This window comes from Ixodes scapularis, unplaced genomic scaffold (genome assembly GCF_016920785.2).
Source record: "Ixodes scapularis isolate PalLabHiFi unplaced genomic scaffold, ASM1692078v2 ptg000919l_1__unscaffolded, whole genome shotgun sequence".
Lineage (NCBI taxonomy): Eukaryota > Metazoa > Arthropoda > Arachnida > Ixodida > Ixodidae > Ixodes > Ixodes scapularis.
Genome location: NW_024610068.1, coordinates 1 through 140,782, shown reverse-complemented (window position 1 = coordinate 140,782; position 140,782 = coordinate 1). Strand labels below are relative to the sequence as shown.

The following is a 140,782-nucleotide window of genomic DNA, read 5'->3' as shown; positions in this document are numbered from 1 at the left end:
CTCCTTTCTATTTGTTTCTTTGTTTCTCCGTTCATTACACAGTGTAGCAAACCAGCACAAGGCGCTGGATGACATCACTGTTTTAATAAACGCCTACTTCTCTCTCTAAAACTGAAGAATCCAAAACCACTTTAGCAGCGTCATTCACAAAGATGCACAACACACACAACAACAACAATAATGATGATAATAATAATAATCAGCCTTTATCATACAATGCTTAGGAACAACCCTGAGGTATTGGTCTTAGTAAACAAATATACATAAAAACAAAAAAATATATAGAAAGGTAATGCACTTGACACTGTACATCGTTCAGACATTGAGACATTATATGTTCTATGAGAATAAAGCAAAATGAGACTAATTTTAAAGCATAATAAGAACGCAGCCCGGGGGGGGGGGGGGGGGGGGGGGGGTGCTTATGAGGCCTCAGCCTCCCCGAAATCCACCCCCTCTCCCCTTCTTCGCACCCCAAGTCATGGACACCTCAGCCGCCTCAACACCCCCCCCCCCCCCCCTCCCCTTCCCCTCCGAAAAAAATTCCTGGCTACGCCACTGCTAGGCACCATTTGTGTAAAAAGTAAAATAAAAAAAAAAAAAAGGAGGCAGTAACAGCCGACAAGGAGCACAGGACAGTAGGACAAACCGAGGCCCCATCAAAATGCACGTTTGAAGTTGATGAAATTCAGACATACCAGAGCCGTTCAATGCTCAACATGCACGGGCAAGTATTTAATAGAAAAAACAAACGTCCTGTAGCGTGTGTGGGAAATATACGTTTGTTAGAGTAGTGGTTGAAATACGCAGTCATTCTCACGATTGAGTTAACCGCGCCAAAAGTTCCGAAAACAATACAAGGATGATTGAAGCCGAGAAGGCACACATGGAACTCGAAAGGTGCAGTTCAGATAATAGGCTCGGAGAATTGATCAGGCCAATTAACGTTTAAAAAAAAAATATAAAGAAATCCGCGTTCTCCCGACGCCGGTCAGGCTAACAGACCAACACGTTCTAACACAGCCTCATCTAAACAGTCTTCCCCAAGGCAGCGATGTTTAAAGACAGAAGCAAGCTTTCTTTGCACACGTTCGAATTCCAAGGAGTGAGTTTTAGAGAGTGCGGCCTGGATAACGAACTGTAAAACATGATAAAAGCAGTCGGGTTTTTGAACTCCCTGATAAGCGAGAGGCAACTCCCAAAGCAATGACGAGTTCACCAGCTTACCTACTAAACGGGGAAACGCAAGCTAAAAAAAAAAAAAAAATAGACTAAGATCTTTTATTACACCCACTCGAGACAAAGTCAACCCCCATGAATATTAATAATATTAAATACAAAACAGGTATTATGCGATCCTTGAGAGAGTGTCATGATCTTGGTTTTAGACGGGTCCAAAAGAAGGTCGTTGGCAGGGCAGTGGCATCACTAGGGTCAGTGGCACCCGGGGCGGTAGCCCTCCGCGACCCCCGCGACCCCCCCCCCCCCCCCCCCCCCCCCCCCCCCCCCCCCCCCGCTCCCGTGGCCCGCCGCGACACCCCCCTGAGAGCTGCAATCGGAACGGTCCCCGCCCTCTCCACCCCTTGTGCAGCATGAGGAATTTAAAATAACATGAGACGGCATTTACGAAAATTATATACAGAACAGGCCCTAAAAGAGATCCCTGAGGAACGCCAGAACTTGCCCTGTACAACAAAGACTTCATACTGTTGATGCGGACTTACGCTTCTTTATTTGACGTAGTTTACATGCATGGTAGAAACGGGGGAAATTTCGATGAATAGATGATCTACAATAATTCTCTGAGATAGTCAATAAGACATTCGATAGATTTCGACGCTCGCTACGTCAGCAACGTTACGCGCTTGGCCTGTCCACTTGATGAATTTAGAGGACCGTTCCACATCGTAAACATCTCCTTTATACGAAGCAACGAGTGCGTGGACGCGACGTCGTTACGTCGAGTCACCGGCTAATTGCCACTCTCCTATCCTCGTTTCACTGACTGCGGCGGGCGCTATCCGAGCCATCCCAGTCAATTCAGCGCCGAGATCGTATACCAGTGCACGGAGCGTCCCTGCTTCCGACCGGAGGATCACGTGACACGCCCTCAGCGCCGGATTGGCTGGTATAATTCGGTGGCGTCCGACGAGGTCCGCCTCGACAATAGCCATCGTTCTCTCCAATCGTGGCACTCACGCATCGAGGGCCCAAATCGATGGTGAGAGGCAATGCAGGCCAAAGAGGCTACTGCATTGTGGTCCGCTTGAATTAATGATGGCCGGGAAGCTTGGTTGGGGACACGCAGTGTGCCCATCAGCATATTGTGTCACGTTTTCGCCGGTCTTCGTTCCGCCTGTGGAACATTCAATGTGCGCAAGGCTTGACGGATGGAAGCACATGCGTGAAAGAGTCACGACACCATTGTGTGAATGTATGTGCGTGTGCGCCCTTTGGATGGTTTTCGTGTTACTTGGGCCTAAAATTACCGGGCTGGAATGTAGTCGGCTGATTGAAGGCGACAACTTGAACGCTAATAAATGAGGAAATGCTACCAATGAAAACGAACAAAAAACGCTATAGCATATGAGTAAAACGAAAAGCAAGCAAAAAACAGTGTTCACATTTCATTAATCTAATATACGCAGAGTTTTAGGCTGCCGTCAAGAAAAAAATAAATTGGAAAAATAAATTAAAGATGGTAGTGCGACGTCCGGACGAAGCACACTTTGCGGTAAGAAAATGTTGTTTTCCAGTCCGATCTGCTGTGTTCTTCGTAAACGGTAAGTCCATACCGTCACGGCAGTCGGCAGTGCTTAATTTTTACGCTTACTTCGCTGTCTGTGAATGACGTCACATAATGAACCTCGATAAGGCACAAAATCTCATTTTCATGAGCGATTTCCGGACGTCTCCTTTAATACCATCAAGCGCCCTAGGCAAACTCCGGTCGCGGCGCCCCCCTTCCCCCCCCCCCCCCCCCCTTTTTTTTTATACGCCCCTATCCACTAGGTACAACGTCACGTGGTTAGTAAACATGTGAATAGTTTCCCAACAGGAGCGTTTTGTCAGCCGAGAGTCGCATTCCAAAAAAGAACGGCCACCGAGCGTCGTTTCGAGCGCTGTGCTCAAATACATCAAGACCCTAAGAAAATGTATGGCAAATTGCTAGGCAATTCTGTTGCATGCATACGCGAAGCGTTCTAGCATTAGAAACGCTTAGCAATACACTCTGAGTTTCCAGACGCCAGACGCCGTTCCCGTCGATCTTCATCAGATAGTTTAACGCGAACCAGGTGTACACTTCATGGTTGTTCCTAGAATGAGGCGATACTACCGCTAATCGAGCTGATAAATATGGCGCTCTTCCAGAGCCTTCCATACTCTCAAGCTCCTCTTCCTCAGTGCGCACAGGTGTTTCAGCTCTTCTTCGCCTACCTCACTCCTCCTCGCCGACCCCTCCGGTCACATGACCCCCCCGTTACCCAATCACCGTCGAGCATCTCACTCCTCTCCCACCCGTCAACCGATCAGTGCCGAGCCTCGCGGCCACGCTTTTATGCGGGCTTCACGAAATGCCGAACACCTAGCTAAAGAATGTTTCACGTTAATACTTAATAGCCCCTCAACTCACGGCGATGTGTCGCTTTTTTTCTGTTTTAGTTGTACGGATCAACGCTTCCAGTAGAATAGTGGCTCCAAGAGGGTGTCCTTTTTAGAGAGCAGCTCTTAGGCGCCCGTTTCCGGCTTGAGCGGCGTCGCAGTCGGCGTCGCAGTCGGCGTAGCCGCGCGTTGCATTTGGGGACGTTCCCAATGACGTCAGACGTGACGTCACGAGGGTCACGAGGGAAGTCACGGGTGACGTCACCCTTGTGACGTCACACGGCGCCTAAATTTAGCGGGAATATTTCCCTGCTAAATTTATCAACAAAAATTTCCCCACTATATTTAGCGAAAAAATTTCCCCGCTAAATTTTGCAGAAAAATTTCCCCACTAAATTTAGCGAAAAATTTCACCACTAAACTTAGCGGAAAATTTTCCCCACTAAATTTAGCGGAAAAATTGCCCCACTAAATTTCGCGGAAAAATTTCCTCAGAAAAACCCTTCAGTGATACCCCACAGAAAAACCCTTCAGCCCCCACAGCCCTTCAACCCGTCAAACCCTTCAGCCCAAGCTCCTTAGCCCATCAACCCTTTAGACACCCAAATGACTGTGAGCCATAGACAAAAATGCAGTTCAAAACGTTATTGGAAATTTATTTCAGGCATTTCGTTTTACACATGGGAACTCAAAACGACTATCAAAACCAACGTTTGTTCAAGCCCGGGCGCAAGCAGCTGTAGACGAAAGCGACCATGGTGAGCGGCTGCTTTCAGTTGCACAAATCAGCTCGACCTAGCCCTGCGTGTCTGACGGCGTAATCGCTGGAACCCAGTATTGCCGGCCAGTCGTTCAATCGTAGCGCAGTTACTCACCATCCTGATCAGTTACCTGCCCAAGTGGCTCGCGTCGATACTTAGAGGAGTGCCTCGACCTCCCGACTACGTTTCACACACTTCAGCGAATTCCCTTATGCATATGGATTCCCCAACGATCCACATGATAGAGTGCACGGCATGTAACAAGTCTATAATCAACGATGGCAGGCACATGTCGTGTTCGGATTGCAAGTCCAATTACCATCTGGGACAATCTTGCTCCGGGATTGCTGATAAGACCTTCATCACCATGGGACAAACGAAACGAGAAAAATGGAAGTGCCGTGCGTGTCGTGGGAAGGATGGTCAGGTGGGAGCATCTGAGCCGAAGTTGTCAAGCTCGTCTGAAGGAATAGGACTGCTCTCTTCACAACTAACAGCTGTGAATGAGAAACTGGAAGGATTACTGTCATTGAAGGGCAGCATCGATTCCCTTATGACACTGTCTGCCAAACTAAACGAACTTTTAGCCCTCAAGCCCATTGTCGAGAGTCTAAAGGAGACTGTGAACGGCCTACAACACTCAATGGATTTCTTTTCGGCCGACTATGACCGCCTCCTCAAGTTGGCGACCACCAACGAACAGAATGGCAAAGCCCTGCAAACGGAGCTTTCTCATTTAAAGTCAACCGTGGAGGCGCAGGCATCCGAGATCCAAGAGATGCGGGTCGCCCTAAACGACAACGAGCAGCACAGCCGTCTGCCAAACCTGGAAGTGCACGGACTTCCTGTCTCACCTCACGAAGATCTTATGTCATTTGCTGAGGCTCTATCGAAAAAACTGAAGATCTCAAACTTACAGAAATCCGACATTCTTGCTCTTCACCGCTTGCCAGCCAAATATGCAAAAAACCCACCGATTCTGATCAAATTCGCGTCTGTCCACATGAAGGAATCCTGGATGGCAGCGCGGGGTACGTTTCGTTCGCTGGGTCAGGATAGTTCTCTTCCCAGACTGTACTTAAATGACAACCTGACCCACGCGAACAAAGAGCTGTTTTGGCGGGCAAGACAGAAAGGCAAGGAACAGGGTTATAAGTTCGTCTGGGTAACCAGAGCTAAAATCTACGCAAAGAAGGCGGTGGGTTCTCCACCTGTGAGAATTAACAGTTCGCTAGACCTTGAAAAGATTCTTTAGATGTATGGCAGATTTCGCTCAGGTTTCAAACTTTTCATCTCTTCGAAATTTTTTTGGAAATTGTGAGGAAACGTTTTTTTCTGTAGTACACGTTAATATTCGGAGCATACGTAAACATTGGGCAGAATTCGAAGTTACCTCAAGAGCAATTGCTTCTTCAGTAGATGTATTTGTCTTAACAGAAATTAACATCCCCTCTTTTGCAACAGATCAGTTCTTTTTACCGGGTTATCGTGGTACTTTTTCCACTCGAGATATGGGTCATGGTGGTGGTATCGCAGTTTTCGTGAGTGATAAATGGTCATTTTCAAATATTTCGTTGACGTTCGCTCAGGCCGAGTTCATTGCCCTTTCTGTGGAGAATTCGATCAATTCCATATGTTTGCTCGCAATGTATAGACCACCGTCCACAAATATAGGGTCTTTTCTCGTAGAATTCGAAGAAAACATTAGTGATCTGAGTTCGTATGGTCAATTATGCATTATAGGAGACTTTAATATTGATATCTTGAATGGGTCTAAATCTAATGTATGCAATTACCTCAACACTTTGGCAACTCACGGTATTGAGTCCGTTATTAATTGTCCAACACGTGAAGAGTTCCTTTTAGGGAGACTTGTCTCCTCATGCATTGACCACATTAACTATAAGAACATCTTCGACTATCGTGAGATCAGCAGTTATTAAGGAAAAACTTGCCGACCACTACTTTGTGGCCTGCCGCTGGTCGATCGGCGTTCTTAAATCGCGCGAAACATCAGGCCGCATTAATGTTACAGGTATCGACACAACGGCCTTTGATAAATTGGTCTCAGCTTTTGATTGGAACCACTTTTTGAGGACCGTTAACTACACCGACGTTTATCCAAAGTTTGTGCTGGTTTTCAAACAGTTCTATGAAAGATGCCGGAGAGAAATATTCGTAAAGAAACGCAACCCTGATCTTGTATGGCTGAATGCGAATATTTTAGATGCGACAAGGGAAAAAAATGCACTATGGGCTCGCTGCCGTCGTTCACCCAATGATGCACACCTACGAATACTCTTTAAATCCTGCCGTAACAAAGTAAACGCGATGATTCGATCAGCTAAGCGCATTTCTTATCACAAAATTCTCCCAATCTCATTCGGATGCCCGTAAAACTTGGTCTTTGATAAATGAACTCCGTGGACACCAAAGACACTCCATTGATGATACGCTGGAACGACATTTTGGAGATAATTTGCAATCGATTGTAGAGGTTTTTAACGTTTTTTTTACTACTTTTTCTGGTCAGGCGAGAGATAGCCTAAATGCATTTGATAACCTAGTCTCTTCTTCAGCGTTCCTTCCGCCTTTTCAGGAAGCTGATCTATATTCCATTTTGTCTAGTTTCAAGAACAACAAGTCCCCTGGGATAGACGGAATTCGCTTATCTGACCTCCGCAGAAATATTGACGTTCTGAAAGACGTACTTTTATTTATGCTAAATGGTTTTATTGAAACCAAGATACTTCCTGATGAACTTAAAACATCTATATAGTACGTCCTTTGTATAAAGGTGGTACCAGAAGCAATATTGCAAACTATCGTCCGATTTCTCTCTTGCCCATCATCGCTCAGATCCTCGAAAAGCATGTGTTTAATATAATGACATCTTTTTTAGAAAAATTTAATATATTATTTCAAACTCAATTTGGTTTTGTGCAAGGAAAAGGCACTCAGCCTCTTCTAGAAGATTTCGCAGATACCCTATACTCAGCATTCGATCACAATCTTGTTACCTCCGCACTATTCTTAGATGTGTCCAAAGCTTTCGACACAGTGAGCCATACGATACTGTTGAAAAACTGTACAGCATAGGTTTTCGTGGTTCATTTTTTTCCCTTCTTAAAAACTATCTTTCTCATCGCTCTCAACTGGTGTGTGCATCTGTATTTCAGAGTTCTCGAACTGAACTAAAAGCCGGAGTACCACAGGGGTCTATTCTATCACCTCTTTTGTTTAACATCTTTGTCAATGACATCGCCACCATGGTACCGGGATGTAAGCTATATCAATACGCGGACGACACTGTAATTATGAACCAACACATCAACTATGCCAATTCCATCAGCCAGTTACAATCTCAAGCAATAGCAATTATGGACTGGTTCAAAAAAAAAAAAAAACCTTCTTGATATTAATGTTAAAAAGACAAAATTAGTATGCTTCTATAATCCACTCAAAACAGTCACTCTCAACATTCCATTAGTTCTGCACTCTTCTTTCTGCCATCAATGCAACTGCATTCCGGTTGAGTATACAGATAGCGTGAAGTATCTAGGCATATATTTTGATAGTGGTCTGAAATGGAATGTTCATTTTACATACATCTGTAAAAAACTGAGAAGCATTAGTTGCCTATTATATAATACAAAACATTTTTTTCCTGTATCTGTTCGAAGAATGATTGCCCATTCGCTTGCATATAGCGTCCTTCGCTACTCGATCACCGTTTTCGGCCATTCTTCTGACTATTGGAAAACCAAGGTGGACTGCATCCTGAAAGCTATCCTGAAAAGTATCTTTTATAAACTTAAAATACCTGACAACGCTAATCTTTTTGAATATTTGCAACTACCCAACTTCCAAACCCTTTATGTTCATTCAGTGGTATTGCGGCACTTTTGGAATTCTGATTTCAAAATCTTAAGCCCACCCACACGTGATCTTCGACATACTCACCCTTTTCACATACCTTTTTCCCGCACTCGTTATGGCAAAAGTACGCGTGCGTTTTATGTGCCATATATTTTTTCTCACTTACCACCTGAACTTCTAAACCAAACACCCCTGGGCAAAGTTAAAAAGATGCTTAGAGGTATTTCGTTTTAATAGCGAACTATTGGTTTCGTTTTAGTTGCGAACTATCACAGACTCATTTTGCTAAGTAATGTGTGCCAATATTAAGCGCCTGCCTTTCTGGAACATTAATGAATATTCTGCTGTTTGTAGGACATTTTAACAGAAGACCTTCCGTGATTTTTTTTTTTTTTTTTTTGTGCATATTTTCCAGTTTTGTGGTATTTCATTTTCCTTTGACATTGCTATTGATTTCCGTTTTAGTCTGTACATAATATCTCTTCGCGTAAAATCTTCAAGTTATAACTAGAGTGACTAACTTCATGGAATTGTGTTTACATCTTTTTTTTTTGTCTGTTTTATATTATTGTATTTTCAGTAACTACCCATGCTACATATCGTTTTTTTTTTATTGGAGGATGGCGTCGCACAAGCCACGTGTTGGCTTTGATGCATCCGCAATACCAAACTTTTCTATGATGGTAGCAATAAACAATTATTATTATTATTATTATAAATAGGGACAACTGAGTTCTTTATCACAAAAAAAAAAAATCCTTCAATGCACTTACAATGCCGATGCGTAAATTCCTGATATACGGTAGTTCAGTTATTAAAACCGAGCAGGTACACCTCACGGACACATGCACACTTTCAGTAAGCACGTTTAGCGAAAACCACGAACTCGCAAGCAGCACCTGCGCATGCCATCGTTGAAAAATCCTGAGCACAGTCACGGTGTCGTCCCTGATGCCGTCGCGGCGGCGTCTTCGACGTCTTTTTCGCTCGCTGGATGCTTCTGAAGCTGGAAAGGTTGATGGATTGATTTACTGATGATTAGCTCCATCTCTATTGTCACTCTCAGTAGCAGTGCATTTATGATTATCAAATGTATAACGTCTGTGTACGTATCTTTGTGCATTTAATTGTACCCCCTCCTACAATAACCCGAAATGGTTGGCAGTATTTGAAATAAAAAGGAAAAAAAAAGGTGTATGGTGAGATTATAATCTCAGTACTCTTTCTCTCCCCCCTCTCTGTCCAATGGCCAGGAGCGTCGGCGAGCGACCTTGGAAGCGCACGGGGCCCTCTGGTCGACGTCCAGGATGCACCGGCCGGTGTCTGCGCAGACCCGAAACGAGAACGTGATGAAGCTGGCTGCGGGTCGGCAGCTCCACACCACCGAGGATCCCGTGGAGAAGCTGAGGCTGCTCTGCCTGCAGCGGGGCTCCGCAGGCATCCTGGGCCTCGGCAGGTGAGGGACACGGCAAGACGACAAAGGGGAGCCAGAGTTACTCCTTTGCAGCACCCCCTAGACTCGCTCTGTTTTACGGAGTCCCCTTAATCTGGGAAAGGAGTAACATCACACTCAGAATTTGTTTACACCCATACTGGTGTCTTTTGTTTGGTTTGTCCCAGGCGTAGCACCCGCACGTGTATGTTTCACGCCTGCAGACAGTTTGTGTGACCAATGTCACACATTGGTCGCACATTGAGGGTGATCTAGCAGCAGCTTGGTTTCCGCCTATGCCACAAAAGAAAAGTGTTCGTTTGGTGCAACAGCGCTGCATGGGTGTAGCGATGGATTAGTCGACGTAGCGCCCTTTTCACACCCAAAAGGGTGTAGACATTTTTAGAGTGTTGACTCTTTTTTCTTGAAAGGTCATGACAGGTCAGAGTGAACACGAGTTAATTTCGAAGTGAAGCGGCTTTTTACAGAGTGTAATAGACAACCGACGCAGCAAAGAGAGTAAATGCGAATATTTTCCACGCTTTCTTGTTTCCTGTCTTTGCTCTGAACGGCTCAGGGTCTTCCGGCGCATGGACGACAACGGGAGCGGCGACTTGTCGCGCGAGGAGTTCGTCAAGGGCCTCGACGACTCTGGAATGTCGCCCTTCCTGGAAGGAGAGGACTACGACAAGCTCTTCGACCGCTTCGACGCTGACGGCTCGGGGACCATCAAGTTCGACGAATTCATGCGTGCCATCAGGGTAACGAATACCGTTTCCGAAAAACAATGGTCCCGAATCATTTGACTATGTTCGCGGTGGTATGTCTTGTGTTCCAAGTAAGTTGACCATGTTAAACAAGTCGCGAAGTCTGTTCCCTTCCGGCTTTGAATGTTCTTGAGGTAAAATTAAAAGTAATAAAAGCCCTGTTTGAACATAAAAAAATTACGTTATGTAAACTTACAACTTTTGCAACAAAAATCTAGCGCCTATCTTATTGTCTAAATATCAACCACGTGCGGGTCACACCACAGGGACAGCAAGCTTTTGCTCGAAATTACACCAAAATATTATTTAAGAGAAATAAACCAAATGTCGCTACGTCACTCTAAACTTATAATCGGCGCCGCTCGGCGGAAGTACGGCGGCAAGGTGCGTGCGCGCGATCCCAGTCGAACCGGAGTTTCGGAGAGCGGGGAAGGGCAACTAAAAAAGGTCAGGTTGAAACGCGTGGACGATCCCAAGTGGCGGAGCTCATAACCACGCCAGCCTCCAAGCAGCTTTGCCTGTGCTGGGCCAGTTGACGTCACGTCTCCCATGGTGCATCGCGCTCTCCGATGGCTGATCTTCGAGCACTCGCATAAAATCGCAGGCCTCATTTAAGTGGTATTGATTGGGCCCCATTGAGTCGATGTAATCTAGCCTTTCTGAGACTGAAGACATAAAGATATAATTTCCTACTAGCTTAGGCCACCAAACGGCGCCCCCACCCCTCTTGTAAGTAATTTTCTGGGGGCGACTCCACTCCGCGGTGTACAATCCGATTGGCTCAGCTGCTGAAGCTGAACCTATCGGACACGGCAACCCTGTGGATCGTTTGGTGTACTCTGCATAATCCGGCCCTGCGCATATAATTAATCTACTTCGTAACGCACTATTCCTTTGTTACTGTGGACACCTGAATTTGACGAAGCACGGTAAGGAAGTGGACGAGGACACCACATGTTTAAGCTGTGTCTTCGTTCACTCCTCTACTTTCGTGTTTCAATCGAACTATCAATCAGTTATTTGTTTTAAGGCGAAAATAAGGAACTCTCCTTGGAAGGCCCAAAGGCACCCGGCGAAACAAATCAAATCAAATTTAGCTGTCTGCACAAACAAGTATGAACCATCCAGGGGCCCCAAATTCGTCAAACATAAAGTTGGGGCCGTAGTATCCGGAGCGCGTCGATTGAACTCCAAGGACGACAACGACGAGTTTTTGTCGCCGAGGTCCAATCAGCGCGCTCCGAAAGGTATCGACTTGTCCCATGGCTGAACAATAGCCCGAAATAACCTTCCCGCAGCCTCGGATGACGCCGTCGAGGCTGGCCCTGGTGGAGAAGGCCTTCGCCAAGCTGGACCGGTCGGGCGACGGCCAGGTGACCTACGAGGACATGCAGGGCGTGTACAGCGTGCGCAACCATCCGGACTACCTGAACGGGGAGAAGACCGAGAAGGAGCTCCTCACCAAGTTCCTGGCCAGCTTCGAGCAGGGCGGGGTCGTCGACGGAGCCGTGAGTATAGACGCGCTAACACGATGGATTACAAACGCACAAGCGTCGAGAGAAGCGTCTACTCGTATTCCCAGTGTCAACAACAGCGCCACCGCAGTGGAATGACGCTGAAGAGTTGAGTTGGTGTATACACGGCTTGCAGATGATGTCATCGCTCAATGCTAATGACCACCTCTCTTGCAAAAAAAAAACAAAAAAAACTCTGCGTTTTGCAAAATTAGCTTAGCGAATGATGAGGCGGAACATCCGTTTATACCTAAAAATGAAGCCTGCGCTGTGGCATTACGGAATGCAACGCGTCATGCTTGCATTGCGTAATGCCACAGTGCGGACTTCATTTTGAGGTCTAGACAGATGTTCCGCCTCTTCATTCGCTGAGCTGATCTCGCAGATCGCAGAGATTGGCTCTTTGATTGTCTTGCGGGTAAGTAGACGCGCAGGCATTTCTGCGCGTCTTTTTGTGTTTACGCAATACATTGACTCCCACCTGAAACGGAGCGCAAATCACTTCCTCTGCGGCCACCAGCCGCCTAGAGAGGGCGCCATAAGTTGCATTGTTATTTCAGGTGAAAGTATACGTGGAAGCCAGTTTATTCTTGCGATTTCCATACCCTTTTTCCCTCTTCAGCCTCTCTCTTTCTCTATCTTCTGCATGCCGTCATTATTTAGCAACGATACCAACCAATCACGGCGTCACGTGCGTCCATGGGACGAAATGATTGGCCGGTGCCCCTTTTTCTCTCTCTGTTTTGGCTCTGCCTTCCTCAACTGCACGACGCCATATCTGAGCAAGAGGCGCAGGCGAGCACGAAAAGTTTGAACATTAAGTCGCGTTATTTTTTTCTGCATAGGCGAGACTAGTAAAAAAAAAAAAAAATTAGTAGTTTTCTTTGGTTTATTAGTGCTCGCAGTGAGCAGAAATTTATGGTGCCTACATCACTTCACCTCGGCTCTGTTTCTCCCTCGATCGTGTGGCGACAAATAATCCGTTTGGTCTCGCTTGCCGAACGTTAAACAAAGGAAAAATGAAAGACGTTTACAATTCTCTGTAGTGCCGAATTAGAGCGCAGCTCTTGAGGAGGAGGAGGAGAGGGTATGCCCCTCCCCCTCCGTACCCTCCCCTCCTCCTGGCCTGCTACCCTCCCATTAAGCGGGGAATTTTTGTCAAATTTCTCGCTAAATATAGCGGAATAAATTCCCCGCTAAATTTATTTGGGAAATTTTTTTTTTCTTTCGCTAAATGTAGGCGCCGTGTGACGTCACGAGGGTGACGTCATTACGGGGAACGTCCCATAATGCAACGCGCGGTTACGCCGACGGCGACGCCGCTCAAGTCGCGAAGACGGGCGCATAAGGGCTGCTCTCTAAAAATTCCGGAAACCTCAAAAATAGCAAAACAAGTAGAATAAAAACTGCAGCCAATGGTCATCTTGTAACCTACAACGTCACGCGCGGGACGCGATATGCTGTAATGAGCGTGGAATCGTACGCGGAAAAGAGCCATACATGTGTTCATCGCTATCAGCTTCCGTTTCACATTGAGATGAAAGTTACGCCTAGAGTATTTACACTCCATTCGCTCGTGGATTCCGCCGCCATTTTGGTGCACATATGTATCTATTAGTAATTTTCATTAGGTCAGAGAGCCCTTCATTTCTAAATCAATTTCTTCGTTATTTTTAATAATTTGCAAGGAATCGCAAACCTATACGGGTTTGTGATGTTAGGGTAGGTAATGTTAGTTATGTAGGGTGTTTTAAAAAATAGGTCCCCAAAGAAGGCCCCAGGCCTTCTGTGGTAAACTCTACATAGTTAAATAAGAAAAAAAATACAAGTGCAAATACAATTTGGAAATGCGCCTTCCCGAGCTTCAGATACGGTGTCCGGAAGCCCGGGAGGTAATGTTCTTTTTCTGCGTTTTAGACGGTTTAAAAATTTGAAAAAAAAAATGGATGAGATTTTAAATAACTGGCAACAATGATTTTAAGCTCCAAGATGGCTGACGTGTCGTTACTCCGAAGCTTAGCTTACTTAGTTGCTCTAATAATAACAGCAGCGGTGACCTCTTTGTTCGTTGCAGGTGACCAAGGACGAGTTCATCGACTACTACGCGGGGGTGAGCGCCTCCATCGACGAGGACGCCTACTTCGACCTCATGATGAGGACCTGCTGGAAGCTCTAGCCGTCCCTGCTGCACCACCATCGATGTCTGCAACCGATCGAACTACGCGAACTTCCCAACGGCCGCCCCCCTCACTCCCTCTCCCTAAGGGGGGGACGTCCTGTACCCTATCAACGAATCAACAACGACGCGCGATTTAACCGAGCCAATAAATGTTCCTGGTCTACAGTCGGCACTGCTCAGCAAACCGATGCGCCACAGCGCTCGCCGAACATGTCAGAACGCGGAACGCCTACGCACGGCGTTGACGAATGCGGTGGAGACAAAAAAATTATAGAGGCGTTTTTTTAGCAAAAAAGTGAAAGCCGTTTACAACTCCTTGTAACACCGAATTAGAGCGCAGCTCTTGAGGAGGAGGAGGGAAGGGTACTGGGGGGTTAAGTGACCTTGGGGGGTCACGTGACGATGCCGATGATGTCATCAGTGACGTCACTGATGACGTCATCCATGATGATGCGGATGCCGGTGACGTCATCAGTGACGTCACTGATGACGTCATCAGTGACGATGCCGATGCGGATGCCGGTGAGATCATCAGTGACGTCACTGATGACGTCATCAGTGACGATGACGATGCGGACTCTGATGACATGATCAGCAATGATGACGATGTCGGTGACGTCATCAGTGACGTCACTGATGACGTAATCCGTGATGATGACGATGCGGATGCCGGTGACGTCATCAGTGACGTAACTGATGACGTCATCAGTGATGATGACGATGCGGATGCCGGTGAGGTCATCAGTGACGTCACTGATGACGTCATCAGTGATGATGATGACGACGATGTGGATGCCGGTGACGTCATCAGTGACGATGACGTCATCGGGGAGGTCACATGACCTCGGCGGGGGTCACGTGACCCTGGGGGTGGTCACGGGACCTCGGGGGGTCACGTGACCTTGGGGGCCACGTGACCTTGGGATGACCTTGGGGCTACGTGGCCTTGGGATGACCTTGGGGGTCGCGTGACCTTGGGGTGACCTTGGTTACGCTGGTGCCGACGCCAACGGCGACCCCGACGCCGCTCAAGCCGGGAACGGGCCTCTAAAAGCTGCGCTCTAAAAAGACAGCTAGCTTTAGGTCCACCCAAAGCCGTATATGTTGAGAGCTTGGCCATTCACTGGGAAGTGTAGGAGACAAATGAGGAGGCACCAATGGCCGAAAGCGGACTGGGCGTGTTCCAGGGCGTCTTCACAAATTCGAATGAGGCCAACGAGAAGCCGGAAATAATACCCTGGGCCCGTTTGCTCGAAGCTGGTTAACTAACCGCGGTAAACCGGATTTCCCTACGAGGGGGAATTTCGCGTCACGTGACCGGCAGAGTGAGTACGGCGGGGAAACATGGCGGTGCCCCGGTGAGTGAGCGCCGCTCGCTTTGGAACTAATACGTCGTAGTAGCTGCAGTAGCGGGCGTGTGAGTCAGCAATGAATGGTGCAGGAGGTTTTCGCGTTGCTTTACCTCACTTAAAACGCAAAACGTGAGCAATGACCTCGCCGCATTTTTTAGATAGACTTTCGACTCTGGCCATTCCTAAGCCTAAATGAACGCGATAGTTGTCGGCATGGCAACGTCTTTGGAAAGTGGATTGCCTTGACCCCATCGGTCGGGTATTGATAGCACACAAAAGCAGACAGCGTTCCCATAGACCTTTTTCTAAATTTAAGAAGCACCGAGGTGCATGCTACGAGTGTAGTTACACGCGCTGCACCTGCTAGCGTCTGCAGTAATAACTGTTTTGAAGCAAAACGCCTAAAACAAATTTTGCCATGCGCGCGCGTTCGTCAAAGATTTATTATGATTGTTTACTTCAAATCTTTTATAAGTGGAAGGCCAGCGCGCGCGGATCGTAGAATTGCACTTCCAGCGCTCTTCTCGATGTTCGGGTAATTTACTACTAGGTCAATTTTCAGTGGAGCCGAGTTACAGGTTTTTCAATTTATGACGGTGTTATTACGGTTCCTACATGCTGGCCAACCTAGGGCGCCTACATGTTTCCGCGAGCGGCGGAGACATGTAGGCACCCTAGGCCAACCATGCTGCCGGTGTACCGCACGCCTTTCACTGCTCACTTCTTTCTCATTGTTTCTAGGACTCAACTTCGTCGTCCTCTTTCGAACTTGCAAGGAAATTTTAACGAGGCTTTTCTTCACTTCATGCAGCCAAATATTTAGAAAATTTCCAAACAAGGGTTAATTTAGTTTTACCTTGCCAATTATTTGTACCACGAGCAATAAAAATTGTTTCTGAAGCTCAAATGTATGCCGGGCTGCGTCGCGAAAACCAGGCAGCGCGCATTTTTTGGGTCCCCCTATTTCGGGAACCTTTCCACGGAAGCCACGTATATTCGCTACAGCCAGTACACCAGCTACCACCCCATAATAAAACACGGAGCTATCGCTCATCCAGCCCTCGTCAAACTTTCTAGGTACTTGTAGGTACCTAGTAGGGAAGGGCTTAACCGCGGTTAAAGTTAACCGGCTTCGAGCAAACGGGCCCTGGTGGTGGTCGCGAGAAAGGAAATTAATAAGCGCGTCGGAGTAACTCTCGGTGACTGAAAATACGGTGCGCGTGATGTTCCAATCAGGGTCATATCCTAAATAATGGTGGAAGAGTGCGACTAGCGGAACGATCGACATAATTCGTACGGCAGACGCCGAGGGCCAGGAATCTGCCGTCTGAGCGGTCACACCCTGTCCGAGCAAAACAGAGTTCGCGCGGCACATTCGTTTCTTACATCTTTCTGCACGATCGTAATATAGTAACCATTAACTCTTACGCGCTTGATAAAACCGTATACCTATGATTAAAACAGTTTCTCGCTACCACCACCAGAGGATTCTTTTCGGTTTCTGGTTGGCAGGGAGAGCATGTGAAGCCCTCCTCCTGCGTCTGGTGCACTCCCTGGATGTACCCGCGCCTACCATTGACTAAACTCTCTGTATACACTCCGTGCGGGAACTATAGGGGGCGCTTTGAAAAACGCGCGCAGCGCCGCTAGCGGAGGAGCTGGCGTTCGACAGTGAGGCGCGCTCAGCAGCCTGCGGCACCTTTTCGCATGCCAAGCTGCGGCGGCGGAAGCGCGCACGGACGAAACTTTTGCTTTTTGAGCCGATACGTTGATGATGGCGTTGCATGAGTGCTGGGGCAGACCTAAAAAGGGCATCTAGCTGTTCTTCACTTCTTATATATTGAGTTTGGGTCGTTCTTAGGGGTAATTTCTCTAGTTGCGGCCGAAAAAGGAGTTGGAGCAATTTTCCGAAAAGCAAGACGGCCGCCACCATAATTGCTCTGGGTGGAAAATTTATTTCGCTCGTCGCTGTAAGCGTAGAACTGCTGAAACGATGATATTGGAGGCGGGTGAGATGTTCACCAAGTTCGTGTACGAAGTGTGCCAAGTTTCATTAAGACAGCTGGTGTGAAAGTTAGGTTTCTAACGAATAAAGAAATAAAGCTGTACGGGATATTCAATATTGGACCCAAATTGTTGTGTAATAGCGGGCTGTGCAAAGTGCAGATTTGGGCACGCAGGTGCTTGAACTTGACAGTAACATGACACAGTACTTATTGCACAAAAAAAGGGGGCATAGGGAAACCAGGTGAACATTCGGTTTGGTCGGCGTAACTCAATGGGAACCGGTTTTGACCATGAAAAGGCTGTCAAGAGAATACCACTGGTCGTGGGAGGTGGAGACTTTAGAGGTAGGAAGGGACTAGTAGACTGTATTTCCAATTGAAACCACTTTACGAAAGGTGGTTGCAAAGCCAAGAAAACAATGTTGTCGGCCAACACACGGTTTGGCCGTCAAGGGATTTTACGGTCTGCTGTTGTGTAATAACCTGCTGTGCGAGGTGCTGATTTTCGGCGCACAGGTACTTTGACATGACCGTAACTTGACACAACACTTATTATACCAAAAAGAGTTGGCATAGCGAAACCAGGTGGAAATTTAGTTTGGGTGGCGTAACTAAATGGGAACTGGCTTTGATCGTCAAAGGCTGTCAAGATAATACCACTCATCGTGGGAGGTGCACACTTTACAGGTGGGAAGGGACCAGCGGACGGTACTTCCAGTTCGAACCACTTTGCAATAGGTGGCTCTAAAGCCGAGAAAAAAAAAAATGTTGTCGACAGAACTTGGGGTGTCAGCGTTTCCACATCCAAAAGGAGGCTGATCAAGAAAGAAAGCTCACCACATAAACTTCCATACTCAAACATCGATTCTTTAGTGATTTCGAGTTTCATTGTTGTGTTCTTTAGATTTATATTTGTCACTTTTTTTACCGATCGAATCTTTCTTCATGAAGTAGAGATTGCGTGCCATACTTGTCTGAAAATATCGACACGTACAATGGGGACGAAACTTCTTTGGAGGGCATTCCTCCAACGAAATCGGCACTGCATAACCGCGAGTGTGTGATGGCATTTCAGTTCGTCCCATCGGCGCTGACAGATGTAGGCGTTACTGGTACGAAAACAAACGCAGAGCGCAAAGCGGCAGTGTAGAATATGTCAGCCGTGCCGACACAGTGGCAGACATGATCGGGAGACCAAATTTCTCGCGTCGGCTCCATCGTTGTCGCTGTCCCACAAAACATCAGCGAGGTGAAAAACTGTGAAACTTTGTCCGCACGAGATACGAGGCATAACTATTGAAGCACTTAATGGCGCAGCACGCACAGGCAGCACTTTATGCTGTGAACCCAGCGCAACCGCACCGCTCCGACTTCAATGCGTACCACTGATCTCAATGACAATTGGTTTCGGTCTCGTTTTCTCTGGGGTTCTCACAGCCTACTTTCAGTACCGGCCACGCGGCGGCGCGCCAGTCGCGTCGCACGCAGAGGTAGCACGTAAAGCCCCTTGATAAAAGTGTTTTCACAAGTACCGCCAACCATTGTTGTGGAAATGCGCAAGGCACGTGCCACGAGCGGGTGCTCCGCCGCCATTCGCTTCCAAGGGCCGCTCGAGACCTGGGCCACGTGCGCTCGGGCATTTGGCGCTACTTGCAAAGGCAAACGAAAACTTATCGAGGGGCTTTAGTCGCACGGAGTGTATAGCGAGACTAACATGAGTAAACATTTCGATAGAAGCAGCAAGCAACCACTGATCTCAATGGAAACAGCCATTGAGTAAATGGCGAATAGTAGGAATTGAATGCATAGACAATCAAAGGGTTGGTAATATAATATACAAAATTGTAAAATATTTTAGATAATTATTTTAAATTGAGTCTTGCATAAATATTATGCCAGTATTTTGAAAAAAGTTTTTACTCATATTCACTGCCCAACATACTCATTCACTGCCGAATCACTGCCATTGTGCGAGCTGACCTTTGGCGTCCGTTGGCTCGCGTGCTTCGTTCGTCATATGTTTTCTTTTTGTGGTAACCTCCAAACACTCCAAGGACTGAAAACGAGCCCCAGCACGAATGGATTGCTTTCGTCTCGATGCAAGGAAGCGGTAAGTGCCACTCTTGATATTATAGCTGTGTTAAGCGAGTCGATTTGGCGGTTGTGGACAGATGAAAAAGAGTAAAGCTATACGCACTCCGGAGTGCGCTTCGCGCGGAAATGGCTATACGGACTCCTCCGAGAGATCATGCCGCTCGGGCCACCCTTTTCGAACGGCGCGTGAATCACTGGGGCGCTCGTTAACACAGTTCCCCGCCTGCGTTCACGCCGCTTCGCGGCGACAGTATCGGCTGCTAATGGACCTTTTCCGAGAAGCGTTCTGCGCACGCGCGAGCGCCCGATGCCAAGCGGCGGAAGTCGGAACGAAAAATCGAGGAAATTCGGAAGTAGGCTGCTGTATATCAGCGTGTAGAACCAATACCACCTAGAACACAAGGCCTGCGCGTTTCCTCCTCTAAACGTCACCACTAGTAGATCCCCTCAGCGCCCCCTAGCTATCCCGGATGAGCAACATCGTCTGCTACAACGTCTGCAACATCGTCTGCTCCATTGAGTGCTTCAGTGGTTTGTGTAGCAGATAATGAAACAGACGCTCATGTCGAGTTCCTTTTGCTATAGCATACGATGAAGTTAGACGTTCACGTGGAGCGTTAAATGCATGAGTGAAAGTGCCTTACTGCTGTGCGACGGGCCGCAAAGCCCTCCGCTGGGCGCTGGACGCTGGCACTGGACGCCATTTTTGAGGGCGCTGTTCATACTCCGTTCATTCCTAAGCAGAGAACGCAGCCAATGCCAGAAGCACGAGAGCTCGAGGTGGCTGCTTTGAAGCGTTCTTCGGCTGAACGAGCGCACGCACGAGAAATGCTCGTCCCAAAGCCAGGAGCGCGTGCTAGCCGGCGCTTCTGGCCGAGGGAGTGTTCGCATGCACGTTACAAATGACCTGCAAGCTCGCTATCAGCTCGCACTCAGCAGACGCGCACGCAGCGGTGGCCGCAAGTGAATGCGACGTAGTTGGGCGTGTTCCAAAATTTACTCGATCTTACTCCAGGATAAGATGTTTATTGAGGAGTTTCAGCGACGGTGTCACCGCCCTAGCGGCCGGTCGCCGAAGGAGAACGAGGGGGATAGGTTCGCTGGGCGTCGGCTTGGTGTAAATGCGTTGGCCGCGAACGTAGGCTTATAAACTTCGGCAGCAAGAATATTACGCGGCTCTGGTGTTCCGGTACGAGCAACAGAGGTGACACGATCTGCTACGACTAGCTACGACCACCCGCCGCAGCGATGCAGGCGTCGAAGGAGCGCAACCTGTGTATACACCAACTCATGTTTACAAACAAACCGGAGCGCCCCTAGCGGACGCCACCGGCGCCGCGCATGCGCGGTGGATGGTGGGCAAGAAGCCCGCCGTCGCCCATAAACAAGCCACTGAATTGCGTTGTTGTCGGCGTCGGTGGGAGTCCCCGTGCTCTTTTTCGCGTTGGAATTGTTTCTTCTACGTTCTCCTAACAATGTCTGACTACTTCAGCGGCTTCAGGAAAACTAACGAGGCAAAACTTTGCGTGAATAATGTGACGTGCGGCGATTCATTTCACGTGGACGCCGCAGAATGGGCGCTAAAACCTGACTCCCACGATGAGATTCTGCTCGCCACTTTGAGTCACGACGTCGCTCGGACTGCAAAAGCGTGGACCGTAGCTGAGATGGTGGACGTCGATACTGAAAACCGCAAGTAGAATCGGGCATTACAAGTCGGTGATGGCCACTGGTAACACCGATCAACATCTTCTTGTGTCTATTTACACTTAGCCTACTTACCCCAACCAACCTTCAAAAGTGTTTTGAGGCCTGCACTTAGTTCTTATCGCAATTACCGGGTCAACGTTTGGTTTACGGGCCGCTGTCGTTTGAACGAGCTGACGACAAAAAGCAACTAAGTTTGAAAGAGCAGACGACAGTTCGAACCCATGCGCAATGGAGTACGGGCAAGAAGCACCGCATCCCGCGTCAACAAACCATTCGAATGTCACGTTGTCGGCGTCTGTGTGAGTCTGCGTAGTCTTTTTTTTGTTTTGGAATAGTCGATTCTACGTCCTCATCGCAATGTCTTACCACTTTAATCACCTGAGCGAAATTATCAAGGCTCGTTACGCCGCTAAACGTTCCGTAAATAATTTGACGTGCGGCGATTCACTCGCATGAACGCCGCAGAATGGACGCCAAAACCATGATGAGATTCTTCTAGCTATTTTCGGTCGCGATGTCACTCGTGCTGCAAAAGTGTAGAAGGTGCGGCGATGATCGATATCGATACTGAAAATCGGAAGCGGGAACAGAGCAAGCGTATCAAGTCGGTGATGGCCACCGGTACCAATGATCAACATCTTGTATATACTGTTTACACCGAACCTACTTAAGTCTTCTGAGGCCTGCAATTACTTCTTGGTGCAATCACCGGGTTAAAGTTTGGTCTACGGGCCGCTTTTGTTTGAATGAGCAGACGACAAAAAGCAGGCAAGTTTGAAAGAGCAGAGGAAAGTTCGAACGATCAGCCGGCCGTGTGAATTTGAAGACGCACTGAACCCGTAGGTGGTTCGGACAACTTGGAGGTTTTCTCTCGTTCATGTTGGAACAAAGCAAATACATCTGGCGACCACAAATTGTGGCCCACACACGCAATCGTAGTTCGACAGCGTCTGGTTTGCCCCTTTCACGGCTACTATCCACGTTCTCGGACGAACGGAGGGGGCAGAAACACATGAAAACTGATCTTCAAACCTTTCCAGACTCTCTTGGTACAGCCCCCGTCGCAGCATTTTGACGAGAAGGCAGGTTTTTTGTCTCGTTTCTTCCAAAAAAACACAGGAATGCATGTCTGGCACGGCGACTTCTGCCCACCGCCCCAGACCGGAAGTGCGTCCGGCGCGCCACCACCGCGGCGTGACGTAGGAGAGTTGAGTGCCGTCTCCCGCCCGACGCAGGTCGTTTGGCATTCAGGGCGTTCCGCCCCAGGTTCTTCGTATGTACTTGGAACCGAATATTATTTCCTGTGCTTGTGTATGTGCTCAGTGGCTGGATATGGACCTCATAGAGCAGTTCATCAGACTCAACAGCTACTCAAAGTTGACGGCGGAGGGGCTTGCAGCAACGCTTTCGGTTGGTGCACAGGTGCGACGACTACACGGATAAATTTTAAGATCGCTGCTCGCAAGGTGGGCCATAGTCGCTTTATGTTGACACGATTTTGAGTGTAAGTACTCCGTGCAAAGGCGAATCTATCGCGTTTCTAATCCACCTTTGTTTTTGTTGTTTTTCGCACGCACGACCGACTGCTAAGCAAATGCTTCTGTACCGATCACGGAGTGAATGTCTTCGGCCTTACATTGCGGAACGCCCAATAAAAAATCATTCGTTCAGCGAGAAAACTTCCCTTTCGAGTGACCATCTTTGATTGATAATTTCTCCCGTACTTAAGTGCTTTAATCAACACGATCGATTAAGTTTGCTTCCCTAGTTAGGACATTTTTGTGCCACATGCGGCACTAATGCTTGGCACGATGTATGCCACTGGTGGTATTGTGAGTTGGTTTACTTCCAAAGCTAACAGTGTGAGAGGTAGGACCATTCAATTTGCTAAAAATCTGATATGGGAATTTCGTTGCATAACTAGCGTTTTACGTTTAAGATTGATAAGAAACATGCTCATGTGATGATGCATGTCTACAGCATAAGCTTTGCAGATCCAGAATGGACGTGCTATAGGCTACAGCCTCAAGATGTTTAATGGACCAAATTGGTGATTACACGGCAATAAATATTGTGGTGGAAAACTGCCCATTGACTCGGTGAGTTTTGATCTTGACCATTGGTGTGCTGTTGGCAAATTAGGTAATGGCACACCTTTTCCCTGATCATCTGGCTTCAAGGGACATTGCATCTAGATGTGCTTAAATAACTTTATTTCAAGGTTCAATGGACCCCTCTGCATCATTACAGGAAGGCAGTCTCAAGCCACAAGAAACAGCAGTGAAAATACAATGCATAATAACAGGCACCAGTGTCCAGGCGTATAGTCCACAGAAGCCAATTTGAGCCTAAAAATGTTTGTTTTGTTTAGATAGTTTGCATTTGGTGTATAATCCGCAGGGCCCGATTTCCGCGCCCAGTGCACAGTCTGCCAAGCTGGTGCGTTGCGTCTTCATGCTTTTTTTCCTGGGTGGTATTTTCTTCAGAAGTTTTTCGGCAAACACTATTGAGCCTGAAGAACTGCTCTTGAGGCCCATATCCAGCCACTGAGCACACACAAGCACAGAAAATAACACTCGGTGCCAAGTACGAACGAAGCACCTGGGCGGAAGGCTGTGAATGCCAAACGAGCAGCGTCGGGTGACGGCGACTGACTGCGTTGCGCCCTTTCGATACCTGCATCGCTGCGGTGGGTGGTCGTGGCTAGTCGTAGCAAGATGATCTTCACTTCAAGCAAGAAATCTTGCCATACCATAGTCAAGATATGCGTGCAAGTGTTCGATGACGTGGGCTCTCTCACGTTGGTGCAGTTGTAATCAAGAAAGGTACATATCAACAATGTTGCGTGTTTGAGGCTGAAACTAAGACGCATACTTATCTAAACCTAAATTTATCGGTCTGCGGCTACAAACATTTTCGTTGACGTTGCTTAGATGACGTAACCGTTCAGGCCTCGCAATAAATGGTGTTGCGAACTCTTCGGTTGTGTATGAAAACCTATTCTTGCCCTAATAGAAGACATTTTTACAAGGACACGTGTCTTCTGTGCATACATATCTTCCAATTTACAATGCAGAGCAAACAGAAAATCAACTGCGTACATCTACCTATTAGCATAAGCACCTTTTGCCATTCAATCTTGAGCACACTGGGATATCAGCTTAGGTTGCTCTTGTTTTAGAAGCTTTGCCCTGTTCTGTAAAAAGAAAACAGTTAAAAAAGCATTACCTTCGTTTTCCTTCTCGCATTTAATACAGACTTGTTTGTCAGCAGATCACACACACAGCAGATATCACCGTGGCACATACAACTCGAATAACAGATGAGACTATTGCTATTACAATAAAGCTTTCCACAAGAGCCAAAACGAGGCTTGTGGGGGAGCACAAGCACATCGAAATGAGATTGGCGCTTCCGGGGCTTGTTTACATTATGCGTAAAAACAGGACGATCGGCGACCAGCTGATCGCAATATAACACCAAGATAACCGATGTTTCGATACATAGAACGCGGGATAAAGACCTCAATCGTCCCTTGTATGCTGTAGTTGTCCATCCAACCGCTTTTTGGCACAATTAACTAGAACAACCGAAGAGTTCGCAACACCTTTTAATGCGAGGCCTGAATGGTTACATCATCTAAGCAACGTCAACGAAAATGTTTGTCGCCGCAGACCGATAAGTTTAGTTTTCGATAGAGTACGCGTAATGGTTTCAACGCGCGAACATTGTTGATATGTACCTTTCTTTGGACCCGCGTACATTCGGTTCAACTTGATGACAGCTGCACCAGCGTGAGAGCTTACGTCGAACACTTGCGCACATGTCTTGACTATGGCAAGATTTCTTGCCTTCGATTGGCTTGAACACTTCATCTATAGCATCACGGTAGGTCTTGGTTGAAACGATGATCGTCTCGCACACGGCAACAAACAGAGAACGACATGCTTTGTTTTATTTATACGCTACCGGTCTACGGGCGCCGCAAATCTATCCCCCTCTCGTCCGCCATGTTGGATCGATCGGAGCGCCCCCTATATTCGCTGAAACTCCTCAATACCTTGGCGTTCTAAAACCTACCCGCGTCCAGCGTTTTTCCTGCCTTTAAAGTTCCAAGGAAAGTGGTGGAATGAGATGCGCCCTCTCTAGCTGGAAAGACCCTAGACCAGCTATGTGTCTACCGAGTCAAACAAGTAATCCTCAGAAATAAACCCTCGGGACAATTCTACGGTGACGGGTAAAACTAACTTTAGCATGGAAGGAGAGGGGGGCACCGGGTAAAACTAATTTACCATGGAAGGAGAGGGGGGCACCAGAGTGGGGCTTTGTGTCAACCTCAACAAGGAGTTTGCCCTACGCCAACTTTTTCATACGAGTTTCGTTCATAAATAGTCAAGAAAGGGCTCACCATGTAGTACATCACCAATAGTACAATACGAACGTCTCGAGCACCTAAGTTACCGACAGCCCATATCGAGCTACTTCACTTACCGGGGCGCGTACCCCCCTCTCCCTTTTTGGACCCTCCCCCCCCCCTGGCTCCGCCCCCCCCCCCCCCCTCCGTACACCGCCCGATCAGCAGCATCAATACCCTTCACTCAGGGGCGCGGTCATACACGTCGTAGTTGAACGCAGTCAAGAGGGTGACGGCGAGGCAGGCGAAACGAACGACCCAGTCGACGCAAAGCCTTCACGTGCACGCGAGCTGCAAACTCATATGCTTGAGCTCAGTCCACCCACTCTACGCCACACCAGCTGGAGATATCGAACGACCTGCGCACCGCTCGAGTTCCACCACCTCACCGACGCGTCTGACCGCAGACACCGCGCTGCACCAGCACCAGCTGCACTCGACGAATTGACGCTCGACGGACTTTGCCAACGCCACGAACGCGCCAACGCCATACCGCCACCGACCGCCAGACCAGCCAGGCGCTAGCCAGGGCAGGCGGGCAGGAGGGACAGGCCAGGCGCGCAGAACCCGCAGAGCCGCAGGCGCGGCGCTCTAAGCGACGTCATAGGATATTGATATAATGAGACAAACTAATTTACAGTATGTCTACAATGCATCACGACCAACTCTTTATAGCACCGCTTCTTTACATAAAATAATAGCTCAATAGCCTTATTTTATTTATACCACGTGACCTTTTAATTTCAAAAGTGCATAAAAATACATTGTAAATATATTTGTGGGCTATAAAAGTTTAAGATATAGCTGAATATATAAAATTAAAGTAATTTTATATTAATTTTATAAGTCACGTGGTTTATACGTCACTTCCGGTGTCGAAGGAGTCTTGTCTGTGTGGATGTGGCTCCAGCGACGGCCGTCCGAGGACGAGCCACTGCCTTTTCAATATCTGTCTTGTCACGTGACACGACCCGTCGGAGTAACTCGGATCTGTTTGGGTAAGATTTGGAACGCAGCCGTAGTTCTGAAGCGGCCCATATATACTCTCGTCGAGCTTCGGGGTGTTTGCCGCTTGGGGCGGGACGGGGATCTACTAACGAAACGTCATGCGCAGGCCTTGTCTTCTAGGTGGTATTGGTAGAACACGTAACTGTAGCATATATATAATTGTGTTACACAAAAAAAGAACGCCGACGGTAAGGAAAACACGACGTTTGGGTGAACGCCACGGATGCCCCTCTTTAAAGTCGCGTTGGGCAGGCGCCTCTGCTCAGAGTGCGAAGCAACTGGTAGCGTAGCTCCCATTATCGATCGGTAGCGCAGGTAGGTCACTTCCTCGATTTTTAGTTCGTGCAGCCACCGCCTGGTGCCGTCGGTATGTGGAATAGGTTCATTACAAAGCGTAACCAGTACACGCCGCTTCGCGGCGTCCAGCCGGCAATCCAAGCCCCGCTGTCCCCGATCGCACCTCCGGAAAGGGAGTTCGGTACCATTTAGTTCTGCGAAATTTCTCGACAACATTCGACTTTTTTTTTTTTTTTTTTTTTTTACTGTTCATCGCAAAAAAGAAATGTCGTAAATATCGCCAAATGCCTCGACAAAACAAAAAGTTTGAGAAAAAAAAAAGTAGGCCCACCGCGGATCGAACCCGCGTCCACTTGCGTATGAAGCGGACACCCTAACCCCTATGCCATAACACCTTTTTTTTTTTTCTTTTTTTTTGTAACGAGAACTTTATTTACAATAAATATGCAAAGCAATATTTTACACTCAATTTTACACTCAGCCCTTTTGCACACTGTTCACCGATGTCTGAGGAGGAACGCCAGCTGGAAAGTTCCATTCGTTTGAACGCCTGCTCAGGCTGTACCTGACGTATAAAGCCAAAAGAAAGCCATGGCACCAGAAAACCGACCACGCACGTGGTCGGTCCTCTGGTACCATGGGAACTCCTGAGTCCTCACAGCACCCCCGGCCGCTCACGCCGCTCTTCTCGTGTGCTCATACGTGCTCCCGCACACACGATGCTCGCCACGCTCAGCCAATATTACAGATGAAAAAAAAGAAGAAAAAAAATTTCAAACGGAAGGAGAAAAAAGTAAAGAAGAGAAAAGGGGCCTCGCACGCGCACCGCCCCCCTCACACGACAACCGAACCCTGCCCGCCAGAGGGCAGCCGACAGCCGCAGCCACCTAGAAGCCGGCGCCCCGGGCTATAACGTCTGGACTCGAGCTGTCTCCTCAGGCCCTGCCACTCGTCCGCCCCTCCCGTTGCCCCCCTGCCGGTCACCGAGACCACCCAGTCCAGTTTAGCCAGGAAGTAGTCCCAGGTTGGACGCGCATCCAAGTGGCACTGCACCATTGCTGTGCGCGACTGCCAGATGGCGTGTAGCCCCAGCAACACCAACACGCTCGTCACCTCCGTCCCTTCTCCGTCACCGAGAAGGAGGTACTTGAAAGTACCCCACTCAACGTCAAAGGCCGACCTAAGGCGGAAGCACGTCCTCATCTCGTCCCAGAACAAGTAGGCGTTCGAGCACTCGACAAGGACGTGCTGGATGGTCTCGGTGTTCCCGCAGAGGTCGCAGTTGAGAGACCAGGGCACGAAGACTCCCTTCCCATGCAGCCACGACTTGACGGGGAGCACCTCCATGTGCATACGGACGAAGAAGTCCTTTGTCGCCGTGGGAGTGGGGAGGCGTCGCACGAACCTGAAGAGACGCGCCGCTCCGTCGGGAACTGGTGGCGGCCTGTACAGAGGTGGCGGGAAAGTCGCTGCAACCGTGTCCCAGTATAGTTTCCTCTTAGTGATGGTTGTTAAGTAATCCCAAGAAAACAGGGCCAAGAAGAACTGTATAGCCTCTGCGATTTCGCTGTAAAAGCGCAATGCCGCCGCTTTCGCCGTACGACCACTCGTGCTCACCATCCACCTCCCCAGGTAAGGGAAACCGAGGTGGTGCAGCGCGCTCAGGAGCGTGGGCTCCTTTGCGTCCCGGAATAGAAGGAACCGCTGCACGTTAAGCTTGATAACGATGTTAACTAGGCCGAGGCCTCCGCTTTCCTGGTGTAGGAAAAGGTTGTCGCGTCGCGTCCGCTCCCATGGCGACCTCCAAACGAAAGTGGCCCAGCTTCTGTGGATCTTCTTGGCCGTCACCCCCGGGCAGCAGACGGCTTGAGCCTTGTAGAACACGGCCGGGTAAGTCACGGTGTTGCAGACCTGGACGCGGTTGAACACGGATATATATCTAGGCTGCCACGGCGATAGCTTCGCGACCATGGAGTTGGCGGCCCTTCTCCACACTGCCGCCGCCGATTGCCCCGGGTCGATCGGGGCGCCAAGGTAGTTTCCGATCGAGGTGCTCCAGCATATCCCTGCGAATCTTGGGGGAGTTGTGGCCCAACACCCAAGCCAAGCGCCCATCGACTTCTCTGGGTTAATCTCCGCGCCCGATGCGGCGGTGTAGACGTCCACGTGCTGCAGGACGGCCTCCACTTGTTTCTTTGACGAGCAGATGATGGCCTCGTCGTCTGCGAATGCCAAGACGCTGACGTCCTTCCCGTCTCCCAGTTGCAGTCCACTGATGCTCTGGTCTTCACTGATGGCGCGGCATAGTGGTTCAAGTTGCAAGGCGAAAAGGATAGGCGAAAGGGGGCACCCCTGCCGGACCGATCGCGCACCCTTGACTCCGTTAATGAGCAGCCGCGTGCCGATTTCGCGATAGCACAAGGCTATCCACTCTCGCAGCCTCTCTCCCACGCCGAAGTGATCCAGCGCCGCCAGGAGAAACTTGTGGGATACCCTGTCGAACGCCTGGCGGAGGTCGAGCTGCATCACAGCGAGAGGCTGGTGTCCCTCCGCGGTCGCCTCGCAGACGGTGCGCATGACGTGAAGGTTCCGCGCGATCGAGCGGCCGCGGATCCCGTAACTCTGATGGGGCCCTATGATCTTTCTGAGCCCGATGTCCAGTCGTCTCGCCAGGATTTTCGCCAGAATTTTGTAGTCGCAACAGAGTAAGCTAATTGGTCGGAAGTCAGTCGTCTCAGCGATGGGACCCTTCTTGGTTTTCTTGGGAATCAAGACCGTAAAGCTTTCCCTCATTGACGGAGGAAGTAGCTTTCGTGACTCTATGTCATTAAACACCTCAGCGAGGATGGGGCTAAGCTCGTCCGAAAACATTTTATAAAACTCTGCTCCAATGCCGTCCGGGCCGGGCGCCTTGTTACGGGAAAGCTTTTTAATGGCCTGCTGCACTTCGGATGGCCTAATGGGGCACTTCATAACGTCTGTGGTCTCGTCAGGCACGGTGGGCGATCCACGTAGGACCGACACGAAGGCGTCCTCGTCCAGCTCCTCCTCCCGGAAAAGCTTCCCGTAGGCCTCCTCAAACATGGCGGCGATCTCTTCTTGCGAGGTCGCGACGCCCCCCTCGCCACGCACCTCCCTCAGGGCGTTTTCCTTCACTCTCCGCCTCTCGTGCGTGCGGAAAATCTTGGATGGCTGTATCTCTCCTTCCAGTCCCTCCACCCTGCTCCTCACCTGCGCCCCTTTATAGCGTTCCTCCAGAAGTCCGAGCAGCTCATCCTTGCAGTTTTTTATGTCCTCCCGAAAGGCCCCGGGGTCTTGTTCTTCTTCTTCTAGAAGAATCTTCAGGGTCCAAGTGAGGTGGTCTCGTACCTGGCGTGCCTCGGCAGCCCTCCGACGGCCGAATGCGGAGGCGGACTCCCGGAGCTGCTCCTTAAACTGTTCCCAGGAAACCGCATCCACGCCGCACTCAGCAAACCCCTCCAGTGCGTGCCTCGTTTCCCTCACAAATTCCTCCTCCTCCAAGACGCTGGCGTTCATTTTCCACGTGGTGTCTCGTCGTGCCCGCCTGGGCCCGGGCCCTCCGGATCGGAGCACGGTGGCGACGAAGCCGTGGTCAGAGAAAGGCACAAGTTTCGCGTCGTAAGATTGAATCCGATCGCTGAGTTCGCTCGAGACGTACACTCGATCCAGTCTGGCCTGGGAGGGTCCTTGCCATCGGGTGAAGCGTGGCGAAAAACTGTCCAGCACCTCGGTGACGTCCACGATGTCGAAATCACGCACGGCATCGCGAAGCGTGTTAGCGCCCGCGTCGGCTCTGGGGGCTGTTGATCCGCGCATTCTGTCCCGCGCATTAAGCACGCAGTTGAAGTCGCCGCCGACGATGAGCGCCGCAGGGGTCTCGAGGAGGGCACGAAGCTCCGTGAAAAAAACTCTCCGCTCGGTCGCCGTGCTCGGTGCATAGACAGAGATAAGTCGAATTAGTTCGTTTCCGATGACACAGTCGGCCAACGCGAACCGGCCGTCTGCGCAAAGGGCCGGCTCAACCATTCTGATGCCCGTGGTTTTCCTTATCAGAATGGCACAACCTCCGGCGCGGTTCGCCGTTAATGTGTGTACACACCAAAAAACAAAGCTCTTGGCCTTTTCTGGCGAACAGATCTTGGTTTCTTGTAAAAAAATTATATCGGCCTTCTCTTCATTCAGAAGGTCCATTACAAAAGTTTTGCGCTTTCTTGCTGTGACGCTGACGCAATGTTGCTATTTTAAGAGACTTGGTGAAGAGGGCTTATTTGGTGAGAAGAGGACAACTAAGCGGGCCAAGCAGATTCTGAAGGGACGGGGAGGAATAATAGATCCTCTTACCGACCGGGAGGGGACCTAATCCTTCTTGTGGAGGGGAACCGCGTCAAGCGACGACACGTTCATCTCCCGGGGCGGGAGCGATCCCAGCTCGGTTTTCTTGGTTGGATTCCGGACGCTACTTCGTGTCGCCCTGGCTGTGTCCTTGGGTGCGGCTCCATCCCGTCTCGGCTGCGATTCCTCCATTGGAGCGGCTGTGCGCGCTGGCGGGCCACTTCCCTGTGATTTCTCCGGCGCCAAGCAGGGACCTTTCGTTTTCTCGTCCTGTGTCCCTTCGGTTCCGGTGCTGGCGTTCGGGCGCTCCTTTTCTTTCTCCTTTTCGCGGGCTGCCTCAGCCGACTCCTGCGGAACACCTTCTGTTTCTGCCTCTCTCTGCGCGGTGTCCGTGCTGCGCGATTCCAGAGGTTCGGCCTGTGGGGGATTCAGTGGCCCGGTGTTCGTGCCGCACTCCGTGCTTTCCCCGTCGTCCAGCATCTCGTTGTCCCGTGCCGCATCCGCGTGGCGCCGGGTCTTCGCGGCGTATGTGGGCACGCATTCCGCCTCCCCGTGGCCGTAGCTCCGGCATTGGCGGCACCACGGCGCCCGACACTGCCTCCGCATGTGCCCCAGCTGGTTACATCGGAGGCACCACGGCGGCCTGCCCGGCACCGACACCAGCACCGGATAGAGGCTGACGCTTGTCTGGTCTGGTAACTCGTCCTTCGTGGTGCCCTCCTTGAGCACGATGGTGGCGGAGCGGGTCGAAGTTTCCACTTCGTAGTTCCCACTTGGAGATTTCCACATTTCCCTGGTTATCTTCACGATAGTCCCGTAGTCTTGGAAAGCCGTGCGGATCTCCCCGTCGGTCACGTAGGTCGGAAGCCAATGGATGCGAATCCCAACCTCCGTGACGTTCGGGTCGATCACGAGGCACCTCTTGCCCTTGATGACGAGCTCCTTGGCGGCAACCAGCTTTTCCTTGCTCTCTCTTGAATCCATCGTGCATACCCACACGTGGTTGTACTGGAATGCTCCCAGCCGAACCACGTGCGCCATGCCGATGGCCTCCTCCAGCACGTCAGCAAAATCCTGAGTTTTGTAGGGCCTACCTCTCGTGTCTCCGTGGAGGAAAACCGTCGTGGCCAGCCTTGGTCCGCTCGGCAGCGCGGGCAGGATGGTGCGGTATTCAGCGCTCCCTGCAGCCTGGCCGGCATCCGCAGCGGGGGCCGCCGCTCCGTTTGGCATCGCGTCCGAGGAGGATCCGGTTGTTGCGGGAAGCTCGGGGAGAGACGTCCTTCCCCACGGAAGCTCGTTGTGTCCACTCTTTTTATAGTCTCCTTGCACTGACGTCACATCGCACACTTTTGAACACCAAGTAAGAGGAGGAGAGGGAAGCTGCTTTTGTAAGAATTTTGAGTGACAGGTTAATCTTCTATAATCTTCTGGGGGAAGAATAGCGACGCCTGTACAAATCCGGGAGGTACAAAGGAGGGTCCTGATAAGAGGGGAGCTCCCTCTTCCCCTCTTCTTTGGAGGGCAACGGAAATGACGTCCTGTGCAAGGAGCCTATACGAGAAAAGCGGAGTGCGTATAGCCATTTCCGTCCGAAGCGCACTCCGGAGTGCGTATAGCTTTACTCTATGAAAAAAGGGGGACGTGGAGCTTGTGCGTTGTACATTCAGATTTTTCTTGTTTTTAATTGTTTTTAGGGCAATGGCAAGACGGCTTCTTCGATCATGACATGGCAACACTGTTTCTCAGAGCGTAAAGGTTTAACAGCAAACATCGAGGATGCTCCGGGCCGCCAGAAGCATTGATGTGTAAAGGAAGACAGACAATAAAATGATATAGCCAATATCAATTGGCTCGTGGTTGTCCTTGACATAGTTCAGAACATCTGAGCACAAATGAGTATTGAGGTGCCCGACCGATTACCATTTGGATGTCCGACGGCTGTCCACTGGAGATTCGCGGATCTTTAGTGAATGTCCACCGGAAATCTGTGGTTGGTTGGTGTCGTGTTTTGGTATAACACTTTTAATTACATACTAAGGAGCCGCATTTCGGCATACAATGGGAGTCCGGTTACAATCGGAGCAACGTCGTGGTCATGGCGGTCTTGCTCAGGCCCATGTGCTCTCATGCACAGGGTTGCTAGAATGAATATACATATGCAGCTGAACACAACAACTCCTCCCTTCTTAAATTACAAGTCCAACTTAATGGGTGGGCGTCGAACACGCTGGGGTCGAACCTTGGGTGTCGCGCACACGGTTGGCGACGACTTGTCGGGTACGACATTAAATCTGGCCGGTGTTGACGCATCCGCTGGATGGACGACGCCTCTCGTGGTTGCCTGTGAAGTCTCTTCATGTCCTGGCACTCCCGGCCTCTCTGGAGATACTGGGTTCAGTTGTGGTTCTTCTCGAGTAGGCTGATTTCCCAAGGGTTTTGGATGTGGTGTGGATTCGATGACTCTTGAATCACGAAGCTGGTCAATATGTCGGCGCCACACCGCATCACCAACCTGCACTTCGTAGGATACTGGCCCGTTACGACATTTGATTTTTCCTCCAATCCACCCTTGATTTCCTCTGTAATCTTTTACGGAGACTAAGTCTCCCTGCCGAAATGAACGAGTTCGTCGTCGGCAGTTCAACAGTGTTCTCTCCTGGCCTTGAAGTTGCCGCTGCACTGGGTCACTTTGAAGTAGTGACAGACGAGTGCGAAGTTCCCGTCCCATGAACAGTTTTGCAGGGGTCTCCCCAGTGACTGTGTGAGGTGTCGTGCGATACTTGAGCAAAAATGTTGCCACACACTTGTATAGACTTCCCTCTTCCTTCATGGACTTCAAGCTGTTTTTCAGTGTCTGAACCAATCTTTCCGCAGACCCATTCGTTGCAGGGTGGTAAGGAGCTGAAAATGTGTGTTGCACACCATTTGCCTTGAGGAACTCTGCAAACTCCTTCGATGCAAATTGAGGTCCGTTGTCGCTGACAACTCTGGTGGGTAGCCCGTTTCTGGAGAAGATCGCACGGAGAACTTCTATGGTATTTGTGGCGGTTGTGCTGTTCATGATCACTACCTCCGGCCACCGCGAGTAAGCGTCCATGACGACTAGGAACATTTTGTTCATGAATGGGCCAGCAAAGTCGACGTGGATTCTTTTCCAAGGCCCACTTGGAAGTTCCCACGGGTGAGGTGATGCCTTCGCCGGAAGGTTCTGTTGGGCACGGCAGCTGCCACACTTCTTTCCTTGCTCTTCAATGTCCTTGTCAAGAGTGGGCCACCAGACATACGAGCGGGCAAGCATTTTCATCCGCACGATACCAATGTGGCCGCTGTGAAGTTCGGTGAGAATTTTCTCTTGCAGTTTCGTCGGTATGACGGTTCTAATGCCCCATGTGATCACCCCTTGGTGAGTCGAGAGTTCATCTCTTCGTCGGTAGTAAGGCGAGATCTCATCATCCTGACTGCATGTGTCCCATCCATTAAGGATATGGAAATGTACTCTAGACAGCACTCGGTCCCGTTGGCTATTCAGTCGTACTTGCTGAGCAGTGACAGGAAGTTGTTCAATCTGAGTCATGTGGAAAATTTCTGCTTCGTCTGGCTTGTCCACTGGAACCTCGGGCAGAGGAAGTCTGGACATGCTGTCTGCGTTGGCATTGTCTTCTGACTTCCGATACTCAATCTCGTAGTTGAATCCAGCCAAAAAAAGTGCATATCTCTGAATGCGGGCTGCCTGCATTGCAGGTATGCTGCTGCTTGGGCTGAAGATTCGTGTGAGTGGTTGATGATCAGTGATCAGTTTGAAGTGTCTTCCATACAGGTACACATGGAACTTTTGAATTCCCCAGACAATGGCTAGAGCCTCTTTGTCTATTTGTGAGTAGTTCCTTTCTGATGGCTTTAGTGTCCGTGAAGCAAATGCGATGGGTCTTTCGCTTCCATCAGGCATCACGTGAGAGAGAACTGCTCCCAGTCCATGGGGTCCAGCATCACATGCAAGACGCACTTCCAGGTTGGGGTCATAGTAGACAAGCACTGTGTCAGACGCGATGATCTCCTTGGCTTGCTTGAATGCCTTGTCACACTCCTTGGTCCATTTCCAGGTGGATGACTTCTCTAGGAGTGCATGTAGTGGGCGTAGAAGGTTCGCACAGTCGGGGATGAACTTTCCATAGTAGTTTATAAGGCCGAGGAACGACCGCAGTTCAGTTGTGGACTTGGGCGTCGGAGCTTCCACAACGGCCCTGATCTTGTCATGAGTCTTGTGCAGACCCGTTCCGTCGAGTTTGTAACCGCAGTAAGTCACAGAGTCCTTGAAAAAGGAGCACTTCTGCAGGTTGGCCTTCAGTCCATACTCGTGCAGTCGCCTCAGTACCTCAGTAAGGTTGTGCAGATGCGAGTCTTCCGACACACCGGTGACCAAAATGTCATCTTGGGTTGCATGACACATTGGAATTCCTTGAAGAATCTGGTCAATCGTTCGTTGCCAGACAGCTGGAGCAGGTGATATACCGAAAATCATTCTGTTGTAACGGTACAGTCCTTTCTCAGTGTTTATAGTTAGCAGTGGCTTAGACTCCTCGTCGACTTCCATCTGAAGATAAGCTTGTCGCAGATCAATCTTGGAGAATTTCCTTCCACCAGACAACTTTGCGAAGATGTCTTCAATGCGAGGTAGTGGATACTGGTCCACTACAAGGTGGGGATTGATTGTGCTTTTGAAGTCACCGCAAATACGGACAGTTCCATTCGACTTCACTACTGGTACGATGGGTGTGGCCCAATCACTGTGGTTGACCCTTGTCAGGATGCCCTCCGACTCCAGACGGTCCAGTTCGGTTGTTACTTTTTCTTTCAAGGCATATGGGACCTGACGTGGACGACAGAACTTCGGGTGAGCATCGCTCTTCAGGTGCAGCTTCAATTTGAAGTCCTTGAGCTTCCCGATGCTGTCATCGAAGACGACCTTGAACTCCGCAAGTCTCTTATCCAGCTGATCCTGCCACTTCAGTCCAAGTTGGCTGTCAACCTTCAGCACATTGCTAAGCTCCAGGAGGTTGAAATGGTTAATCCAGTCTCTCCCGAAGAGTGGAGGTCCTGGGGTGTCCACCACATACAGTTGCAGCTGGCCTGTTGACTTCCCAAATGTCACTTCAGCTGTGGCCACACCTTCTGGACTGAAAGTTTCTCCGGTCAGGGTTTTGAACCGCACTGGTGTTGTTTGCAGTGGCACGTGCAAAAGATGCTTCTCGTAGAGAGCTTTTGGTAGTAGGGAGTACTTGGAGCCTGTGTCCATTTCCATTTCCAGAGTCTGCCCTTCAACTCTTGGTTTCAGCCAGATAGGGTTACTCCTGTTCCCATTGTCGATGTGTGCCAGGAATTCGAACTCAGCACTATCTTCGTCTCGTACTACATGAACTTGGCTCTTTAAAGGTCGTCGACTTGCCTTCTTTGATGTCGAATTTGGCCTGTGCGAAGTCTTGGTGGCGTCACTTACCTTGCTTCTACAGGCTGGACTGATGTGACCCACTTTGTTGCACTTGTGGCAAACAGCTTCCAAAAATCTGCACTTCGCTGGAGCGTGGCCTTTCCGATTGCACCTGAAGCACTTTTGCTTGTCCTTGTCAACGTGCGCCACCTGCGCCACCGTGGCGGTCGGAGTTTCTTCTTTGTTTTTAAACTCTGCGATGTCCTTCGCAGCAAGTTCGTGAGCTACAGCCTCGTCGAGTGCGTGCTTCAAGGTAAGCTTCTTCATCGTCAGCAGGCGCTGCTGGACTTGCACGGAGCGAAGGCCGCATACAAACTTGTCTCGCAGGGCCTGATCCAAAAAGGATCCAAAGTTGCAGTTTTGAGAGAGACGCCGAAGTTCAGCCATGTACTCGTTGGCAGTTTCCCCCTCTTTCTGCACTCTTTTGTAAAATCGGTGACGCTCGGACATTTCCAACGGCGCAGGCGAAAAGTAGTCGCTCAGGTGCTTCTTGATCTCTTCATAAGTTTTCTCAGACGGTTTGCTAGGCGTCGTTAGTTTCCTTAGGATGGAGTAGGTTTTGGCTCCCATACTTGTTATGATGGCTGCGACCTTCTTTTCGTCCGGTAGGCCATTCAGCACGAAGTACTCATCTACTCGTTCGATGTAGGAGGTCCAATCCTCCGCCGATTCATCAAAGCTGTCGAGCTTACCGATGAGTGCCGCCGGTACCGGTGCTGCCATCGTGGTTTTGGCGCGGATTCCTGCCGTCAGCTAAGCCTCGTTTTCACAGGCGCTCTTCTTCGATTCCGCCGACCGCTGAGAAGGGGGCGATGTCCCCATGGACGGAGTACATACTTATCCCATCCTCGTCGCCAATTTGTCGTGTTTTGGTATAACACTTTTAATTACATACTAAGGAGCCGCATTTCGGCATACAATGGGAGTCCGGTTACAATCGGAGCAACGTCGTGGTCATGGCGGTCTTGCTCAGGCCCATGTGCTCTCATGCACAGGGTTGCTAGAATGAATATACATATGCAGCTGAACACAACAGTTGGCATTTATTTACAAATGGTTTATGACACTGGCACCACTTACAAGTGGTACCACTTGCAAGTGGATTATGGAACCGGCCCCACTTGCAAGTGGTACCCCTTACAAGTGGGTTATGGAACCGACCCCACTTGCTAGTGGTACCACTTGTAAGTGGTTCCACTTGCAGGTGGGGCCAGTTCCATAATCCACTTGCAAGTGGTCCCACTTTGAATTTTCACCTGGGTTGAGAACCCAGTTTAGAGAAGATGGCGATGAGCTTCCCTTTAGCGAATTCGGCTGCCATTTGGCAGGGATAAATTGGTTGTCTGAAAACCCAACTGGTACCAATTTTAAATTCAAATTGGAATCTAATGGGAATTCTCAACTGGCCCGGGATGTCATAGCAAATTAACCTTCAGCACCAGCATCTTCTTTGCCAAGCATATTTTGTCCCTTCATCAGGGAAAGCAACCTCTCACTGGTGCGATAGTTTCGTTTAACCGTGTCTTTCATCTATTCTGGGTTCGGGGCAGCCGAAGCGAAAACAACCGCATCGGTGAATGATGTTGATTGGGGCGAAGCTCTGGTGGTGCTTGTCTGCGTAGACGCTGAGCCGCAGCATGCCGAGCCTTTCGTTCGTTTTCATCCATGTCACGCTGCGGGTCGAAAAAGGCACTCACTTGATCGAATGACGTTTTAGCGAACGCCCACGTTTGACCGAATGACACTTTAGCGAATAGTCGGACGCCGCGAAGCAGCGTTTTCAGGTGGGCCAAATGGGTTCAAATTTGTGTAATGAGCCGCCGCAGACTGTCGCCGCGAAGCGGCGTAAAGCGCAGCGCGGCGGATGGGTTAACGCGCGCCCCCGTTATTCGCTAAAACGTCCATTCGCTCAAATGTCGCTGTTCGCTAAAGTGTCATTCGCTCATGTGATATGGACCCGTCCCACAAGCCCGCTGGCAGGACAGTGACCTTGGCCGGAAAAGCGTTATCTGTCCCCGCCTAAATGGAGACATCTGGTCATTTTATTGAAGGCTAAACATAAAACAGTGAAAACAACGAGGACTAGCTCCACAGGACTAGTGCAGCACTCGTCCTGTGGTGTTTGTTCCTTTCCTTAGTCCTCTTTGTTTTGCGCTGTTGTACCTACATGACGTTTAACCAATCATAAACCTGAATTTTTTTATCTACTGTAGTTGTCCTTGCAATTGCTTGAGCTCCTGTACCATCTGCTCAGCCTGTGAGTTGCCGGTGATGAGGTGCGCTGGTGACTCAGATGATATTCATGCAATAAATCATGGTAACTTAAAGCAGCTCCGTTGCCCAAACAAACCTTTATTAACACTTCAATTGTGTCTAATAAAGACCATAAATCCTTGATTACTACGCTTGACGACATGCTGCTATCCACTCACACCTCCAGCCATTTGGTGTATAACAACCTGAAATGCTTTTCATCACTGAACCAGCAAAGCCTATGTGAATTTCATTCCAAGATGTTGGCCATATCTCACTGTCAGTGCTTTTAGCTTGGCTTTCTGGTTGTTTGGCCTTGAGTATGGGATCCAGACGTAATGGTCCCGGACATTATGATCCCAGACAATATGGTCCCGGACAATATGGTCCCGGACAAAATGGTCCCGAGTGCCAGGCCGGACAAAATGGTCCCATGCTGTTTTCGCTGCATTTTTCTTTTTTTTTTCTTACTTTTCGCAGGTTTGTAGATTGCATGTATTTATTTTTGGTAAACATTTGTGACATGAGCCATTGATTATTCTAAAGTTACTTTTTAATTGCTTGGTCTTCACAGGTCGCAAAATACTTATATTGCGAGCCGTTCGTCAATCTAGAGTTTATATTTTTCACGCATAATTTTCGCCCTTTGTTCTACTTTTCGTGTGTTCAACTTGAGTTTCAACCAGTCTACCGAGAAATGCAACAGCAACTACAAACAATCTGCACACAGTACAAACAATTGAGCCGTATCGATGAATGACCCTCTGAAAGGCGTGGGCCAAGTGCCGTTTCAAGATCGTAGACCTTTTGGACTGGATTGGGTTTTTATGGCGCAAGGGCTGCTGAGGCGAAACAGTATCAAAGAAGGGTAGACATTTTGTGGGAATGTAATAAAACATGTCATGTGTTCAAAGCATGTTTATTATTTTCCATTCTTATTTTCTAACCAGGGTGTCGAACCGGAACCGAACCGGACCGGTATTTTTTCCGGAACTGAACCCGAACCCGAACCGTTATATTGTTATCGCGATGAACCCGAACCGGAACTGAACCGGAAAAAAAATTACGGTTACCGGCTCATGTCAAAACGGTTCGGCCACGCGCTGTTGACAATGAATGTGCTATCAATGCCATTTGTTTTTTAAGTGCCGTCAACTGACACACACCACGCTTACATATTTTTATTCTCCACTCAGTCTTACGAATATAAACGCTGCATCCATGAATCTTGACAAATGCTGCATCCATGAATCTTGGCATAGGAACCACTATTGCGCTGGTCGCGGCTTGCACGGAAAAAAAAAAAATTAAAAAGCTGTGCAAAAAAAAAAAAAAATATTGCGTCACGGGATTTCGTTTTCCTACAATCTCGTAAATCCTAAATGCTGCTGTGTGCTCATTTCATAACACGTTGCTAGAACGCGCGAGTTCTTGAAGCTTGTTTCCATCGGAATGAGAAAAGAAAAGGCTGTGGAGTTTGATAATAATGCATCCGGTTTCGTATAGGCACTTAGAAGCTAACATATTTGTGAGACAGCGAACTCTTCTATTTTAATATTTATCCTATTACGTCCTTCTGGCGCTGCGTTCGGTGAAGTGTTTTTCACATTCGGTATCTTGTTTAATGAAAACTTCTTTGGGTCTAAATTGAGTTACCGAAGGCTAGTTCAAGTAAAGAAAGCTGTATTTTCTCCCCACTGTTCCTTCAATTGCTTACACGCCGAGGTGGCGGGATAGTTAGCGCGTTCTACTTGTTTGTAAGGAGGTCGCGGATTTTACAGCTACTGCGTTGGACCCAATTAGATGAAGTCCGAATGCGTAAACGTCCGTGAGGTAACCTTTGAGTGCACATAAACAAACTATTCCTGGTAGAAATCCCTGAGCCTGACACTGCGATGTATCCCGTTTCGTATGTGCTGATTTCAGATGTTTTATTTTTAATTTATTTTGATGTTGCAATTTGCCATTTATAATTTCCGAACCGGTTCGCGAACCGGTTCAGCACCCCGAACCGGTTCGCGGATCGAATTAATCGAACCAGAACTGAACCGGAACAAAATAAATTTACCTGAACCTGAACCGTAACCAAACCCGTATGTTTTTCGGTTCGACACACTGTTTCTAACATTGCATCAAAACATGCGGTATCTGCACGGTAGATTGCCTTTATTCCCCCTATGACGAATCGACATGTGACGAATAGACCGTTAAAAGTAATCGCTGCAGATATCGGTGACATTTTAGACAGTACGTCAGATGTGTCGGAAATTTTATTTGGGACCATTTTGTCTGGGACCATATTGTCCGGGACCATTTTGCCCGGGACCATTTTGTCTGGGACCATATTGTCCGGGACCATATTGTCCTACACCCATATATGCTATTTTCCCCAATTCCTGGCCATCAGATATATAGCTTCTGGCACAGGCTTTTATGGCGATGATTCTGCGGTATACGGAGTGCACCAGAGTCAGCGACCCAGACCGTGGATCCATTGGTATCACAACACATGATCCCTGCATTAAACAACATCATGTCACCAACACACTGATCTCACCAGCTATTGTGCACATGCTTGGTGGCACCATAACTGCTCACAGGGGACAGACGGCCGTGCACAAGACAGGTAGCGTCGTTTCGTGTACTGCACGCACAGGCCCACAGCGGGGTTATCGCACGTGCAGGGGACTGCAGTTCTCAGAATGAATAGCGGCAGCAGCAGCGTAACAAAACTCTTAAATAGGTCAAAAAGATCCCCTCTGGGGCCTCCGACACTTTTACCCTAAACTGCTTCGGACATGTGCGAAAGGGTGAAATTCTATGTGGTCTTTTCTGCCAGCTTCTGGAACATAATTAGAGTCTCCTGCAGGTCAAGAATAGCAGGAGAAGTCTCTGTCCCTCTCTCTCGACATTGGCGGAGCGAACACTGGAGAGAAGCAAACCACCTATCATGACAAGTAGAGGTGGTTTCCTCTTCTCCACTCTCATGCTATTCTTGACCTGCAACAGACTATAGCGCCCTTGTCGACGCTTGCAACATGAGCAGAACTGTGGGAGGGTTGGGCTCATCCTTGCCCGCAGGAAAGGCAGTCTGCTCAAAATGTGGGCTCGGTGGGCTCGGTGGCTGTGCTGCGACACAGTCAACTAATCCACTCGCTTTCGCTATGCAGGTGTTTTCCTCCGTCATCACCCGTGTGCTACTTCCTGCTCTACTGATTGCCTTCCCCAGCGTCACCTCGGAATGTGTGCCTACGTACTGTGGACGCGATACCGGTGATTGCCATCTGTCCTCCCTCTGCGTGACGGCACGTGTGGCAACGCCTTCGATCGGAAACTACACCCTCGACCCAGCACAAGGAACACCATCACCATCATCAACGGACCCAGCCATGTCAACTATAAAGCTACGACAGCTTCCCGCGCGGCTCTGTGGGCTCGGTGGCTGTGCTGCGACACAGTCAACTAATCCACTCGCTTTCGCTATGCAGGTTAATAAACCGTATGTTATTTATTCTAAAAAATCAAGTGATTACTTTCTCGTACAGCTGCCGAGCCCGCAGTGTTGTGTGTCTCTTGCCATTGAGTGTGTTGAAGTCATGCATTCCTTGTTAGTGGTATTGTTGTCTGGCGACGTAGAGACCAACCCGGGACCTACGGAAGCTATACTTGTTGAATTAAAAAAACTGTCTGTCGGGCAGGCTCAGATAATTTCCAGGTACAAGACCTCAAAGCCCAACTGCAAACTACGGACAGAAATATAGCCAACCTGAATGAGCGAATGGCTGAACTAGAGGTTCATTACAAAAAAATTGACACCTTGCAATCGGACCTCGAGACGGCACGCGCTGATACTGCTCAAACACCCCATATGGTTTTAGAGATGAATGCCCGAATGGACGATGCTGAAAACCGCTCACGAAGAAACAATTTAATATTTTACGGCGTTCCTGATCCCGTCCCACATGAGACTTCTGTCCAGTCCGAAGGAAAAATAATTAAGTTATGCTCTGATCATCTCCACGTGACGCTTGAACCTATAGATATAGAGCGAGCTCACCGTCTCGGCCATCACACAAACGGACGCTGTCGCCCATTAATCGTAAAACTAACTTTTTTTAAAACCAAGGAGGTCATTCTTTCGAACGGCCGTAAGTTAAAGGGCACCGTCTTTAGCATTGGCGAAGATTTCTCGCGCCCCGTCCAAAACGCCCGGAAGCAGTTAGTTGCATTTGCTAAAAACAAAACAGTCCCATTCTCGCTACGCTACAAAACATTATTCATTGGCAAACAACGTTATATGTTTGACGAGTTGTCACAAACTGTCAAAGAAATTGCATAACAATCACCAATCTATCAACGACCAATAAACCGCCCTCAATCCACCCCTCGTGTAAATACTTCCTTATCTGTTATCTTTACCAACATACGGAGCTTCCTTTCAAAGCGGGATCTTGTATCTAATCTCGTGTCGTCATCCAGCAGCAATATATTACTACTAACTGAAACATGGTTAACTGCCGACGTCACTGACGAAGAAGTCCTTGCTGACTTGCCAAATTTTCAAATCTTTCGAAATGATCGGAAAGGCGCACGAGGTGGAGGTGTACTCATCGCCGTCAGCCAACAGTTGTCCTGCTCTCTCATTACCATTCCCTCTGATATTGAAGCATTGTGGCTCATATGTCGGGCTTCTCCGCAAACAGTTGTACTGGGCATCTGCTACAGACCACCAAATTATAGTACCGAATTTTCCCGTAAACTAAACGACCTACTATGTCAACTTTCTGCAGAGTACCCAAATGCACGAATTCTTCTTTTTGGTGACTTTAATTTCCCAAATATTAATTGGATTGACCCATCACCCTTAACTGTAAGCAACTCAGAAGAAAAAGAATTTATTGAGGTTTGTCTCAATTTTAATCTCACCCAGCTGGTAACAGAACCAACGCGCGTCGCTCGCGAATCTGCAAATATTTTAGATCTCATATTAACCAATCAACCTGACAGTTTATCATCCATAAACTACCTTCGAGAGATTAGTGACCACAAAGTTATTCATGCTGTCTTTGAGCTTACTCCTGCAAAACGTCATATCGAAAAGAAAACAATCCGCCTGTACGATAAAGGAAATTATGAAACTATAAATAACGAGCTGAACATCTTTTTTCCAGTTTTTGAAGCAACATTCCACAACCAGTCAATTCATGAAAATTGGTTGATTTTTAAAAATAAGTTAAACGAGCTAGCAAACCATTTCATCCCCTTGTTCAGTTTCCACGAAAATCAACATAAACCGTGGTTCACTAAAAGCCTCAAAAGATTAAAAAACAGAAAAAAAAACGTATTTTCCGCTCAGCCAAGCTGTCGGCTGACCCTAGTGCATGGGAAAAATACTACGCGGCTGAGGATGCATATTTAACCGCAATCCGAAACGCCAAGTACTCTTTTTTCCACGTGGACCTACCAAATATGTTGATTAAAAACGCCCGAAAATTCTGGCAAGTGATAAACCCTCAGCAAAAGCGTACTGTTGGCATTATCAATGAATTGGGCGAACCTGTGAATGATGCTGAATGTGCGAACGTTTTCAACACCGCGTTTTCATCGGTTTTTACTGCAGAATCTGATGTGTCATTTACAATGCTCCCTGCAAACACCGAGTATCCAATGTCTCCCGTCACTTTTTTTGCTGATGGTATTGCGTCAGTAATTGATAACATTAAACTGTCATCATCAGCCGGCGTAGACGAAATTAATTCCAAATTTCTAAAAAATACTAAACACATCTCTGCAGCATATTTGTCCTTGTTATTCTCTCAGTCACTTTCTACAGGTAACATTCCGGAAGACTGGAAGGTGGGAAAGGTCGTTCCCGTCTACAAATCAGGTAATAAAGAATCCCCATTAAACTACCGCCCTATCTCTCTAACGAGCGTGCCTTGTAAAATCATGGAACACGTCATCTTTTCTCAAGTCATGCATTTTCTGGACTCGATCGACTTCTTCCATCCTTCGCAGCACGGCTTTCGTAAAGGATTCTCCTGCGAAACTCAGTTAGCCCTCTTTCTTCATGATCTGCACATTAACCTCGACTCTAACATACAAACTGACGCCATATTTTTAGATTTTTCAAAAGCATTTGACAAAGTACCTCATCAGCGCTTGCTACTAAAACTTGCTCAGTTGAACTTAGACCATAATATCTTACGATGGATCAAAGAATTTCTTAACAACCGCTCCCAATCTGTCCTAGTTAACAACCAGTCTTCTAATCTCATCAGAGTCACATCGGGCGTCCCCCAAGGGTCTGTTCTTGGTCCGCTTTTATTTTTAATATATATTAATGACTTACCGCAACATTTATCCTGTAATATTCGCATGTTTGCAGATGACTGCGTCATCTACCATTCCATCACTAACGTATCGGACCAATCTGCTCTCCAAAACGACCTTAACCGCGTGCTGCAATGGTGCGACCGTTGGTTAATGTCACTTAACTCTACTAAATGTAAAGTTATGTCCTTTCACCGCCGCCGCAATCCCCTTTTCTTTCCCTATACCTTCACTACCACCCCCGTAGAATTAACCGAATCATATAAATACCTTGGTGTCACCCTTTGCAGCGATTTATCTTGGCGTACGCATATTACTAACATTACCTCATCTGCTAACAAAACCCTGGGATTCCTTAAACGTCAACTACGCCACGCCCCTCAGGAAGTAAGACTACTCGCCTACAAATCACTAATAAGATCAAAGCTTGAATATGCATCCGCCGTCTGGGACCCTCACCAAGTATACCTCATCAACGCAATCGAAGCAGTCCAAAATCGCGCAACTAGATTCATTCATTCTTCATACTCGTACCATACCAGCGTATCACCCCTGAAAGCTGAATCAGGTTTACTTAGTCTCGCTTGTCGTCGCCGCATCGCTACCCTCTGTTTGTTTCACAAGTTATTCAATTCCCCCCTCTGTATCTCACCTTACATCGTACCTCCCACACGCATATCTCACCGCACCAGTCATCCTCTCCAGGTTGCTCGCCCACGCGCTCGCACTGTCACTTTTTCTGCGTCATTCTTCCCCCGAGCAGCTCCAGACTGGAACGGCCTTCCCCACCACATTGCTGCCATCACCTGCCCATCAAATGTTACCAATCATCTCTCATCCTGAAGACCAGCACCTATGTTTGATTATTTTTGTAACCCCACCCCTTATGTAATACCCCCTAAAAGGGGGTCTTTAAGGTAATAAAATGAAATGAAATGAAATGAAATGTCTGCGTACAGATTCTTCAACGCACAGCTACAGGCAACACTGAATTTGCCTGCTGGCACCTGTCAGCATCATGGATCGTCTTGATCAGCTTGGGGCAAGGATGCCAAAAACCTCGTCCTCGGAGTTTTCATGCAGCGTGGACTCTAACGTACACTGCTCCAAGAGTCCGCAAAGAAAAAAAGGTCCAAGGCACCTAGGAAGAGGGTTCCTGCTCAAGCTGAGTCAGCCGCAGACACTGCAGTCGCTGAGTCAGCCGCAGACACTGCAGTCGCTGACCAACGTGACTGTCATCTCGGTTTCTCGGCTGCGCACGAACATCATCGCCTGGTTTCACCAGATAGATTTCAAGTTCCAGACATTTAAAGTTGCACCAGGTGGGGCCATTTCATTGATTGTATCCAAGTTACCATCTAAGGACACCACGTGGATTACGTACCACCTCAAGACAGCCAAGCAAACAATGTAGGAGCAAATGAAGAAAGCTTTCTGTCGTCGTTACAATCTGGACAACGAAGCTGAGGTGAAACAGAAGATGTTCAGCACAAGTCAGCACTCGGGAGAGTCCTGCACCGACTCCGTTTTCCGTTTACTGGAGCTCATCCACGAGTGCAGCTACCCAGAGACGAAGGCGGAGAAATGCAAGGTTTTCCTGGCCACACTCTTCCACAAAGCACAAAAGCATGCTTGGACAGCGCTTCGCTTCGTTGAATGAGTTGCTGGACTCTTTCCTTTGCTTTGACCAGGTTGTCTTTAGCTAACCAAAGACACCGGTTTTGGCTCTCGCTGCAGAGCGAGTGCAAGCTGCGCAGGGATAAAGAAAGCACGCTCCTTCCTGCTCTCGAAGCAGGGCCGGCCACCGCCTCATCGGAACGCTGACGACAGCAATCGTCACCAGCATCCTTCTACAACAGAGAAGCAAAAGAAGCAGCATGCGTCGCTTCAGCATGTGTCAAAAACTTTGCGGGACTTTCAATGTACTTCGTCCCAATACCCTGAAGTTCGTTTGCTCCGTCTCATTTGTAAGAAAAACGGCCACTTTGTCACGTGATGCCGGCAAGATCTGACCCAAGAATTTCTGGAATGGCAACGGCACTTTGAGTCTGTTGCATTGTTGACGGAGAAAAGTGAAAACCTGATGCCCCTACCGCCTGGAAGGTGTCATCAGTAGTTTGGTACATCACCTCTGGTGCTGCAGTGGGCATCAAGACAATTAAGCTCAGCAATGCGGACACTGACCCCATTTTCCATTGTTCAAGCCTTTTTTTGCCAGGGGACTTCTGTCTCAGAACCTTGGAAAGTTGTCAACCCTCAGCACCAACGTTGGTGTCACATTTGACAGCGGTACGCAGCTCGGAAGTTGACCTCCAGACAAATCAAGCTCGCTCAAGAAAAGCAAGAAAGCGACTTTGACAGTGGCACATGTATGTTCTTTTTGAGGACTAGCTCGTGTTGTAGGAGAGCCCACTCATCAGAATCAAGGCAACACTATGATTTACTGGCCCTCGCCAAATTGTGAGCCGGCTCTCTCCCGTGAACTACGAGCTTGAACTCGTGGACGGTACTGGCCGCAATGTAGTGCATGTGGAGAAACTGAAGCCGGTCGTCAAATTTGTGCAGTCTCTACCTGGGGACTGAACTTTGTAAACTTTATATGTTTTTTTTCTCATTTATCACGTCATATGTATATCATTATTTAATCATGTGCATATTGCTCAACGCAGTATTTGTTTAATGTTTGTTTAGTGTTTGTTGCGTGGCAGCGTGATATCAGGTCGACACTTAAAAACTTTGGCACGTGACGAGCTGCAAAAGAGACATCGCTCTAAAGCGGCTCGTGCGAGCGCTCATGATCGAAATAAAAGAAGTAGTTTTGGCATGGTAGCTGATGACGTTGACATGTCTTTCCTGAGCACGGTGCCCATTTATCTTGATGACCGATCCAGATCGTCAAAACAACATTACCCAGGTAAAATTTCATGATGGGTTTTCCCGCTAGGACTGTCTCCTTGCAGAGCTGGAAAATTTCCGCGGCAGCCGAAATTTTCAAGAGCATCCTTTTCACTCTGTGTCATCCTTTGATGATGTTTATGGTGAGCATATCTGCTGTCTCTACTGTCACACACAGCTAGTGGAATGCCTTGTGGCTGGGGCCTCTGCTGTGGTCTGCGTGGGGGTCGGTTGGGGCACAGCGATTTTTCTTATCTTCCCCTCTGGGTTATGATTATTCATTGTTTCCATACGTGTATATGTGTTATCTTGTACTTACGACTACAGTTTGTTTATGTTTACACCTACTCAGCGGCGGGCTAGCAGGCGCACATGCGTAAGGGTACTAACCTTTCTGTCTAGCCTCGCACGCCACTGAGTGGGCAAACTTTCTCGTGCAAATGAAAATTATTATTATTATTATTATTATTAGTGAGGTCCAGTGTTGAAAAAATAGTGCCTCCAAGCACGCTCGCCACAAAATCTGTTACAGCTCGCATCAGATTTACCGCCAGTTTTTCAACCGCGTTCAGTGTTGTGTTGGCTCGATTATGCCTTAGCTTTGGAGCATCCGGAGTTCTGCCTCCACTGCGGTACACATTGCAAACGGTACAGGGCTAGCCTTCAAAAAGCGCAGTGCTGCATCTTTTTTCAAATCCAGGTTCACCGAGGGTTCTTTGTGCCTGCTAATCCCTGGGTCAAGAACTTCCTCATATGTCAGCAACGCGTCATCTAGGGTCGTGCCCCGGTCAAGGTGGTAAGCTACAGTGTCTACCTCAAACTCCATTGGTCTCCCTTCGACTTTGGGTAAGACCAGATAATTCTTGACCAGTACATTATTCAGTGAAGAAAGGGAGAAAACACAGGCGAGCTGGTGAATGACAAACATAGTAAACCCGAGACTTAGGAAAATAAAAATGAAAATGAAATGAACATTGAAGTCTCGGACACAGGTTAAAGTTTATTCAACAAACACCGCCTTACATACACATCCAAATCTCCTTCACAATCCACCCTTTGGCGAATACGTGCTGCCACCTAGACACGCGACTGGGATAGAGAATAAATAGCTAGAAAACAATGCGCGCACCAGGCCTCTCTAACTTGTTCCACACGCAAAACGTGCAAAACGTGAGCCACATCCTGTTTGCCCATTGAGCCGCTGTGACGAAGTCGACACAAAGAAACCATTTTCCCTCTCTGCAGGAAAAAAAAGAAGGTACTAGAACCATTCACTCTCAAACCGATGTTTCTACAAAAGGTTCATTGCTCGGCCAGAAGGAAAAGAAAGAAGGTACTAGAACCATTTACTCGCAAACCGATGTTTTTACAAAAGATCCTACTAGTACTAGGCGTAACATAACTTCCAACCATATCCAGCACACGAAACAAGAAACAAAAAGAACATGAAACCCAGACACAAAAGAACAGGCCAAAACAAAGGACCTCAAACCGCAAAGGCTGCACAAGCACAAGATGGTATAGCCTCGACTGCCTTCACAGCACTTGCAGTGAATGAGCACTCATGCAACCGCCATGGTGTGATCCAAAGCAATTAGCTCACACTTGTAGAATCTGGCTAACAGTCCATGCTAAGGGGAGATGAAGTATAGAAAACTGCAGCTCTAAACACACACACACACACAAAAAAAGAACCTGCCACATTGGAAGAATATAGGAACAGAGATGGGGCAACAAGTTTGAATTATGTGGGGGATGGAGAATATAGCAACCCTGCTCACCTGTTCTGACGCAACTTCGCACATAATCCGATACCATCCGAGCCTATTTAAAGATCTATATCACATTCCCACCCGAACTGATCGGCATTCCTAATCAGTTTTATTTTAATATGTTCAGTGACAATGCAAGCCAGTTTTAAATACTCTACTTTTATAATATTACTTTTTCGTACTTCTCAATGCAACATTTTCATGGCTGTTCCCCAGATCACGAGAGCCGCGCACAAGTAGCGAGCCTCAGTTTGGGCATTTAGGACGCAGTACGTAGCTGTTTTGCGTCTCCTACGCACTGCAAAATCTGCGTAAAACGATCCAAACTTCTTTCAGCAAGTGCTATGACCCACGGGGGTATCGGAGGTCGAGCGTGTTAGCGCACCGCAGCTCGTACGGCGAAAGGTCCCGCTGCCAGGGATCCCCACCCCCACCCGATTCGATCTGTTGTGAGGCACAGACCCCAGGCTAGCAGTCGTACTGTAGTGGCTAAATTTTCTCATCTACAGCCTGAAACGGTGTAGCCAAAACCTAGACAGGCCGATCGCAAGCTACTTAAAATAGTGAGCGTCTTATTTTCTTCCGCTATGCCCAAAATGACGACAGTGCATGCGATTGAAAGACCAGCGGATAGGCGGGCTACCACTCTTGCCTTCGAATCGTTCGGGAGTCGGGCACCTGCATTTGCACCATGATTGAAGAAACAGAAAGAAGCGACGTCAAATCACATCGACACAGAATCACTCCAGCCTTCCTTGCTTGTGCCCTTCAGCTCTGTGCGCCGTCAGCCGTATCAACGCTAATCAAAATTAACAACGCCTGCCGCGCGCGTTTCACTGCTCATACAAACAACAACAAACAATCAGGGTATTTTGCTGCAGAAAGTTGCTTCCGCCAGTTTTAGCGAAATGCGGAGCTCAATCCCCGCTCAAGCGACGTTATTCAAGGTATTGAATTTGGCGTAAGGATAGTGTGTTTGGGGTATGCGAAAAAGACTACGGTATTGGCTATGGCGTACGCCGAAACGACTACGGTATTGATTTTGGCGTACGCCACAACCACTACCGTAGTCGAAGCGGAGGGGTAGTGAGATCGGCGTCCTACACCGGCCCCCCGGGCCCCTCCCTTGGATCTGCCACTGGTTTAAGGAGGCGTAATCGCCTTTTCGATCAAGTAAATTCAGTGTGCCCCTGCAGCGGCTGAGGACATGAAAATTTTCGTTATCAAGTATTTTCCGTTGAAGCACCAATCAAAAAACTCGGTTATCAGGTTGCTGCGAGGGTGGTACGTGTCGGACTGGTCTTCTGGACCCCTGGGGCCGGAGCCTCCTGGACGCCCCGGGCCGAAGCCTCCTCCGCCGTTGTCCTTGGGCGCCTCCTTGCTAGACTTGTCGTACTTGTCCCGCTTCTTCTTGTCGCTGAGGACCTCGTAGGCTTTGCCCAGCTCCTTGAACTTTTCCTCCGCATCCGGGCTCTTGTTCTTGTCGGGGTGGTAGCGTTTTGCAAGCTTCCGATAGGCCTTCTTGATGTCGTGCTGAGTGGCAGTCCTCCCAACACCCAGGATTTTGTAGAAATCCTTTCCCATGTCTGTGGCCTGCAACGACACAATGTCAATGGTTACAGTCTTTATCTAAACCCAAGGCTTCATTAACACGCAAAATACTTTCGGGGTAACTAAGGAGAGGAAAGCGAAAATGAGTAAATTAAGTAAGTAAGTAATAAGTAAGTAACTGGCAATTTGCAACTACAGTGGAGTCTGTGCCATCCAGCAGTAAGAGACGTGACAGCCGAAATGTGGACCTAAAACTTCAGCTGGGTGGGCGACGACTGGAAGGTAGTCAATTGTTTAGCGGTGAAGCTGCGGATTTCTCATTTTTACGAACTTGGGTGCCAAGGATTTTCACAATGATTGATTGATTGAGTTTTATTGGTGCAAAAGCGTCTAAGGCTAAAGAGCGCCAAAATCTGTGACTATTTCATGAAATGGTTTCTAGAGAGGAAGGAGGGCTCTAGTGGCCAGTGGTAGAATAAAGAGATGGACATGAATCTGTATATAAATAATGTGGATGAAAAGTTTAAAAATTGCAAAACAAGTTTAAAGTCGACGTAAAAGTCCAGTGCTTTCTAGGAATTTAGAAACATTTTTATGATTTATAAAAGGTTCATCTCCAAGCAGAAGAGCAAGGTGTAAAGGCATCTGTGCTGGATAAAACTGGGCGAAGTAGAATTGCCGGTACCTGTGATATCCGGGGCACTCAAGAAGGTTATGCACTACAGTTAATGGTTCTGAACAGTGTTCGCATGCAGGTGGATCTTCTCAGCAAAGTGTTAGATGTGTGTGGCCAATTCTTAACCGACAAATAATTACCTCAAAAAACCTATCCCTATGACGGGCACTCGCCCACTCCTGTAGCATCGGCTTCACAACATGGAGTTTTGGTTTCGCGGGACCATTCCTCTTGCCATTTACCTTTGTAGTCTTGGTAAGGTATGTTGTGAATATCAACCTTCCTTCCAGCATATGTGGAAGCGTGTCAATCAGCAGCTTCATTCCCGGGTATACCCACGTGGCTAGGCACCCAGCAAAAGACTATCTGCAATAGCTGCAGATAGTCTTTCCCTAGCTGCAGCAACCACTTTATGTTGTAGCTGAGTTATTAAAAGGTTTTTTGCTATCTCAAAGGATCTAAGTGCTCTCAGAGCACTTAGTGAATCAGTGTAAACTGCAGAGTATGGATGCCTATTTTTGATAATATAGTCTGTGGCCAATAGTAAACCGTATAACTCGGCAGTCAAGATAGTTGCACTGGAATTAATCCTCCGCCCAAATTTAAGTGATGGTCCAATCACGGTACAGCCGACAGAGGAGTCGGTTTTTGTGCCGTCAGTATAAAAGCTGGTGTAGTCGTTATATGTATTTTGTAGCTCAAAGAATTCCTGTTTTAAGACTTCTGGTGGGGTAGTTTTCTTAGTGTACTCAGTGAGTGACTAGTCTGTGATGAGCAGACTATGCTCCCATGGTGCCACTGTTTCCAAAAGCTGAGCAACAGGTGGGCTCATCTGAAGGACAGCCGAAAGAGCCGAGGTCTTGTTCCGCAATGAAAAGGGAGGCTTAACAGTGAGCTTATACTTTTGAAGGTTCGTTCAAAACGTGTTCTCTCGACTATACTCCGCGACAACTTTTCTTGGCAATGCAGTTAAAGGTAGAGGCCCGCGTCCCCTCTCCCATTTTTTGTGTACGCAGGCTCTCCTCCTCCCCCATTTCCGGGGAGAGGAGGAGAGCACGCACACACTCAAAATGGGAGAGGGGACGCGGGCCTATACCTTCCACTGCATTGCCAAGAAAAGTTGTCGCGGAGTATAGTTGCCGACATGGATGTTGTACTACAAACCGTATAAGGGAATACATTGGACCTAGGACATATCGCCTTTTCTCTAGAGACATTTCATTAGATTCAGCATAGGGGCTCAGCACAGGGGATGTACGAAACGCACCGGTGACAAGTCGGATCCCTGCGTGATGGATTGGATCCAAAATTTTCAGTGTTGATGCACTCGCTGATTTAAACACCCAGTGGCGTAGCCAGGATGTTATTGCGGGAGGGGTTCAAAGGCATTATCCTCCCCCCCCCCCCCCCGCCTCCCTAAATGACGAAGCAGGGTGAACTCTGCGCTACGGACACTCACACAAAGTTTAGCAGACGAAAGCAATGGCGATCCTCAGATGGCATTCCTTGACCATCGTAACACGCCGTTGCAACACACGCACCATACTGGTGGTTGACTACGCCTTGGTAAGCGCGGATGCGCTTACCAAGGCGTAGGATGCCGCTAACGGCCCGGACAAGCGCTAACATGCACCATATTTTCAACAAAGGTGCCTATAGTTGTGTTACACATAACTTGGAAAAACGTGCTGAGCTTACGATGATGACGTGTGTCCAGTACGTGTGGAATTCTTCGGCATTGGTGCGATTACGCTACGAGCAGAAAGTTTCGTAATGCCGCCGACGAAGTTTTGACGCGAAGGGATGCCGTGTCGCCAAAAAAAGAAAAAGCTTAACTGCGCGCCCCATGATGCGACGAGCGGCTCTAGAAGTTGCTTGTAGAAAAATTGTTACGATTTTGCGAATTACTGGGAAACCACGCTATGTTACCGTCATAATCTAAGCCCTGAGACAAGGATAAATCAAATAACGGACAGGACAACTCTCATTGTCTCAGGATTTATATTAAAGGGATGGTGAACCGAAATTCGGATTTAAAAAAAACTATGCTGGAGATGTAGGCTGGACGCTACAATCCCTACAACACTACTAGTTAGGCGATATCTCAAATGGACGGCCGTTTTTTTTTTTTTTTTTTTTTGGACAAAGAAGTCGAGATTGAACCAGGCCGACGAGGCGGTGACCGCCAAGCTTCGCTCCCTCAAGGCCGCGAGACGGAGAAGACGCGAGGCCGTTCCTTCTCCTTCTCGGAGAAACATGGCATCAACATTCCTGCCAAATTCGCGTCGTTTTTTTTTAAAAATACGGTCATCCGTTCGAGATACCGCGGTATGAGTGATGTTTTGGTGTTTGTAGCATCCCGTTGCACGCTTTTGCCACGTGTTTTGGGGAATCCAGATTTCGGTTCAGCATTCCTTTAAGATGTCTCCTAACCGGCTCGTTAACATACTTTCGCTCCTTGTTAAGTTTAACGTCTCGCGGACGGCACAAACCGATGCCCCGGCGGCGGAGTCTCGACGAGCATGCACACGGGGTCACCGCCGACGGATCCGTCTGGCCGGGCTCGCGGCGCGACACTCGCCCGGACTCGGCCGGGAGCCCCGAAGGTGCGCTCGAAGCGTGGAAAAGGCGTTATGTAACGAAGGCCAAAGGCCATATACACCAAGAAGGAGCAAAAGCCGATGCAAAGGCGTGCGCGATCGGAAACAAGGGTAGAAAAGTACGCGTCGCTCGCCGCTATGAAATGCGTCCTGCAAACTCTATAATCCGCGGCCGCATCCCTTTTCTGCCCCAACTTGACGGCTACTGTCTCGCGGGGTATGCCGACAAAACGATCCGGCGATCGTCGGGATTCGGGGTAATAATCGCTCTCGCTGCGAAGGGCCGTCGAGTCAACCACCAGCATGGTGGATACCTAATGTTCGACGTCATCATCTGATGTAGGCGCAAGGCATGTTTTGGGGATCACCTCAAACCAGGCCAACGGTTGCTTCTTTAATTCTCAGTGGACAGACTTATCCAATTGCTGCAAAACAAACGAGACACTAAACGGTATGTGCTCCAAGCGGCGTCACGAGTCTTCGATCCAGTGGGATTGATTACACCATTCACGATACAAGCAAAGATTCTCTTCCAGAGTTTGTGGAGGCTCAAACTAAAATTGAATGAAGAGCTTCCGGAACGCCAGAGGGGAGACTAAGAAGAATTGTATACTGAGTTGTTTCAACTCTACGGTATTTTAGTCCCAAGACACCTCAAGAATGGGCTGACAGAAGTCATAGAAACACAGCTGCACATCTTTGTCGACGCAAGTACATAAGCCTATGGAGCATGTGCTTACATGCAAATCGAAACTCAACGCGGAGAAGTTTTAACGGCTGTAGTGACAGCTAAGTCAAGGGTTGTGCCGATCAAAACATTAACGTTATCGCGTCTGGAACTGATGGGAGCTGTTGTTTGAACAAGACCCCTAGACTATACCTGCGCAAGACGCACCCTGAAATTTCTTTTCCATATACCATGTGGACGGATTCCACTGTGGCACTTAGATGGATTCAGGGCTCAGTAGAGAGATGGAAGCCTTTCGTAAAACCTCGCGTACTGGAAATCCAATAATAGTGTTTCCAAAAACTGGAGGCAGTGCCCTGGGAACAGTAACCCTGTGGACCTGCTCACGAGAAGAGAATCAACGCTGCGGGACAGCTCCATGTGATCGAAACAACCCAGCTGGCTTGTTCGAGATCCAGTTGAATGGCCAAAAGACCTACCTACCTCAGACACTCACTTGGAACTCAAAAGCAACGAGCGGTGCATCTCTATAGTATAGACCTTTGCAAAAAGTGCTCTCTGGCCGCCGCCATTTTGCGAATCGAGCGGCCCCTATCAGGCAGAAATTTCTTATTCCGCCTGAGTTTTAAACCCGGTCAGCGTGACTCCCCACCTGCATTGTGGATTCGGAGTTTGCCGGCTTTTTTTTTAAGTTTTTTTTTTTTACTTCGTTTGCCTGTTTAGAATGCTTACCCTTTGTGTGTTATCTTCCACTGTGAGAACCAGGGAATACCAGGACTCGTAGCCTGCTTGGCCTTCGCAGGAAACGAACGAAGAGAGTGAACGTCAGGCAGCCCGCGACGCGGGCAGTTCAACGTTCCTGGAGGATTATTTCCGGTATACGATAATCTCCAAAAAGCCTTCTCGGCTATGTTCCAGGTCTTCGTGAAAAATAGTCGATAGGGTCGGGTGCGGGGTGTGTGGACAGAATAGACACGTTCGTTAATTTGGTTTGAAGCTGTGCAAAAAAGCGGCTCGCTTTTACATGTGCCCTAAAACACGCTGGATTCCGTCCGATCGTCGTAATGTGACTATCGTCGACACTATTCTGGATATGCTGTGTTATTTGAGACCTTTCTCAAATCCTGTTCGGATGACGCGGCACCGTGGGATAAGCACAATATATGTTGTTCGATTGAGGAGACTCGTTGAATTTCATGTTGCGCGCGGGGAATATCCATGCAGTTCGGATATCCTGTGTTGTCAAATATTTCCGACGGTTAAGACCTCTGCAAATTGACTCGGCTGAGTGTATGGTGCCGTAAAAACATCAACATAAAATGAAACAAACATTCCAGTTGCATTTGTTCTGTCGCGCACGGACTCCCCAAAACAGCTTTGATTTCTTTGTTTTTGTTCCCAAAAAGAGTACAATGCATTCCTAAAAACCCCGAGGAATTCTATTCGCCATGGAACACAAAATAAAAAATAGAACGCGGCAGTTTAGCCTCCACCAGCGTCCGGAAGTGCGCCTACGCAGGCTGCCACAGCCTAGAGTTCTTCGATATGCTCCCCCGAAACCGCAGGTAGTTATATACAGGAACTCTACCAGAACCCACTGACTAGAAAACCCATAGATCGTTCTCGATCTATCGGCGGTCAAAGTGCACCATTTTGGGGCTTTTTTCGGACGAAATATATTAACTTAGTGATGTCAAATCAATGTCTTGAACTAAATACGCGCTATTTCGCGAAAATATTTGTGGAGAATATGTAGAAATACCTATAAATATTAGAAAAAAATTCAAAAACAATAATTTTTTTGTCTTTTTTTTTTTTTTGCCGTGTCTCTTTTCCGAGAAAGATCCTCGACAACATCAGACATTATTATTGGTCATATAACTCCGAATCATTTTATTCTCAAAAATAAAATGATAAAACTGACTGTAACAGGCCGCGGAGATTTTCAATTCGCAAACTCCAAATCCAGTCAAGACGATAATCCTCAGAAGTCACAGAAACACGTACAAAACTTCGATCACGGATAACATAAGCGAGAAGAAATGAAAACGAAAAATAGTCGACCGAAATGGCGGGAAATCTAGGGGACCGAAAATCTCACATTTTCAACGGCAGTCGGGGAGGGGGTTAGAAGTTATTGGATTGGATTCATTTAGTTCAGCAAGGTGCAGTGATGATAAAACTCCGGAAAGATGAGGATAGCGCATGAGATCTGTTACTACACCGTACGTTTTGACCGTTCAAAAGCGGAGGAAATTCACTTCGCGAGACGACGATACGACCGCTGCTAAGAAATAAATCCTGGAGGTTCCAGCTTACCTCGGTGGGCTACGTTGTCCGTTAACCTCTGCTGGAAATGCTGGGTCTTTGTACGTCGCAGTATCCACAGTGCACTCAGTCGAAAATCGGCGTTTTCTGATCGTTGATCCGAGAGAGAGACTTGCGAAGTGATCGGTGAGCGGGTCGCCAGGTGAGAAGTGAGCTTTATAGACCTTTTCTGTGTACTCTCGTCCCCAGCCACCCAATAGGCATATCCGGTATGGACGAAGAAAAAATAATCCAACCTTCAAATAGTAAAAAAATAGAGGGGAGGCAAAACGAGAAAGTGTGACGGCTACGCTTATATCCTAAATGCCTCCTGCGTAGAGGGGAGGCAAAACAACGTTTTCGCCCATACTGGAAGTGACGACATTCAAGATGGCGGTGCACTTGAGGTGCGAGGAAGAACCTTCGAGAAACTCCGAACGTGACGTTTCATGACGTCACAAGCGTCCGCATGTATGTATGTATTTATTTATGCAGCGATTCCCTTTGAATCGAACGTCTACTAAATAAACACGCAAAAAAGAAAAAAAGTCACCCCTTACTTAGTACTGCCATGTTCTGTCAAGTATAGCAGTGGCGGAAAGCGGATGCTGAGATTATCACCGCTTTCCGCCATAGAGTAATATACACAAGGGAAAGAGCGGAAAATCCGGCCGGTTCCCTCCGATCCCGTCCGCGAAGCAGCGTGTTCTACGAAAAGTAGTCTGAAAGATTACTGTTTAAAATTCTCCCGCTAAAAATTGTGGTGCTTTAATCATATTTCAAGAATTTAAAACCTTGACTGCCATAGACCTCGACTCGGTTTCCCATCAGGCAGCTTTGGGCGTGGTGCGTGCCTCGTGAGAGAAGACGACGACTGACTCTCATGTCAGGTGGAACGCTACGGTGTAGGCCTCAGGGCAGAGGTTCCACTTGTGAATAGACTTGCAACCCTTCCGCTATTAAATATATAACATTGGCGACGAGGTAAAGAAATAAGCGACGACGTCAACGAGGGATGAAGCAGAAGCGCTCGGCCAGCAAGGTACGATGGCGGCAGCCACGACATTTGGCGCCATCGGCGAGTTCGTGCCGGGTACCGACGCGACAAGGCCTTTGTACCTGAAGCGACTAGAGATCTACTTCATCGCGAACGACTTCCAGCCGATAAGAAGCAAGTTGTGTTATGCACGCTCTGCTTGGCGACGACGTAAGCCATCATGCGTTCTCTTTGTTCGCCGCCCTGCTGGAAATGGCAGGCCTGTTCCAATTGAAATGCATAGCCAAAGCCTATGAGCATGAATGTGCAATTGGCGCCGATGAGAAATTCCGATGTTTTGCACATTGGTACAACTGGAAATGCTGCAGAGAAGCCGCAGCACGGGGGAAGGCCAAAGAATCGGTTGAGGGAAAGTCAACTTTAGGGGGCAAGCGCCGTGATGCCAATTGTGTCAATGTGCACGACACTCAGTTTGCTCATTACCGCTCATTGCAGCCAGTGGCGCTATGTGGCAGAGCCATTGTACGGGAGATAGCAAAGAGCCATGCATTGCAGAGAAGTGAACTCGGTGCAGTATGGCAGTGACAATGCTCAATCGCCAAATTAGCACACCCTTGCAAAAATTTTCTATGGGACCGATAGAGATTTTTATGCGATCAATAGGATTTCATCGTACCGATGGGCATTTCTACTGGGCCGGTAACAAGTTATATCGTACCAATACAGACTTCTCTTGTACCATTAGGAACTTCTGTGGGACAAGCAGGAACTTCTATGGGACAAGATAGAAACTTCTATGGGAACAACACGAATGTTTTCTGGTCCGGAATACAAGTGCCTATTGGTCCTTCAATAGGATCAATAACAAGTTGTACTGGTTAAACTGAAAGCTTCATTGGTGAAATGGAATGCATTTCGGATCGAGAACTCTTAATGGTCGACTGGGAATACAGAACATAAAATCTATTAAGTGGGCCTCTATCAGGTTAAACAGTATGCTTAGTGGAGAAATTAGAGTTGTTATATACTAAAGTTTTATGTTTTGAGCACAGGAAAATAATTTTTGCCGCAAATATACCCGATGGCAGGCACGCAGCCAGGATTTTGATTCGCCCATGACAAAATACTGTATGAGGGGGAGGGGGGAAAGGAGGCCCCACCAAATGAAAGGTTTGAGAGGAGGGGGGGGGGGGGAAGGGGTCCCATGGTCCTCCCCCCCCCCCCCCCCCCCCCCCGTGCAGATACGTGCGTGCCCGATGGGTTCCTCTCTGTCAAATAAACTTTTTTTTTTTAGCTATATAACTTGGGTTGGGCCATGTAGACACTAATTAAATAAAACATTCAGTTAATAAAGTGAATATGAACTCTTTTTTGTCACGTGTTTTAGAATTTCCTGATTACGTACTGTCCTCCTTCGTATTATAAAACATGCGGCTGCCAGTAAAACATAAAGAAAAGACTATGGGGAACGGGAACATTGTGTGTGCACATAGTATGCACAAGATTTATGAATAATTATATATAGGCAAGCCACGAAATTCAGGTATCATCGGAACTCTGCAGTTTTAGCGGTGTATTCTGTCCTTTTGTTTTCCAGGATGTTTCAGTAACAGTAATAGCGTAAACGATTGCACCAACTGGATTATGTATTCACATTATACTTTGCTCCGTTTTATTCAGTTTCACCTGGTTTCGGAGTGGAACGTTCTCGTTTTTGTATAACTTTTGCTCCAGAACCGAGCAAATCAGAGTAAAACCGGGTCAAAAACAGAATAACACTGACTCAAAAATCCTATTATCATCTTTCACGATTGGTCCAAAGCTCTCCGACTTCCGACGTCGGGACTTTAAAACTTTGGCGGAGTTGGCGAAAAAATGCGATACTTCAGGCTTCCATTTTGCCATGTGAACGTATCCTGTTCGAGCCCTAGTCAAGGCTACGCGCTCGTTCTGGGGCGGCAGATCACGTGCACATTCTATCGTGGGCAAGCTTTTTATTAACAGAAAAGAAAAGCCGGTAGTGCCGAATAACATCCAATAATTATTAGCACCATAGAAGTCATTTAAAAAAAAACATAAAATGCGCGCACACATACACACACACGAAATAAGGATGACCTTCCCGAAATTATGATTGCACCTTGTTTCACGCACAGTAAGTGTCAGGCAGCGCTTTCCACTTTGTAGTTGAGCAAGGAAGTTCCTTTTTGAAAGGCATTTTACGCGCTTGTTGGCAGTTTGGGCCTTTAGTTTGGCTTCTGGCTTCCCAAAGTTGTAGTTTTCCTTGATGCCGGGAAGAGTGTACACTCCAGCAATGAAGTTTTCGAGATTCAAAAGCCCTTCATAATTAAAATGAAGGCCAGCCGAATTAGGGTACGTCAGACTCGTTACATTCGTCTTTGGCAGTAGCCTTTTCGGAAACTTGGACAGGAAATTGGTCTTCAAATCTCCCGTCACTTTCACAATTTTATCACTTGTGTCTTCACTAACTGGCCCAGTACTGTGACCGCTTCTGGTTTCATTGGTACTACTTAGTTCACGGGGAGTTTTTGTCTCACCGTGTTCCGAGACAACCGAGCTTACAGAAACTGCTGTCGGCGACGTCGGTTCTGGTCCCTGGCGTTGTAGCATTTTTCAGGACACAACTTCGTCTCAGGACTGTTGTCCTTGGCAAGCTGGGTATACTTAGTGGCTCCAAGTATATTTTTTTGTTTGGGTTCATGGTCGCACAGCGCGACACCCTACGTGTCTCAAATCCAAATTTTAAAATTCGCACCGACGTCGTCCCGCAGCGATTGCAATTTTCTAATTAAAATGACAAATAAAAATTACTCCGTTATAAGTTTAATATATATTCAGTATTTACATTTGACAATTAAATGATACCATAATTTTTAGAAACGTTCATTATTTTCTTAAGTGCATCAGTCACACTTGCGGGCTTGCGGGTTACACCACGTGACAATATAGAGTGAGCTGGAGTCAATAGAGTGAACAGTGGGGTCACCCGCATGCATCCAGCATGACATATAAAACCAAAATAAGTTTTCAAAGTGCAATTTATGCAAATTTTTTGCTAAATTAAGGTCAATAAGTAAAGGTTTTAAGTATTCGTTTACTTCAGCAAACAAAAACAAGAGTTAAAATACGAAGTATTATAGTCACGTGATACATCCCCTGCGTCAGGAAGTGGTCCGACGTGATAAACCGAACGGTCCGGCCGGAGGACAAGGAAGCGTGGAAGAAGAACCGAAGCCACCGAAGCAACGTTCGCGGGAAGTCTAACCCACAGTGGTCTAACCGCTTCAAGCACGTTGCAGAGTCGAGGCCAGTTGAGCGGCCGGAATTTTACGAACGATTATGCAAGCGTACGTCTTGAGGACGACCATGAGCCACATATCATCTCAAATTTCTGCCCGTCAAGCCTTGTGACGAAACGGAATCGGACTTCTTCAAGGCGCGGATCCTAAAGTTGTTTGGTAAGTTCTGGTCTCCACACGCGTTGTGCCCAGTCTAGTGACCATCTCCTCTAAGTTAAAAATTGCAGCTTTAAGCACAATATGTGGGAGTAACTCTCGGCGCCGGTTGTTTCAGGATCGCAGAGTGACGCGGAAACCCAGTGACAGTAAGCGGGTGCTAGTACCTCCGACGAGATGAGTGACTGCCCGGGAGGGCTGGAGGAAGCTTGTATGAGATAGGTAATTGTAATTTCATTTTCGCGCTTGCGAAGCAATTCATAAGACGTATTTTAAATTTGAGATTTTCTTTAGTTATGCCGCCACAAGTACAAGGAATTTCATTGATAGGGGTGCCGTGTGTTTGTTTTCATATGCCCAGAAACTAGGTAAAGGTTATGTGTTTTAACTTTTTTTCTGTGCTGATAGGCTTAAAGGCGGACCAGCAGAAATATTCTTCCGCCTGGCGGAAATTCCTCCTCGCCCTCTTTCTTTCGTGTATTGTAGCACGGCGAGGCGAGGGGTAAGGTCCCCTTTTGCGCCGGCTTCTTCTGAGAGGATAAGCCGAGAAAATCCCCATTCTGAACGACGGGCGATGGGTGCGGCAGCAGCGACCTCGTGGCTTAGAGGTAGCTTCAGATCCTATCGCGTAATCTGCCCCATTTTTTGGCGCTCACCAAGCCTAGCTTCTCGGGTGTTGGTTTTTACGGAGCTGCAATCACCGAATTTCAGCTGTCGAAGGTCTTTGGTTTAGCCTGTGGCAAAATAAACACATACTTGAGAGCCGCGATGCATCCCCGCACCCCTTTGAAGGAACGTGTCATGGATATTTTTGGTTCATCAAGGAGCTCAAAAGACATGCGCGAGAAGTGGTGACTTGAATATGTAAGGATGACTTACATCTTCACAAAACATTCCATCTTTAAAAAAACGGCTTATCACGCTCAAACCTGCCTCAAAATTGGGATCGATGGAAAAGAAAACGATGCACCAGGCGCGGGAATCTTCTAGAAGATCTCTGTTTTCTAGCAGCGAGCACAAATTATTGGAGAACTTTAGCAGACTATGTTTTCAGGCCACATATATTTAGCGGAAGCTCGCGCTGCCACTTCGATGCATTCTCTGAAGCACGCGCCTGAAGTGGCAACGGGCCTTTGAAAACGATTTACTAAAATGCCCTGTTGTGTGCCTAACTCGCGGAACATGATGGCCAGCAAAATGTATGAAATTCATATTTACACATTCCCAACAACCACCTGAGGTGAGAGGGCATCAAGGGTGGATGTCAATTTTAGAAAGTTTTAGTGGGTCACTTTTAGCCACTTAGATAACCGTACGGTCCGTACCCCAGAACGAAATGTAAGCTAGATTCGCTCTTTACATTCTTTATCGAGTGCGGCTATGGAGCGGGAAAGACAATATTAAAACCCTTTTTGGCGAGTCCAACGTGTCGTGTTATGGTTCAACGTTGCTTGTATCGGTACCATAGCACGGGCCGCCACTTCGAAGTATTTGTGTGTCTCAAAGAAACTAAAGCAAAAGCAGACAATTTTTTTTAACGTGACACAGAATTGTATTTAGCATTGTAAAAAACTTTTAGGTACCCTACGCCACGCAGTTAGCACAAACAAACAATCGCCGGTGTTTCCCACTTTTTTTTTCTTGTTAGAACTGAATGATGTTTAGGAAACTGTTAATGCGAGTATCCCAGCTAAGCGGTAGAGTTTAGTGCGAGTCGATACATTGCTGGGGAAAATAGCAAAACCGCCGATGTCGTGTTTGCGCTAACAGTGTCGCGTAATGTACGCATACCGCTGCACAATCAATGCTAACGGAGTGAATCAGTAAATTTAGTGGCCCCCAAAGAAGTGGTGTTATTTTGTTTTATTTTTATGGTTGAAAAGTTGCTATTTTTAAACAAGCAATTCGGAAAAAACAGTGCTTCCGTTGGGCACCAACTTACGAGGCATCAATTTGTTCTACACTAAATTCTGCATGGCCCTTGCGTAAAAATGTCAATATTGTGTTCGTGCTAGCTGTGTCACGCACAGTAAGAAGACCAGTTCATTGCTCGAACATTTAAACAAGGCCTTTCTCACGTTTTCTTACGCCAAATAGACGTTTTGCGAGTACGCTCCATTACTGGTGGTTCATAAAATAATCTACGTTGTTTATTTAGAGGAAGGAAGTGGTGGTGAGGGGGGGGGGGGGGGGGGGGGGGGGCGGATTGAATACAAAAGACGACTCAGGGAACCTCGAACTTTGTAAATATTTCGCTCAACCTATAATCCTGAGCTAATTAAATCACTTTTGCTTTGACTGTTTTAGGACTTGTTAACAGTCGCGCTAAAGGCCAAGATGAGCGAAAAGTCAGATGCCAATGTTTATTTGAGCAAGAAGCTTATATATGCCTAGATAGAACTGAAAAAGCGTACGAGTGTAACCGTAGCTATCTCCGACAAAGCCTGAACCTCACTTTTTCGACATTTTATAGAAAGTCGTTTGTTTTATCGAATGAACGGACATTTCATCGAACGCCGTTTCATCGAATCGCTAAGGGCCGTTTCATCGAATTTCTCTGTTATGGCTCTGTACCGAGTTTTGGGGCATAACAGTGCTTTATAGATGTTTCACCTTGCATTTGTTAAGACTAAGGTAGTCACTTGTGAAATTGTTTTGAAGGTGGTGTCAAATTACTAAAGATAAAAGCAATTGGCATAAAAAGAAATAAAAACAATTGGGTATGCGACTTACTGAAAATATTTACTCATATACATATATGACTGAAACCACGACGCTGCAAATAAAGGACAGACACTTAGAACACGTTTAAGTGTCCGTGCTTTCTGTTTTTGCCTCATTTTTAATTGTTTTATGTGACATGGAGAGGGGTCATTGTTTCATAGAGGCTTCTTCTCGAAGCAGGAAATGTTCACGATGGAACTTACCTCGTCACTGCACCCAGTGATATAAAAACAGAAACAAAAGAAAAAAAAAGGAGAGAATTAGATGAAGTTCTGTATAAAAATTAAAGTAAATTCCTAAATATTACACACTGTAACGTTGTTCGATGAAAAGGTGTTCGAGGAAACGGCTTCTTTGAAACGGCGTTCGAGGAAACGGCGTTCGATGAAACGGTGTTCGACGAAACGGCTTCGATGAAACGGTTTTGATGAAACGGCGTTCAATGAAATGCCGTTCAATGAAATGTACGGACGCACTTATAGCGGTACGCGTGCATTACGTGGCACTTTTAGCCCGAACGCGAGATCGGCGCTATTTACTATTTCTGCCCAGCAACATGTATTGTCTAGCACTGAGCTCTGCCACTTAGGTTGGATAGTTGCATTGACAGTTTTCTAAACATAATTTATTTCTAAAAAACAAAATTTGAAAGACCGGCAATAGTTTGTCCGTGCTGTGTGGCAGTATACTTAAAATGTGTTTGCAAAGACAAATTACAAACGCGTATCATGTTAAAAAAAATCGGCTACATTTGATTTTTTTATTTTTTTATTTTTAATGCCTCAATAATACTTTAAAGTGGCAGCACGTGCTATAGCACCGATTTAAGCAACGTTGAACTATAACACCAGACGCTTCGATAGCTGCACTCGATCAAGAATGCTCACAGAAAGGTTATAGCTTGTATATTGTCGTAGGGTGCGGTTATCCAAAAGCTAAAGACGATCCACTAAAACTTTTTAGTATCGACACACACCATTGCTGTCTTCTCACCTCTTGTGGTTGCTGGGATGCGTAAATTTAAATGTCACGTACATTCGTTGGCCATGATATTGTGTAAGTTACGCACATAATATTTGTGCTCGTTGCTAGAAAACAAAGACCTTCTAAAAGATGCCCGCGCATGGTACATCGCTTTCTTTTCCATCAATCTTAATTTGAGGCAGTTTTGAGCGCGATAAGCAGTTTTTTTTTTAAGATGGAATGTTTTGTAAAGATGTAAGTCATCCTTACATATTCAAGTCACCACTTCTCGCGCATGCCTTTTGAGCTCCTTGATCAACCGAGAATATCTATGAAACGTTCCTTCAATGGGTGCGGGGATGCATCGCAGCTCTCAAGTATGTGTTTATTTTGCCACGGGCAAAACCAAAGACCTTCGACAGCTGAAATTCGGTGAGTGCGCGGGCGCAGCCTTGCAGCTCCGCAAAAACCTACACCGGAGGGGCTAGGCTTGGTGAGCGCCGAAAAATGGGGCAGATTACGCGATAGGAGCTGAAGCTACCTGTAAGTCATGAGGTCGCTGCTGCCGCACCCATCGCCCGTCACTCAGCATGGAGATTTTCTCGGCTTATCCTCTCAGAAGAAGCCGGCGCAAAAGGGGACCTTTCCCCTCGCCTCGCCGTGCTACAATACACGAAAGAAAGAGGGCGAGGAGGAATTTCCGCCAGGCGCAAGAATATTTCTGCTGGTCCGCCTTTAAGGTTAGAATGAATTATATCTGTCAAGGCGTGGCGCAGTCTGTGTCTATTTGGAGAAGAGGTGTGTGTGTGTGTGTGTGTGTGTGTGTGTGCGTGTGTGTGTGTGTGTGTGTGCGCGCGTGTGTGTGTGCGCACGCGTGCATGTTCGTTTGTTTGTTAGTTCGTTGGGGGAGAGAGAGGAGGTGAAGAGGAGGAGGAGGGTGAGGGATCACGTCGAATCATTCAAATCGTTAACTCTGACAGTAATGAGGTAAGAAGGATACCTGCTAGTTACACCGGTTCGGTTTTGTGCCAAACTCAAATTGCGTTTTGCCGCGTAAATATTGCTACAATTTTTTTTTTTCATCAACAAAATTAATTTTGAGGCATGCCGTTGGCAAATAGGACCCCTGTTTTCAATCCCAGTCCAGGTTATTCGCGACTCCAGCGAACTATAGATGGCGCGCTGCTCAGGCAAAATTCGGACGAAAGAAGGTCGTTTTCGTTGTTCAGCATGCGGACCATCACAAATTCCTGCACTGCAGCGTAAAATCGGTGTTACATTTGAATGCAAAGCGATTTTTCGACCCTAGAAACGTTTGTCTACTCAGTGCGTAGGAAGGACCCGGTGGAATCATTAAAATAATTACTGGAAACTATGTTTGTTTCTATGCTGCCTACGAAAACCAAGCAGCGATAGCAGACGACAGAGTCGGGACAACCTCCTCTCCTGAGCTTCTCGGCGCTGCCGCTACGCGGCGTCGATTTCGCTGGAGTCACGAATATTGCACTGGTAAATTTCCTCTACATAGTGCTGCTTCAAAGATGAACTGAAGTTTATGTCTTCTATGTGTGCATTGGTAATGGCATGTGGCTCAACAAGACTTCACACACGAAAGTTCTCAAATAGAAGAGGGAATCAATGTTCATCCGGTAAGGTTTGGTAATTATCTCCGCCACAGATGGCCTCCTTGGCGAATTGTAACCGGCAGACCTTCAAACCGCACATAGGCTAAGCAAAGCCACAACTGGATGCAGCAAGACTAAAAGCTTTATAATATACTGTAAGGACTATGGCTTTATAGCCTTTTATAGCAAAACATACTGATCTGAAAAGCGTTGTTTGTGGTTATTTTAAAGTGGTATACGGAAACTTCGTCGTATTGTATTAATTCTGGTTCACTGCACAGTTAAAAGGTTTGTCTTCGTTTGCTGCCAGAGAAATCTAGCTTGCGATGAACTAAATCAAAGTTATGACTGCTGGTGTCATGTACATATTCAGAACTTTTTTTTATTAAAATAATTGTAATCAAGTGTTTTTATGGGTTTTAGCACTGTGATTAAGATACGTCAATGTGTTTTCTAAGAAAGACTACTAATTTGCAGTTTGTATCTTCTCCTAAAATATTTTGTAGATCTGAGCATGTATTCATACCTGAATATGTGCCAGGCATTCCCCAGTATGTGTATAATTGTTTACTAGGCCTGTAAGCTTCCCCACTACATCATTGTCGCTATGTTAGCGCTTCCCAGCTATTATTCGAGAGAGATAAGTGTTTCTCATGATCAACTAGGTTGAGATTGTTTAGCGTTAATGTTTTTGAGTCCCCCATTTTTAATTCCTGACAGAGCGCTTCAATGTCCGTTTATTTTTGGTTTGCCGCTATTTATCACCACAAGCAAAAACATCACGCCACTGGGATTAACCTGAAGCTCACCTCATGATTAACGACGCTGCCGTCCACTGTCTTAAGGTTGCTCTACGTTCATGGGTACTTGTCTAGTGGTTCTGGAGTTGATGTTGCTGAGATAACCGAGACGCCGATTTCTACGATGGCCTCTGTCAGCATCATGGTCACTTACAGCTGGCCCGAGCCCGAACCAGGCCAATCAACGTGCTGGCCCGAGCCCGGCCCGGGCCCACAGTCAAAAGTCAGAGCCCATCCCAGGCCTGGGCTTTCGGGTAAGTCCAAGCCCGTGCCCAGTGGTATAATCTTTAATCCAATCGCCATATTGAGATAAAGACGTCAAAATTTCTCAGTTTAAATGTCGGAAGTGCCTCAATAAGAGCAGGTATAAATATTAGTAGCAAATTTAATGATAAAAAAACTGCGCCGACTTTACTCAACAAGATTAACAATTTAATCAAGCGTCTCGTCTCCCATGCGGGGAACATCATCAGTGAAACCTTCAAGCAGGAATGAGCGAAAAAACTTCAACAATCTTATTTAAGCAAGTCCGCATAAACATCGGGGGAGGGGGCCGCGGTTGGAGTTGCAAGCTGATGAGTCACTTCAGATGAACCATGATTCCACCAACCTTCGTGGACCCCACCTTTGTTCACACGCCAGAGTGGACGCATTCTCAAAGTCGAAACTGTGACCCGTGTTCCAACAATGGTCTACGAGTTCTGTCTTCGCTGTGTTTGTTTAGGCGAGTGCAGCGCTTCCTGCCTGTCTCCTCAATGTAGGATGTGTCACAGTCTAGACAGTTCACTTTATACACAACACCGCACTGGGACTCTGGGGGGGTGTAATCTTTAGGTTTAGAAATGAAGTCACATAGTTTATGGTGGGGTTTGAAAGCTGTGCGGATATTCAAAGGGGCGAGGGCCCTGCGAATGGACTCAAAAGCACCTCTCAAATAGGGTACTGTTGCTTGCCCTGTCCTAAGTTGTCCATTATCCTGACTTCTTTGTCCCATCTGTTTGTGCGTGTTATCAATAAAACGTTTCGGATAATTCCGCTTCATCAGCAGGTCAACAATAACAGCATCCTCAGAAGCGCGCAAGCCGCCTCGGTGGCTCCGAGGCGAGAGCGCTGGCCTACGGATCCCCATGTGGCGGAGGCTTATTGCGGAGCAGACGCCGTGTAACCGAGCTTTCGGTTGCACGTCAAAAGATCCCCAAGTAGTCTAAATTAATCCTCAGTCCTCCGCTGGGGCGTGCCAGATGCCCGTCGTTGGTTTAGCACGTAAATCCCCCAAATTTGACTTTTTTCTCAGAAGCGCGCAATTGAGGATTAGAAGAAATGCGTTCGGACCGGTGTAGTAGGTTTTTTACGACAGCCCTTTTATGTTCGACAGAATGATGCGAGTTAAAGCTTAAGAGGTTGCCTGTATCACAGCTTTGCGGTACACTGTTGTATATAAGCGACCGGTACTATTTCGGAACACATTAACATACAGAAAAGGCTTTGCACCGTTCTGTTCAACTTCATGTGTGAATTGGATTGATGATTCAATGCTGTTTAAAGCTAAATGAAAGTCACAAAAGGGACATGGCAAAGGCCACGCATGCGACAAGAGCGAAGACGGAACTCGTAGACCATTGTTGGAATACGGGACACAGTTTCGACTTTGAGAATGCGTCCACTTTGGCGCGTGAACAAAGGTGGGGTCCAAGCAGGTTCGTAGAATCATGGTTCATCCGAAATGACTCATCAGCTTGTAACTCCAGCTGCGGCCCCCTCCTCAATGTGTATGCGGACTTGCTTAAATAGGACTGTTGAAGTTTCTTTCGCTCATTCCTGCTTCAAGGTTTCACCGACGATGTTTCCCACATGGGAGACGAAACGTTTGATTAAATTGTTAATCTTGTTGAGTAAAGTCGGTGCAGTTTTTTTATCATTATGATTCCCGGCTTTTGGAATATTTTTGCAGCACATTTAATGAAGAAATGGATGCCGATAAACACCTGCCAAGGTTGACTAAAAATAAACAGAAACATCCAATCAATAGTTATGATTGCACTAAGCGGTTGCTATGTGGATGTTTTTTTATGTTCGACAGCTCAGCAAAGTCTGCGGATCTGGTTATGCTTCCTGTACGAGACAGATCACGAAGCGGTTGCTGACTGACCAGTTGGGGTGAAAATTTTTGTGGGAAGGACGTAAGAGAAAGTTGACATTCAGGAACCTTCACCTTGCTGAGTGCATCATAAGTAAGTAATCTCTGGAACAGTAGTGCAGATCACTTCAGATGGAACCAGATTTATGGAATTGTTGGTGTCATACTTCTGTTGCTTTCTTTTATCAGATGCAGTGCAGAGCTGCCATACATGTGAAGACTTCAAGGTAGAAACCATGGTCACGGATTAACTTCGCCACGCACCTGCCTGACATCAGTCATCTCAAATGGTAAGCTGGTATTATTAAGCTGATGTTAGCACAAAAATCAAACTTTTCTAGAACAGTAAGTATGGTGTGCAATTTCTTCAAAGCATAATTTCTATATAAGAGTATTTGAATGCTTTAAATATTAAAGCCAGTGACACCTTTTTTGGTTTAATTTGAGAGGAAATACTACAGGTGTGAACAGTATTGAATAATTTTAAATAAAAAAAATTTTGTTTGGAGTGTTTCTCTAAGAGGAAAAATTTCATTATGTAATAGTACCTTATTATGGATTAAAAAGAATGCACAGACAACGAATTTTAAGAACACTGATTTTTGATGTAAATCTAACAAACAAAAGTTGGCAATACAGTACACACATCCCGCATGAATGTGCTTTAAAAACAAGGCATAAAATACTTCTGATTTATTTACATCAGTTCCAATTCTTGCATATTTGAGTCACTTCACTTTGAACTTCACTGTTTTATTAGTTTTGTTTCAAAGAATGGTAAACCACTGCTCACATATCTTTAACGTAACATTTTTTCGTTGCTTTTCAGGAACATTCTGCACCACAGGAGAGGGAGATGTGAACTGCCTTAAGTGGGCCTTGAATGCGCTGAGCTTTTTATTATGTTTATCAGACATTTTTTTTAAGCAAAGTATCCTGCATTGTTCAGTAAGTATACTTTATTTTGAAAACCTCATGCTGTCTATGCAGCATTGTTCAAAAATTATACTTTATTTTAAAAGCATCAAGCACTGATCGTCTGTCTAACAGTAACAATAAAGAGTTAATGGCGATTTGTTTGGCACTGCAACTTTTTCTACAGAACGGATGTGCATGCCTGACAGGCTGGGCAGGAATTTAGTGCGCTACTCACGTTCAAAGTTACGCTGCAAGAGTGCAGCGGCATCTTTTGCCATGCGGTCGGTGCTACAGCTCTCATGGAATTCTGGTGTCCTCGTCACTAGAGCATATGACTACTGAAGCCTTAGACTTCAGTAGTCAATTCCTCAGGGCCGTTTGTCATAGCTTATGACAATGTTTGTGTCCAGTATTTCAGTTCTCTCGCATGTGGTGAGGTCCACCTCACTAAAACGAGTCAGCATCAGTAGTGTCGCCTTCCTTGTCAGTGTCGTCTGCATTGATCCTGTGGTAAAGCTTCTGAGCTTGATGGTGAAAAAAAAAACTTCAATATAAAGAATGTCTGCTGCGGGCCTGATTGCTACATTATACATCTGTAATACGCCATTTGGGTATATATTGAAAGCATGCACGGGCCATACAGCAAATCTGCCCTCTGAGCTCCTGTTTTGTAAAGAATTGGACTCTTATCCGTTTAAATTTTTCTGTAGGACAGTTTACACGCTATATGCTAGCATAAAATGAAGGCTGCTTAGGCACTTCCTTGCCCTCCTGGCATAGGGCTGGTCCCTATACCAGGAAAGGTAATATTTCTGAGGTATGTACATGGTACATCCACAGGATCAGGCTGAACATCCTACAATGGTCCTGAATGTCCAGCTGCATCAACCAGATTGCGTTAGTGGTACGTTTTCTGGGGAACCATTTTGCACTGCACAGTAGATACTTTCAATGTTGGATGAATCGTAGCAGATATCCACTGGATATGTTAAATGTCCGAACAACACATCTCTCGGATGTTTAATAGACGGTTGCTGGTTGACTGGGTACCTTCAAACCAATGTGCACCAGGGCACCTGTTGTCATTTACCGCTCATTGGTTTTCGCCCCCTAAACGCCATCAACCCAATGTGCACAGGGGTGCCTGTCGTCAATTGCCGCTTATTGGTTTTTGCCCCATAAATACCATCAATCCAATGGGCACAGGGGGGCCTGTTGCCAATAGCCGCTCATTAGCTTTTGCCCCATAAATACCATCAACCCAATGTGCACAGGAGCACCTGTTGCCAACTGCTGCTCATTGGTTTTTGCCCCATAAATACCCTCAATGCAATGTGCACTGGGGTACCTGTTGCCAATTGCTGCTCATTGGTTTTTGTTTCATAAATGCAATCAGCCCAATGTGAATTCCCTAAAGGATTACCAATTCAGCCCAATGTGAATTCCCTAAAGGATTACCAATTGGTGCACATAGGTTTTTGTTTCATAAATGCATATTGCTCAATGTGTCTGGACCTACAGTTGCACATTGGTTCAATGTGAATTTTGGCATCATTTCACATCGCCCATTTCCAGCAGGGCGGCTCTTCCGTCCGAGACAAGTTACAAGTAAAACATAAAATAGCGCAACAGAAACAAGGACAAGAAGTAAACAGGACAGGCGCTATTTTATATGTTTTACTAAGATGAACCAACTAGCCCAACAACGTACCTTACAAGTTACAAGGATATCGTCTCGAAGCTGACGGCTCACTTCCACCCTAGGCCGTCCGTTATCGTGCAGCGGGCTCAGTTCGGCAAACACGACCAGCGGCCGGGTGGGAGCATCGCCGACTACATCGCCGAGCTTCGTCGACTGTCGGAGCACTGCGACTTCGGGTTGACGCTGGACGATGTGCTCCGAGACAGGTTGGTCTGCGGTCTACGGGAAGCTTCAATGGATTCCACGTTATTCAAGGTAACTGCCTAGCTGTCGAAACTGTCTTTGTTCGTTTGGCAGGGTTGCACCTCTCAGAGGAGCAAGGAGAAAAACGCGCTACGCGTCGCAGGGTGCACGCGGAGCGAAATCTGGCGATGTTCCACGCCGAACGCCAAATGAGATCCAGAGTTCAATCGCTGCCGCTGCCTGTTTCGATTTGGATAGGCCTTTTGCTATGTGTTTCTGTCTGGGGGCGGGAGACGAGGGCAGTTAGAGCGCGTTTGCAAGGATGCTAGAATAAAGTGCAGCTACAGTGTCCGCGACACGCGACCATGTAAGGCGTGGGTGAAAAAAAAAAAAAAAAAAACGTAGTGTTTCATCATGCCGGAGGAAGTGTCCTTCAGAAGCGTCTGTCCCTGCGCGCTTCCCAAATGTTTAAACGAACTAAAGAAAGACATGAAATTAACAAAGAAAAACTGCAAATCGCGCCTTTAGCAGTCTGTCCGAAAGCTAAAGATACTTGCCATTCATCTTTTTGTTCTTGTTTTCCTTCAGAAACCAGACCGCAACCTAAAAGCATTTGATTTTATTTCCTATGGGTATAACTCAAAGCTTCAATAGTATACAGGCCTATGAGTGTATTATCGACACGGGTTTGTGTAATCATCTCTGCGTTACGTTCATTAAAGGACCAAGGCTAGCAGCCGTGCAGCGCTAACTAAATTGCTCATTTACAACCAAGAGACCGGTCGCCTCATTTAATTGGCTGACTGACTTCACACACTGAAATTTTGTGGGATCTACTAATCACTAACACTACGTTAAGCGGTACCGTACCAGGCAATCTCCACAAATAATAAAAAAATCAATATGGCTTTCAGGTCGAACAGAAAATCAAGCGTAATTGACGACTCCTGCACATTATATGTCGGAGGATTTCTTATCAAGCTTTTTCTCGAGAAAATGACTCAGAACTGAGCACCTCACCAGAATTTCATGATGTTAAAAGTGTATCATGTGCCCGGTAAATTGTTTGGGAATCTAGTTGTACCCTCAGAGGCTGCTTCTGATTTCATCAAGCAGCTAGAATCTCACTTTCTTGCCATTGTAGAGGGTGTAGCACATTTTCCTAACGTCTGTGCTTCTTTGTTTGCAACACTGTCGGGTGTCGGTTCTTTCCGTCTCTGTTTCGAGGGGTGTCAGAAAATGTTTTTATTTAACAGTGCAGGTTTGGTCTCTACAAATTTGCCTGTACCTGGTTTAATCTCTAATGTATGGTTTGGTGTTTTCTGTTTTAATCAAAAACAAAATGTTAAAGTATGCCAAATTCATGTATCAAACTGATGTGAAAACTGCCTTATGGCGCTATGGTGCACCTCGCTAGCTGGTGGCTTTTGGAAGGTTGAGAGGGAAGATTTTTTTAACCTGTGACCTGTAACTTTGTGACACTTTTTGATCAAGATGTGTATTGTTTGAGCTTTGTAAATTATTATTCCACATGTTCTTTGGCAAATAATCATGACGCATGTTTTCCCGGATATATTTGTCTCATTCAATATGTTGTTAATGATTCATTATGTTAATAATAAGTTGCTTTTGTAAATATTAATCGCTGTCTTAGGAAACATGTTACGCCACAACTGATTCATCTGTACATAATTGAGCTAAAAATAAATTGCGTTTGAATCACTTGTTTTACTTATAATGTTTCGTAAGCCAAGATTCTTCGTGGCCAATTTTAACAAATATTTTACCGCAGCAAAATATACTTTTTGTCGTGTGATGTCGGCTAATTTTTGCTTAGTATGCAATTCCTAAGTTTAGAACTGCACTTATAGGTAGTAAATGCATGTAAATAGAGTAAATATTCCAGCCAAAATCGCGACTAAAATATCAAGAAGCTACGTTTGCATACCCGTGAGCAAAACCGCTGAATTCGAAACCAAAACTACCCATAGCGGAACCGGGAAACTGCCATATGAACTTTCAAAGGATCAGAAAGAAGTGCGCTGAACATTTGTGGCTGAAAGGAAAAGTCGCTGGGGAATCAACAGTCCTGGAGTTCTTTACTTATGGACAGGGACAGGTGGAAAAGGAAAACAGAGGAAAACAGAAAAATGATTGATTGCATATCAAGAGACATTAGTGAACTAGGGGAAGGCTCCGAAATAATTATTATGGGAGACATGAATGCCCATATTGAGGTGGATGGGTATACGGACTCAACTGGAAGCATATTACTAGAACTGGTGGAAAAACATGACTTAGTTTTATGTAATACCAGTCAGAGGTGTGACGGCACGTTACGTGGGAAACTGGCAATCTACATTCAACTATAGATTACGTACTCATGTCCCACAAAATATATGGTAAGTTACAAGTAATGAAAATAGATGAAGAAGGTTTCAAAAGTCTTGGTAGTGATTACAAACGTATTCAGCTGAATTTTGCCAGAGAAGTAAATGCTGAAACTAGACAACATAATTCAAAGCAAACTTTCTGCAGCGACAGAGAGTTGGAAATAGTTGCTGAAAGAATAGAGGAAGCAGTTTCAGGGCAAGGGTATACAGATTGGACCTATGAGAGCCTAACCAGGCTTTTTGCTCTGGAACTAGACAAAGTTCAGAGTAAGCGAAAGGGGAAGCAAGGACATAGACAAAAAAGCTGGTGGGACAAAGAAGTGAAGCAAGCGATACAAAAACGTCAAGAAGCCTCTCGAGAACACAGGTATTCCAAGCGCAGTGGGGATTCAGAAACGGAAGTAAAAAGGAAACGGGACACTTTTATAACATGTCGCCGAGAGGCATCCAGTTTGATCAATGCGAAAATTCAAAGAAATGGTGAAAAATGGATGAGTAATGTAAGCAAAAAACGCAGCCAAGAAGTTTTGGGAGCACTTGAACTGAAACGACGCAAGCTAGACAGAGGTTCATACTCTCGCATCAGGGAGATCAATTAGAGGGAGTTGATGCGCAGTGATGGAGGAGAAATTTCGGGAGCGGGAACATGTGGAAGATAGGAGAACCGAAGGAAGTAGCAGTCCAGTTTGTGACATCGTGGAATTTGGACAAAGAGAATGGGAAAAGGCGGAACGAAGAGTCCCTATTGGCACGTCGACAGGCACAGATGGGATCCCAATCAAGCTGGTGAAGAATTTGGGTCCTAAATCTAAGGCAAAACTAAGGGAGGTAGTAAGCACTATGATAAAAAAAGGAAATATTTCAGATGAATGGAGGCTTAGTAGGATGAGTATGATATATAAGGGAAAGGGAGATAAGTCGGATATTAGGAATTATCGTCCCATAACCGTGACACCAGTTATTTACAGGTTGGTAATGCAGACTAGTAAGAACAGGCTGGAGGAATGGGTAGATTGCGAGGGCATACTGGGCGAGTTATAGAACGGGATTCGGAAACAAAGAAGGTTGGAGGACAATATATTTTCTCTAACACAGTGCATAGAAATAGCACAAAAAAAAACAAAAAAAACAGACAGCTCTGGCTGGCATTTCTGGATATCAAGGGTGCCTATGACAATGTGAACCAAAGGAACCTGTGGGACATAGTGGAGAGCTTAAACCTAGATGAAGGACTAACAGCCCTATTAAGGAACATTTACAAAGATATTAAGGTGATTATAACATGGGAAGGAAAGGCGACGGGGAAAATAGAGATAAGACGAGGCCTTAGGCAGGGGTGCCCGTTATCACCTTTGCTGTTTATGTTGTATCTGAGAGGATTGGAGGATATACTAAAGAAGAGTGGGCTTGGATTCGACCTTTCGTACAGTAAGTTAGGCCAAAAAATTCAGCAATCCTTACCGGGATTGATGTATGCGGATGATATCGTACTAATGGCTAACAACAGGACAGAGTTGCAGGAATTAATGAGCATCTGTGGTAAGGAAGGAGAGGAATTAGGTTTAGAATTCAGTAGTGAAAAATCAGCAGTCATGATTTTTAACGATGATGACGTTGAGAGGCTGAAGATACAGAATATTACAGTTGAGAGAGCTAGTAAATACAAGTATCTAGGAGTATGTACATGTGATGGTGCAGAATATCTCAGTGAGCATGAAAAGTATATAATAGGTAAGGGCAACAGAAATGCAGCTGTAATGAAAAATAGAGCACTTTGGAATTACAACAGGTATGAGGTGGTGAGAGAGATTTGGAAAGGGGGTCATGGTGCCTGGGCTTGACTTTTGGAAAAGCAGTGCTATGCATGAAATCCGAAGTGCATGCAAGACCAGAAATAAAACAGCGCGGAGTAGGTAGGCTGGCTTTGGGGGCACATTGCAAAACGCCAAACTAGGGAGTACAAGGAGACATGGGATGGGCGTCATTTGAGAGCAGGGAAGCGGTGAGCAAGATAGAATTTGAGGATATAGCCTCACTTTCTTTTCAGTGCGGAGTGAATATAGTTTTCATATTTAAATATTCTAAGCTTCAATAGTAAAACAAAATGGCTAGGTGGCATAAGCTACCGCCTGATCCAAAGGGCTCAGCCGGATTCATCCACTTATCTTACTTGATTCGTACGGTTCATACATACATATGGTTCATGAAGCAGTGTTGACTCCGGCTACCCCGGGGGTACTATATAGCGTATGAAGACTTCAACGAACATCAAGGAAGCTCGGAGAAGTGTTCGCTCAAGAGTTCGTTCGCGCGTTCATATCGGAACTTGCGATAACAAAAGAAAGCATTCTACGAACCGCACCTATGGGAGCCTCAGCCACCTGCCCTAGTAGCTAAGTTAGGCCTTTTGATGGTGACGCGCAATTCAAACAAGCTCCACCATCCAACGTGTGTTTTCTAAGATAGTCGTCGCATCTGATTTGTGGTAATTGTAATTAGCGCATCCGCCCAACTAAACCTGATGCATCTTTCGAAAACAAAACTAAACTAGGAACGTGAGCATGCAAGATACCAGATTTCGTGTATTAGAACGATCTTTAATCACCATGCAATTAATACCAACAAATGTTTTTCCAAAAAAAAAGTAAGAAAGGAGGAATGAAAGTGTTAATTTTGATTGTGCCTTACCGTTTACTGTAAAACCGTTTATTTTCGCGGCGGTCCCAATTTTTCGCGGATCAGGCAAAGGAACATATTGATGGTCACTAAAGTTCGGTAACTTCTGGAGGCAGCCCAATTCAGGTCTTCTACACTACGTTTCAGCTTCGGTCTGAGCGCGGCTTATGTTATGAGCCGAAGGGCCAATCATACAGCGCAAAAAGCGCAGCGGCATGGCGTGTTCTCTGCACTTTATAGAACTAGCCAGCAGAGGAGCACGCACAGAGAAACGGCGAATACCGGCTGGTCCTACCAACTGCAGAAAGCACGCCATGACGTTCTGCCTCTTTCGCTGTTTGATTGGCCCTTGCTGAAACGAAGTATAGGGACCGGTATTTTCGCGTGCCCCTAGAAATTTCACGAAGTTTTCAATTCGCGAAATTCGCGAAAATTAGGCGCTCGCGAAAATAAAGGGTTTTACAGTACAAGTCTAATTTGGCCTAGATGGCTGTGCAGCGCTCGCTTTGCACGCAGCTCCCATACATTGGGCTTATAGACAAGCCACCCGCTGGCGGGGCCGGTGGGAAGGAGAGAGGTGCTGGAACATTTACCAAACCGATTTTGGGTGAAAATTAAGTGCGTTCTGTTGAACACTTTTGCAAAAACTCACTGTACGTGGATTGCTGAATGCATCTGTTCGCACCCTGTGCGCATTGCCACAGCGGACGAGGCAGTGTTTGGTGTCTGGTAGCGTCATGCTCCAGGGATTTGCTGTTACCGGCTGTTACCGGCTGTTACCTTTCTCGCAGCGTTTCTGAGTTTCTGTAATTGCGTAGTGTTGGATAGATGGATGGATGGATGGCAGGCACGTAGCCAGGGTGGTGGCACATGGGGCCCGGACCCCCCCCCCCCCCCCCCCCCCGAAATCTTCAATTTTGCTGGGGCCTCCTCTCCCGCCTCCCCCTCATACAACACTTTGCCATGGGCGCCCCCCCCCCCCCCTTTTTCTGGCTACGGAGCAAGGTGATAACCTGTTTTTTACTCCGTGCTTTTTCTACCTACTTCTGTACGCTGGTATGAATACGGGAAGCATACAAAACTCACAGTAATTTTTTGTGTTCTTTTATGTTATTTGGACTATTTTTTAGTTTAAAGGAAAATACTTTTGTAGTTATTTTTTATTGAGGTAAAAAATGCCAAACCTCGTCTTTTTGACGATCCGGTGACATCTTCAGAGCCTTGTACCTCATGAGTTATTATATTTGTCACTTACTAAATACTATGCGGGTGTAGCCCTGTACATGGGCTATCGACGGGGATAAGTTTTGTTTATTTTATTTTCACAGAATTTTTTATATAAAATTTGAAATATCGTCGAAAATGAAATTAACCGATATTTTGAACTCACTTATCAAAAAAGGCCATTTTTTATTTCGTTCAATTTTTTTTATTATTGCTGCCGATCATATGAACTTTCAATTGGCTCGATGCGATTTCCCCCTTTTCTTGTTGTATCTTCTCAAGAAGTGATCGAAATGCTCCCACGAGACAATGCGGTGACAACTTCAGAGCCTTGTAGCTCATGAGTTATTATATTTCTCGCTTACCAAATACCATGGGGGTGTAGCCCTACACATGGAATATTGACGGGCATAAGTTTAGTTTATTTTATTTTCACTGAATTTTTTATATAAAATTTGAAATATCGTCGAAAATGAAATTAACCGATATTTTGAACTCACTTATCAAAAAAGGCCATTTTTTATTTCGTTCAATTTTTTTTATTATTGCTGCCGATCATATGAACTTTCAATTGGCTCGATGCGATTTCCCCCTTTTCTTGTTGTATCTTCTCAAGAAGTGATCGAAATGCTCCCACGAGACAATGCGGTGACAACTTCAGAGCCTTGTAGCTCATGAGTTATTATATTTCTCGCTTACCAAATACCATGGGGGTGTAGCCCTACACATGGAATATTGACGGGCATAAGTTTTGTTTATTTTATTTTCACAGAATTTTTTATATAAAATTTGAAATATCGTCGAAAATGAAATTAACCGATATTTTGAACTCACTTATCAAAAAAGGCCATTTTTTATTTCGTTCAATTTTTTTTATTATTGCTGCCGATCATATGAACTTTCAATTGGCTCGATGCGATTTCCCCCTTTTCTTGTTGTATCTTCTCAAGAAGTGATCGAAATGCTCCCACGAGACAATGCGGTGACAACTTCAGAGCCTTGTAGCTCATGAGTTATTATATTTCTCGCTTACCAAATACCATGGGGGTGTAGCCCTACACATGGAATATTGACGGGCATAAGTTTAGTTTATTTTATTTTCACTGAATTTTTTATATAAAATTTGAAATATCGTCGAAAATGAAATTAATCGATATTCTGAACCCACTTTATCGAAAAAGGACATTTAATATTTCGTTCAATTTTTTTATTATTGCGGCCGATCATATGAAATTTCAATTGGCTTGATGCGATTTCCCCCTTTTTTTGTTGTATCTTCTGTAGAAGTGATCGAAATCGCTCCTACGTTCTCAGAACAGCCAAACGCAGTTTCCGCAGGTCGCCTTCGCTGCAAAGACTATACTGCTTATTTGTGTGTTCAAATGCAGCGGTTAAATTCATTTTGATTGAGAACACTCGTGCTTGGCTACATTGTATTTTATTAATTTTTAATGATGGCAATTGACATTCCTTAGTCTGATGTCTAGCGGTGCAGCGGATGTTCCATTATCCGATGTTTACAGCCAGGGTACAAAGGGCGGAGAAAACGGAACGAGCTCTTCATATAGCCAGACCGGGGTCATATATCTGGTAGTGCCATACACAGCTTGTAAGGCACGTACAGCACGCCCGGCCCTTCGCGCTATAGGCCCATCTTCGTTACACCCAGGAAGCATCCGGCACGGGCGTCAATCTATGATGTGTCTTGTCGCGTGCGATCAAATAACCATGTAATCGCCTGTTCTTTATTGTCAGCGTGTATATCAAAAATATGTAATATCACATGCCTCTCTTTAAGAAGAAAAAGCAGTTTACAGAAAAAAAGTGAGGAAAACGGACCGAGTTTACTTGAAGCGAAGACAATTTTTTGCAGAACACAAACACCAATTGGCGATAAATAGTCACTTTTATTAATTAACGCTAATGTATTCAGGATGCACTTGTAAAAGAATATGTTGTTGTGCTTTAAATAGTCCAGTTCACGAGCAACGCAATATTGGAACGTTTTGACAACGGCATTGGCTTGCCTCTGTGGAGACGATCGAGCGCGGGGGCGAGCTGAACTTTGTACCGCAGCGGTCGGATGCACCCGAGGAGTTCAATAGCGTGGTAAGTCGAGACGAACAGAACGAAAACTGTAGCCAAAGCGAGAACCTGAGACGGTGGCCCTTCTGTTTGAACGAGTGTGTGCAGTTAAAAATAAGTGTTGGGTTTTGTTCAAGACTGATCGAAGAAGGCAGCGAAAGCAGTCACTTAATGTCTCTGTAGACTTTTAGTTTCTCCACTTTGTCGCACCGAGCTTAATGCAAAGATTGTACAGGTATATGACCCCGGTCTGGCTACATGAAGAGCTCGTTCCGTTTTCTCCGCCCTCTGTGCCCTGGCTTTAAACATCGGATAATGGAACATCCGCTGCACCGCTAAATATCAGACTAAGGAATGTCAATTGCCAGCATTAAAAATTAATAAAATACAATGTAGCCATGCACGAGTGTTCTCAATCAATGAATTTAACCGCTGCATTTGAACACACAAATAAGCAGTATAGTCTTTGCAGCGAAGCCGACCTGCGGAAACTGCGTTTGGTCGTTCAGAGAACGTGGGAGCGATTTCGATCACTTCTTGAGAAGATACAACAAGAAAAGGGGGAAATAGCATCAAGCCAATTGAAAGTTCATATGATCGGCAGCAATAATAAAAAAATTGAACGAAATAAAAAATGGCCTTTTTGGATAAAGTGGGTTGAAAATATCAATTAATTTCATTTTCGACGATATTTCAAATTTTATATAAAAAATTCAGTGAAAATAAAATAAACTAAACTTATGTCCGTCGATATTTCATGTATAGGGCTACACCCGCATAGTATTTGGCAAGCGACAAATATAATAACTCATGAGTTACAAGGCTCTGAAGTTGTCACCGCACTGTCACGTGGGAGCGATTTCGATCACTTCTAGAGAAGATACAATAAAAAAAGGGAGAAATCGCATCAAGCCAATTTAAAGTTTATATGATCGGCAGCAATAATAAAAAATTGAACGAAATAAAAAATGGCCTTTTTTGATAAAGTGAGTTCAAAATATCGGTTAATTTCATTTTCGACGATATTTCATATTTTATATAAAAAATTCTGTGAAAATAAAATAAACAAAACTTATGCCCGTCGATAGCCCATGTATAGGGCTACACCCGCATAGTATTTAGTAAGTGACAAATATAGTAACTCATGAGTTACAAGGCTCTGAAGATGTCACCGGATTGTCAAAGAGACGATGTTTGGCATTTTTTTACCTCAATAAACAAAGCTACAAAAGTATTTTCCTTTGGACTAAAAAATAGTACAAATAACATACAAGAGCACAAAAAATTACTGTGAGTTTTGTATGCTTCCCGTATTCATACCAGCGTACAGAACTGGGTAGAAAAATCACGGAGTAAAAAACAGATTTTCACCCTGCTCCACTCAATAATTTTTGTGAAGCGAAATATTTTTTTAACAAATTTTAGAAAGCGGTTTTGTTCTTTCCAGAATTGGGGCAATTGCATATATTTAAAAAAAATATCGAAAGACCCACCCCGACAAGCGTGTTCGATTTCAAATGAAACCACCCATTTAGATCTCAACTTGCGGGTTCGGTTTGTCCACTTAGTGTTTAGACTCTTCATATATAGATACTTGTCAGGCACGGTAGCCAGGATTTTGTTGGGGGGGGGGGGGGGCGGAGTTTATGCCCCCCCCCCCCCCCTTGGCTACGAGCCTCATACTTGTACACCTTCGCTGCCCAAAGTGTATCCTAATTTCAGCTAGTCTTTGTCCAAATTTTACTTTATGATCGCTTCACTGCTCTCGAGAGATGCCCAACCCATATTCCCATGTACTCCCTCATTTGGGGTATTCACATGTGCCCCCAATGCCAACCTACCCACACTCCTTTGCTGTATCTCTAAACCTGCCTGGATTTCTGACCTCATACACAATACCGCATTCCCAAATGACTGAGTACTGCCAACATGACTCCCTTCCATACACCCCTAACGACTTCATACCTATTACAGTTCCAGAGTGCCCTGTGTTTCATAATAGCTGAATATCGTTTCCCCTTCTTTATTACATCTTCATGGTCTTTTAGATGCTTTTTTCTCTCACTTAACCATACTCCCAGATATTTGTACTTTTCTACGTGTTCTATCACTATGACCTGTAGCTTCAGGGGTTACCCCTTCTCGTCGTTGAAAACTATTATACCCGCCTTGTCTCTACTGAATTTTAAGCCTGAACTGTCCCCTTCCCTGTTGCAAATCCTAATCAGTTCCTGTATTGTCTCACGACTTTCTGACACGAGTACAATGTCGTCTGCACACAATAACCCTGGCAATACTTGATTTACTTTGAGTCCCCCCTCCATGTAAGTCAGGTCAGAACCTAGGTTGCACTGCTCTAATCTTTTTACATCTCACTGAGGTATATCATAAAGAGCAGGGGAGACAATGGGCAACCCTGTCTAAGTCCTCTTTTTATTGCCCATATCCCCTTCAGTTGGTCCCAGAGTTTTCCCTGATTCACATTATCATATACCCGTTTGATGTCCAAAAATGCTACCCATAATGGCCTTTGACTTGTCATTGCTATCTCTATGCACAGTGATTACGAATAAGTTATCTAGTCGTCTATCTCTCCTGAAACCAGTGGCGTACCAACTTGTTTTTGAGTGGGGGGCAAACCAGCCCCCCTTCCCGAGCCGAAGGGCTGTTCCCCTGGTATCCTTTGGGCGCCGTCGGCCAGCGTTTGCCCTGCGCAGTGGCGGCTGTTTCGGGAGGGGGGGGGGGGGGGGGGGGGGGGGGGCAAAACACATTCCTTGCCCCCCACTCTGAGAACTGAAGGGGGGGGGGGGGGGCAAGTGACCCCCTTGCCTCCCCGGTTGGTGCGCCCATCATCTGAAACCGTTTTGAAGCTCCCCCAGAATCTGCTTTCTCTCTGCCCATTCTTCCATTCTTCTTTTTACAATTTGCATAGCTAGTCTTATATTACTGAAGTTACTGTGATTGGTCGGTATGATTTGATGCTGTTTTTGTCGCCCTTGCCCTTATGTAATAATCTCATCCTTGCAGCACACTTGTGTTGATGGCGTTTGTAGCACACTTATGTCGATGGTGTTGCGGTGGCGGCGCCGAGTTTACCCAGCTAATTGATGCTGCAAATCCTAATGCAGCAAGTACGGGCTTCGTTAGCAGGCAAACCTTCGGCTCTTCGGCTCATAAAGAGGATAGGTTTCGATGGGAGACGCATCGCTGTCAGGCTCTTCACCCATCCACTCATGAAATAGTTGTGGGTATCCAGGGCCTTGAAGGCCTTCATCTGTTGCAGCGACACGTAGCTCGTCGACAAAGCCAGGTAGTTACTAGGGAGTTTTCGTAGATCGTTTCCGCTGTCCCGCAACGCTCTCCGCAAGCAGTTACGCTAGCCGGAACTCCACAGTCAAGGCCATCGGCGCGCCGGCGCAGTAGCGGCTGCTTCGTTGCGGAGGGGGAAACGCGGTCTACGAAAACTCCCTAATGATGCACACGTGCGTCATGGCTGGCAGCACGTCCGCATAGGGAGTGGCGTCCGCGCAGGGGAGGATCCAAGGTGCGACGGGGGCGGCCGCCCCCCCCCCCCCCCCCCCCCCAAACAGAGTTGACCCCCCCCCCCCCTTTCTCGGAGGGCAATTTGACATGCGTGGACCCCCCGTAATAAAACCGATGCCGGCCTGCCAGGTGGTAGAAGGCTCGGTGCTCAAGGACGAGGGTTCAAAATAGGGTAGGTCGCACCCTAGCAGGCACACTTGTACTCTGAACTTGGAGAACCACTCCGTCGATCGCTTCAACCAAGACTGAAGTCCGCGGCAGCGGTTTCCCAGTTAAAAATAACCATTGGGTCCAATTAGTCATTGACAATTAGAACCAATGGGGAATCCTATCTGTGATTTCGGACTCCTAGTTAGAAAAAGTCAATTGGTTCCAATTAGTTGTCGACAATTAGGACCAATTGGGAATCCTATCTGTGATTTCGGACTCCTAGTTAGGAAAAGTCAATTGGTTCTAATTAGTTATCGACAATTAGAACCAATGGGGAATCCTATCTGTGATTTCGGACTCCTAGTTAGAAAAAGTCAATTGGTTCCAATTGTTGAAATCTAATTGAACATCACCAATTCGAACCAGTTCGGCATTGTCAATAGGATGCAACCAATTGGAAAAACCTTTTTCTGCTTTCGGGCTCCCAATAGGAAAAAAGCAATTGGTCCAACTGTTCAAATCATATTGACAGATACGAATTGGGACAACTATTAGTGTTTGGATATCCCAAACTAGAAAAAGTTGCAACTAGATCTAAAGGTAGATAATCACGACAGTCTTTATTTAACTTATTAGAAATGATTTCTTGCTTCTAGGCATCGTCGTTTTCTTCCAGGATAGCAGCTGCAGCTTCCTTAAAATAAAGGATAAATATGCATTAAATGACCTTATGGGACTATAAATGTTTAAATCAAGCTTAGAAACATACTAAAATTTTTTTTTTCGCTGCTAAGAAATTAGTTGCAGTGGTATAAACCTGCAGGCCTTCCATTAAAAGGCAAACATCCCTGGGTGACTGAAACACATTGGTCAAAATTAGGAGATGAAGCTTTTGCCGAGAGTGGGCTAAATTTGCATCTGGGATGGTTTAAGACTACTAAGTATTTTATGAGCCTGTGAGACATATTCTCTGCTATAAGGAGAAAAAACAGTCAATTCAAAGGGATCTCTGTAAAGCTGGCCAGTGCACCTGAGAAATGGTGTGCATGGGTGAAAAAATAAGTGTCTTTCGTATCTCGAAAAGAAATCGTGCTGCAGGCTGTGTTCCAAATCTTACTCGAATGGATCAGAGGCAACGCTGGATGCGGGTAGGTTTTTGAACTTACCCTGAGTGAGACAGATTAAATTTTGAAACATAGCTGCAAATAGTCCGCCGGATGAGATGCAAAATTTTCGGCACCTACTGTTATTTTATGAATTGTCATCAAATTCCGGAGGTAATGACCCGACATCACCGACCGACCGACCCCCCACCCCACTTCCCACTCATCGAAAATTCCCCCGAAATTGCTTAATTTTGAATCCCAAAGCTTCAATTTTTGAAACTGTGCCCAGTCAGGGTTTTCAGCAATTCATAGTTTAGTTTTGAGATGCTTAAAACGCACTTAACTTTCCTCGCAGATACCCAACAACTTCCGAACTGATAGCTGCCCGGAAAATTTTCTTCTCTAAAGCTATACATTCACGCTCGTATCGTTCACTGAAGATCAAGCAACGAGTGTCTCAGCAGATCTAACAATCCGAAATCCCCAAACTGCAGCCCAGCAAGGACAAAGAAAATTTCTTACCTTGCTCCCATAAACGTTTGTTGCCAATCCTTCGCGCTCTAACAAGCTGGCAGGTCAAATGAAGTAGTTATCACCGCACCATTAAGCACTCTGCAGCAGTAAAACACAAAAAAACTTTCTTGAATCATTGCCATAACCATGCTACGAATGCCGTGCACGCCATCGGCTCCATGTGCTTCATGCTTCCACCGTCCTCGCGGCGCCATCTTTGCCGCCCAGTGTACACCGTCGCTGCCGGCAATTCCGACTAATTCTAGCAACAGATTTTTTTTCTTCTTTTTTTTTCGTTTTTATATTATTTTTTTTATTAAACAGCGTACGAATTTGTTTTCCCCCATTTCAAATTGCGATGTTGAAAAAATATATTGCAACGCAATACTGAAAAAAAAGAAGAAATTGCGATCTTTGGAAACTTGAAAATTGGAAACATTGAAAACAAAGTTGCAAACATTGAATCCAATTAGAGTGACCGATTAGGTGACCCAGTGCCAGCTGAATTTTATTGATCCTAATTGGGATAACCAGTTGGAAACATTGAAATCAATTGAGTGACCGATGAGGTGGCCCAGTGTCAACTGAATTTTATTGATCCCAATTGGGATAACCAGTTGGAAACATTGAATCCAATTAGAGTGACCAATTAGGTGACCCAGTGCCAACTGAATTTTGTTGGTCCCACTGATCTCAATGACAATTGCTGGATCGCGCTTGCCGCTCCCGCAAGTGAAGCCACCGGACTTCACTCGCTTGGGATACGATTTGCCGTTTTTGCTAGCCTTTGCTGCGGTTTTCCAGCGTGCTGTGGACACGTTTTCTACTCGTTCGTCGTCATTCGCCGAAGAAGTTTTTTGAAGACTCTGTGTATTGTTGAGACTTGCCGTCGTGAACACGTGGAAAATTTTACGAAAGTGCAGTGTCGCAGGAAAAAGGCACAACTCGTCGAAAGGAAGGGCTGGCGGCGTGTTCAAAGCTTCCTTGGCACGCCGAAGTGCCGTGTCTCTGTGCCTTCGCACGCTTGGATACCGACCAAGAACCGACGCCGTGTGTATGTGTCTAGCGAGTGCAATGTGCGTGAAGCCGTATCAAAAGGTACAACTCGTCGAAAACAAGTGTCGCCGGTGTCGCGGCGTGATCAAAGCTTCCTTGGCACGCCGAGTGATGCATCTTTGTGCCTTCGCACGCTTGGATACCGGTCAAGAATTGACGCCGCGCCAAAGTTCTGAACGTGTGTCGCGCGTAGAAGCCTTTAGATCATTTATATATATCGGCCACAGAGTTCTGGATTGTCCAGCTGTTCCGGTGAGTGCTATCAATAAAAGGGAGAGATATGTACGTGTTCTTATGTACTATATTAACCATGTCCCAAATCTACTCTAATAGATTCCGTGGGAGCACGAATAGGGCAACGTTGTGGAGCCAGGGGGGTTTTCGAAAGCAAAAGTACAAGACGGCGAGAATGAAAATCTTTGAAGCGTGGCCGATATGGTCGTGTGCAATCTGTTGACCAATTACAATTAGGCGAGCCGCGCTCAAACGTCAAGTGCAATTAAGTAGGTTGATAATAAGCCAGCACTGATCAGTGATGAGGAGCTGTTGTGCACGGTATTGTGTAAATCGTCTAAGGACGAAAAAAAGACGTACCTTCCCCCCATCTTCCGTCGCTAGTGGACGCTGGATTAAGCTCGTTCCTAAACCGCGAGGGGAAAAGACGCTGATCCAGAGGCACGAACAGCTTCACGCACATTGCACTCGCTAGACACACACGGCGTCGGTTCTTGGTCGGTATCCAAGCGTGCGAAGGCACAGAGACACGGCGCTTCGGCGTGCCAAGGAAGCTTTGAACACGCCGCCAGCCCTTCTTTCGACGCGTTGTGCCTTTTTTCTGCGACACTGCACTTTCGTAAAATTTTCCACGTGTTCACAACGGCAAGTCTCAACAATACATAGAGTCTTCAAAAAACTTCTTCGGCGAATGACGACGAACGAGTAGAAAACGTGTCTACAGCACGCTGGAAAACCGCAGCAAAGGCTAGCAAAAACGGCAAATCGTATCCCAAGCGAGTGAAGTCCGGTGGCTTCACTTGCGCTGCACCGAACAAGCGGGGAAGCGCGATCCAGCAATTGTCATAGAGATCAGTGGTTGGTCCTAATTGGGGTAACCAGTTGGAAACATTGAATCCAATTAGAGTGACCAATTAGGTGGCCCAGTGCCAACTGAATTTTGTTGGTCCTAATTGGTGTGACCAATTGGAAACATTGAAACTAATTAGAATGACCAGTTGGATGACCCAGAACCAATTGAATTCCATTGACTCCAATTGGTTCCAATTGAATATCCTAATTGGAGTCAATGGTTATTTTTAACTGGGTTCAAGGCACGGCTTGGAGCCAATAAGTCGGCGCAGCGGCGCACATCTAGGGGCCGTGAAGCCACCAGACGGCCATCTTGCACGTAGTCAAATTGTGGTTTTGCTAGCGTTGCCTTTTCTGTTGTTGTTGTTTGAGCTTTTTCTTTGTTCACTGGAGTTTTCAACCGATAAAACTTGGAGAGGCTCGCACTCGACAAGGGATTGACCTCGCCTTTCGCGAGGCCTTGGAAGAAACTTTCTCCGACCGCAGAGTAAACATTCTTGAACCTCTTTGTCGCACATCTGTTATTTGTGCTAGGCATAAGTTCTCGGGCCCCGGCTTCGAACAAAGGCGGTGGAGTTTCAAGAGAAATAAGGACCCGTCCCCACTCAAGCCCTGCGGGCTCCGGCTCCGGACAAAGCCGGATAATTTTTGGGGTTTACATATGTAGGGTCCGATGCCCGCTGACGTTTTATGGGCCCCGGCCTCCAACAAAGGCGGCGGAGTTAAAGTGGCTTTGGGAACCCATTCCCCTTCACCTCCGGACAGAGCAGGACAATTTTCGGTTTACAGTAGGGCCCGATCCCACTGGTTGTTCTATGGGCCCCGGCCCCGAACAGAGGCGGCGATCTCAAGGTACATCCAGCGTCCTCGCTCGCGTCTTGAGAGCTCTTGCTCCGAACGGCGCGCCGCATTCTTGAACAGCCACAAGGGCCACTCAATAAGCCAAGCTTAGCACCTTTATTCTTCACGTTTGACAACGGAGATCAGTGCGGCTGTAGTCATTTCTGAACCGATATGTGACCTTCTCGGGCCTCCTCAGATGTCAACCGACGAGATCATGGAGCTACAGCGAACGGAGGAACTCCAAAACAGCGAGCGCAGTGCCGCGCCAGACCCGGACCCTTTGGGGCCCGCTGAGGAGCCCCACTCCTGGTTGGGGAGACCAACAGAGGGCCGACCCCGGGAGGTGGACCCTGCCGTCCTGGACTTCCTCCGGGGGCACTGGGGCTCCGATGGGCGCTCTGAGCGGTGCAGGGCGGCCCTGACGAGCTTCCCGCGACTGCGGTTCCCCTTCGCAACGGTGCCGGAGTTGAATCTGGAAATGAAGGCACTGGCAAAGGAGAGGAGCCTCCACTCAGAGGGAGGCTCGAAAGGGCCCGCGAATGTCACGGCGCGGGACCAGGTGCTGTGGGAGGTCCAAGATTCCGGGCTGCGGCTATGGGGCCACTTGTAGGCATATCTTGGAGATCGGCCTCTCGGAGGAGGCCATCAACAAGACGGGGGCGGACCACTTGGCGGCAGCTGCCGCCTATCTGGGGCAGCTCTTTGCGTCGCTCACCCGTGAGCGCCGGGAGGGGGTGATCGCACGAGTCGTCCCAGACCTCCGCCAGATGGTGGCCCATGACGGCGGGGATGAGGGATCCCCCTTGCTGTTCGGGGAGGGCTTCCTGGGGCAGCTCCGAACAACGATGAAAGTGACCCTCAAGGTCCTCCGGGAAGCCTGCCAACAGTCCCCTCCCGCCGCAGACCCGGCAGTCAAGAGGCCCCGCAGCTCGGCTGCCCCGAGGACCAGTGCCTAGAGCCGGAGTGAGGACCAGCAACCCTTTCACAGGGGGCCATCTTCCCGAGGGGGCCTACATCAACCAAGGACATCAAGATAAATCTAAACCCGCACCTCTTAGCACAACCGCCCGCGGGCCGACTGGCATATTGCCGCGAAGCGTGGAGGTTACTCACCCACGATGCATGGGTCCTTCAGGCAATACAGGGGTACAAGCTGGATTAAAACTTTGGTTTGGGCGAGTTGGTTCATACTGAAATAAAAGGTTGAAAAGTGCAAACAAAACAGGGACAATAGAGGCGCAAGACGACAAGACGGGCGCTAACTCACAACTGATTTTATTAGAAAAACAATGTCACCTATATACGCAAAAGCGTCTGCTACCCTGCAATACAATAATGCCACTCTCACAGGCAACTATCTAGAAAAGTTACTTTTTTTTTACATGCTAACGCAGTTGTTATCTTTCCTTTTGATGTAAAACGCTTCTGTAATTTCTGTCTCGGTTTTGGCCATTGCTTTTTTTTTTTAACTTTGTTTCAGCCAAAAGAGCAGTGGTCAGTAAGATGTCCCACCGCGTTGTTGCGCACAGTAAGATTAAGTTCCCATGCCCTATCGTTAAAACGGCGCCCAGTTTACCCGATGTAGACTTTTCCGCAGCTTAACAGTATCTCGTATACGATATTGGTGACACATTCAGTGTACTGCACTGCGTGCTTCGTAGAGCAGAGCGCTTTTTTCTGCCGTGTAAGCATCGGATATTTTTTAGAGCTTGCAAGGGCCCGAGAAAACAATGTTTACACCGTATCTGCTAGCTATCTTTTTGTAGGTTGTTTTGTTGTTGTTTTTTTTTTCTCTAATTTTTATTCAATAATGTATAATGATGACATTGATTGCCTTATTCGCGTGTGCTAAAATGACTAGAAATGTATGCCTTTATATAACATTATGTACCCCCTCCTACCACATCTCCCGAAGGAGATAGTAGTATCAATAAATAAAAAAAAAATAAAAAAAAATATTGTGGGACGCTTTATGCCAATATGGAATCATATGTTTAATTTTATTTGCCTGGCGGCACCCTTGTAGGTTAGTTCTTTTATTTCTTGAAGTAGGCTCTCAGAGCAGCTCAAAATTAGGTTAGGTACGTACCCTACGTTTTTTAACCTTTTGACTTGCTGAGCAAAACTGATAACCATCTGGTGTTTGCAGCTTTTCGCAAGAGCTGCCTGAAGACACGTTAATTAAGGCTATAGACATTTTCTACAGGGGCGCCGCCATCTTGAATTGTCGTCACTTCCAGTATGGGCGACGAAAAAATAATAAAACCTGTAACTAGCAAAAAAATAGAGGGGAGCCAAAACGAGAATGTGTGACGGTTAGGCTTATACCCTAAATGTCTTCTATTGGTATGGCGACGGCAAAACAATGTTTTCGCCCATACTGGAAGTGACGACAATTCAAGATGACGGCGCCCTTGTGGAAAAGGTCCGTGGACCTTTCAATCTAGAGCTCTCTGGGCGGCACCATTTTGTTCGACAGCAGCGCCCTCTCCATACATCCGGGAAATTCAGCGGGTTCGGCGGGGTAAAACGAGAGAGAGGGCACGCGCCCGACTCCGCTAGCAGACGGCAAACCGGGAGGTTGCCGTTCTCCATCTTTGGGCTGTATCGGCGGGCTCTACCGAACACCGAACTCTCGCTCGTGGCTGCCGTTGTGAAGTGGTTCGCGTTCTTAGAATAGTTATGGCTACTCCAAAATCAGCCTAGAGCTCTCTGTCGTTCTATTTCGGTAAATGATCAACTAGCATATCTTTTTTTCCGTTACTTAAATAGCAGTTGAGTCAGCCGGCAGTACTATCCTCAACTACTGCGTGTATTGCGGCAGGAGAGCACGTTTTTATTTATTATTTCAAACTTCCACTCATGGTCGCTAAAGGACAACACCAGTACGAACTTTGTATAGTAAAAAAAGGTACAGCAACCGGATTTACTTTTCGCCGGAGAGACCGGACAATCTGACACAGTTTTCCCTATTCTTTTTTTTTTATTTGCACGTAGGTAACAGCGCAATTGGACCCTGTTAGTCTTTTTATCTAGCATAGTATTACACGATAACTGGCATACCCAAATCTGCGCATCTGCGCTTGAAATTTCCAAAATGACGCGATTTGATACAGTGTTTGTACGCCAGCCGGAAGCTAGGTACAGCCCACTCGGCGGAGCGGACGGGTGAGAGGGAAAGGGCATTTTTTTCTCTTTTTACTCTCTCTGCTATGACCCTAATGGAACGGTCCATACACTCTCAAGAAAAAAGGGTGTAAAAGGGTCTATCGTTACACCCTTTGTCCCATACGATACTCCCCAAAACCTTATTTCGACGTACATCGCTCTGCAGTCGAACAGACGACCCGAAAGTTTACGAGGGGCTTAATAGCCGTGTGGAATGACTTTTAAAAATAGCTAATGTACGTTTTAGTGAAAAAAGAAAAAAAAATTATCGGGGTTTTCTTTGCCCTACTGTAAAAACTTAGTGTTTTCTTTCTGTAGTCTTTGGTACGTACTTTAGCTGTTTAAAAAGTCATATCGCACCGTTACCAAGCCCCTCGTAAAATTCGGGGCCGTCTGTTCGACTATAGGGCGCTGTACGTCTAATTGAAGTTTTGGGGTGTAGTATATGGGACAAAGGGTGTAAGAATACACCCTTTTACACCTTTTTTTTCTTGAGAGTGTACCTCTCTTGAACAGTTTGGAATGTGCGCTTTTGTAAGAAACAAGACTTTTCTTGGCGCGCGGGCTACACTTCCAACGAACATGGTCGTTGGAAAACATAATCACAAGGCCCAAAAAACGAATGCAGTTCAGCACAGGCATTTCCCATGTAAACTTAAGTTCACCTAACTTTTTTTTTTCTCTCTAACATTTTGTTTTGTCGAGGCGTTTGGCGATATTTACGACATTTCTTTTTTTACGATTAACACTGGAAATAATGCGTAACACTGGGGCAGAAGCCCTAAAACAGACAAAAAGGTAAAGTCTAAAAAAACTTACCTTACAGACAGCAAGCAGGAGGACGATGAAGCGAGGAGCGACTCATGACCGCACACTGCACCCGCTCGCAGCGCCTGCGTAGCGGATGCGCCTGTCCCTAACACGTGACCTACGAGACACCGCGGAAGTTCCCCGGTTTCCCCAGTTTAGAACCACGTGGCTCCGCGCGGATCCGAACTGGAACCGCTCCGATCTGACATTTTCGTACGGGACCGTACAACCAGCAGATCTCCGGCGAGTTCGGCGCATCCGAAACCGACGAGACAATGACCGTTGCTCCCTGCCGACCAGTTTTTGCCGTCACCACCGTCACCGTACAACCAGCAGAACTCCGACGAGTCCGGCGCATCCGAAACCGACAAGACAATGACCGTTGCTCCCGCAATGCCTTACCCTCGCTTCACAGTAGGGAAAGGCGACAAAACGCCATGTTTTGCGGCGTTTCTAGGGGTGGTTCCATAATCATATGCACGACGGTGCTGGCCTCTACGGTATTTCTCCGAACGCCGGGAGCTGCGTTCGCCCAGGTTCGCCTGCCACGGTCTCCATCTTGTGGAATGCCAAGCCAGCCGATCGAACGGATGTTTGCTGCGTGTAACTTCTGGTGTCGCAGTTCAATAAACCCTTCAAAACGTAACATAATGGCAACGAGGATGTGGCTCCTGCACTGGACTTGACGGGAACGACACCGAAGCACCAGGAGGACCGCCTTCAAGGAGGATGACGGAGGGAAGTGGCAGCATGGCGTCCGGACTGATCGGGCAAGTCGAAGCGTGTGACGAGTCCGCGTCGGATTGGGAAACTTACGACGAGAGGCTGACAGCGTTCTTTGCCGTAACCAACATTCGCCCCGAGAAAAAAGTTCACACATTTTTAAGCCTTATAGGACCAAAAACACAGGTATCAGCGAATCAAGGGTTGCACACATGGGCGTACCAACCGGGGGGGGGGGGGGGGGGGGGGGGGGGGGCAAGGGGGGCACCTTTTCCCCGAGTTTTCAGACTGGGGGGCAATGTATGTGCTTTGCCCCCCCCCCCCCCCCCTGAAACAGCCGCCACTGGACAGGGTAAACACTGGCCGGCGGCGCCCAAGGGACACCAAGGGCACTGCCCCCCCCCCCCCCCGGCCCTGGGGGGAGGGGGGTGTTTTGGTTAGCCCCCCCCCCCTCTCCCACACACACACACACACACACTCAAAAACAAGTTGGTACGCCACTGGTTGCACAACGTGCCGACCCGAAGTGCAGTCAAATCAGGTCCGGGAGGCAGTGTCCGAGCTTGTCAAAAAGGGAGCAGCCTCTCGGGTACCGCCCTCCGAAGTGAAGTTCCTCTCCCCCGTCTTTGTAGTACCAAAGAACGACAAAATGTGCCCAATCCTAGATTTCAGACAACGAAACGAGTCAGTGGAAGACTGCCACTTAAAATGGAGGGGTGGCACTCGGTGAGGGATCTTATCCAGCAGGGCGACTTCATGATACGTATCGACCTGAAGGACGCATACCTGTCGGTCCTAATCTGCCACCAGGACCACCCCTGGCTTGGCTTTCGGAAGCAGGGCACAGTCTATCGTTGGAACATGCTACCATTTGGCCTCAGATCGGCACCGAGGGTGTTCACAAAACTACTACCGGTCGCGGCCTATCTCCAGTCCAAGGAACTTCGCGCCGTCTTGTTCTTGGACGACATCCTCGTGAAGGACCAATACTCCTCCCTACTTGAAAACCAGGGACGTCTAATCGTGAACTTCCTACGAAACCTGGGTTTTGCCGTAAACTCGGAGAAGTCAGTACTAACACCAGCCCAGGACTTGTTGTTTCTGGGACTATCAATAGACTCGAGACAATTGACGCTCGAGCTCCCAGGAGAGAAACTCGCCCAACCTGCTGGAGCACCTACAGCAGAGGCTAGAGCAACCGGGGATCACGACCCGCCAGGTCGCAAGCTTGGTGGTACAACTGAATGCATGCCTAATTTTGCTGCCGGAGGGTTCCTTTTATATCAGGAACCTTCAAACAGATTTGCGGCAAGCCCTACAGAGAGGCACGTACATGACCACTCTTACGTTATCCAGGGATACGCGGCAGGGCTTAGCGTGGTGGATCCGAGCACTGACGAAGATCCCAAAGGGCCAGATCAAGACACCCCCAGTAGTGCAGGCGATACAGTCGGACCGCTCGTTGAAAGGGTGGGGAGCATGCTCGGAGTGGCGGACGATTGGGCATAATGGACACCACTGCAATCCACTTGGCACATCAGTGCCCTGGAGCTAATGGCAGCCTTCCTGGCCCTTCAGGTGCTGGTAAAGAATGTGTCTTGGGGCTCCATCCACCTCGAGCTAGATAACACAGCAGCAGTAGCTGCCATGAACAGGAGGTGCAACCCCTGCTCTTCACAACTCACCAAGATGGCTCACGAGCTATGGTCGTGGTGCTGGGCGTGGGGAATCATCAGTCAGGGCCCAACACATTCCGGGGCACATGAACACGGGTCTGCACCCGTGTTCATGTGCCCCGGAAGCACCAAGCATCCGGGAGTGCGATGGATGCCAGCAGTTGGAAGCTGTGCCCACTCATATTCAGCAGGGTCAACTCCCTGTGGGGCCCTGTGCACACATACCTTTTCACAGACTTCTCCAACCAATAGCTGAGGTACTACTACAGCTGGAAGCCGGACCCTCGGGCGGCAGTAGTGGATACTCTCAGCCAGGACTAGATGGGTCAAGGCCTCCATGCTTTCCCACCTTTCAGCCTTGTGAGTAGATACATTGCCAAGTTGCAGACCTCCAACAGACCGCTCATTCTAGTAGCTCCGGTCTGGCCATCTCAGCCATGGTACGCCTCGCTGCTGCACCACTCTTACGAGTAACCATGTCCTCTTCCCCATTCACACCACCTACTGCGCAGCCACGACGAGCATGTACATACAATGCTCAGCTCGAGGAGCCTGACACTAGCAGCATATGGAGACTTACCAACTCTACCAAGCACATAGCCAACTTTTGGAGCAGGCTGGACACCTCGTTGAGGCATCATGGAGGCAAGGAACACAGCTCACCTATACCTCTTGCTGGCGCAGGTGGGAACGCTGGTTTCATTCAAGGACTGTTGATCCCTTTGTTCCCACTCTAGCACAGGTGCTCAACTTTCTCGCTGGCCTCTTAAAGGAGCTGTGCAACGATATTCAATTGGAATGTTTTTCTCTCTACACGAGCTTACTGGCACACCTGGGACTCAAGGATACTCACACATAACGCCATTGGCCAAGAAACTCCTTTGTTGCGGTGTAATTTCAAGGACAAAAGCGATCATTTTCATTCAATCTCTCCTTTGCAAAATTTGATGACGTAACTCGGGGATCGCAGTACACCCAAGTGACGATATTTGAATGCGGTTCGTAGATTGGACCCGAGCATTGCGTGGGCACTCGACTTGGGCTCGTGACAATTGCTAGCTCGAGAAGCATTCGGGTTGTGACCCGTGTCCAATCGCTGCAACGACGACAACAGCCGAGCCATAACAATGTCTGGAACTCAGCGCGTGTCCTACGCTTTGCCAACCCCAGCGCGTGGCTATGATCAACACTGGCGGCATATAATCGGCTCCCGATCACGTGGCCGCTTGTTCTGGCTGCGAGTTGAGGGGGTGAACGCTGCTCGTTTTTCTTAAATTTTTTTCTGGAACTTCTATTGCGTGGGGTGAAAAACGAACGCGTGTTTCATAGGTCATTAACGTTAGGGACCCGTTTTAAGCGGTATTTGTGCACAGTACAAAAATTTTTGCATCGCTCCTTTAAAGGAGGGCCTGGCATATCGTACTATAGGACGTTACCGCTCTGTCTTGTCTTAGACCTTGCAGAACTTTGACGGTTGCCCCCAAGGGGAACACCCAGCAGTGGTGCATCTGATGAAGGGGGTGTTAAATTCTAACACCTCTAAGCCCGGATACGCCACAACTTGGAGGGTTGAGACGGTGACAGCCCTCGTGCAGTCGTGGGGTCCCAACAAGGACTTTAGCATCAAAACGCTCTCTAGCAAGCTAATTATGCTGTTATCCCTCGCCTAAACAGGCAGGACGTCAGACCTGTGCCTGCTTTCGACATGCCACATCCGGAAGCAACCGACGGGTTGGGAGCTCACACTCAGCGGACTCAGAAAGACGTCTGGGGCATCTAAACCCCTTCCCACTCTCTTCTTCCCGGCATTCGAAGAGGTTCGAGAATTGTGTCCAGTGGAATGCTTGCAGGCGTACCTCGAACGGACTGCAGGACTCGGAGGCACCTACACGCAGCTGCTGCTCACTACGCAAAAGCCTTTCCGCCCAGCAGCGCGGGACACAGTTGCTCACTGGATCAAACACACTCTAACGCTTGCGGACATGGACACGTCGGTTTTTAAAGCGCACTCAACGCGAGAAGCGGCCACCTCCAAAGCCTTCGAGGTCGGAGTACCACTTGCTGACATCTTAGCAGCAGCTGTCTGGTCCTCAGAGGAGACACCTAACCGCTTTTACCGGCGGCCATCGGATACCCGGGCACACTTTGGAACCCAGGCGCTGAGAACACATGCCAAATCTTTGAACAAGCAGTTGTGAACTTGATAGTAAGTTAGACAGAGGCTGAAGTATAACTACCAGTTTTGACGAATGGTACTTATCTAAAGTTGGAGCGGGAATTATAGAACGTTCCATTTAGCGCTCTCAAGGCGGCGCCATTTTGTTAAACCGCAGCGCCCTCTTCACACATCCGGGAAGTTTAGCAGGTTCGGCGGGGTAAAACGAGAGAGAGGGCACGCGCCCGACTCTGCCAGCAAATGCTTTACAAACCGGGAGGTTGCCGTTCTCCATCTTTGGGCTGTACCGGCGGGCTGTACCGGCGGGCTGTACCGGCGGGCTGTACCGAACATCGAACTCTCGCTCGTTGCCGCCGTTATGAAGTGGTTCGCGTTCTTAGAATATGATATGGCTACTCCAAGATCAGCCTTTAGCGCTCAGTTGTTTAATTTCAGTAAACGATCAACTATCGTATCTTTGTTCCGTTACTTCAATAGCAGTAAAGTCAGCCGGCAACTCAACCACTGTGTCTATTGCGCCAGGAGAGCACGTTTTTATTTATTATTACAGACTTGCACTGATTGTCGCTCAAAGCCTACACCAGTACGAACTTGGTTTAGTAAAATGGCTACAGCAACCGGATTTACTTTTCGCCGGAGGGACCGGCCCCTCTGACACAGTTTTTCCATTTTTTTTTTATTCGGGAGCAGGTAACATTGCAAATAGACTCGGCTAGTATTTTTATCGAGCATAGCATTACACGATAATTTGCATATCAAAATCCGCGCATTTAGACGCCAGCCGGATGTTAAGTACAGCCCACTCGGCGGAGCAGACGGTGAGTGGGGTGAGCGGGGGAGGGCATTTTTTCTCTCTACGCTCTTCCTAGTGGTATGGAAGCACTTACTATCAAGTTCACACTCCCACCGCATCCCTGCCCATTTTCGTGGTGAATCATCATGTCCTCTTCCCTGTCGCAAGTCGAGGTGGCTCATGGCACCGGAGGTAACGAGATCTCCAACCGGGTACAACACCCAGAACGGAAAATAAAAGCGTTCCGAGTGCACAAACGCCTCTGCTCTGTCTTTCAGGTGGGGGACGCCACCATCTTTCAATGCAGCCGCAAACTGTGCTGCAACCAGGGTGCCTACGTGTTTCCGCCCTAGGGAGAATACTTCCCTAAGGGGGAACGCCTATAGCGCCACCTAGTTTTTTTTTTTTTTTTTTTCAAAATAGCTTTGAAACGTTGACGTCAGTTCCGGTATAGAAGGGAAAAGCAGACGTGAACTTGATAGTAAGTGCTTCCATAGGCTTTGTATATTTCCCGCTCTAACTTCAGCTAAGTACCATTCGTCAGAACTGGTAATTATTTTCCTAGTTTTTGTTTTGTCTTTTGCGTTCTGATTTGATTGCAAAAACTAGAGTCACTAAATGAAGTTACGCTTTCAGAGTGCCGAAACTACAGTGGCTGAAATGGGCTAGTGTAGTTACCGCGTATTCTCCACCATGCATCGTGAACGGCCGCTCCTTGGAAGACTTTGTAGGGGGCGCTTCGATCCGCAGCTCCGTTAGGGTGCCTCCATCGGCCGGCATATCGAGGCACCCTAACAAGCTTCAAAACCAATATAAATACATCAAAAACAATTATTTGTTTCCAGTGAACTTCCAACGACATCATTTGTGTTTGAAGGTGTATGAAATATTTGAAACTAGCAGACGACGTTGTAGACATTGAGATCAGTGGTACGGCTGGTACCGCTGGTACGGTCAATTCTCGGCTGCGTATTTTCGGCACCGATTTCAAGCGCAGGGGACGTGGCCACTGACGTCACGGACGTCAAAATAATGTTATTTTGACGTCCGTGACGTCACAGTAATTTATATTCTTTTTTTGACCAAAAAAAAAATGGCGTGCAACGTCAGTTTGGCGCCTGGCAAATCGGCGGTGTCCACACCGGTGTGTTTTGTCGACGTGCAGCCTGTGCTCGTCGCGTTCTCAGGAACATCAGTGGGTAAGCGTCTTTCATTTTCAAATTTGCTGGCAAAACTAGACTACTATGGTGATCGTGGCGTACCCCATCAGCTAATTGAGTCATACTTAAAAGATCGTAAACAGTCTGTTGTCATTAATGATCATGCTTCCTCTTTTCAAGACGTTCCTTGTGGGGCACCTGAAGGAAGTATACTTGGGCCCTTTCTGTTTAATGTTTACATCAACGACATTGTAAGCGTTGATAAGCAAGCACAGTTCATCATTTATGCCGATGATACAAGCCTTTTTTTTCTGCGGATAGTGCCGACGAATTAATATGTCGCGCAAATTCTGTTCTTCAGAGCTTCTTTTTATGGTCGGAGGCTAACGCGCTCAGGATTAATGCGAAGAAACGCAAAGCAATTATTTTTAGATCCGTAAATAAGTCTATCTTAACTCATAGCCCAATTCTACTTGGCAATTCGCAAATAGAAATCGTTAACCAGCACAAAATATTAGGTGTATACTTTTCGGCACATGTGACCTGGGACGCTCATGTAAACTTTTTGATTTCTAAACTGTCTCGTATTGTCGGTGTATTTGCTCGTTGTCGTGGTATTTTGCCACTTCATGTTAAGTTAAAAATATTTCACGCATTATTTCAGTCCCATTTGAATTACTGTCATCTCATATGGGCTACTACAACTAAAACAAATATAAATAAATTATTTTTGCTCCAGAAAAAGGTCTTACGACACGATGCGGAAGTACATTATTTTGATCACACTGAACCTCTGTTTACTAAGTATAATATCCTTCCTATTAAGCATTTGTATGAATACCGCCTGATGTGTTCCATTCATTTTGCACCGGCATCAGTTATTGAATTCTTGTATCGTATTTCGCAATTAACTGAAAGCCTCAGCATCGTCAGCACACGTCGTACAGGGTTTTGGGCTATCCCTCGGTCACGTACAAACTATAATCTGAAATCCCTGTGCCATATTTTTCCATCTTTGTTAAATACATGTCTCACCAAGAACATAGATATATGTTCGGCTAGCGAGAAAGACATCTTGTCGTATTTTATTTAATTGGATTTTGTTGTATTTTCAATTTTTTAAATGAATTGTAGTATTTATTTTCGTGTATCTATATGTGCGCGTACTGTGTATTCATTATTTTTCTCTGTATTGAATGCTGTTGCCTGTAAACGGGGAGCCTGAGCCCAGTCAAGCTGTTCTTGGACAGCTTTTTGTCTAGGCTCCCCTCCAGAATTTCTGGAGAATAAAAAAGATTTGTTTGATTGATATATTGATTGAATTTCGCCCGGTGCCGAGAAAAGAATTATGTAGCTCGGAGTTGGTTTGGAAGAGGTCTGTGTCGTGTTGCCCTCCTTGTATATACCCTCAAGGGTTAAAATGTCTGTATTCAATCAGCTCACCTGCACCCTTGCTTTAACTTCATTACTTTTACCTAACGCAGACATTGGCCCAATATCTACTTCCGTTTTTTTCCCTATGACTCCGAGACACCACGAGTTGCATGCGCTCTTTTGTTTTATGCCGGCTAGTTCATCGTGCTGCGGACTTGGAGTCGGACGCAAGCTACTTCAGCCTTGCACCACGGAAACGATGTGGTGGAGGCTCTAACTTCAGATATCTGACTTCTGCAAACCTTTAGTTGCGTTTTCAGAGAAGAATCCTCAAGTGAAGTGTCAACTAAGCTGTGGGTTGCTGTCGGAGAGAACTTCACCTCCTCGCTGGACCTCAAGGCTTGGTATCGACTGAAACAAGACTCCGAGCTGGTGTGACGTCTCATTCTTTCGTCAGGTTTCCAGCGTTGGGCCCCGCACCTCGGCACCCCGCGGCCCACGCGCCGGCAATGTAAGCCTTTTCAGCATCTTTACAGGCCTTTCGGGGCGCTGTCTCTCGCGCTCTTGGGCGCGCGCGCTCGCGTGCTCCCGTGACGGTGCCGGGATGGGAGAGGCGCCGGCTGTGTGAATGAGGCCGAAGACTGCTCCAAACTGCCGATGTACCCGTGGCGGCTCCTCCTTGAACCTTGTCTACAGAGATGCCTTGTCCTCAGGATCGGTGTTTCGTTCAGTGAAGTCACCGACCTCGCTCGTCTCGGGAACGTCCAGGGTTCTCGCCTCCCTCCTGGGGTCAACCACCGGACACTCGCTGATGAGATGCCCAACCGCTTTACAGGCGAAACACTTCCGCCGCTTCTTGTCTCCGAATCGCTTCGCTCCAGCTTTCTCGGCTACCTTTGGCTTTTCAGGAACATGTTCGGACTTAAGGCAAATCCGCTTGGTTTTTTTTTTCAAAGTGTTCCAGGCACCTGGAAAGCTCCTTCGGCTTATTCCAATCGCCACACTCCGTCAGAACAACGTGCCTTGCCGCAAGCACCATCAAATCAAATCAAGTTTATTTGCTGTCACATTTTACATGACAACAGGGACTTGGACAAAAAGCTGCTAAAGAGCAGCTTGACAAAGGTCCCAGCCCCCGTGCAGTTCGCGACAGTTTCAAACATAATTTAACAACTAAAATTTGGACTACAACTACACAGTGTACAGAGACTAGGACAAACCAATGCAAAAGCCTGATTTATACAATACTAAATGTATTGCAAACATATAGACGAAAAATACACATGCCAGTGGTGAAAGAAAAACTCCTGTTCATGACAAAAAAAAAATGGTCCACGTCTGGGAGGGGGGGGGGGGGGGGAGGAGAGGATTTGTTTAGAGGGAGGCTCCGGCCCCCCGGGCCCCTCCTTTGGATCCGCCACTGGTTTGAGGAGGCGTTTTCTCCTTTTCGATCAGGTAAATTGTGATTGCCCCTGCAGCGGCTGCGGTCACCCAAAGTTTCGTTAAAAAGTATTCTCCGTTGAAGCACCAATCAAGAAACGTGGTAATTGGGTCGCTGTGAGAGGTGAACGTGTAAGACTGGTTTCCTGGACCCCTGGGGCTGGAGCCTCCTGGACCCCTGGGGCCGGAGCCTCCGGGACCCCCGGGGCCGGAGCCTCCGGGACCCCCGGGGCCGGAGCCTCCGGGACCCCCGGGGCCGGAGCCTCCGGGACCCCCGGGGCCGAAGCCTCCGGGACCCCCGGGGCCGAAGCCTCCTGGACGCCCTGGGCCGGAGCCTCCGGGACGCCCGGGGCCGGAGCCTCCTGGACGCCCCGGGCCGAAGCCTCCTCCGCCGTTGTCCTCGGGCGCCTCCTTGCTAGACTTGTCGTACTTGTCCCGCTTCTCCTTGTCGCTGAGGACCTCGTAGGCTTTGCCCAGCTCCTTGAACTTTTCCTCCGCATCCGGGCTCTTGTTCTTGTCGGGGTGGTAGCGTTTTGCAAGCTTCCGATAGGCCTTCTTGATGTCGTGCAGAGTGGCAGTCCTCCCAACACCCAGGATTTTGTAGAAATCCTTTCCCATGTCTGTGGCCTGCAACGACACAATGTCAATGGTTACAGTCTTTATCTAAACCCAAGGCTTCATAAACACGCAAAATACTTTCGGGGTAACTAAGGAGAGGAAAGCGAAAATGAGTAAATTAAGTAAGTAAGTAATAAGTAAGTAACTGGCAATTTGCAACTACAGTGGAGTCTGTGCCATCCAGCAGTAAGAGATGCGACAGCCGAAATGTGGACCTAAAACTTCCGCTGGGTGGGCGACGACTGGAAGGTAGTCAATTGTTTAGCGGTGAAGCTGCGGATTTCTCATTTTTACGAACTTGGGTGCCAAGGATTTTCACAATGATTGTTTGATTGAGTTTTATTGGTGCAAAAGCGTCTAAGGCTATAGAGCGCCAAAATCTGTGACTATTTCATGAAATGGTTTCTAGAGAGGAAGGAGGGCTCTAGTGGCCAGTGATAGAATAAAGGGATGGACATGAATCTGTATATAAATAATGTGGATGAAAAGTTTAAAAATTGCAAAACAAGTTTAAAGTCGACGTAAAAGTCCAGTGCTTTCTAGGAATTTAGAATCATTTTTATGATTTATAAAAGGTTCATCTCCAAGCAGAAGAGCAAGGTGTAAAGGCATCTGTGCTGAATAAAACTGGGCGAAGTAGAATTGCCGGTACCTGTGATATGCGGGGCACTCAAGAAGGATATGCACTACAGTTAATGGTTCTGAACAGTGTTCGCATGCAGGTGGATCTTCTCAGCAAAGCAGATACCCATGTGTTAGATGTGTGTGGCCAATTCTTAACCGACAAATAATTACCTCGAAAAACCTATCCCTATGACGGGCACTCGCCCACTCCTGTAGCATCGGCTTCACAACATGGAGTTTGTTGGTTTCGCGGGACCATTCCTCTTGCCATTTACCTTTGTAGTCTTGGTAAGGTATGTTGTGAATATCATTCCTTCCAGCATATGTGGAAGCGTGTCAATCAGCAGCTTCATTCCCGGGTATACCCACGTGGCTAGGCACCCAGCAAAAGACTATCTGCAATAGCTGCAGATAGTCTTTCCCTAGCTGCAGCAACCACTTTATGTTGTAGCTGAGTTATTAAAAGGTTTTTTGCTATCTCAAAGGATCTAAGTGATCTCAGAGCACTTAGTGAATCAGTGTAAACTGCAGAGTATGGATGCCTATTTTTGATAATATAGTCTGTGGCCAATAAACCGTATAACTCGGCAGTCAAGATAGTTGCACTGGAATTAATCCTCCGCACAAATTTAAGTGATGGTCCAATCACGGTACAGCCGACAGAGGAGTCGGTTTTTGTGCCGTCAGTATAAAAGCTGGTGTAGTCGTTATATGTATTTTGTAGCTCAAAGAATTCCTGTTTTAAGACTTCTGGTGGGGTAGTTTTCTTAGTGTACTCAGTGAGTGACAAGTCTGTGATGAGCAGGCTATGCTCCCATGGTGCCACTCTTCCCAAAAGCTGAGCGACAGGTGGGTTCATCTGAAGGTTAGCCGAAACAGCCGCGGTCTTGTTCCGCAATGAAAAGGGAGGCTTAACAGTGAGCTTACTTTAGAAGGTTCGTTCGAAACGTGTTCCCTCGACTAGTTGACAACACGGATGTTGTACTATAGACCGTATCCTAAGGGAATACATTAGACCTAGGACATCTCGCCTTTTTTCTAGAGACATTTCACTAGCTTCAGCATAGAGGCTCAGCACAGGGGGATGTACGAAACGCACCGTTGGCAAGTCGGATCCCTGCGTGATGGATTGGATCCCAGATTTTCAGTGTTGATGTATTTGCTGATCCATACACCCAGTGGCGTAGCCAGGATTTTATTTCGGAAGGGGTTCAAAGGCATTATCCCCCCTCCCCAAATGACGAAGCAGGGTGAACTCTGTGCTACGGACACTCACGCAAAGATTAGCGAGGCGCTGTTAAGATAAAACGGGTGAAGCTGCATTGTTATTTTTTTAAAACTCAGCAGGCTTCATTTGGGCTTCCTGTTCTACTGTCGTCGAAATTGTGGCCCACGAACTTTAAAAACTTCCTCACAGCACACAACTCCCTCCGCTTTTTGAGGTAGCACTGCATTACCAAGGCGTGCCGGCCAGACAAAACAAAAGGATAGCTATACTGTCACAAAAAATTAAAAAGCAACAAAAAAATAAATCTCGACGCTGAAAAATCAGAGCAAACGTCCACCCACAAACACTAGACCATATTTAGGGTTGTTAGTTTTCGGGTAAAACCCGATTTTACCCGATTTTTACACCCCAAACATGTATCAGGAGAATCGGGTTAAACCCGATTTCTCCCCGAATTCCAAAACCACATAACCAATCTAATTATTTTTACACCACACAGACTTTGCGGTGCACACACGCTATCTAAACTACCTTTGGAAAACAGTGACCTGTAGTTCATTTCGCAAGCTGCATGCAGCACTGTAGACGCTACACGAGTCTCAACCAACCGTCCAATGAGCACGCCTAACTCACCGTGACATTCTACAGAGGCCGGTTGAAGAAAAGCGACAATAGGCGTTGTTGAGTCCTCGGAGGGACATTTCCGTCCCCCCGCCGTGCAGTTGGAACTGGCTCGGCACGACACATAGCTTCGGCCCTACTGCACGCAGCTTGTGAAATGCACAATTAATCCCTCTTCGACCGCTGTTAGGTGTCGACACCCAGCAGGGTCTCTCGGGTAGCATGGCCATCTCGCTGGCGGTCTACCTTTCTCACGAACAACGTTTGAGCAAGTCAGTCCCGTAAACAGATCGGGACAACTTAACAGGTTTATTCCATAGCGAAATATCTGATCGAAGATGACCGTACATCGAACGGTCAGGGTTCTTGTTGACACCTGAGGGAGAGAAGGATTCTGTGAGCGGTGCTTCCCTTGAAGTGACTGACGGCAATCGGAGCTGGAAAACCTTGATGTCTCCCCGATTACCAGCTTGAAACAGATCCCAAAATTTGACGCGTTAGCATGAAGGAACTCGTGATACCCTTCAATAATAATTTAAAAAAACACGAATGTTTTACTGAGTACATTTGTAACTTTAACCCGAAAAAACGTGGATTTCGGAATGTTTCCACCAAAACCCCGATTTCTCCCCGATTATCAGCTTGAAAAATAGCTCCCGATTTTTACCCCCCGAATTTCAAAAAATATAAAACCCGAAAACGAACAACCCTAACCATATTCCAAGCCGCCATTAAAATGGCCCGGAAGGTAAAATTCAGATGCCGCGAGTAAGAAGTCACAATGTCACCGCTGTAACATTCCCGCAAGCATGGAAGCGCATTTTAAGCGCTCCGTGTTCCTTCCTTTTATGCATTACCTTATCACACAGTTAGATGGGAGATTTAAAAAGCACCGGCATACGTTGAAATTACTTTCGTCACTTCTGCCTGCGAAGATCTTGGAAAGCGGGGCAGCTCCCGGCCCTGAAAAGTTTTTGGAGCTCTATTCAGGCCTGGTTTCAGTTCCTAGACTCCAATGCGAGGTGCTCATATGGGCTTCCAAAGGCAAGACGGAGAAACGTGAAACGCCCGTCACGTCCCCGCAACAGGTGGTCGCCCTCGCTCCGGGGGCCCTATTGGCAACGCGATGTTTGGTTGCGCCACCTCGCGGGCGCCCCCCTGTGACACAGCTGATGCGAGCAGACGACGCGCTATGTCAAAGCACGGAGTGGCTACGTTAGTTCACAACTATGCAGATTAAAACGGTTTATTTATTTATTATAACGTTTTTGTGAGTGATCCTTCTAATAAATAACAGCGCCTCGAAGTTGCATTTTTTATTAGAAAAAATTTAAAATGTTCAAAAACAAGCCTGGAGCATTGCATCACAGCTTGCGCCGTGTGCGTCAGGGCCATTCATGCTCAGACTTTTTTTTTTTTTTTTTTTTTCGGATCTGTGGAGGCAGTTTTAGAAAAAGGTTTTGCATTCACCACAGTAATTGGCTTGGTGTCTTCTTAGCTGTGCACGTGCGCACAGTTGCGTCGGAAAGCGCCGCACACTAGTTTTAGCTGCATTGAGCTTGCCGATACCGACGCTTCTATCCAGGTGACTCGACAGTTGTTGCAGAGCAAATGCTTGTCAGCAACTGACGCTTAACTCCTCCTGAATCAAAAACGCGACAAATAAGTTAGTCACATCGCGACTTCTGCTCAAAAGAAGAATTTTTTATAAATTTTTAAATTGTCGGCCATGGCCCGGCGAATTCGGGTGACTGATTAATTTGTTCTATCCTATTTTTACTAAGAATTGTTCTCAAATTTAAAATCTCTCGCCTAGGAGCGCATCACGCATTATGCGCATTTGGGTTCGCAAAAACTAAACATACAAACGGTAGTAATTTATAGCAGGTACATTCCTCATTTTCTAGGACGCTGAAGTGTCACAGGCTGTGTTCCAAATCTTACCCAAATGAACCCGAGTTACTCCGGCGGGTCATGTCACGTGACAACACAGATTGAAGAACGCTTGACGCGGGTAGGTTTTGGAACGCCAAGGTACCAAACTCTTACCCTATAGTAAGATCGAGTAAATTTTGAAACACGGCCACAGACTTACTAGATTACTTCAATCGTGAGGGGGTCTCGCAGGTTTCGGGTCGGCCGGGTGAATAAGCAGGGGATTTAGTCGAAACGACTCCGGAAGCTAGCCTCCACTTCTTCCTGCCAGTCATTTTGAGGAAATGTTCATCTACTGGTTCACACAAATAAAAGAAAAGGAATCAACTCGGAACTAATAAGAGACCAGCACTCACGGAACACATTGGAACCAAGAGGATACACGGAGTTGCTTTCACTGAAACGCGAGAGGTTCTCGCATTTCGCTTTCCTTTTTCCAATTTAATGAGATTTCCCTTTCTTAGTTTTATTTTGTCCGAATCACAATAAGAAAGTGAAAGCCGTTTACCACTCCCTGTAACGCCGAATTGGAGCGCAGCTTTTGAAGGGGAGGAGGGAAGGGTACTGAGGGCCACGGTTTCTCGGGGGGGGGGGGGGGGGGGGGTCACGTGACCTCGGGGGGGGGGGTCCACGTGGAGGGAGAGCCACGTGCCCCCCCCCCCCCCCCCCCCCCCCCCCCCCGCCCACGTAACACGAGAACGTTCTGAGAACATTCCGGGAATTTTCAAGAGAACATAAACATTCTATCAACGTTGTCAGAATGTGGCGCAGGCACTTGTCGCTACATTCGGGGGATGTTTTCAAAGGGATATTCTTAAAACGTTCTGAGAACGGCATAGAACAGGGGTGGCCAGGCTGACCCGGCCTAAGAGCCGCAAACGAAATCACGAAACTTCCAAGAGCCGCGGGGGGGGGATGGTGGGCGGGGCGGGCGGGGGCAAACTTTTGTCCAGACCAATAAACGAAACTCGAACTACTTTCAAGGTAGCAGTAGCAGAAGTCTACCAAACCGCAACCTGTGTTTCGATTTAAAACGATTTCCATTCCTCTTTTGGGGGAAGTGATCGTGTGAAAAAGAGGAAGGCGGATGAGTAGGTTAGGGGGGGGGGGGGGGGAGGGAGGGTGCCGCGAGCCGCTCTTTAACACGTGAAGAGCCGCATGCGGCTCGCGAGCCGCAGCTTGGCCACCCCTGGCATAGAACATTACCAGGATATTCAATCAACATTCAAATATCCTAACAAGGTTCTACACTCTTAGAAAAAAAAGGAGTCCAAAGGGAGTCACTGCTTCCATGACTCTCTTTGACACTTCACGACTCTCTTAGAGAGTCAATTTTTCGTGTGACTCTGTTTTGACTCTTCCCCTTCTCAACGGGAGTCACAGGTCAGCAGCATTTGCCCTATCGAAAAAAAAGTATGAATGCTGCTTCGCGGCGTCCATCCGGCAACCCAAGCCCCGCCTTTTCCCTATGCACCTCTAGAAAGGGAGTCTAACACCATTTAGTTCAAAGCTTTGTCGACATTTTATTTTCAATAATTGTGCAAAAAAAAAAAATTAAAAAGGAAAGGAAAAAAAATAATGCACAAAGTTTCGTCGACATTCATTTTTCTCAAGAATAATTGTAAAAAAAAAACAAAAAAAAAAAAACGTATGTTTATTTTTTGCATCGAACCTGGGTTCGCTCCTTAAAGGGGTGGTGAAACGAAATTTTAGCGCCAATCTTGTTGCATAAATATGGGCTAGGGACAGGCACCACCTCGGAAATATAAATATTGCGCTGTAAAACACAGGAGAACTAATTTTAAACATAATTAAACGATTTCAAATTCTCATCTGGCGGATGGGGGGAAGTTCTCGTGACATCACTTGTGCCAAAATAGCAGCGCCGTTCTGCGGCAATACAGCGTGCCGGCAGAATTCGCCTAGGCCTGAACGCGTTTGCAAAGCCTTGGCGGAGAAAGCCAAAGCGTAGTTGGCCACAGTGAGCTCGTTCTCGTTGCGGCTCTTTGCACGACACGGCCCGAGCATGCTTCTGGCACGGCCGGTATTAGTTGCTGCGAGTCGCGAGCTGCAAGCCGACGTTAAAAAGGATATGTTTGAACTACGAGGGTGTCAGCAAGAGCCACGCAAATGCCAAATACCTGTTCACACTCGGAGCGGACACACGCGTTTGATCGAAGTGCTGGATTCGCTCTGTTAGACCGCGTTTCGGTAAGCGCTTCTGGACCGATCTTTTACGATTGCAACTCGATACTGACATGACACTCGGCAAAGAAAGGTTAGACCGACATCGCGTAGCTCCCACGAGCTGCTATAGCTCGACACTGACGTAACGTCGAGTCAGAATAAAAATGGCATACTAATAACAGAGTGTACATACCGAGTTGCCAAGGTAATCCGTATGGCGTTTATTTGAGCTCTATATCACACAAAACAAGGAGATAGAATCAATGAGAGTCCCTTTTCGACGACAGCGTTCGTCACCGCTGTCTCGGAAAACAAGGAGATCGAGATGACAAGGGGAAAATATTGACCTCTGAAGTTTAGTTCAGGGATCAAACTACTCATCCAGTAAGGGTCCACAAGGGTCGCGCGGGCATATTCCATTCAGCAGGCCAGCCGGTCATGGACAGACGGTCTTGGCCAAGGACCGCCGGAGCAACGGTGCGTCGAGTCGATGTTGCTGCTAGGCCTACTATATTCTGCCGAGCTCGCTCGGTCGGCAGAATCGTGGCTGTTGTAGCTCTTCTCGTGTGTTTGTGGATCCTGCGTTCTTGATCGTCGTGGTCTGTTTTAAGTACTCCTTCCTTTTTTCTTGCTGGTTGAAGTCGGGACGCACGAGAAGAGCACGAAGAAAAATAAATGTCCGTTGGTGGCCGATACCAAGTAACTGAGCGACGCTGTCGGCCTTGTTGATTTGATCGTAAAAAGTGCGTAAGACAGCTTCGGAGCTGTCGTAGGATTCTGTCGTAACCTGCGCAAAGGTTACGACAATTTCGTTTCGAGAGCACGGGTTTTCTCTCAAATTTGTCGCACGCACTTTTTTCGTCGTGAATTCGCTTTGAGAATCCGGCCTCAGAGCTGGTTTTGTCAGTGCTGCCGTGGTTGCCGACTTGCCGTGGTCCCGTGGTGCAGCGTGCGTGCAGCCCTTGTACATCTCAAACGGCCACGTTGTCACAGGTCGTAAATCGTCGACGTGCCACCAAGTGGCAACGCTCGTAACCACAACATTCACGCCGTAGCCTTTCCCGACCGGCACAAGTGACGTCACGAATGCGCCCAATATCCCAAGACGCATCGCGCTCTCCGATGGCCGATTTTTGAGCGCGCGCCCAATCGGGCCCATCAGGGTGAAAAATATAGCCATCCGTTCAAAATACAAACGCGCGATTATGATTTATGAATATCATTGATCATATTGAACCTATTTCTGACCATAATAGGTGTATTTCAAGTTTCGCTTCAGTATCCCTTTAAGAAGCGGGCACCTTTCCACATAGCTACACCTGCGAGTACTCGTTTTGAGAATTCGTTTTATACGAGATTCAACCAGTTTCGCGTCGTGCACATTATTCGAAACCGAATCCTGCGTCTGCATTTTACATATTTCTAGAACTGTCGTGGGGTGCGTCTCTTGGAGCGAGTGAAGGTGCAGCAGCTTATTCAAGACTATACTCCGTTTCATACGTAGCATGTAACGCAGTCAAAGCTAGCGCACCGGTTGGCATCGCCGACCGTGTCCACGTTCACCCCATAAAATAGTGCGTCCCCTGCGAAAACACTTATAAAAAAGTCGAAAAAGGTGCCTCCTTGGATCTAGAAACTGATAGTGGTGTTATGATTTCGACGGAGCACAAATTTTTTTCAATAAAAAGGAAAAGATAATGTAAACTACTTTAAATTGTTTTCGTTTTCGTCCGTGTGGCAGCAGCTGCGGGTTTTCGGGTTGTGTGGCACTGGCTGGTTTTGAGAAGATGGCGTCTTACGCAACAAGCTCAAGTACCTCTCCTGCTCGGATATTTTCAAAGATTCGTTGTGCGCAGAGCTTGAAAGAGTGCAAGCAGGTGATCGCCAACGTGTACGCGAGTACAAGAACGCGTTTCCCGGAGAAGTCGGTCGTGAAGTCCTGGAGACGGTCAGTAACAACACCGGAGTGTGCGACCGTACTGTCGCGAAGTACAAGGCGCAGTGTCTATCTGGCAAGCTGGCGTCCCCGAAGCGAAGACCTCGCCATGTAGAAGTTTCGAGCATGGGGACTGTCAAGCATGCCGAATTCACACACAACACCATTCGCCTCAAGGTGCATCGCAAGTACCCCGAGAGGGGGATTCCTACCCTTGACAGCTATTTCAAAATAAGCTGTTCAGGCCACAACTATTGTCGATTAACATCCTATTATAAATTTTGGGGCAAGGCTGCTATCAGCGAGATTCCTCATTCCACGCTGCACGAAAAAAAAAATATATATAACTCGGTGCTGCAGGCAAATAACACTTGCAAAGCGGCAGAGCAGATGGTAGAATTGTGGCCTCTCGGCGACTTACAAATAAATAGCAAGACGAAAGGAGGAATCGAAATATGCAGTTCGGCAATCCGCACAATCTTGCACAAAAAATGGCTAAAAAAAAAAAAAAAAAAAACTGCGCGTTTAGTGGGTTTGAATCACTGCCGCCGAGACGTCGGTATCGCCAGAGCAGCCCTTCCACTCGTCCACGAAACGCGCCCAGGAAAACATTTTTTTTTTCTGTATTTTCATGCGCACCACTTCAGTACCTTTGACAGCTATGCACGCTATGTATGAAAATGAGTATAAGTGCCCATTTTGAGAACCACACCACCACACTGCGAGTTGAAGCAACGCCGAAGGCTCGCGTCTCGCAGCGCCGCCTGTTGAATAACCATTCGAAGAGTTTGCACACTGTGAAGGTAAGAGCGCTCACACCGAAGAGCTCTCTTTTGAGCATAGTTGTAAACCCGAGACTGGGGATACGGACAAGGGACAAAACACAGAACGACACGGACGAAGTCTTGTGTCGTTCGTTTTTTGTCTCTTGTCCGTATCCCCAGTCTCGGGTTTACAACTATGCTCAATTTACACCAGCTAGCCTGCACCCTCACCATTGCTTCAGCTCTCTTTACAACGCCTACACACACACAGCCACTGATCGTAGCAATCGCATTCCAAAGACGCCGCGTTGTCGTAGATTGTTTTTCACCAGCTAGGTCCTATAGGGATGAGGCCAAGGCCAAGGCTGGGGGATTCATCGCCGGAAACGTAAAGGAACCAAGCAAACGACGTGAGGCTCGCGGAAGCGGTTCGTGGGAGCCGACGACGTCCAAGCCACGATCCAAGCAGCCTCAGTAGCAGCCTTGCTTCCGAGAAGACTGTATATTCTTTCCGGCGGGCACACAATACTCCGACAGCATGCTTGCGGCTGATGTGGATTGCAGGAGGTGGCTAACAGGACGACCAATGCACAGAAAATAGGTTGAGCACAACACAGCACGCAACGATTGTCGCCGCCATGTTGAAATAAAACCAAGCTGAGGCAGGCCAAGCTACAGTTTAGTATACGACGAAGCTGAGACAGGCCAAGGTTCAGTTTAGTACACAACCAGCATACTTCATTACAAAAAATTAGATAAATGTTTAAACAAATTTTTTTACGTTTAAAAGTTCTATTGTATGTCGATTAAAACAGAAACATTCACGTTGCGTCAAACGAGTTTTGTCGTAAAGGCGCATTCACACTGAGCAAAAAACGCGCGTTGCGGTCGACGTCGACGCCGGCGTCGTAAAATACGAAGCAGTCACACAGGTCCACCCACCCAAACGGCGGCGTCGTCTCGGGGAATCTCACGTTTGTCGAGAGAACACGGAATTTTTTATTCGTCTGCTTCGCACGATTGTTGTTGCCTTGCCTTCGCGATTGCATATGCGGTGGGAGACAACCGTCTTCACTGAATGGACAACGGTGATGATTTACACTCCGGTTATTTGCAGCATTGGCGAAAGGCACGGACTCGAACGGGCAGCTTCAGGTGCTCTTTTGCCGCGTTTTTGTGCAAACAAAGCACGGTGCTACGCCGGCGCGTCCCAGAGCCTTCGCGTCCGTACCTTTAACACTGCACGCAGCCTGTGCGAGAGTGTTTTCGATGAAGGGCTGTTGTATTCCGTAGTGATAGGTGTACACAAAATTACACAACACATTGGGAGTGATCGCTAGCTCAAGCCACTACGTGGCGACAGCTCCAGACCAACTCATATCCCAATCCGGTCCTCTACTTCACCCCCTCTTGTGCGCTATGCCATGGGAGGGCAGACCTAACCCATATCATTTGGAATTGCCCGAAGGACCCTTGGCCCGACGGGCCTGGCATTGCTACCCTGGGGCAGTGGGAGGCCACGCTGCTCAGCTCGGACCCGGTCCTCCAGGACAGGGTCACCCAACGGGCTGAGTGGGTCGCTGGGGTCCATGGACTCCTAGCCACCAGGCGGGGATAAGCTCCCTATCCTGCCCTTAGACAAATAAAGTTTTTCCTCCTCCTCCTCCCGCACAGTCGGAGGTCGGAACACACCGCGAACTTCGGTGGCAGCTTTCGCGGCAGCTTCGCGCAAACGATGAAGAGTAGCTTCACAGCGTCGTACACGCACATAAAACACTGCTCACAGTCAGATGTTCCAATCGGCTTGCTTCTTTCCACGCTGGAATACTTCCAGCCACGTTTGGCGAGCGCACGAATCCCCCGAGCTCTCTGCCTTTTCGCCTTCATTGTGAGTCGAAAATAAAAAAAAATAGCGAAAACATGTCCCAACCAGAAAAGGGAACACGTCACGTCCGGACGCTCGCTGATTGGCTCAAGCGCGCGCGTCGAGGGAGAAATTGGGTTCCGAGGCGTCGTCTCCCTGCGTCGTCCTCCTCGGCGCGCGACTTTTTTCAATACAAAAATAAGCAAAAAATTCCCCCCACGACGCGCGTCTTTCCGCTGTGTGAATGCGCCTTAACCAGCGAACGTCGCCGCGTCGGCCGCGACGCCATCACGCCATCGCCAGCGTAACCAAAATCAAAAACAAAGCAAGCTGCAAACTTTCGGGCAGTTTCAGGCCTTTAGTGCCTTCGAAGAACGTTCTCCGAAAAACAAAAAAGTGTCTCAGATGTCGCCGTGCCCATGGACCGAGCTGTGGGTTTTGTGTCTACTTGGTAAGTACTCGTCTATTCGCTTGACTTTTCAGTGCTTTCTTTTCGGAGCGTTTGTGAAGCGTTCGGAGCACAGTTCGGAGCGTTTGTGTGTGTGTGCAGGAAGCGTGAAGGCGAACGCGGCGAACGTGTGGGGCTCCTTGTCGCACACGTGCTTTGCGCATGGGATGACCTTCGAGCTTTTCCCGAGGAAGTCCCGCAACCGACCTGTCACCCCGGCCTGTCACTGAGCGAGCAGTCAGATTGCGAAAACGCACACAGAGGCGAAGGTCCCACCGAAGCCGGAGGGGGGGGGGGGGGGGGGGGAGGGGGGAGGGGGGGAGGGAGGGACTTCGTAAGTGTATCGGGAGCTTTATCTCGTGGATCGGTGGACAAGGCGAGTTCTACAAATCGGGTGGCGCCTTTGTACGGCTGTGGTACCACCTAACTAGGCGGTGTGTTTCGCGGAACCCATGACTGCTATGGTACCCATTATGTGCTGGCGCTCGTATTTTCACACCGTTTGCTTTCACTGCGGGTGTTCGAAATCAGGTTCGTTTCTCTGCATTGTTGATGTTGCTTTCGAAGAGGTCTTTTTTGACTAGGGCACAAACTTTTTATACAAAATGCTGTATATGTTGCAGTTATTTGGTAGCCCTCTGGCTGTAGTGTATTGTGAAGGTTGTGGGAAAAAACGCGCATTGAGTAATTACAAAAAGATATACCGGGTGTTTTTGCGAAGACTTTCAAAAATCCTAAAAATTAGGGCGATTGAAAAAAGAAGAAACTCTCTTCGGGAACAAACTACGAGCCACGGCGGACGTCAGGAATTGCCAAAAACCTACTAATTAGCCAGATAATTAAAACTTGTTAATTAACTTTTTAATTAGTGGAAATAGACATATGATTCCAATTAGAAAGTTGCTGAACGTTATCGAAAACCACTAAATCAGTCATTTTCAGAAAGACTTTAAGCGCTTGAGAAGAGTAGTAGCGCACTAAAATTACCACTCGTGGAGCAGGTACAAGGCTGGGGCTAGATAAGAGGAGGAAAAATCGCGCGGGCGCCTTACCGCAAACGCTAGCCTTGTACCTGCTCCACGAGTGGCAACTTCAGTGCGCTACTACTCGTCTCACGCGCTCAAAGTCTTTCTGAAAATGACCGATTTAGTGGTTTTCGATAACGCTCAGCAACTTTCTAATTGGAACCATATGTCTATTTCCCCCAATTAAAAAGTTAATTAACAAGCTTTAATTAATTATCTGACTAATTAGTAGGTTTTTGGCAATTCCTGACGTCTGCCGTGGCTGGTAGTTTGTTCCCGAAGAGAGTTTTTTTTTTTTTTTTTTTCAATCGCCCTAATTTTTAGGATTTTTGAAAGTCTTCGCAAAAACACCCTGTATAAATATAATGTAGTGTCGAGTACCGTCCGACGGCACTCTTGCAGAACGTTCACGTGCCTTGCAGTGGCACTCCACTCACGTCTTCAAGTGCCGTCCGAATGTCTTATGTAAAGCGAATTGTCAAAACGAGTTTTTCGAAGTTGTAGCGTAGCTTATTGGAAATTGTAGCATAGCTCGCCTCATAGGCAGCGGACCTGGATTCGATCCACAGTGTGGGCTTACTTTTTAAAATCTTTTTCTCAAACATTTTGTTTTGTCGAGGCATTTGGCGATATTTAAGTCATTTCTTTTTTACCATTAACACTGGAAAAAAAAAAAAAAAAGGATGTTGTCGACGAAACTTTGCTTTAAGGGGGCCCTGCAACAACTTTTTGACTGTTTTTTAATTTGCACCGAACTTGAGCGCACTGAACGTAGTAACTTAATCTTTTCTCAAATTTCGCTTTATTTTAAAAGTTATAGGCAATTTAGAATTACAAAAACAAACAAAAATTAACCTCTTTCATGACGTCTTAGGTCCTGGCTTGAGTGGCCGTGAACTAGAGGAGTAGTGAGCTCATCGAGCGCTCACGGCTGCTGCACTCCGTGTCGACGGCTCGAGAGGGCGCCACTAAAGCATATTCTGGATAGGCTGTATGAGGCGGGTGGCCAGGGCGGCTTGCATTGCATTTGCTGCGCGATTAAGGACTAATTTGGCATAACACTTCATTGGCCACAAACTACAGCAAACACGGTGTAAAGATCAGTTCAGAACGGGAGCCACTTCGTGCTGCCATACCGCCAAACGGCCAAATCGCCAGCCAAGCCCGTGCTGAAAGCCTTCGGAACGCTCGGAACCGGTCGAATCCTCGATCCGGTATACGACCGCAGCGCCGCCGCGTACATCCGGGACCTTTCTACGCTCGCTGTTCGTCGGAGCCTCGTCCCACAAGCCTTTTCTAGTATGCGCCGTTTTTTCCGCCGCTTGGTGGCGGGTTTGTCGACGAGTCTTTTGTTTCCATACTTTATAAACTGCATTTGTTTCTTTTCTGATCTAAATTACCAAACAAAAACTACTTTCATACATAACTGAAACGGTTCGCGACACTTATATTTTGTATTTCGACTAAAAAAAAGCTTTTAGCGGCTCTGACCAGTGGTAAACCCAGGACCAAAGACGTCACGTATTGCGCGCTTTCGGCGATGCCGGTTGCCCTCGTAAATGAAGGAGGTTTCCGCATCTTCCGGTTAAAATATGACTCACTGATATTTAGTTACTCTCTCCGTGCCCGCTGGCTTGCCCGAACCCCAAGAGACGTGGAAACCGCAAAGAACGTAGGCGCTTAAATATGATTGCAGGGCCCCTTTAACAAAATGGTATGGGTGTCCCTTTCCGGAGGTACATGGGGGACAGCGGGGCTCGGTATGGGACAGAGGGGCTGGATGCTGCGAGGCGTCATGTGCAACGGGGCCAAGTAGGTTAATAGTTTTGTAATTAGCAGCCGCATACTGTTGCCGCGAGGCGGCATGAATGTATGTGGGGGGTTGGTTAACAAGCTCCCCAGGGATACATGTGCTGTTCGACTTTCTTTCGAACGGCACTTGTAGGCACGGGTGGAGTGCCGTCGGACGGCACTGTAGACAGCCAAAGAAACAACAGAAAATGAGGTGTTTCAAACAACTTTCTTGAAGAGATTATGAACTGATTTTTCAACTACTTCCTCGTCAGCTTTCCTCCTCAGTACATAAGCAGAGTGAGAAACCGTGTGGTCGTATTTCACTGAAACCCAAAGTTCTGCCAGCAGTCTGAGAGCTGGCATGGACAAAGCCCTACATAAATTTCACACTTCACATTTTTGCAAGTGCTGACAACCATGAAGGGAGCGACGGGACAAGCGATGGCGACCCTTTTTGCTATCGCTCAGCCGCACGATGAGGCACACTGCATGAAAGCAACTGGAGCAAGCGACCGATGTGATGAGCGACGTTTTCTAATAATTCAAGGACCGAGCAGCATTACAAGCGACAGTGAGAAATCTCCGTCGCTGTTGCCGATGCTCGTCTCGTTGCTCACTAAATCTCTTACATGCAGTCCAGCCTTAATTGCCTGAAAGCGAGAGACGCGTGCCACGAGTGAGTACCGTGCTGCCATTCACTTCCAAGTGCCTCTCATTTCAGGGCTACACTGCCATTTGCTTCCAAGTCCTGCACGGGCCTCCTGCTCAGGCGCTTTGATGCCACTTACGAAACTAGCACAAACTCGTCAAGGGGTTTAGGTGGGGTTAGTCATCTGGTGTGTTTGCCGCACCATTCTTTACGGTGCCTCGACAGTCCACAGTCACTTCACAGTAACAAGTTGGGACGCCATGATAACAGCGGCACTTGTGCCTGCTTGTCTTATTCACTAGAGGTTTGAAGACCAACTGCAGACTTTCGGCAGCAAGACACTTTCGGTTTTGTAACATCATTGTTGCTTCCTTGGGACAACTCTTAATACATGGGAGGAACAAGATGGCAATTGCACCAGTGGAGAATACGTCCAGGCACTATACCTGTACTAAAACTTGCTTGATCACCTATTTATTTATGATTATCTTTACACTTGCAGCGTTACCTCCGAGGCGGGGTTTCCCGACCAGAAGCAAAATTTGACAGGGCCATAAGCAAGGCCAAGTTCGACTCGCGCTGCTGATCCTGTTGTCCCGGTGCCTCTACAAGGTCGAGAACCTGGTCAATAGGAGTGTGACAGGCCAACCTTCCAGGCGTGACAAAGTATGGCGCCGTGGGAGGGAAGCCCATTACACCTGTCCAAAGTGGATGCAACTGCAGGTGCGTGCCTTGCTGCATGTCCGCCTTCCTGGCTATAAACTATGTAGAAATTGGAAGGTTCAGCATCGTGCATTATATAGGTTTTATAGACCATACGCAAAATAGCTCTTGGGTATCATCATCATGCCGCTCGGAGCGACATGTGGTGGGTTTTGATATCTTGAATGTGCAAATGCCACTATACCTCGTCTCGCCTCAGCATGAACTAACTGCAAAAGCTGTGCAAGCGCAAGCGGGTAGCCTTGGCTGGAGGATGGAACCGCAGTATGTGTGTGTCCACAGGTTTCCACTGTCAACGGCAGAAGCTTCCGAGGGTGTCCCAAGCATGCACTAGCAACTTCGGGAGGATACATGGGCACTGCTATCTTGGAAGCACTTTCCAAGATTAAAGAAAATGAACACAGTTGGCAAAAATTTGAGTCTTAAGGCCCGTTCACACTCTTGCCACCGAGTACGACCGAGAGAGACGAGATCTGTTAGAACTTCTTAAAAGTTCTTAGGACGAGGGTACATACTGGGGGCATTCTGGCACCATCTATGCGTTGACCATGGAACTGCATTTTACAAGAGCGAAGGTTTCGTGGAATTTCTGAGGTCAAACGTGTGTAATACCTGTAGGAAAGGATTGTTTATAACGTTGACAAGTTTTTCGAGCCAAGAAAGAAAGGATAATGCGCAAGAGAAATAGTAAATATGCCGGACCGCCGAGTTTACACTGCTACCCAATAGATGGTGCCAGTGTGTCCTCTCGTTGTAAGAGGTTTTAAGGAACCCAATTTTAAGAGGTCGCAAGAGTGTGAACGGGCCTTTAGAGAACCATGCAGTGAACGGAAAACTTAACAGTTCATGCGTTCTTGGCATTTCATCAGGTTGTCGGCAGGCCTCTTCACGATGTATAATATGTGCATTACTTTGGTATTTGTTGATTTTTCTGGAAACAAGTGCCAGCAGGTACGGGCATAGACAATCGTAATTATATTCGTGCATCTGTACAACATTTTTTATTTTATTTTAAAGCTTGCTATTTAGTTTCGAAAGAACTTCGTGGTTCCCATGGCGAAGTTGCAAACATTATATTGGTATGCTCAAAACCAGTCCAAGGTCAGAACTAATGCCAAGGTATCTAAAAAAAATAATGTGACCAGAAACAATGTCATTTATTATGTTGTCAAGCTAGGCCTCGCAAATATTAGCCAAATCGGGTCCACTAGTACCCACCCATGTAGGAGGGTGTCTTTAGTGCCCATGCTTGTTGTTTAATTAGACCTTGAACATGGTTCCTTACTATGTAGGACTTGCATTACGAATGAGTCTTCTAGTTAACGGTGGTGTTCCTGTTAACAAACCATTGTATTAGGTAGGTAGAAAATAAAAGTGAAGTGAACTTTAGTCTTTAATGGCAAGTAGGTTCATATGGAATCATTTTTGCTTCAGTGGAGGCTCAAGTATGCACGACACTGAAGGGACTTTCCTTTCAGTCGACGCAGACAAGGGTACCACAAGAGCCAGCGAGGGAAAGAGAACGGGACCTCTTGGTGTCAACGCCTTGCCGCCTGCGTGGCTGTGCCCCGAACCGTGCAGTTTTTGCTGAGGTAAACAATTGGGCCATTTGAAAGTTTTGCGTCTTTGCGGATAAAAAAAACATGACTCACTTGCGTGCCTTGCTGTAAACAATCCATTGCAGCACTGAAATTTGTGAGTTGCTGATAATGTCACAGGTAGTATAGATAACCTCTACATTCTCGGAGTTCTGTAGACAAAGGGGCTGCCCAAAGATTACACAGCAGGATGGTGCCCCGCTACAGAGCACCAGTATATGTCGTACCATAGCCTCCTTTATACTGACAAAACCTGGTAGATTGCCACGAGAAGCGGTCGCCGAAATGGAAAAGGTGAAGTGGCATACAACGGAGAAGAGTCTCGCCGTAGCGGACGCGAAACACGAAAAAAGTATGTTTTGGGTCCTCGCCACTGCAAAAGCTGTGTGCTGACGTCCAGGTTTCGCGAGGAATAGCTCTTTAATGCTCTGTGCTACCAAATCCTCACGCTCCAAAATCTGTGACCAGGCACTCTATGACTCCGTCGTCGAACTGGCAGGCTTTGTGAGTTTAGGGGTGCTATAATCGTACTCTAATCCACTTTACTCCTTTTTTTTTTTTCAGGGGGAGGGCATCTTTTTGTTTGCATTCTTAAAAAAGAGGGTTAGACTGTTATGATTAAATTGGTGTGGACAACCACTAACAAGCTTTGTTTGCTGTCGTCAGGGCCTACGCTATTCTTATCAATTCCTATCTTCGCAAAAGAAAAGATAGGGGAAGGGACAAAACCGGAGGAAAGTTGTGCCGTTTGCGTGGTCGATGTAACTACTCATGCTAAAGATAAATCACATGTAACTATGGTTGTTTGAGATAAATCTGTTTGAAAGGGTGTCTTCGCTATGCCAATCTGTAAACATATTTTTTTTTAAAGCTGGAGACCAAGTGACACAAGTATCATCGCTGTCTTCTCAACTGGTTATTTCAATATTTTATTAGGAGTACTTGGCCATGACTTAAAACAAACCAAAGACCAGATTCGGGCTGACGTTGGCCTTAAGCTGAATTTTGCCAGAGAAGTAAATGCTGAAACTAGACAACATAATTCAAAGCAAACTTTCTGCAGCGACAAAGAGTTGGAAATAGTTACTGAAAGAATAGAGGAAGCAGTTTCGGGGCAACGGTATACAGATTGGACTTATGAGAGCCTAACCAGGCTTTTTGCTCTGGAACTAGACAAAGTTCAGAGTAAACGAAAGGGGAAGCAAGGACATAGACCAAAAAGCTGGTGGGACAAAGAAGTGAAGCGAGCGATACAAAAACGTCAAGAAGCCTCTAGAGAACACAGGTATTCTAAGCGCAGTGGGGATTCAGAAACGGAAGTAAAGGGAAAATGGGACATTTTTATAACTTGTCGCCGTGAGGCATCCAGTTTGATCAATGCGAAAATTCAGAGAAAGGGTGAGGAATGGATGAGTAATGTAAGCAAGAAAGATAGAAACACAGCTAAGAAGTTTTGGGAGCACTTGAACTCACTCGGTGAAACGACGCAAGCTAGACAGAGGTTCATACTCTCGCATCAGGGAGATCAATTAGAGGGAGATGATGCGGTACGATATATAGGAGCAGTGATAGAGGAGAAATTTCGGGAACGGGTACATGTGGAAGATAGAACCGAAGGAAGTAGCAGTCCAGCTTGTGATATCGCGGATTTTGGACAAAGAGAATGGGAAAAGGCAGAACGAAGAGTCCCTAGTGGCACGTCGACAGGCACAGATGGGATCCCAATCAAGCTGGTGAAGAATTTGGGTCCTAAATCTAAGGCAAAACTAAGGGATGTAGTGAGCACTATGATAACAAAAGGAAATATTCCAGATGAATGGAGGTTTAGTAGGATGAGTATGATATACAAGGGAAAGGGAGGCTTACTAGGATGAGTATGATATATAAGGGAAAGGGAGATAATTCTGATATTAGGAATTATCGCCCCATAACCGTGACACCAGTTATTTACAGGTTGGTAATGCAGATTATAAAGAACAGACTGGAGGAATGGGTAGATTGCGAGGGCATACTGGGCGAGTTACAGAACGGGTTTCGGAAAGAAAGAAGGTTGGAGGACAATATATTTTCTCTAACACAGTGTATAGAAATAGTTCAAAAACAAAACAGACAGCTCTGGCTGGCATTTCTGGATATCAAGGGTGCCTATGACAATGTGAACCAAAGGAACCTGTGGGACATAGTGGAGAGCTTAAACCTAGATTAAGGACTAACAGCCCTATTAAGGAACATTTACAAAGATAATAAGGTGATTATAACATGGGAAGGAAAGGCGACGGGGGAAATAGAGGTAAGACAAGGCCTTAGGCAGGGGTGCCCATTATCGCCTTTGCTGTTTATGTTGTATCCGAGAGGATTGGAGGATAGACTAGAAAAGAGTGTGCTTGGATTCAACCTTTTGTACAGTAAACTAGGCCAAAAAATTCAGCTATCCTTACCGGGATTGATGTATGCGGATGATATTGTACAAATGGCTAACAACAGGACAGAGTTGCAGGAATTAATGAGCATCTGTGGTAAGGAAGAAGAGGAATTAGGTTTAGAATTCAGTAGTGAAAAATCAGCAGTCATGATTTTTAACTGTGATAAAGTTGAGAGGCTGAAAATACAGAATATTACAGTTAAGAGAGCTAGTAAATACAAGTATCCAGGAGTATGGACATGTGATGGTGCAGAATATCTCAGTGAGCATGAAAAGTATATAATAGGTAGGGGCAACAGAAATGCAGCTGTAATGAAAAATAGAGCACTTTGGAATTACAACAGGTATGAGGTGGTGAGAGATTTGAAAAGGGGTCATGGTGCCTGACTTGACTTTTGGAAACGCAGTGCTACGCATGAAATCCGAAGTGGATGCAAGACTAGAGATAAAACAGCGCGGAGTAGGTAGGCTGGCTTTGGGGGCACATTGCAAAACGCCAAACCAGGGAGTACATGGAGACATGAGATGGGCGTCATTTGAGGGCAGGGAAGCTTCGAGCAAGATAGAATTTGAGGATCGGTCGAGGCAAATGGATAGGGACCAATGGGCACGAAAGGTTTTCAGCTATTTATGCATGAGTAGTATAGACACAAGGTGGAGACAGCGCACTAGGAAATTAAGAGGAAAGTTTTTAGGCTATAGTGGAGATACGGAAGAGCAGGTCTCAGTTAAGAAGAAAGTTAAGGCCACAGAAAGAGATCGGTGGCTAGACGGAATGCAGACAAAGACGGCTCTGGAAAGCTATAGATTAAACAAAACAGTTATTGCCAAAGAAAGCATTTATGACAACTCTACGGGAAGCTCGTTGTTTGAGGCGAGGACGGGTGTTCTGCGAACCAGAACATACAGAGCGAGGTACCAGGAAATGGATACAGTGTGCACTGCTTGTGGAGAGGAGGACGAGACGGCTGAACACTTGATAATATACTGTAAAGGGCTTCACCCTATGCCTACTGAAGACAACATGAATTTAATAAAGTCGTTGGCTTTTAGAGACAGTGAAGAGAGAGTGGATTTCAAGACTGTAGAGATTACCAAGCAAAGATTAAGTGAATGGTGGCAGAAAGCGAGAGAAAACTAGGTATTTTCTTATTCACTGATGGCAAGGGGTTTCATAGCCCCACTTTCTTTGCGGTGCGGAGTGAATATAGATTTCACATATAAATATTCTAAGCTTAAATGGTGAAACAAAATGGCTAGGTGGCATAAGCTACCGTCCGATCCAAAGGGCTCAGCCGGATTCATCCATCTATCCATCCGTTGTAAGAGGTTTTAAGGAACCCAGTTTTAAGAGGTCGCAAGAGTGTGAACGGGCCTTTAGAGAACCATGCAGTGAACGGAAAACTTAACAGTTCATGCGTTCTTGGCATTTCATCAGGTTCTCGGCAGGCCTCTTCACGATGTATATTATGTGCATTACTTTGGTATTTGTTGATTTTTCTGGAAACAGGTGCCAGCAGGTAGGGCATAGACAATGGTAATTATATTCGTGCATCTGTACAACTTTTTTTGTTATATTATTTTAAAGCTTGCTATTTAGTTTTGAAAGAACTTCGTGGTTCCCACGGCAAAGTTGCAAACATGATATTGGTGCGCTCAAAACCAGTCCAAGGTCAGAACTAATGCCAAGGCATCTAAAAAAAATAATGTGACCAGAAACAATGTCATTTATTATGTTGTCAAGCTAGGCCTCGCAAATGTTAGCCAAATCGGGTCCACTAATGCCCACCCATGTAAGAGGGTGTCTTTAGTGCCCATGCTTGTTGTTTAATTAGACCTTGAACATTATTCCTTACTGCGTAGGACTTGTATTACGAATGAGTTTTCTAGTTAACGGCGATGTTCCTGTTAGCAAACCATTGTATTAGGTCGGTAGAAAATAAGAGTGAAGAAGTGAACTTTGGTCTTTAATGGCAAGTAGGTTCATATGGAATCATTTTTGCTTCAGTGGAGGCTCAAGTATGCACGACGCTGAAGGGACTTTCCTTTCAGTCGACGGAGACAAGGGTACCACAAGAGCCAGCGAGGGAAAGAGAACGGGACCTCTTGGTGTCAACGCCTTGCCGCCTGCGTGGCTGTACCCCGAACCGTGCAGTTTTTGCCGAGGTAAACAATTCGGCCTTTTTAAAGTTTTGCGGATAAAAAAAAACATGACTCACTTGCATGCCTTGCTGTAAACAATCCAATGCAGCACTGAAATTTGTGAGTTGCCGATAATGTCACAGGTAGGATAGATAATCTCTACATTCTCAAAGTTCTGTGGACAAAGGGGCTGCCCAAAGATTACACAGCAGGATGGCGCCCCGCTACAGAGCACCAGTTTATGTCGTATCATAGCCTCCTTTATACTGACGAAACCTGGCAGATTGCCACGAGGAGCGGTCGCCGAAATAGAAAAGGTGGAGTGGCATACAACGGAGAAGAGTCTTGCTGCAGCGGACGCAAAGCACGAAAAAAGTATGTTTTGGGTCCTCGTCACTGCAAAAGCTGTGTGCTGACGTCCAGGTTCCCCGAGGAATGACTCTTTAATGCTCTGTGCTACCAAATCCTCACGTTCCAAATCTGTGACCAGGCACTATATGACTCCGTCGTCGAACTGGCAGGCTTTGTGGGTATAGAGGTGCTATGGTCATACTCTAACCCACTTTACTCCTTTTTTTTTTTTTTCAGAGGGAGAGCATCGTTTTGTTTGCATTCTTAAAAAAGAGGGTTAGACTGTTATGATTAAATTGGTGCGGACAACCACTAACAAGCTCAGTTTGCTGTCGTCAGGGCCTACGCTATTCTTATCAATGCCGATCTTCGCAAAAGAAAACAAGATGGGGGAAGGGACAAGAGCAGAGGAAAGCCATGCCGTTTGCGTGGTAGACGTAACTACTCATGCTGAAGATAAATTGCATGTAACTACGGTTGTTTAAGATAAATGTGTTTAAAAGGGTGTCTTCGCTATGCCAGTCTGTAAACATATTTTTTTTGAAAGCTGGAGACCAAGTGAGATAAGTATCATCTGCTGTCTTCTCAACTGGTTATTTCAATATTTTATTAGGAGTACTTGGCCATGACTTCAAAACAAACCAAAGACCAGATTTGGGCTCATGTTGGAAGGCGGGTCTTTCCTGCCAAACTTCAGAAACATTTATCTAAGCAAAGATGATAAACCAATTGCTATTAGTTTTAGTGTCCCGCCATTTCTGCATGCAAAAGATGCCTACAGGTACAGCACATGAAAAGTTATAAGAGACTTTGTAGTGCAGAGATGCATTATGTACCCTTTTTTTTTTATTGTTGATGAGTGATGATGGAAATTGTAATGATTACTACCTTGTAGTAGGCCTTGTACATGAAGCATTCCCTCACATGCACACAGATGTTAAAGCAAGCTTTAAGCCCTCTCTAAATTCCATCGTGGCTTGCTTTCGTTACAACTCAAAAGGAAGCACAGTAAGACGGGGACGAGAAAGGAAGAAACAAGCGCTCACTACCAACTAGTTTATTCAGAAAAAAAGTCTTCCTTTCCTTTCTTGTCCCTGCCTTAATGTACTCTTTTCTTTCATTGCAGCCATGAAGCACCTTGCCCAGCAAAGAATTTTATAATGCTTTCTTTGACTGTACTAGACACTGTCAGTAGATAAGCCTCAGTCTTGCCTAGCAACTAGATTATGCAGGGTGCTGCAGAACAGGTTCAGCTAGACTTGGTATCCTCCCCTCTTTCCTCAGTAGGGACCGTGCCCCTTGTGCTTCAAGTGCTCTCAGTGCACTTACTGATTTATTATTTACGTTCCCTTTGAGCCTTAAGGCAAGACACTGGTTCTAAAATCGACTTTTTTGTTTATTAATGGATTATAATGAAAATCAGTGTGTATATGTGTTTTGGCTTCCTCTTTTCAAATATTCAATTAGTTCTGCAATATCTCAATTACTTTTTGAGTTACAAAGAAAATAATGAAGCCTAATTAGGTCATTTCTTACGACTCATTAAGGAACTTTCTAATACGAATTTTTTTGCATAAGTGATATGGATTTGTAGCTAAAGACCCGTCATGCAAGATGATGCTATTTATATTTTTGTAAAGATAGATCATTGTATAAAACTAGTCTATTTAGGTCAAGTACACTATTTACAAAGCCTAACGAGGTCACATTATCATTAATAATAAAATTTCGGGCCCATACTGTCATACAAAAATAGCATCACCCTGCAGTTCACTTCCTTCTGAATTCAACGGTATAAAGTTTATAGAAATCCTTGAAGAATAATCTCATGAAAACAACCGTAAGGCTAGGCATGTAGACAAAAAATGCGAAGCTGAGAAAATTTCAGTTGGAGTTTTGACACTCATTGCATAAAATTGAGTAAGGGATCCCATGCAATAATGTTCAGCAATATGAAGCATAGTTCTATCTGAACAAATTGAGATTAAAAATTCTGCAATCCGTTCACAAGAACCTTTAAAAAATAATATAAAACTGAGAAATAATGTCTGCAATGTAAAATAAAGTTATAAAAGAATGAGTAGACTCTATAAGGGACAACGGGAGGAGGCACCAAGGCTTGCACGTTCCGAAAGCAGATTTTGTTTGGCCCTGAAAAGGGCCTTTGTTCGTGTAGCACTTGAAAGGGGAGCCCCTCACAGCTGTCCAGGACTGCAGTCCCCAGCTGTTCCAGTTTGGTGTTGCCTGGAGAACCTCTGCTTTGCATTGCTGCTGCTCTGGTGGGCAGCGTTGGCCTTACGCAAACGCAGATTGTCCTTCTCCATGCTTTGAGAGCTTTCATGTCCACTACAATAAACTGTGTCCCAGCATCGCGCGTCTGGCCTCCTGTGGTGACGCCGAGAAGGTCGAATTTGCGCTGGGTCGCCGACTTTTCCGATAGCGCACGCTTGCATTCGTCCGATCGTGCGACTCGTTGCGCCTGCTCGGCCGTGGAGTAGTATGCGGTGTCGACACGAACCGCGCTCGCAAAGCTCGACAAACTGCTGCTGCTGCATGGATTCGCGATGTCTCCGGCTGATGTTTCCGGAAGATCCAAGGCATCCGGCGGTGCCGATCGCGGTGGCGCACTTGCAGCAGACAGCTTCGGCTTTCTGTTCCACGGTCGCTTCCTCTTCCTTCCGAACGTTTGCCGCGTGCTCGATTTCAACCGAGCGTCGTCCGGCATCTCGAGAACTCGAAGCGAAACAAAACAAAACACGCGCGACTTCGTAGGAAAACGAACCAACAATGTTCAACGCAAGCGCGCAAACGGGAACTAAAACGTGCGCTCGACCACGGAGGAAACCAAGCAGACAGGCCTAAGGAGACGGGCCCAGGAGCAGATGACGCACCTCTCGCCAGCGCGGGAACGGAAAGGAGGAAAGGAGAAAAAGAGCGGAGGGGCGCGTTTAGGCCAATAGCAGGGGCGCTGGACACCGCGCGTGCTCTGACGTACGGGCACCTTGCTAGCCGGCCAATGAGCGATCGCAATTGGGGCCTTCGAAACCCGCGAAATGCAGACGTTCCCCGATGTTGTCGTGATAACGAATGGCATGGGGACGTGGGGAAAATAAGCGGCTTTCCAACAAGACCAAGATGGCCGCAATCCGACGAGCGATCGCGAAACGCGCGGGGCGCGAAGTTCCACTTGTTTTCATTGAACTCGCTGTGTCAGGGCTCTGCGGGAACATCGTAAATATTTTTTTCATGCTTAGACATTGAATTCGACATTGAAACTTTGCAGGCAGGTACCTTAGACTACAATGAATCCAAATAGGTGAATTTTGAAAAACATTAAATTTCGCGTTTTTTGACCATTTTAAGACCCGCGTCTCCCCTTAAATTGATATTCTTTTAAAAGAAAAAGCAGACAATAGCAGCAGCAGCCTCCCCCGCCCCTCCACTCTCTATCTCTCTCCATGGGAATATTTTCGGTTCCTCCTGATGGCTAAAATAATTTTGAATGCAATAGTCTGCATTTTTATGGTGTCCATCTGTAACCTGATACATCATCAGGGTGTCTACCAACCTGAAATTCTCAGGGAAATTGTCAAAAAGTTGGCTTCATCAGGGAAAGTGACCACTGAGAGTGGAACGGCGATACGAAACAAAGCTTGATGGTTGCACATGGGCACGACTATGCTGAATAATGTTTCCGAATTATGATTCTTTGGCCCAGAAGTGGTCAGGAAGTTTTTATCAAAATAGTCAAGGGAAATTTTAGAAAAGTCGAGGAATTTGGAATCAGTAATTTGGTAGACACCCTGATGCACTAGTTCCACCGTACGAAATGCTTCACAATCAAGTGAGAATTGGGGAAAGCGAAATATAGAAAGGCAGCAATGGGCGTCTGCCTCACTTGCCTTCACTCCGTTGCATGGACTTTCCATCTATGACACTGCGGGCACTTAACATGTTCTCGACAATTTTACTTTGCTCACCTACAACTTCGTCTGACTTCCAGAACTTATTTCTTATCATTGGCTTCTTTTTTCCCAGGACCCACCCAGTAAAGGCTTTCGGGAACCCGGCGTTACTTTTCACTGGAAAGCACCCATGGACATCTGGCAGCATGTGCGTTGTCTGCGAGGACCTATGAATCGACATCCTGGACTTTTCAGCAAGAATCTCTCGGGTATTAACCATGTACTGAGCATAGTAAGGTCAGTATGTGGGGGGAATCGACGAAGCACACTTTTTGTGTTTGAGCACCCTCATGGGTAAAAAAAATACAAAGATTTCGGTAAGAGCTGTGAAAGTTGTGAACAGCACTTGGAGCACATTCCTAGAACAGGGAAAAAGAATTACCAATATTGGTTACTCTTTTAATGTTTTCCATATGTATTTGGTGAATATTCCAGCTATAATACAAAGGTTTGTGTGTTCCGTTGTGTATCTAAACTTCTGTTAGATTTTTTTTTGTGCATCTGTTGATATGAGGATCCAAACCATAGATGAAGAAACTGCAAAAAGAAAAACAAAGCTTTGAAAAAACAGCAAGTAGGCAAACAAAGCTTTTAGGAAACTTGTAATTTTTTTTAATTCTAATTTAATCCTCAACATCAAGCAGGCAAAGCAAGCCTTCACAAAACTTGTCATTGTAATTTATTTTCGTTCTTGTCTAATAGTTATACCAGTTTTTTGTATTAGTATTATTTCTTATGATGTTATTTGTTTAGTGTTTGTGATAAAACCCCTGTGATAAGCCGAAGCAGGCTTTTGAACCAATATGTATCACATTAATTTCTAATAAAGTAATTGTTTTAAATACTTGTGGCTTGTTTTGCAGTGCCTGCATGGTAGGACTCGTGAAGTTACATTTCCACAAATGGCAGTGATATGAGCTGAGAGAAAACGGCTATCTTTATTGTTAAATTTGAAGATTCCTGCAATTTATTGCCACCCACCTGCCCACTCAAAGCAGGCATAAAGCAACAGAACATGCTCGTTCACACCAGCTCTTGCCAATAGTATAGACATGTGACAAAAAAGATATACAACCTATTGTAAATGATAAGTATAACCAAACTAGTAGAAAGTTAAGCTGCCAATTAAAAAAAAAACTTTTACTTTTTTTTTGTTGTTGTGTGCAAATTCCAATGTAACAAAACAATGCTGTCCTGAAAGCTTCTGTTGTGTTTCATGATAAAGTTTAGAGCAGCATTCAGTTCAGCATCGTTAAGACCATCATCGTTCATTTTTCCATGTTTCATTACAGGAAATTGTAAGATATCAGTTCTGCATTTCGACGTTTACACTTGCAGACAATTGATGTTACCGCTTCTTTTAGGTGGAATCGAAGTTTCCATTTCAACTTTTATACTTTCACACAGTTGATGTTACTACCCTTGTTTTAGAGTAATTCAAGTTAAACCTCGCGCAGGTGGCAAGAAGTCTCCTAGCGATCACAATGCCTCCCTTTGTTCAACAAACTGATACTTGACTAGGGCTGCTATACTCCAGCAAAGTGAGAGTCAGCACTGACTATCTTTCGGAGAGTCGCTCATACACTCCCATGACTCTTTTGCGATAGGAGTCGGGGGACCCTTCATAAAAGGAGGGCCCTCACAACTCTTGTCACAGAGTCACGGGGATTACCAGGAAGGAGTCGTGTGACTCTTTTTCTCCGTTGGATAAGAGTCGTTAAAGAGTCGCAGTTGACTACGTCACCTGGAGTCGCCCATACACTACCATGACTCTAGTGTGATGAGAGTCGCAGGACTCTTCTTTAAATAAGAGTCAAGTGACTCTACAAACTGGAGTCGTGGAGGAGTCAAATCTGTAGCGCACAAAGGAGTCGTGGCGACTCTCTTTAAAAAAAGAGTCGAGCGACTCTACAAACTGGAGTCGGTTCTGCGGCGCGCCAATACCCCCCAAAGAGAGTCATAGCGACTCTTTTTTTTTAAGAGTGTAAAGTGCGCATGGAACGAAAAAACTACTCGATTTTGCCAAAACTAGGAACCTTCCTTTCAAGCTTCGATTTAATAAACTCTCAATCGGACGAAATTCGTGCATTTATGATACGGATTCCCAAACCGTCGAGGAATGTAACCGCTAGCAATTACAAACTGCTTGTGCAACATCGTCTATGACAGTCGATAACATTACATTCCTTATAGTAAACTGCCGAAGCATTCGAAATAAATCAGATGACTTAGCTAGTCTTATCTCAGTTACCACTCCAGACGTGGCGGTGTATTTTTGCTCGTTCATCAAAGCTTACACAGCATTCCTGTAGATATTACCGGCGTAACCTGTGAAATGGTGTGGTGTAAGATTTCCCTTTCCCGAGGTGAATACTTAACTGTTGGTTCGTTTTATAGGCCGCCATTCGAGCACTTCTTTCATTATATAACGCCCTCTCTTTTGTTGCGCCGGGTCATGTAATCTTGGGTGTTGATTTTAATCTACCAGATGTTACTTGGCTAGACTACCGCCCCGTGATTGAAAATTCATCCTCGCTCTACGCGACATTTTCCGACATTATTAATTGCATCAGTTTGTTACTGAACCCACAAGACTTGGCGTCAGTCGTGCAAGTGCTTTGGATATTCTTCTTTGTAATAGGTTTCCATCGATCACCTCCGCTCCAGTAGTACCCGAAATAAGTGATCATGAGGCAACGACTATGAAATGTTTGAATGTGCCCAGATATAGAAACCCACCCAAAAAGGCGTACATGTTCAATAGAGGGGATTATGATAGTTTAGGTTTTGACCAGGGATGAGCAGTATTTCAAATACTTTGTGTATTTTGCATTTGCATTTAGTTACAAATTGGGTAATGTATTTGACGTGTGTATTTAAATACAAAAACGTGGGTATTTGAAATACAATTGTAATTAAATACAATTTTGTGGGCGAAAATACATCCCTCGAATTTATTGTCACTGTCCACAGCAGGAAGAAAACTACGTTCTGCACCGAATGCAGTCTCTCTCAATCAAGCACAAGCGTTTAGTGACTTTGTGATTACGGTGCTAGTCCAGAGCAAGAATAGAGACGAAATCGACGTTCACAGGCAGACTGGCTAAATAAGTGCCTGTGACAACTTTTGATGCTTTCCAGCCTGATTTCCATCTATATTTTTGCCTGAAACATACTAAATGCGCGGGTCGTCCAGAATTTCGTAACTGGTGCGAGTTGCAACAATAAAAAATTCTGTAGCTAGTGCTGCGCATCTTGGTCGTCTCGGTTCTTTGTTGGTCTATACCAAAATGTAATCGACAAAAAAAAAAAGCTGCTTCAAGCTCTGTACTTTTTCCACCTATTACGTCCAAGCTGATTTTTTTTTTTTTTTTTTTTTGTGATAGTATTTCTATTACGTTACCAGAGCCTCGCACACCAACTCCCGAGTGTGCGATGCAAAATTAAAATGAGATACCCAGAAACCCGTTGCAGGTGCCCTGAAGTCTCTGACGCTATTTTTGAGGAATGTAATTGGAAAAGTATTTGGAGGAGACCAAATACATTTGGTTGTATTTGTATCTTGTACTTAAATGCTTTTTTGGAAATGTAATTAGATTTGTAATTAAATACATTTTTGACGAAGTATTTTGTATTTGTATTTCGATACATATTTGCATGTATTTTGCCCATCCCTGGTTTTGACCTTATGAATTTTTTGTCTGATTTCGAGGTGTACAGTGTGTCATGTGATGGGAATACCTTATGGAACATCTTTAAAAATAAAATACAAGAATTTGTAGAAATTTATGTTCCAACAAAGATGGTCAGCGCGAAGCGCAAACAAGATAAGCAATGGATAAAAATAAACGTGTTTTTTCACGATATAAAAAGTAACGATTCACTGATATTGGGCCAGCTTAAAAATCTTCAAAAAGATCTCAAAGTAAAAATAAAACAAGCTGAGTCAGAATATTTTCTCTCCCTTGATAGCAAACTTAAGGACTGTCCCAAAGAACTTTGGAAGTATGTAAAATCGCAACAAAAGGATGTGGCTGGTGTCCCCTCTCTCCTGGTTGATGATAATCTAGTGACAGACGATAGCGTCGAGGCAGCCGCTTTCAATAAATACTTCAAATCTGTGTTTTCAGCTTCCGCACCTTCATCACTACCGCCGACGGTTGATACCATTAGCGGTAAAATGAACGAACTCGCGTTCGATCACAATGGCATAAGAAAATTACTAGGCAATATGAAACTTGGAAAAGCACCTGGGCCGGATGAAATTTCAAATATCGTATTGAAATCTTGCGCCGACATTATAGCATCATATTTATTAATAATATTTACGAAGTCGCTAGAGAGTGGACGTCTACGTCTACCTGATGATTGAAAGTTTGGTAATGTGGTCCCAATACACAAGAACGGTAAAAAAAATAGTGTCGAAAACTATAGGCCGATTTCCCTAACGAGTGAATGTTGTAAGATAATGGAACATAATGTCACGGGTGGTTACCAATAAACAATAAATGAACAGAAAGAAATAAACGTTTAATGTGGCGAACTTGTGCCAAAAATAAAAGGGTACAAAAGATAATAACGGAGCGTCGCGGGCGTCGAAGTCGGCGTAGGAGCAGAGTCGAACGCTGGGCGAAAACTAGGGATGCCGCGAACTTTTTTCGAATCGAAGTTTCGATGATCGAATCAAGCGGTTCGAAAGGTTCGAAAGATTTCGATTTTTCGAATTGTCTATATCGTAAAATTCGACGGAGGTCGAATTTTCGAACTTGTTAAGCTAAGAAGTTCGACGCTTTTCGAGCCGTCGAACTTATTACGCTAAAAAATTCGATCTTTTTCGAACTTTCGAATTTATTGCGCTGCAAGGTTCGATGCTTGTCGAACTTTCGAACTTGACTGACCAAAAAATTCGATGAATTTCGAACTTTCGAACTTATTTATCAAGAGAATTCGAAAAGTTTCGAACTCTCGAACTCTGAAAAGTCAGAAGTTCGACGAACTTCGAACTTTTAGGGTAAAAGTTCGACGTTCGTCGAACTTCGAAAGACCGGCGGAAGGTTTCATTTGATTTCAAGTAGTGGGGTACATTCGTAATTTTTTTTTTTCGAACTTTTACGCGCGGTGCTGCGTTCCTTACGAAAGACAATGTCGTTTATTTCAATGTTCTGGCATGCTTAGGTTTAAAGAAATAAATCGCCGAAGGGGCGAGGAAGGACGACGGGTTTTTGACGATTATCGTTTGTGCCAGATTTGAAGCACGCTGCAGCCGGAGCTATTCATGGTAGATAAGTTATACTTTTTTAAGAATGATCTATGTATAGCCTAGGTAAGTGCCGTTTTAAGATGGGATTATTGTTATTCAACGTGAGTTTCGAAGAAATGTCCAAACATGTATCTGCATGCAATTATGACCTAAACTTGATATTTATTTTCGTCTAAGTTGTTTGAGGTATCACATTTAAATTAACACCACAGACAGTACATATCACTGCCATCTGCAGAATACAAAATAATATATTTATTGTTTTTTCACGTTAAGGAATAAATTAACTCATGGGAGAAGATTTCTAGTAGTGTTCAAGTTCAGCACGTCATTAAAAGAAAACTTTTTTTTTTTTCGCTTCACGTTCCTGGGACGTGTTTCTTTTAGCCTGTACACACTTTGGTAAAAGAAACTTGTTTCGAAGTTCTGAACCTCTGAATATGCAAGAATAGAACACTTCCGACGAATTCTTGATAGTTTTTTTTTTTTCTCTTGCTTTTCATTCCCGCATTTATTTATTTATTTTTTCTTTTGTTACTATCGGCACAGGTGTTTAGGTCGAAAAGACAGCTTTGAACTTCCGAACCACTAAGCATGTGACGAGCAGTGCCTTCTGACAACGAGTTTCTAACAATGACCATCTACGCAACCTTTTATGCAGTGAAGAGCGACATTAGCTATACATATGCATAAATAATTTCAGATTAAAATAAGCTCGACCACGCCCTCTTTCCCCGTATTGTTTTCTTTAACAGTCCGAAATACCTGCAAGGGGAAGAAGGAGGCTGAAGACCCCCCCCCCCCCCCCCCCCCCCCCGCTACCCTCTTTCCCCCCGTTTTTCCTCTTCCGACGCCACTTGTATGGTAGAACGCTCCTCGACCTCGAGTTGTGTCGGCTTTTGTGCTTTTTGCGAGGCGATTCCTCCGTCCCAGAAAATAAACCTCCAGGACAATTATAAACTTCACCGGATCGGATTACTACCAGCGTGCAAAGGGTGGCGAGCTAGTTTGCCAGGTCGCTTCACGGTTTTTCTGAGCCTCAACCTCCTGCTCGCCCCTGGCCGTTTCGAACTGGAAGAGTCTCGTAAAACAGTGCGTTCGTGCAATCACTACTGCGTGATGCAGGTTAAAGCCCCCCCCCCCCCCGGGGCTGGCGGTCACAATTCTGCACTGGCAAATATTCTAGCACGTCCGGGACACTCGTCGTCTCATTTAATTGCCTGACCAACTTCGCAGAATCTAGATATCACACCCTAACTTTTCTAAACTTGATTTTGTGAAAACCAGTGAGTCGTGAAAACGTTATTTGAAACTGAAACTCTGGAAAAACTTGAAAATCGGACTTCGAACTTTGAAAACTTGGATTAGAAAGTAATTCAAAATCTTTGAAAAAAAATTTTTTTTTTTTTTTGAATCTAGCGTTAAAACAGAATCGAAACCTTCGAACTTTTCGAACTTTATGGAAAAAGAAATTCGAAATCTTCGAATTGTTCGAACTTCATGTCTATACAAATTCGAAGCGGTCGAAGTTTTCGAATCTTTTTTACAAAGAATTTCGAAATCTTCGAATTTATCGAACCTGAAGTAAAAAAATATTCGAAATATTCGAATTCGAAATTTTAGAAACCGTGAAAGCTACGAACTTTTCGAATTCGAAACTCCGCTGTGGACAAAAGTTGCGAATTTTTCGAAATCGAACCTCGGTCGGTACGAAAATATCGAAATTTTTCGAAATCGAACCTCAGTTCGCTTCGCAAATATCGAAACCTTTCGAAATCGAACCTAGGGTGGTTCGCGACATCCCTAGCGAAAACTGACTGCAGATCAGCACGCGGAGTCCCTTATGTACGCGCGTTGGGTTCTGGAACAATCGGCCTAGATTGTTCAGCGACTGGAACATTCAGAACTCGATCCGACGAGAATGTTCTCGAACTCACGAGAACGCAATGAAAGAACGAAAGTTTGGGTTCGATTCCACTGACTGGAATCGAACCCAGACTTTCTGCACGACAGTCAAGCACGGTAACCACTCGACCACGCGCGCGGTCGCTCGCTAACGAGCGTGGCAATATAATCTATTCTAATCTTATTAGTCATTTAAGTATCAACCATTTCTTTTCCTCGGCTCAACACGGTTTCCGCACAGGGTTATTATGTAACACTCAGCTCCTAGAATTTTATCATGACCTTGCTTGTGCATTTGATAGATGCTGCCAAACTGATTGCATTTTTCTAGAATTCAGGAAAGCTTTTGACGTGTTTAATCACTCGCTCTTGCTTCATAAATTACATAGCCTAAACATCGATGTAAAAGTTTTGCAATGAATAGCACATTATCTTAATGCTAGGAAACAGCGCGTCATCATGAATGGATTTCATTCATCATATGTAGATGTAATGTCAGGTGTACCAAAAGGCTCTATTTCAGGCCCCCTCCTTTTTCTAATTTTCAATAATGATATCACGCACGGAATTTCATCGAATATAAGGTTGTATGCTGACAATTGCGTTTTATACAGAGAAGTGATCGATGACACCGAACATCAAGGCCCTACAGGGTGATTTAAATAAGATCACAGAGTGGTGTGACAAGTGGAAAATGTTCCTTAAAGGGGCGGTGCAACGATTTTATGATTACAAGAATTTGCATCTCGTCATTTTTACCTTGTTTATCGTGTCCCGGAGAATAAAGAAAAGACCTCCTTCATTAAAAATGTCGCGATTCCGCTGCATAATCGCGAAGCAAAAGTCGAGCTTTTTCCCCCACCTGCAGCCCCAAGTGGCAACCGAAGGAACTACGGCGAAAAGATTACATGACCTCGCTCGGCTCTAAGCTGCAGCATAACGCCCGCTAATGTCAGCAGAGAGAGGGAGGGGAAGCGTCCTCCGAGAGAGCACACGGGAAGCTACACGGCACTACGAATGACGTCACTAGGAGGGGGACCAGGTGTGACTTTGAAAGCTGGGAGTGAGTTGAGGGGTGCCCGAAATGCCAACCTTTATCTTTTTTTTACGCAACAACTAGGACACGCAGGCGAAATCGGTTTTCTGTTCTTTACTTCAGAAGTGTCAGAGGGCAACTTCCCGAAATCTTTGACCGAAGTCCGGAAATCGTTGCACCCCCCCTTCAATGTATCCAAATGCGTCCACGTTCGATTCACTAGAAAACGTAAAATTGTCTCTGCCGTTTTTAAACTAAACAATCTTCCTTTGCAGCTTAGCAGTGAGGCAATTTATCTCGGGGTACGCCTAACCGCTGATTTAAGATGGAATAATCATGTGAAGTTCTTATGTTCTAAGGCCAGCGGCATGCTCCATTTTTTGCGTCGCAATTTCAGAAAAGTGTCGGCTCATTTGAAAGAAACTCTCTACCTACATTACGTCCTCCCAATCCTGGACTATACTTGTATTCTTTGGGACCCACACACTCAAACATGTATAAATCAAATTGAAAGAATTCAAAACCACGCCGCTAGATATATGCTAAATAACTATAATTTTTATGACAGTGTCTCTCAATTAAAGCTTCAACTCGGATGGAAACCTTTACAACTAAGACGAAAAGTGCTCCGTCTCAAGTTTACGTATAATCTTTATCCCGGTAGCGTCGGTATAGATAAGTCGAGATACCTATTGGAACCTCATTACGTTTCCCTTGGAACTAGTAATCAAAAAAAGATCCGAGAATTTCACGCACGGACCGACGTTCTAAAATATTCTTTTTTTCCGCGGACAGTTAATGACTGGAATGTGCTGCCCGACTCGCTTGTAGAGCTTCCTACTGTACAATCATTTTTTGATGAAATTATGTTATTGTAGTCGGTTCGATGTGTGACTTCTGCACGCTTTTAATCATTTTTTGTTTCATATTATTGCAGTATATATTGGCATGTTTCTCCTGTTTGACATGGTTATTTTGCTGTCATTCATTTTCTTATATTATTGCAGTATATATGTTTCTCCTGCTCGGGGGGAGGGGGGGGGGGGGGGGGGGGGGGGGGGGGCTTGTTATTTGATATTGCTATTCTGCTGTACGTTTGCTTTTGTAAATTTCTTTCGTCCCCCCCGCCCCCCCCCCCCCTTACTGTAATGCCCATCGGGCGATGTAGGTACCAAATAAATAAATAAATAAATAAGAGCGGGTACTGGCAGATTGAGGTCGACGAACGAGATCGTGAGAAGACGGCCTTCGTCACGCCGGACGGACTGTATGAGTTTGAAGTAATGCCGTTCGGGCTGTGCACAGCGCCGGCAACCTTCCAGCGCGTTATGGACACCGTCCTGGCCGGCTTGAAATGGCAAAGCTGTCTCGTCTACCTCGTCGACGTTGTGGTCTTCGCAAGCGAATTCGACGAGCACTTGAGACGACTGCGAGCCGTGCTATGGGCATTCAAGGCTGCTGGGCTGACCCTCAAGCCTTCCAAGTGCCGGTTCGCCTATGGTGAACTGAAATTCTTGGGCCACGTCGTAAGTGCTCAGGGTGTAAGCCCTGATCCTGCAAAGACGTCCGCTGTCGCCGAATTCCGAAGCCAGAAGACAAAAAGGTCGTTCGAAGATTCCTTGGGTTGTGCGTCTACCACACAGGTTTCGTTCGTGACTTTGCACAAACTTCTACACCGCTGACGCATCTGACGAAGGACGACGTGCAGTTCCGGTGGGGAGAGGAGCAAGCTTGACAAGCGCTTGATGAACTCAGGCGAAGGCTCCAGTCGCCCCCTATCCTCGGGCATTTTGATCAGTCGGCGGACACTGAAATCCACACGGACGCCAGCAATACCGGTCTCGGCGCGGTACTCGTTTAGAGACAAGAAGGAGCAGAGAGAGTAATCGCTTACGCAAGCCGGGTGCTGTCTAAGGCAGAACAAACTTATTCAACGACCGACAAAGAATGGCTTGCTGTCGTCTGGGCGATAACCAAGTTCCGCCCGTACTTGTACGGGATCCCGTTCCGCGTGGTCACAGACCACCATGCCCTCTGCTGGCTCGCAAACCTCAAGGATCCGTCCGGACTCCTCGCCCGTTGGAGCCTTCGACTGCATAATTAAAATAAGTACACCGACTTGACATAACAGAAAAAACAACTTCATTAGACGTCCCCCCCCCCCTACCGTTCCGCCGGCCTCCCGGTCCCCCGGCCCCCCCCGTCCGTGTCGCCGTCCCCGTCCCAGCCGTTTCGCCT

The 140,782-nt window shown here is 46.7% G+C and overlaps 3 protein-coding genes, 1 long non-coding RNA gene and 1 pseudogene across 4 annotated transcripts; 3 read left to right on the top strand and 2 right to left on the bottom strand.

Annotated features, from left to right (window-relative positions):
* Positions 1 to 9,500: 9,500 nt before the first annotated feature.
* Positions 9,501 to 14,299, top strand: LOC120849685 (calcyphosin-like protein). Its single transcript, XM_042288033.1, has 4 exons — positions 9,501 to 9,699; positions 10,253 to 10,436; positions 11,741 to 11,950; positions 14,031 to 14,299. Exons 1-4 carry the CDS (start codon positions 9,551 to 9,553, stop codon positions 14,130 to 14,132), a joined length of 645 nt encoding a protein of 214 aa, XP_042143967.1. The 5' UTR covers positions 9,501 to 9,550; the 3' UTR covers positions 14,133 to 14,299.
* A 36,946-nt stretch (positions 14,300 to 51,245) lies between these two features.
* LOC120849687 (dnaJ protein homolog 1-like) lies at positions 51,246 to 51,691 on the bottom strand. Its single transcript, XM_040221903.2, has one exon. The coding sequence runs from the start codon at positions 51,689 to 51,691 to the stop codon at positions 51,287 to 51,289; it is 405 nt and encodes a 134-aa protein (XP_040077837.1). The 3' UTR covers positions 51,246 to 51,286.
* A 10,370-nt stretch (positions 51,692 to 62,061) lies between these two features.
* LOC120849688 lies at positions 62,062 to 92,108 on the top strand. The gene is made up of 8 exons (XR_006077154.1): positions 62,062 to 62,405; positions 62,521 to 62,624; positions 68,671 to 68,768; positions 70,595 to 70,745; positions 70,841 to 70,941; positions 71,481 to 71,599; positions 73,334 to 73,526; positions 90,326 to 92,108. It is a non-coding gene; the product is annotated as an uncharacterized LOC120849688 (long non-coding RNA).
* A 4,835-nt stretch (positions 92,109 to 96,943) lies between these two features.
* LOC120849690 lies at positions 96,944 to 98,704 on the top strand (annotated as a pseudogene).
* Positions 98,705 to 103,379: 4,675 nt separating this feature from the next.
* On the bottom strand, positions 103,380 to 104,072 carry LOC120849686 (S-antigen protein-like). The gene has a single exon (XM_040221902.1). It carries the CDS (start codon positions 104,065 to 104,067, stop codon positions 103,384 to 103,386), a length of 684 nt encoding a protein of 227 aa, XP_040077836.1. The 5' UTR covers positions 104,068 to 104,072; the 3' UTR covers positions 103,380 to 103,383.
* Positions 104,073 to 140,782: the final 36,710 nt, after the last annotated feature.

Excerpts from the sequence above, each read along its gene's own strand:
- LOC120849686 (XM_040221902.1), bottom strand. The coding sequence starts at position 104,067 with ATGGGAAAGGATTTCTACAAAATCCTGGGTGTTGGGAGGACTGCCACT.
- LOC120849685 (XM_042288033.1), top strand. The coding sequence starts at position 9,551 with ATGCACCGGCCGGTGTCTGCGCAGACCCGAAACGAGAACGTGATGAAG. Across the intron at positions 9,700-10,252 it reads GGCATCCTGGGCCTCGGCAG|GGTCTTCCGGCGCATGGACG; the intron begins GTGAGGGACACG and ends TGAACGGCTCAG. Across the intron at positions 11,951-14,030 it reads GCGGGGTCGTCGACGGAGCC|GTGACCAAGGACGAGTTCAT; the intron begins GTGAGTATAGAC and ends TGTTCGTTGCAG.
- LOC120849687 (XM_040221903.2), bottom strand. The coding sequence starts at position 51,691 with ATGGGAAAGGATTTCTACAAAATCCTGGGTGTTGGGAGGACTGCCACT.